General features: G+C 42.8%; 3 protein-coding genes, 1 long non-coding RNA gene and 1 other non-coding gene across 11 annotated transcripts; 2 read left to right on the top strand and 3 right to left on the bottom strand.

Moving 5' to 3' along the window:
• Nucleotides 1-46319: 46319 nt before the first annotated feature.
• Nucleotides 46320-75895, top strand: LOC112263802 (leucine-rich repeat-containing G-protein coupled receptor 4). The gene is made up of 18 exons (XM_024440411.2): nt 46320-47459; nt 55673-55744; nt 59346-59417; nt 61662-61733; nt 65121-65336; nt 66993-67064; nt 68304-68372; nt 69427-69498; nt 70432-70503; nt 70762-70830; nt 71008-71079; nt 71188-71253; nt 71380-71451; nt 71664-71735; nt 71884-72009; nt 72177-72274; nt 72392-72445; nt 72543-75895. Exons 1-18 carry the CDS (start codon nt 47272-47274, stop codon nt 73889-73891), a joined length of 2883 nt encoding a protein of 960 aa, XP_024296179.1. The 5' UTR covers nt 46320-47271; the 3' UTR covers nt 73892-75895.
• A 2808-nt stretch (nt 75896-78703) lies between these two features.
• LOC112263800 (myosin-binding protein C, cardiac-type-like) lies at nt 78704-122494 on the bottom strand. 6 transcript variants are annotated; one of them, XM_042330966.1, is made up of 33 exons: nt 122298-122494; nt 110346-110661; nt 107986-108153; nt 107639-107716; nt 107334-107482; nt 107004-107121; nt 106772-106820; nt 105248-105307; nt 105109-105111; nt 103942-103971; nt 103499-103668; nt 103108-103240; nt 102881-102883; nt 102398-102522; nt 102078-102183; nt 100492-100658; nt 97264-97429; nt 97059-97165; nt 96948-96977; nt 96683-96822; nt 95054-95213; nt 94542-94646; nt 94029-94217; nt 89211-89345; nt 88500-88667; nt 86838-86926; nt 85241-85436; nt 84778-84917; nt 83580-83739; nt 81746-81882; nt 81283-81469; nt 79735-79755; nt 78704-79152 (listed from the first exon to the last, which is right to left on the bottom strand). In XM_042330966.1, exons 2-33 carry the CDS (start codon nt 110392-110394, stop codon nt 79103-79105), a joined length of 3588 nt encoding a protein of 1195 aa, XP_042186900.1. In that variant the 5' UTR covers nt 110395-110661; nt 122298-122494; the 3' UTR covers nt 78704-79102. The 6 variants fall into 6 exon arrangements, with proteins under 6 accessions (XP_042186900.1, XP_042186905.1, XP_042186901.1 ...); XM_042330971.1 differs by having other exon boundaries at nt 108025-108153; nt 122298-122493; XM_042330967.1 differs by lacking the exon at nt 79735-79755 and having other exon boundaries at nt 122298-122493.
• LOC112264259 lies at nt 86023-86078 on the bottom strand. Its single transcript, XR_002955603.1, has one exon. It is a non-coding gene; the product is annotated as a U7 small nuclear RNA (small nuclear RNA).
• Nucleotides 86954-89241, top strand: LOC112263801. Its single transcript, XR_002955538.2, has 3 exons — nt 86954-87091; nt 88606-88963; nt 89099-89241. It is a non-coding gene; the product is annotated as an uncharacterized LOC112263801 (long non-coding RNA).
• A 2131-nt stretch (nt 122495-124625) lies between the features above and the next one.
• Nucleotides 124626-140862, bottom strand: LOC112263799 (transcription factor PU.1). Of its 2 annotated transcripts, none has more exons than XM_024440408.2 (5): nt 140725-140862; nt 131710-131800; nt 130681-130868; nt 126755-126914; nt 124626-126596 (listed from the first exon to the last, which is right to left on the bottom strand). In XM_024440408.2, exons 1-5 carry the CDS (start codon nt 140749-140751, stop codon nt 126274-126276), a joined length of 789 nt encoding a protein of 262 aa, XP_024296176.1. In that variant the 5' UTR covers nt 140752-140862; the 3' UTR covers nt 124626-126273. The 2 variants fall into 2 exon arrangements, with proteins under 2 accessions (XP_024296176.1, XP_024296175.1); XM_024440407.2 differs by lacking the exon at nt 140725-140862 and adding an exon at nt 132400-134954.
• Between the last annotated feature and the right edge of the window lie 3317 nt (nt 140863-144179).

The following is a 144179-nucleotide window of genomic DNA, read 5'->3' as shown; positions in this document are numbered from 1 at the left end:
CTGTATTTTTTTGTGAAGAATCAACAACAAGTGGGACACAATCATGAAGTGGAACGATATTTATTGGATATTTCAAACTTTTTTAACAAATCAAAAACTGAAAAATTGGGCGTGCAAAATTATTCAGCCCCCTTAAGTTAATACTTTGTAGCGCCACCTTTTGCTGCGATTACAGCTGTAAGTCGCTTGGGGTATGTCTCTATCAGTTTTGCACATCGAGAGACTGACATTTTTTCCCATTCCTCCTTGCAAAACAGCTCGAGCTCAGTGAGGTTGGATGGAGAGCATTTGTGAACAGCAGTTTTCAGTTCTTTCCACAGATTCTCGATTGGATTCAGGTCTGGACTTTGACTTGGCCATTCTAACACCTGGATATGTTTATTTTTGAACCATTCCATTGTAGATTTTGCTTTATGTTTTGGATCATTGTCTTGTTGGAAGACAAATCTCCGTCCCAGTCTCAGGTCTTTTGCAGACTCCATCAGGTTTTCTTCCAGAATGGTCCTGTATTTGGCTCCATCCATCTTCCCATCAATTTTAACCATCTTCCCTGTCCCTGCTGAAGAAAAGCAGGCCCAAACCATGATGCTGCCACCACCATGTTTGACAGTGGGGATGGTGTGTTCAGGGTGATGAGCTGTGTTGCTTTTACGCCAAACATAACGTTTTGCATTGTTGCCAAAAAGTTCCATTTTGGTTTCATCTTACCAGAGCACCTTCTTCCACATGTTTGGTGTGTCTCCCAGGTGGCTTGTGGCAAACTTTAAACAACACTTTTTATGGATATCTTTAAGAAATGGCTTTCTTCTTGCCACTCTTCCATAAAGGCCAGATTTGTGCAATATACGACTGATATACGACTGTCTCCCACCTCAGCTGTAGATCTCTGCAGTTCATCCAGAGTGATCATGGGCCTCTTGGCTGCATCTCTGATCAGTCTTCTCCTTGTATGAGCTGAAAGTTTAGAGTGACGGCCAGGTCTTGGTAGATTTGCAGTGGTCTGATACTCCTTCCATTTCAATATTATCGCTTGCACAGTGCTCCTTGGGATGTTTAAAGCTTGGGAAATCTTTTTGTATCCAAATCCGGCTTTAAACTTCTTCACAACAGTATCTCGGACCTGCCTGGTGTGTTCCTTGTTCTTCATGATGCTCTCTGCGCTTTTAACGGACCTCTGAGACTATCACAGTGCAGGTGCATTTATACGGAGACTTGATTACACACAGGTGGATTGTATTTATCATCATTAGTCATTTAGGTCAACATTGGATCATTCAGAGATCCTCACTGAACTTCTGGAGAGAGTTTGCTGCACTGAAAGTAAAGGGGATGAATAATTTTGCACGCCCAATTTTTCAGTTTTTGATTTGTTAAAAAAGTTTGAAATATCCAATAAATGTCGTTCCACTTCATGATTGTGTCCCACTTGTTGTTGATTTTTCACAAAAAAATACAGTTTTATATCTTTATGTTTGAAGCCTGAAATGTGGCAAAAGGTCGCAAAGTTCAAGGGGGCCGAATACTTTCGCAAGGCACTGTACCTCCCTCACTAGCTTTAAGCACCAACTGTCAGAGCAGCTCACAGATCACTGCACCTGTACATAGCTCATCTGTAAATAGCCTATCCAATCTACCTCATCCCTATACTGTATTTATTTATTTATCTTGCTCCTTTGCTCCCCAGTATCTCTACTTGCACATTCATCTTCTGCACATCCTACCATTCCAGTATTTAATTGCTATATTATAATTCCTTCGCCACCATGGACTATTTATTGCCTTACCTCTCTTATTCTACCTCATTTGCACATGCTGTATATAGATTTTTCTACTGTATTATTGATTGTATGTTTGTTTATTCCATGTGTAACTCTGTGTTATTGTATGTGTCGAACTGCTTTGCTTTATCTTGGCCAGGTCGCAGTTGCAAATGATAACTAGCCTGCCTAGTTAAATAAAGGTGATTTAAAAAAAATATATATATAAAAAACATTCAAATAGAAAAGACCTCAGAGACAGAAGAATAGAGGCCTTCTATTTCTCTAATGTCTGTTGCGGTGGACTGTCAAGCCCTGACCATAGAGAGCTGTTTATTCTCTATGTTGGTTAGGTCGGGTGTGATTAAGGGTGGGTTATCTAGGGGAATTATATGTCTATGTGGGCCTGGTATGGTTCCCAATCAGAGGCAGCTGTTTATCGTTGTCTCTGATTGGGGATCATACTTAGGTAGCCATTTGCCATAGTGATTTGTGGGATCTTGACAACCTTTTAGTTTTAGTTGCCTGTTCGCACAACGTCATCACGTTTAGTTTATTCTTTATTTTGTATTAGCTTAAGTTTCACTTTCATTAAAATATGTTGAACTTGAAGTACGCTGCGTCTAGGTCCGACCATCATTATTACGAACATCGTGACATGGACAGATAGATCAGTGCTGTCATTAAATACCATGTTTTAGGATAAACTGACTGACAACAAGTCTGGTTTCTGTTCTCCCTTGTTACAACAAGATGCTAATGCTATTTATAGCGATTTAATAGACTTTTGATGGAATATATGATATTTTTAGAAAGGTGATAAATTATGCGCCACGAATGTGTCTGGCTTAATTACCACTTTCATCTAACACTTGCCTTGGATGTTTCAACATGTGACTTTGCACTCCATGAACCTCTTTTTCATTCATTAAACCAACACAGGAATAGGAGAGTAAACCAGCTCTTAAATAGAGCAGGGGTTGTTACTCATGGATCAATTGACCAGGGGTTGTAGCTGAACGAGTCTCTGTACTGAGAAGATAACTACATGTATCCATGGGAAACCTTGACATTCACCCTCTCTCCCCGACATGATTCCCCATCAACCTTATGGAGCTTGTAAAGATAAAACATGATAGCCCTGAAAGGGCAATTCCGCCACTTCTCAACCTCATATTCAGGATCTCCAACACCATACCAGAGTCTACATGTGTCAAAACGGCGTGTTTCTAAGATCTGTGTTGAAAAAGATGAGAAAGATCCTAAAAAATGCTGAAAAAACTGTGATTTTCAAAACCTGCAACGAGTTTCTATCTTGCTCCCCAAGTCACTGTGAATATTATAGTGTTTGAAAATCACAGTATCATCGGCTAGATCTTTTTAACTTTATATATTTTTTGTACAAAACGCAGAAATATGCCATTTTCACATATGTAGACACTGGTATTGTGCTGGAGATCATGAAAATTATGTTGAAAAGGGGATGGAATTGCCATAACATTGATCACGATGAGTGGGAGGCTATTGCCAGCGCTACAAGTATGACAATAGCTAACAACATGCTCCCCCTTCCTTTAATACCAAGTGAAATCCACAGAACATCACACTACTGCATGTGTATGGGCTCATGTAGAAGGTCAAAGCTATTTTGAATGTGTAACGCTAAAATCTCTTCCCCTGTTGTATCATAAAACAACAACTATTTAGTATTTATTTTATTTATTTAACCTTTATTTGGCTAGGTAAGTCAGTTAAAGAACAAATTCTTATTTACAATGATGGCCTACCAAAAGGCAAAAGGCCTCCTGCGAGGATTGGGGCTGGAATTAAACATTTAAAATAAAATAGGCCAAACACACATCACGACAAGAGAGAAACCACAACACTGCTTAAAGAGAGACCTAAGACAACAGCATGGTAGCAACACACAACATGACAACAACATGGTAGCTACACAAGAAACATTGTAGAAACATTATTGGGCACAGACAACAGCACAAAAGGCAAGAAGGTAGAGACAACAATACATCACGCGAAGCAGCCACAAATAAATACTAAATATTTGTTGTTTTACAATACAACAGGGAAAGAGATTTTAGCGTTACGCATTCAAAATAGCTTTGATCTTCTACATGAGCCCATACACATGCAGTAGCGTGATGTTCTGTGGATTTCACTTGGTAAGTAAGAGTGTCCATGATTGAGTCTTTGAATGAAGAGATGGAGACAAAACGGTCTAGTTTGAGTGTTTTTTTGCAGCTCGTTCCAGTTGCTAGCTGCTGCTAACTGAATAGAGTTGCGACCCAGTGATGTGTGTGCTTTGGGGACCGTTAAAGGAATGTGACCGGCAGAACGGGTATTGTATGTGGAGGATGAGGGCTGCAGTAGGTATCTCAGATAGGGGGGACTGAGGCCTAAGAGGGTTTTATAAATAAGCATCAACCAGTGGGTCTTGCGACAGGTATACAGAGATGACCAGTTTACAGAGGAGTATAGAGTGCAGTGATGTGTCCAATAAGGAGAATTTGTGGCAAATCTGATGGCTGAATGGTAGAGAACATATAGCCGCTCGAGAGCACCCTTACCTGCTAATCTATAAATTACGTCTCTGTAATCTAGCATGGGTAGGATGGTCATCTGAATCAGGGTTAGTTTGGCAGCTGGCTTGAAAGAGGGGCGATTACAGTAGAGGAAACCAAGTGTAGATTTAACCTTAGCCTGCAGCTTTGATATGTGCTGAGAGAAGGACAGTGTACCGTCTAGCCATACTCCCAAGTACTTATATGAGGTGACTACCTCAAGCTCTAAACCCTCAGAGGTAGTAATCACACCTGTGGGGAGAGAGGCATTCTTCTTACCAAAGCACATGACCTATGTTTTGGAGGTGTTCAAAACAAGGTTAAGGGCATAGAAATCCTGTTAGACACTAAGAAAGCTTTTTTTTGTAGAGTGTTTAACACAAAATCCACAGAGGGGTCAGATGAGTATAAGACTGCATAGAAATCAGCATAGAAATGGATGAACGAGCTTCCTACTGCCTGAGCTATGTTGTTGATGTAAATTGAGAGGTGCGTGGGACCAAGGATCAAGCCTTGGGGTACTCCCTTGGTGACAGGCAGAGGCTGAGACAACAGATGTTCTGACTTTATACACTGCACTCTTTGAGAGAGGTAGTGAGCAAACCAGGCCACAGACCCCTAAGAGACACCAATGCTCCTTAGCCAGCCCACAAGAATGGGATGGCCTACCGTATCAAAAGCTTTGACCAAGTCAATAAAAATAGCAGCACAACATTGCTTAGAATCAAGGGCAATGTTGACATCATTGAGGACCATCAAGGTTGCAGTGACACATCCATAACCTGAGCAGAAACCAGATTGTATACCTGAGAGAATACTATAGACATCAAGAAAGCCAGTCTGTTGATTATTGACAAGTTTTTCCAACACTTTTAATAAACAGGGCAAAATAGAAATTGGCCAATAACAGCTTGATTTCCCATTTAAATAAAGAACAAACCGTGGCTGCATTCCAAGCAATGGGACCTCCCCAGAAAGGAGAGATGGGTTAAAAAGGTCAGAGATAGGCTTGGTGATGATAGGGGCAGAAACCTTAAAGAAGAAAGTGTCTAAACCATCTGATGCAGATGTTTTTTGGGGGTCAAGTTTGCACCTCGGACTCAGAGACCGCCTGCAGGGAGAAACTTTGTAGCGGGGCAGGGGAAACAGAGGGGGGAGCATCGGGGCTAGTCGCATTGTGGGAGATGAGGTGGGATATGAGGTGGGTGGGAGATGAGGGAGAGGGAGATGAGGAAATGTTGGATGGGCAACTTGTGACTTGTGCTCTGATATCTGGGCAGCAGGTAGCCTAGTGGTTAGCGCGTTGGACTAGTAACCGAAAGGTTGCAAGATTGAATCCCGGAGCTAACAAGGTAAAAATCTGTCGTTCTACCCCTGAACAAGGCAGTTAACCAACTGTTCCTAGGCCATCATTGAAAATAAGAATTTGTTCTTAACTGACTTTTCTAGTTAAATAAAATAAATCTGCTTCACTGATTTCTGCTCTTGTAAAAGCCTGGGTTTTCTGCACGTTAACCTGAAATGTATCAATTGAAAGTATGGGTTCACAGCTCCAATCCAGATGTGTTGGTCATTACTGAGACGTGGTTAAGGAAGAGTGTTTTGAGTACTGATGTTAACCTTTCTGGTTCTAACTTTTTTCGTCAAGACAGATCTTCCAAAGTGGGGGAGTGTCAATCTTTTCCAACGATCACCTTCAGTGCTCGGTTGTCTCCACCAAGTCTGTCCCTAAACAATTTGATTTGCTGGTTTTAAGCAATCAACTTTCAAATAGCTCTTTGTTGACTGTTGCTGGGTGCTATTGTCCTCTATCTGCACTGGCCTGTACCCTACCTGCCCTAAGCTCTCTCCTGGCCCCTTACACAAAGTCTGAATTTGTCCTGCTAGGTGACCTAAACTGGGACATGCTTAAACCACATGACCAAGTCCTAAAGCAATGGGACTCCCTAAATCTTTCTCCGATTATTACCATTCTCCTCGATGTTATCCTCACAAATAATCCTGATAGGTGTCAGTCTCGTGTTTTCTGTAATGACCTTAGTGATCATTGTTTTACAGCCTGTGTTCGTAATGGCTGCTCAGTGAAACGACCTATCCTAATTTGTCATAGAAGCTTACTAAAAAACTTTAATGAGCAAGCCTTCCTTCATGAACTGACCGCTGTAAAATGGTATAGAATCAGCTTGATCCCCTCTATTGAAGACGCTTGGACCTTCTCTCTTGATATTTTCAGTGGTATTGTTTACAAACACGACCCCATAAAGAAAATTATAATTCAAAACAGGTTCAGAACCGTGATCTGGCAGAGTTACTCCACCTCAAGAATTCCATTTGTCAAAAGGCCCATGCATACTCATGGTGACTGGCTCTCGTTCAGGCAAATGAGAAATAAGTCCACTCAGGCTATCCAGAAGGCCAAAGTTAGTTACTTTAAGGAGCCGTTCTCTCTCTGTGGGTCTAACCCCAAGACGCTTTGGAAAGCGGTTAAAGACCTGGAGAATAAACCCTCCTCATCACAGCTGCCCATGTCCCTTAATGTTGATGATGTGGTTGTTACTGGAGCGGCAGGGTAGCCTAGTGGTTAGAGCGTTGGACTAGTAACCGGAAGGTTGCGTGTTCAAACCCCCGAGCTGACAAGGTACCTTAGAGCGTTGGACTAGTAACCGGAAGGTTGCGTGTTCAAACCCCCGAGCTGACAAGGTACCTTGCGGTTACTAGTCCAACGCTCTAACCACTAGGCTACCCTGCCACATCATCAACATTAAGGGACATGGGCAGCTGTGTAGAGGAGGGTTTATTCTCCAGGTCTTTAACCGCTTTCCAAACCGTCTTGGGGTTAGACCCACAGAGAGAGAACGGCTCCTTAAAGTAACTAACTTTGGCCTTCTGGATAGCCTGAGTGGACTTATTTCTCATTTGCCTGAACGAGAGCCAGTCACCATGAGTATGCGTGTGCCGAGCCTTTTGACAAATGGAATTCTTGAGGTGGAGTAACTCTGCCAGATCACGGTTGAACCAGGGTCTGAACCTGTTTTGAATTATAATTTTCTTTATGGGGTCGTGTTTGTAAACAATACCACTGAAAATCTGTCGTTCTGCCCCTGAACAGGCAGTTAACCCACCAGGCCATCATTGAAAATAAGAATTTGTTCTTAACTGACTTGCCTGGTTAAATAAAGGTAAAATAAAAAATTAAAATAAACTGACAAGAAGCACATGGCTAAAGTCTTTAATCACCACTTCATTAAGTCAGGATTCCTATTTGACACAGCCATGCCTCCTTGCCCATCCAACATTTCCTCATCTCCCACCCCTTCTAATGTGACTAGCCCCGATGCTCCTCACTCTTTTTCCCCTGCCCCACTACAAAGTTCCTCCCTGCAGGCGGTCACTGAGTCCGAGGTGCTAATGTAGCTCCTTAAACTTGACCCCAAAAAAACATCTGCATCAGATGGTTTAGACCCTTTCTTCTTTAAGGTTTCTGCCCTTATCATCACCAAGCCTATCTCTGACCTTTTTAACCCGTCTCTCCTTTCTAGGGAGGTCCCATTGCTTGGAATGCAGCCACGGTTCGTCCTTTATTTAAAGGGGGAGATTCAGATGACCATCCTGATTCAGATGACCATCCTACCCATGCTATATTACAGAGACGTAATTTATAGATCGCCAGGTAAGGGTGCTCTCGAGCAGCTATATGTTCTTTACCAATCGGCCATCAGATTTGCCACCAATGCTCCTTATTGGACACATCACTGCACTCTATGCTCCTCTGTAAACTGGTCATCTCTGTATACCCGTCGCAAGACCCACTGGTTGATGCTTATTTATAAAACCCTCTTAGGCCTCACTCCCCCCTATCTGATATATCTACTGCAGCCCTCATCCTCCACATACAATACCCATTCTGCCAGTCACATTCTGTTAAAGGTCCCCAAAGCACACACAGCCCTGGGTCGCTCCTCTTCTCAGTTCACTGCAGCTAGCGACTGGAACGAGCAGGCAAAAAACACTCAAATGGAACAGTTTTATCGCAATCTCTTCATTCAAAGACTCAATCATGGACACACTTACTGACAGTTGTGGCTGCTTTGTGTGACGTGTAGTTGTCTCTACCTTCTTGCCTTTTGTGCTGTTGTCTGTGCCCAATAATGTTTGTAACATGTATTGTGCTGCTACCATGTTGTGTTGCTACCATGTTGTTGTTATGTTGTGTTGTTACCATGCTGTGTTGTCATGTGTTGCTGCCTTGCTGTGTTGTTGTCTTAGGTCTCTCTTTATGTAGTGTTGTGTTGTCTCTCTTGTCGTGATGTGTGTTTGTCCTATTTTATTATTTTAATCCCAGCCCCTGTCCCCGCAAGAGGCCTTTTGCCTTTTGGTAGGCCGTCATTGTAAATAAGAATTTGTTCTCAACTGACTTGCCTAGTTAAATAAAGGTTAAAGAAAAATAAAGAACATAGAAAAAAATATAATAATTTGGGGCTAGCCATTGTAAGTTCAGAGTCACTCGCCCCAACAGTGTGTGTGTGCTGGAGGCGAGCGAAAGCTCGGGAGAGAGGGGGAAGTATGGTGGGGGTACTTGTACCAGACAGGGGGAGACAGGCCAGGGCAGACGGTGAACAGATCGCCAGGTGGAATCCAAGCAGCAGCGCAGTAGGCAGCGGGAGTTGGTGTCACACCCACTTGGGAGAAGCATTTTTTGGGAGGCCCAGCTAGCTAGCTAACGTAACTAGCAAGTCTCTATTCATCGCTTTTTTCCACGTGGAAAAGGAGGTCGTTATCTAGTTATATCTCTTCAGTTCCGGCGAATGGTGTTTTACAACGTCCAAACAAAGTTGTCCTGTGACTGTTGTACTTTGGAGATTGTGAGGAGGATATTTTCTGATGTGATCAAAGCAACAATATTGTTTTATATTGAGGTAATTTACAATTGAAGTGTCCTGGCTACATAACAGTTCAAAATAGAGATGAATCCAGGGGGTACTGTATTGTAATGACCTCTGCACAGATGGAGGGGGTTTCAAAGGCCTCTGCAATTGGGTGGGAGAGGTTGTGAAACTCTCCTGCCATTGTTGGGCTCAAGGGCTTTGACACCTCTCATTTCACACCTCAGTGCTAATTGATCTGATCTGCTGTGTCCTAGCAAGCTTGGTAGCCTTCATTTAGCGTGCAGTCCTTATAAAGTGAAATATATCATTGTAATTTATTACAACCAATATAAATCAATGAAGAGTGTGTATCGACACGTCGTTACTGTAATCACTTTGGCTGTCTTTGTTCTGCAGGATCGTGTCTAATGCTCAGAAGTCTCATGTTTTCATCTCAGCGAGAGGCCACATAGTCTCCAGATTCCTTATTTCCATGCCTCGCTGCTGTGGATGACTCATCCCCCTACACCCCCTGCCTTATTCCAGACATAGAGGAGGACTCTGTCTACATTGCCGGACTACAGGATACTAATTATTTTATTGCACATGCCATATAACAAAATAGGAAAAAAGAAAGAAAGAAAGAAAGAAAGAAAGAGGGGGAACAAAATCAATAACAAATTTCTTTTGAAATGCTTCAAACATAGTTATGATAATGAGTTTCAGATATGAAGAGGTGAATTAAACTCTTTATATTGCGCTACACCGAAAAACGTGTTTAGTGGGTCTCTGAGATAGGAAGGCGATGAGGTGGTTGACTCAATGTGCTATAAATTCCTCTGAAGCTACATAGAGAGAAGTTATTTTAGTGCATTTGATTTCCTCTCCAGTGGAGTGCAGTGTTCTTCAATCAAATCAAGCAGCAGAAAAAAGCAATATCAAAATCCCTAAGACTAGCAATGAGTGGCAATTAATTTCGGTATCGTCGTCCAAAGATCTGAAGAGTTGCTCTGTGGAGTCTGTTGCAGTCCTTAGGTTTTACGTACACACTAGATACAGGAGGATGTTTGAGAATATTGTATTGATTTGTGCCCCCAAAGTGTCAATATGGGCCACTTGAAGACACAAGTCATGCAGGGAGACAGACCACTGATCTGAATTAGATCATGAGCTGAGAAACACAGCCATCAATGCATTCCAGTATGCAGGACAAGGCATCACATGTAACAAACCAAAAATACATAAGCACACAATTATATTTCATAACCAAGCATGTCCGTCATGTTTTCTGAATTGGAAAACATTCAGGAGACGTAAGTGTTTCAAATAAGGTGCAGTGATTCGTCAGCTACATGAAAATAACTAGCCAGTGATGAGCGTTTGCATGTGATACCTTAATATCGATGGATAGAAAATAATTCACTGTGGAAGTCATAATCTCCATGGTTACTGATACTGATGCAGGTGTTAGCTTCACAGCCTGGTTAACTCCCCCTCCAAAAGTTTCACTCCTTATGACATGGATGAAACGTCACATGACGTCTGTATTTGGAGGTGGAGAAAAGGAGGGGGCTGGCATGAGAACTAATGAAACTTAGCTTTGATGTAAGCTGTTGTGCTCTAACACACTCACTGACGACCACACCAACTCCCTAGCTCCCCATGCACCAATCTACCTCTTACCTCCTAGCTTTAAATAGCCCCAGCGTTGAGAAATGTGAGCAAAGCTTTAGAAATACACCTTTCTGTTTTATGGCCACCTGTGTGGCCTCCAGCGGCTAATTTTTGCCTCCTGTTTGTCCCAAAACGTGCGGGAGGCCAGGGGTGCTCGACAGAGCTCATTATTCTCATCCTTTACCTTTTAATCAGGGAGATTTGGCAAGAGCTTAATGATGGGGCCGATGAGTCAGCCAGGCTGCGGTTGCAGGAGCTGGAGGTAGGGGTTACACCAAGATGAGGGGGAAACAGGGAGAAACCAATAGAGAGAGATGGAGAGAAAATCAAATAGACCGAGTGGGTTGGAAGTAATGCAAAGAACATAAATATCTGCATTGACTTAAGACACTTTTCTGTTGCTGGCAGAACCCCAATTTGTTGGTATAAATATATGACATGGCCCCTACCTCTTGAATCCTTTCATTGACATTGTTTCCTTGCAATGTAAATGTTATCATTGGAAAGCCAACAGCCTTTGGAATGGGTGACTGTACTCATTACAGAGAACCCTAGAATGTCACTACTAAAACTACTATGAGGTAAAGCCTTATTAGGAATGTTGGTGAATAAACCAACACTTTACGGCCATGCAACTGGGAAAAAAGGTAATTCAATGAAGATCATCAACATACTGATGTTGTAGGGATTACTGTAAATTATGATTCATGTAAACAACGTTCATTATCTGACCATATAAGACATGCATGCATCCCATAACTCGTCCACCTGATTGATGAGGTAGTAGACTTAGGCATTCCAACTATGCCATCACAATTATAGCCAATGACACAACTTTCCATGCCTGTGTTTGGTTAATAGCGTCAATTGTTTTTCCAAACACTAAAAGTGATGTGATTTATGTCTTTTGGGGTTTGACGTGCTGTTTTAATACTAGTGGTACTACAGCAACACTGTATGCATTTTGGTTCCAAAATGAAGGCCGTGGTCTGTACCTGACAAATAAATCACTCTGCATAAAAGTTTTTACCTTACCCATTCAATTACCATGTTTTGTAATCCTGAACTTGACTGGTGCATTGTAGTGATGAACCACAGAAGGTAAGAATGTAGTGAGAGAAAGATAGATGCAGGGTGCTGCTTAATGCAGTAGCCCACTGAGCTGTTGGATTGAGCCAGGCCTCAGCAGGACAGAGAAGAGAGGAGAGACAGAGCATGAACCTCTCAGTCATGGAGGGAGGAACTGCGTTTCACTTCCAGACAATACCTTAAGCAAGGCTTGGACGAGGCAGACAATGTCAGAGTGTCCTACAGTTTGACACTAGAGACAGACAGAGATGTGAGTCCGTGGTAAGACATACACCTACCAGTACAGTGTATGAGTCCCTCCATATAGTGTCTAAAACCTTGATAGAGCCCATTCAATAAGACAATATAAAAACAAAATGAAGGGACGTCACATCATGTAAACAAACCTCACATTGATAAAATAATCACACATCATAGGAGGACAGCGGAGACACAGTGTTGGAGAGTGGTAAGGTAATTATTTGTGTCGAGCAGGCTGATGTCTTAAGGACTGCAGAGGAGCACTCAAAACAAGCAGCAGCTGCTAGCTGATTTTATTGTCATCTGGAAAAACTTCCTCACTCTTTTGCCTCTCCCCTCACTCTCCTCTCTCTCCGCCGGCTGTCAAATCAAAGATGCTGAGCCTTTGAAGGAATGACGTCAAAACAGTGCATCAATCATGATCCCTCAGATTTCTTAGGTATAAAAATGATGCATTGACAGGTCTCTGGCTCCCTCTGAATGGTAACCCTCTGTGGGGATAGGGAAACAGTCCTTTGAATACAGAGGAGCCGAGGATAAGGTTATGAATGAAATGTAGTTTTAGTTGATAAAATACAGTATATCTATTATTTGTATCTTGACTAAACTAAGTAACATTTGTATGAAAATTATAGGAGAAACTGATGATGATTGTAGACCATCTTATCTCTGTGAGGAAGAACTACATTCATAAAGCACAGGATGATTGCAATAACCAAGACCTTTCCAAATGTAATTAAATAAACACCACTCTGTAAACATGACCTTGTTGACATTACAAGTAACATATGCCACTTCAGGATAGGTATCTGAGGAATCACACTGTGACTCACTATTATGATAATCTCTCATAGACTTCCTGGTCTGTGTTCAGTGGTTGCCATGCCATAGGCTGACATGCTCTCCTGACCTCACAGTGACCCTCTGTGAATAGGACAGTGGCACCTGCTCCGCGCTCCACTAGTGGGCTTCCTGTTTGGTGTGAGGCGTGGAACAGAGACGTTTAATTGTACCTTATTTCTATTGACAACCTGAGCCAGTGGCTTAATGAGTTTCAGGTTCAGGGCCCTGGGCAAAGCTATTCAATAGAGTGATTAATCATGCAACTGGAATTGATCCAAGACGTACCCCCTACCATGGCAGGGAAAGGCTGATGAAAGCCCTGGCAGAATGAATAACGGTTCAGGCGGTTCAACTTTTAAACAAAACAGAGCGGGACATTTGAAAGGGAACAGAGCTGGTTAAATGGTGCGTGAACACAAACACCACTCCTCCTAAAATGTGTGTTGAAAGTGTTTGTGACTGTAGTTGCTTCAAGCCATTAATGATATAGTGACGAAAAATGTCCTAATGAGATTTTTTATTTAATTTTTTTATTTCACCTTTATTTAACCAGGTAGACTAGTTGAGAACAAGTTCTCATTTACAACTGCAACCTTGCCAAGATAAAGCATTGCAGTGTGAACAGACAACAACACAGAGTTACACATGGAGTAAACAATAAACAAGTCAATAACACAGTAGAAAATAAAGAGTCTATATACATTGTGTGCAAAAGGCATGAGGAGGTAGGCAATAAATAGGCCATAGGAGCGAATAATTACAATTTAGTAGATGATAGTGATCATTCAGCAATCCAAAGTGCTGGATATTACTGGATCAATATTGGAATCTATTGTTTAGTCAAAATTCATTGATTCAGTGTCAGGTATATTTTGGCATTGTCCCTTTTTTGTATTCATGGCATGAGCTCATATTTTGCTCTGAGGTCGGCCAGTCCAGGTGGAATTCAGTTTGGTTAAATTATAAGAAGCCAATTTTGTTCAAATTTTATTTCGTCTCACCTGGGAAAGCTCAAATAAGTTATTTAGTGAGACTTTTTTATTGGATGTTGATTTGACTACATGAGCTGTAGGTAGATTTTGAAGATTTTGAACAGTTTTTGAACAGTTTTTGCAGTGCAACAGTTGGGTCCAAATGACCGCTCATTCAGAACTGGAGCTGTCAGGAGAATAGATTGACTACTGTAGCTGTAACAGTATAACTTTAGACCGTCCCCTCGCCCATACCCAGGCGTGAACCAGGGACCCTCTGCACACATCAACAACAGTCCCCCACAAAGCATCGTTACCCATCGCTCCACAAAAGCCTTGACTCCTCAGAGCAAGGGGAACTACTACTTCAAGGTCTCAGAGCAGGTGACGTCACCGATTGAAATGCTATTTAGCGCGCACCGCTAACTAAGCTAGCTGTTTCACATCCGTTACATAGCTACATGTTCTTTACTTCCAGGTGCTGCTCCGGCAGTGAACTGTGTCTGAAAATGATTATTCTTTTCTCTTTTTTTTCAGAAATGTCTTCTTGAACATGTGAACTTTCATGTGCCTTCATTACAAACTCGTATTGGATCTGTATATATTAAATAAAATGTTTAATTATGAGCCTAGTTTAGCCAAGGAGAAAGCACTAAGCTATACAGGGAGAAAGACAGGATCCTTCCTGGCTAGCCATGATTGGCTGAGATAATGGAGGGGTTGGCGATGCCAAGAGATGAGTCCTGGTCTGTCACGTCACAGGCTTCTGTCTATAACAGAATGGGGGCTTCTTCTACTTGTCTTGGAAAAAGTACTCAAATGTTACACTTGAGTAAAATTAAAGATACCTTAATCGAAAGTGACTCAAGTAAAAGTGAAAGTCATCCAGTAAAATACTACTTGAGTAAAACATTATTTGGTTTTAAATATACTTAAGTATCAAAAGTAAATGGAATTGCTCAAATATACTTAAGTATTAAAATTATTAACAATTTCAAATGACTTATATTATGCAAACCATTGGCACACTCCAACAATCAGATATTAATTTACAAACAAAGCACCAGATTAGAGGCATTAGGGACGACCAGGGATGTTCTCTTGATAAGTAAGTGAATTGGACTATTTTCCTGTCAAAATGTAACGAGTACTTTTGGCTGTCAGGGAAAATGTATGAAGTAAAAGTAAATGCATGAAGTAAAAGTTGTCAAAAATATAATTAGTAAAGTACAGATACCCCCAAAAATGACTTAAGTAGTACTTTAAAGCATTTTTACTGAAGTACTTTACACCACTGTGTGGGATAATAGGTGTATCAGCAGAATAACTTCCCCATGTTTCCTCCAACTACAGTGTATGATATACCATTTTAAAGCTCAGAGTCTATACCTTTATAAAATGCAAAAAAGATATATACTGTATAAAATGTTTTTTTTAAAATAATATTTGATTTAAGCACACATAGAGAAATCTGATTTAAAAAATTCTGAACAGCCCAGTATTTACATAAGCTCAGGATGTGAGGTGTCATCACAACATGGATTCACTGAACCAATGAAAGCTTAAGCGAGCTGCCCTTGAGAGGAGAAGGAGGATGACGCAGATAGTAAGTCTTGGTGAATGAGAGAAGGAGATAGTAAGTCTTGGTGAATGAGAGAAGGAGATAGTAAGTCTTGGTGAATGAGAGAAGGAGATAGTAAGTCTTGGTGAATGAGAGAAGGAGATAGTAAGTCTTGGTGAATGAGAGAAGGAGATAGTAAGTCTTGGTGAATGAGAGAAGGAGATAGTAAGTCTTGGTGAATGAGAGAAGGAGATAGTAAGTCTTGGTGAATGAGAGAAGGAGATAGTAAGTCTTGGTGAATGAGAGAAGGAGATAGTAAGTCTTGGTGAATGAGAGAAGGAGATAGTAAGTCTTGGTGAATGAGAGAAGGAGATAGTAAGTCTTGGTGAATGAGAGAAGGAGATAGTAAGTCTTGGTGAATGAGAGAAGGAGATAGTAAGTCTTGGTGAATGAGAGAAGGAGATAGGCACACAGAGAGATATGGTAAGAGGTGAGAAGAGAGTGACAGAGAACAATAGTGAAAAGGGAGATCATCTGATGTATGGTCATTCTAAGTATCATTCTATAAATATACCTTTTACATATGATATTGGGATATTGTATAAGCCTTGAAGACACTAGGGCAAAGCCGATCTGTCTGTTATTCACAACAACAAAAGTAAAGAAGTTTTTAAAAAGTATTCCTGGTGTGTCATACCATGAGAAAGACACATCTCGTTCCTTCTTGGCTCTGCACTAAATATCGCCACCTGCTAGTTTATAGCCAGAGCTTGTTTTTTAATTAGATACACAGAGAAATTATCATTAAATAGTCTGTGTTGATCTTTGCAATAGCGCACCTGCATCTCTGGGAGTCCAATGCAATCATTCTTTTATTGACGATAGGATAAGACAGGAGTGCAGGATTTCTTACAGCTCATTGTCTTGTCATGGCATCCCAGTGTGATACTGTAAAGGTCTAAGAGTCACCTAAACTGTTTTAAACCACTCCAAATATTTTTTAAAGACATCAAGGGCTTAGATGTCATATAATTCAAATATGGACAGGACTAATATTCTGGCACATTTCATTTGGGAGGGTTAAGCAGTAATAGGAAGCATATACTATCCATTGCATCATTGCATCATTGCAGCAGGATATTGTATCCCCAATACATATCTGTATGTTTTTCAACTATAGTATGTAGGAGCTACAGTATATTGAATATTTCAAATTAGAAGCAGTGTGCAGTGCACTTCTGTGATCCCCTTTCTTCATGAAGTTCATGTCAGTCATTTCTAGTGCTGAGAATTCAAAATCCTCAATGGAAAAACCTGATTAGTGATATTGTGTTGATGTGTGTGAGGTTGGAGGCTGTGCAGACAATTCATTAAAGGTGCTATTCACCTGGAACCCAATCTCTATAGAAACAGCATTGTTTCTGGGTCCTTCCACAAAGACTGCCTTTTGCATCCCTTTGATATTTGAAGTAGAAATTGTGCACCAATATTGCATTTTAAAGGCCTTTATATTAAATGAATTGTTCTTTAATATGGAGCATGTGGAAAATTCAATAAATCCAATTTTTAATATGAATAAAAGACTTGCTGAAGTCCCAAAAATATGCATTTTGACATGTCCCTGTAATGGCTGTCGTGGGTTGAAGAAGGTGAGGATCAAATGAACACTGAATGGAAAAACAACAAAAGAGAATGACTGAAACAGTTCTGTCTGGTACAGAATACAAAAACAGAAAACAACTACCCACAAAACCCTTGTGGGGAAGAGCTACCTAAGTATGGTTCTCAATCAGAGACAACGATAGACAGCTGTCCCTGATTGAGAACCATACCCAGCCAAAAACAAAGAAATACAAAAACATAGAAAAAGGAACATAGAATGCCCACCCTAGTCACACCCTGGCCTAACCAAAATAGAGAATAAAAGCCTCTCTATGGCCAGGGCATGACAGTCCATCATGTTTCTCTGACTTCTATTAACATTTTAACCCACTTAGCCCAAATATTTCCCCAAGTTTTCACTATCATTATAAAGGCCTAGTTATTCTTTGTTGCTTGGACAAAGTCATTTCTGAAGATTGTTATTTCTGTCAAGTGATTTAGTGATTAATTTACGTTTATCTCTGATTTTAAGGTCAACCCTGTCACGTGAACTGAACACTCGGTTTAATATGGTGAAACTATTCCTTTTTTAATTCAATATTTTTCAAAAGAAACATTGAACAACCAATCATCAAATCATAGTGTAAAAGTAGGTAAGCTGGTTCTGCTCTTCTTGGCCATTTTCTGGTGTTTTGTGGCAGAAAACTGAGCGGGTCGAGCATAACACCTCAACCCATAGATAGACAGGCTAGAAATGTTTGAACAATTTCAATATTTTTGTGATGCTTGCATTAAATTGCCCCTCGCTGTTGCACACAACAAGCTTCCATTTCCCCTCTCACAAGGAGATTTATGACTGATGAAAACTTCAACCATGTTACGTAAACCCTGTTACCTTAATTGACACTTACTATAGTCATTTTTCTTAACTTAACCTCATATAAGGTTGAACATGTGCACTTTATGACAGAATGTTACAATTAGGTGAAATAAATTGTTTAAAAAAATCAAATTACACTACCCAAAAGGCATTCTATTGGTGGAATGACACTCCTGCTGTCTGAGTGACATAACGAATGACCCCATGACTCTAAATGACCCTCCTGCCATCTGAGTGACTCATAACGAATGGACCCATGACACATTTGTGTGTGTGCGTGCAAAAAAGGAACACTTGTGGGTAACGTTTGTGTGTGAAGATTTATCAGTAGGTTCAGATATATTCTGACTTTCATCAGGCATATATTGTATGCTTATAATGGTACTGGTAAAGTGGCTCCCGTGTGGCTCAGTGGTCTAATGCACTCCATCTCAGTGCAAGAGGCCAGGCTGTATCACATCTGGCCGTGATTGAGAGTCCCATCAGGCGACGCACAATTGGCCAAGTGTCGTCCGGGTTTGACCGGGGTAGGCCGTCATTGTAAATAAGAATTTGTTCTTAACTGACTTGCCTAGTTAAATAAAGGTTAAATAAAAAGTTTAACACACAGACATCCAGTTTACTGCATGTTGGTGCCTACTAAATTAATCTGAATCAAAATGACATCCGGTAGGATTTGTGTGTGTGTGCGAGCGTGCGTGAGAAAGACAGAGTGTGGGAGATGGTAGGACAGAGGAAGGGATTGCACTAAAGGGAAAATTACAAATATTAAAATGACATGGAATAATACAGAATTTCTGCACACATTGGCACAGAGCCTCCCCAGTTCCCAGGTGAAGGTGGGTGAGGGAAAGGGACTGTGTGTGTGTTTGTGTGTTTATGTGCATGCGCTTACATACTTGTGCGTGTGTGTGCGTGTGTGTGCGTGTGCGTGTGTGCGTGTGTGCGCGTGTGCGTGTGTGCGTGTGTGTGTGTGTGTGTGTGTGTGTGTGTGTGTGTGTGTGCGTTTATGAGTGATTTAGGAAGGCACAGGAAGAGATTCTTAATTACTCCATGAGGGGGTTCTCAGCCACAGAAAGGACAGAGCAGAGAAGCTCCTCCTATGCCAACAGCTGCTGATGCTGCCTTCCTTACAACAGGGTACATTTAGTGAGTTGGGAGGGAGATAGCTCTGTGTTCAGTAAAGATCTCTGTCTTTGTGTTTGTAAGAATATGTGTGTAAGGCTTTGAATAATATAGGTCTCCGATAGATTCAGATTTGATTTAAGCAAAAGCCACAATGTGTTTTCTTATTGCAGATCATTTCCCAGAACAGATATATTTATCTCTATTAGTCCCTCAGAATTTCTGCGCTTCACGGCGAACTAATAACACCAGCCATTACACCGAAACAAAAACAACAACTCCCAGAGGTCTATGGGAAAAGCCTTGCTGAGATGCATTGGCAGGGATGTGCGTAAGAGAGGTCCAGTGGCGTGATCTGGCCCTCTGATGTGTTCTGGCGGAGCACATTGACTGAGAAATGATTCATTAGTTGGAGACAAGAAGGGTAGGTTGGATATATAGGCTGTGCTTGAGGCTACGATGAGCAAGGACTTCTCCTCTTACTGACAAAACTGGCAGTGAGGGGAAGACATGTTTATTACAAAACATCTGATGCCTATATGTGAATCTGTGTGTATGCCTAGCCTATGTGTGTGTGCATGTGCTTGCATTCATATCTTCAATCATATTAATACAAAACAATATTAATACAAAAGTAATTGGACAAGTATGAACATATGTGAAGATGATAGGAATGTACTGGTCTGCCTGATGAACAGTCATTAAGCAGCAGTCATCCGGTTGGTCTCACAATGGCCAGCCTTGTTGCTTACACCCAGCGGCTGATCAGGGAGGCTGCTCTGTTTACGCAGAGAGCTGTGGGGCAGCTAAAGGCTTCCGCTGCCTTGGGAGACACTTCTGCAGGTTGCAAGCCATGGAAGCTGGACATAAACAAAGAATTATAGATAACACCCTGGAGCTTCAAACCAAAACTGTCAGCACTACTAAGAGAAAAATCGTATTTCTTCTTTTTTCTTTGCACTGGTAACGTTCTGGTCATGATGGTGAATGTAAACGGGGGACCAAATCCCTCAGTTACCATTATATGTTCTTCTCGGCTGTCGACTTATAAGGTTAATCTATTCTCTCACACTATTCCCCCTGAGCTGTCTGCCATTACATGAGTCACTAACATGACTGTGCTGCACGCAACAACAAATGCTATGGCATTGGGATGAAACACCCCCTTTGACAAAAGTAGCCTATGAATATAGCATTCTTCTGATTCATACACAAAATCCCTTTCAGTGTCAAAGTAATTCAACACAAGGATCTATCTTTTTCCAAGAAGTGTAGAAATTGTTGAAGAAATATGGATGAGCTGAGGTGTTGCCTATGAAAATAGGCTTCTAGGTGTGTTGAAACTCAGGGAAGAAGCCCACCCAAAACGACTCTCTAAAACAGCCAGCATACTCTTTCACCGTTTTATTTTATTTTTTATTTATTTCACCTTTATTTAACCAGTTAAGCTAGCTAAGAACAAATTTTCATTTACAACTGCGGCCTGGCCAAGATAAAGCAAAGCAGTGTGACAATAACAACAGTAATTGGCAGCAGAGAACTGGAAGGAAAGGCAGCCAAAGGAGTTGTTGGCTTTGGGGATGACCAGTGAGATATACCTGCTGGAGTGTGTGCTACGGGTGGGTGTTGTTATCGTGACCAGTGAGCTGAGATAAGGCAGAGCTTTACCTAGCATAGACTTATAGATGACCTGGAGCCAGTGGGTCTGGCGACGAATATGTAGCGAGGGCCAGCCGACTAGAGCATACAGGTCGCAGTGTTGGGTGAAAACACATTAACAAACACTATCAAGTGTACATCCTGATAATATTCTTGGTAACAACAATACAGCTTTAAAATAATTATAATTCAAGTGTTCTGCCGCATGCATAGGGAGGTGTGGTGCATATTGGGATTGCAAGATAACGAGCCAGGAAATACAACAATTTCACTTGGGTGCTGTATAGTGACACATTTCGGGGAGTGTCCATGAAATAGGTGTTTCTTTTGCGTGGTGACTCACATCTTGTTGACTTGGAGACCAAAAAAGCAGCTGAATGGAAGAGGACATTCAGTCTACCCTTGAAACTCGGCACCATTGAGGAAGAGAGAGAGAGAGAGGCAGAAGGAAAGAGTTGAGAAAGCTTGAAGAACCATGAGCCTTGGGTTGCATAAGGCAATGAGTCACACTCACTGTTTGGATCTTGGGAACCGATAGGAAATCGTTCCGTTGTCTCTCAGTGGGGAGTGTTTTTTTATCTGAAAGAAAAAGGAATACTGGTGGTGATTTGAGAGGGATGCAAGAGATGTCTTATTGGGTAAATGTGAGAGAGAGAGAGAGAGAGAGAGAGAGAGAGAGAGAGAGACAGAGAGAGAGAGGGGGAGGGTGTTGAGAGATACAAAATAAAGGTACACCAAATGCAGGTCGTTCTCAAGAACATACAGTACTGGAATCTACATTTGGAGAGAGTTGGGCAAACAATGCATGAATGTTCTGTAAGCTGTCAGGAGAGCAGTGAGGGTCTAATGATGTACTTGATCCAACAGCATTCATAAGCTGTGATCATCATTAATAACAGAGGGAAAGCTATTGAGTAGTGAGTATAACTGGCACTGACAGTATGTCTCTGTATGAGTATGTAAGTGTTGGACAGCCCACCGGTTTCCATCAATCCAGCAGTGGTAATATTCCTATAGCCAACTCAATTAGATTACAATGGTACTCTGATTCCACTCCCCACTCAGGGGTCTGGCTTCTTTTCTCTAGAGGCATTTGGTCAGGAGAAGTATTTCTATACATCAGTCCTCAGATATATCTTTCTGAAATCTCACATAATGTACATATGTTAGAGAGAACATGTTTGTTTGATTGTATTAGAACCACCACTTTCTCCAAATGGCGTCACAATACAGTCTGATAGGCCATTGTGAGTCATTCTAAAACTCAATAGTCCCATAGAATGCTTTATGCAGCTCCAGGAGATGACGTCAATCTGCAGGCACTGTTATTTCATCTCTGCAGGGTCTGTGACCATGAAAATAACATTACAAAGCAGCTGACTCACCTGATCTGTGGCCCTAAGAAGATTCACACCTCTTAGTGATGAATTGCAGTGTGAAGATGAAACCATTTCTTTCTCTTCGTTGGGCCTAAAAAAAAGCTGCTATTCCACCTCCAAAGCTTCTCATAGAAATAAACCTTTTTAACGCTGACAAAATGTATGTTTGAACATGTACGTACGACAACACAGAAAAATGGAAAAATAATCTGTCCAAACATTTTTGTGCCAGGGATTTTCTTTTTAGGCCAAGCATTTCCCGTCTTCCATCAAGAGGGTAGGCATTTAAGTGAACTAGCATCCACTGCACTGATTCCACCCCCCTGCTCATTGCCATGTTAAAATTACACCAATGTTTCAGTTCATTGTCTACGGCCAGTGCACTTTGTGGGTACACAAAGGGGGAGCAGCATGGTTTTCTGGTGCTTCATCATTTCCAATGCTGTTTCACAATGAGCCGACAGGATTAGCCAAACCTACCCATCAGCATTTCTACCAGATTGAGAGGTTGGAAATTAATCTGACAGCGTGCTTTCAAAAAAGACCCTGGAGCTAAAGGACACATGGGCCTTGATATGTGTTTCTGCATCTCCTTGGTTTGCCTGTTTCAATTATTATTCAATGAGTTATGGTTCAGACTATTGGGGCTAAGTTTGAACACATGAACTCAGACACATTCTCTGTGGTTGCTGGGACTCACATTTGCATTTAGCATGAATCTGGTATGGTTTTCACACTCCTTTGCCATTTCATCTGAGTAGATCTGTGACCGATTGGTGAATCTCTTTTTTGAGCTGAAGCTGCAGTTAAACAGTAACTCACAAGTTTATGGCCAATTGCAGGGTAGCCTAGTGGTTAGAGCTTTGGACTAGTAACTGAAAGGTTGCAAGTTCAAATCCCTGAGCTGACAAGGTACAAATCTGTCATTCTGCCCCTGAACAGGAAGTTAACCCACTGTTCCTAGGCTGTCATTGAACATAAGAATTTGTTCTTAACTGACTTGCCTAGTAAAATAAAGGTTAAAAAAAAAAATCTCAGTTGTCAATTCAGTGATGTCATTTTCATAAAATAAAATGTTCATTTTTTCCAGAGGATTCATTATTTGAATTGTAGAAAGGCATGGCTGAATGGTACATGAATGGACAATTTCCACTAAGGACCAATGTTTTACCAAAAGGGCTCAGACTTGCTCAGTGGACCTGCTCTGACTTGGGGCCAAGACCAGGCCACAGGCACTTTTCAGCTTTCATTTACATAACAATGGCTAACTGGGAACATGGATTAACACCTTCCACGGTTAACACCTTCTCACAAAGCAACTGTCTTGATGATGCAGAAGTTGTTGATTCTGCTCTTCACAAGTCCTCAGTGTCAGCCCTAGCTATGGAAACACATTTCCCACAGAATAACACTAGAACTAACATTAACCTAATCACTGGTGACACACTGATGCTGTATAATGGAAACCCCCTAGAATTGTGATGTAATATGAATATTTTGCTTGTATGAGTATGAGTCAGACATATTTTCATTACTGCCCTCTGCTACCACAAGCTGAAAATGTTCTCTGTCAAATAAACTTGACTAAATCAAACAAAAATATATAATTATCTGTTGTTCCATTGTATTGTTTACTGAACTGCCTGTTTCCTACAAAAAGGTTAGACAAATAGACAACTCATTTGACATTTCTATCTTGGTGCAAGCCCTCTATCCAGGAGTTCACATTAATAGAGTACTGTAAGTCATGAATTTATGATTTGGGCCAAATTCCTGTGTATTTTTGCAATTCCATAAATGTTTTATAGAGAATAATTCTCACAACATTATGCTATAACTGCAAACCAGTTAGTAACTTCACCACACATTCTTATTGCGGATGACAATCTGCACCATACATCCCATTACAACACAGACAGTTGAAGAGACAGACCAACTACTTCAGACAACAGCGTTTATTGTGTTGATGGTGTAAATGTCTGATGATATAAATCACTTGAGGCGAGCAACACACCAGCCAGTCATACCCAGTCATACCAGGCTTAGAGAATGAATGACAGGACCACACTAGTTGACCATCATATGCATGTAAAATGGACCGTCAAGACTCTTTGAACACTATGGCGACAATGACAGATATTTGCTTTGTAAAAGTTGTGGTTTCACTACCATCGCTATCCAAACCACAAGCCCCATTCCATTTCCATCTCGGACCAATCAAATTCATCCTCTGTTTTGTTCCCTGACAACAGGTTCTCAGTCAATACGGCTCTCTGAGGGGGCCAGTGGATGATATAATTGGTCCAGCAGACACACATTGTGATGTAATTGGTCCAGCAGACACACATCATGTGAGCAACAACGCATTGGCAACGACCATAGCCTCAATGCCTCCATTGACTGGTTACAAATACGGACAATGCCCCAAGGTTATTTACGTAATGATGCCTGAGCAATACGACAAATATCTGTGCTTTCTGAAAGAAATTCATTTCCTCATAAGTGAATAATAGTTGTGAATTTATTAACAAATTTGTGTCTGTTTTGTTCTCCCATCCTGTTTGTCTGTGATGTCCTTCTTATGCCAGCTGTATTCTACAGACAACCACTGCTTTATGATGGCCTGACAGTGATCATTGACCATCCACAGGCCTTTCATCAGGTGATAATCATGGACATTTCTTTGAGGACAGACTGACAGCGTCATCTGGTGTTAATGCCTTCCTTTGCTCCCTGCTGCCAATATCTTAGGTCTTACACTCCATAGGCCCCTAAGGGGACTGTCTTCCTATTGAAAACTATGGCTGAAGGAAGAAAAGAGAAAATGGTTGTCGGTGACATATTTTCTGCCACACAAAGAATCCTATTGGAGTTGACTGTGAGGACTGGACGTCTGTAGAGCAGAGTGGAGATAACATGACTGGGGCACGGCTCATTAGTGTAAACTGGATCATCACAGTGAGGATAAATGGACATTTTGGCCTGTCCACCTCTAATATGGAGAGCAAGTGGAGCATTTGGAATGAGACCAATTTAGCAGCTTAAGATAACCAGCATACACAGATGCAATAATCAACTACCTTCCTCAAAATAACTTATTTATTTCACTCAGTTAAATTAATCCTTTGACATGAAATACATTTGAGTGTTATGCAGTAACAATGTATTTCTGCAGTGCAGTTACGATTCCCAGCCTGTCTTTTCTTCTCCTTTAGGCCTACATGGGAGACTAAGAAAAAATCTTAGTAGAACTTTTAAATACTCACCACTAAGTGGTACTATTTCTCTACAGAAGAGTTGAGCCCTCTGTTTCCCTCACATCGGGACAAGATGTGGTGATATGAGAAAACAAGATACTAAATGTGCAAAAGATATCATGACATCTTATGTCACTGAATAGCATGTATCAAGGCAGTGTCATTTTCCATGTATTGGAAATAGTTATGTTAGGTGTATGACATACAGTACCCATCAAAAGTTGACACACCTACTCATTCAAGAATTTGTCTTTATTTTTATACACCATAGAATAATTTCAAAACTATGAAATTGTTACACCCTGACCTGTTTCTCCTGTCTTTGTGCTTGTCTCCTCCCCCATCCAGGTGTTGCCCATCTTCCCCATTATCCCCAGTGTATTTATACCTTCTCTGTTTGTCTGTTGCCAGTTCGTTTTGTTTGTCAAACCTACCAGTGTTTTTCCCCTTGCTCTTGTCTGTTTCTAGTTCCTGTTTTCTAGTTTTCCCAGTTTTGACCATTCTGCCTGCTCTGACCCTGCCTGCCGTTCTGTACCTTGTCACATCACACTGGATTACTGACCTCTGCCTGCCCTGAAACTGCCTGCCGTTCTGTACCTTTAACTGGATTACCGACCTCTGCCTGCCTGTTGTTTTGCAAGTAATAAACCTTCGTTACTTTGACACTGTCTGCATCTGGGTCTTCCCTAAAACGTGATAGTACCAAGAACATATCCACCCAAGAACATGTGCGCCACATCCGACAGGTCCGCCAACGCCTCCTGGAGAACCAGCTTTTGGTGAAAGCAGAGAAGAGCGAATTTCATCGCTCCCTTGCCGTCCCTAGTCTCACATATTCCTGGACTTTGTCACGGGTCTCCCCCTGTCTGATGACAACACCGCCATCCTGACAGTAGTGGACTGGTTTTCCAAAGCTGCCCACTTCATTCCTCTCCCCAAGCTACCCTCTGCCAAATAGATGGCCCAGCTCATGGAGCAGCAAGTCTTCCAGATCCATGGACTCCCATGGACATGGTCTCCAACCAGGTTCCTCAGTTCTCGTCCCGGTTCTGGAAGGCACTCATTTGGCCGTCGGCCAGCCCTAGAGGGGGGGGGGGGTAGTACTGTCACACACTGACGTGTTTCACCTGAATTTGTACTTGTCTCCACCCCCTTCCAGGTGTCACCCATCTCCACATTATCTCCAGTGCATTTTTAAAAAGTATTTTTATTTCACCTTTATTTAACCAGTTAAAACCTCTAGTGACTCCCCATCCTGCATGAGGGAGCGTAATCATCGCCTGACACTAATTAGCATAACGCAACGGACATAAATATTCCTAGAAAATATTCCTATTCATGAAAATCACAAATGTATTGAGACACAGCTTAGCCTTTTTTTAATCACCCTGTCATCTCAGATTTTCAAAATATGCTTTACAGCCAAAGCTAGACAAGCATTGGTGTAAGTTTATCGATAGCCTAGCATAGCATTTTGTCCAGCTAGCAGCAGGTAAATTGGTCACGGAAATCAGAAAAGCAATCAAATTAAATCGTTTACATTTGATGAGCTTCGGATGTTTTCACACACGAGACTCCCAGTTAGATAGCAAATGTTCCTTTTTTCCAAAACTATTATTTTTGTAGGCGAAATAGCTCCTTTTGTTCTTCACGTTTGGATGAGAAATCGCCCGGAAATTGCAGTCACGAAAACGGCGAAAAAATATTCCAAATTAGCTCCATAATATCGACAGAAACATGGCAAACGTTGTTTATAATCAATCCTCAAGGTGTTTTTCAAATATCTATTCGATAGTATATCCATTGGGACAATTAGTTATTCAGTAGGACCGATTGGAGTAATGGCTACCTCTGTATTTTACGCGAGAATCTCTCTGGGAGCATCAGGTGACCACTTGAGCAATGTAGCCGCTTACGGGTATTCTTCAACATAAATGAGTAAAACTACGTCACAATGCTGTAGACACCTTCGGGAATACGGAGAAAGAGTAATCTGGTTGATAGCCCATTCACTGCTTAATTGGGACTCATTGGAACACAGCGCTTTCAAAACAAGAGGCACTTCCGGGTTGGATTTTTCTCAGGCTTTCGCCTGCAACATTAGTTATGTTATACTCACAGACAATATTTTTACAGTTTTGGAAACTTTAGAGTGTTTTCTATCCTAAGCTGTCAATTATATGCATATTCTAGCATCTTCTCCTGACAAAATATCCCGTTTACTATGGGAACGTTTTCTTTTCAAAAATGAAAATACTGCACCCTAGTCACAACAGCTAGTTGAGTTCTCATTTGCAACTGCGACCTGGCCAAGATAAAGCAAAGCAGTTCGACACATACAACAACACAGAGTTACACATGGAATAAACAAACATACAATCAATAAAACAGTAGAAAAATCTATATACAGCATGTGCAAATGAGGTAGGATAAGAGAGGTAAGGCAACACATAGGCTATGGTAGCAAATTAATTACAATATAGCAATTAAACACTGGAATGGGAGGATGTGCAGAAGATGAATGTAAAGTTGAGATACTGGGGTGCAAAGGAGCAAGATAAATAAATAAATACAGTATGGGGATGAGGTAGATTGGATGGGCTATTTACAGATGAGCTATGTACAGGTGCAGTGATCTGTGAGCTGCTCTGACAGCTGGTGTTTAAAGCTAGTGAGGGAGGTAAGAGTCTCCAGCTTCAGAGATTTTTGCAGTTCCTTCCAGTCATTGGCAGCAGAGAACTGGAAGGAGAGGCGGCCAAACGAAGAAATGGCTTTGGGGGTGACCAGTGAGATACAACTGCTGGAGCGCGTGCTACAGGTGGGTGCTGCTATGGTGACCAGTGAGCTGAGATAAGGCGGGGCTTTACCTAGCAGAGACTTGTAGATGACCTGGAGCCAGTGGGTTTGGCGACGAGAATAAAGCGAGGGCCAGTCAACGAGAGCATACAGGTCGCAGCGGTGGGTAGTATATGGGCTTTGGTGACAAAATGGATGGCACTGTGATAGACTGCATCCAATTTGTTGAGTAGAGTGTTGGAGGCTATTTTGTAAATGACATCGCTGAAGTCGAGGATCGGTAGGATGGTCAGTTTTACGAGGGTATGTTTGGCAGCATGAGTGTAGGATGCTTTGTTATGAAATCTGAAGCCAATTCTAGATTTAATTTTGTATTAGAGATGTTTAATGTGAGTCTGGAAGGAGAGTTTACAGTTTAACCAGACAACTAGGTATTTGTTGTATGGCATTGAAGCTCATCTGGAGGTTAGTTAACACAGTGTCCAAAGAAGGGCCAGAGGTATTCAGAATGGTGTCGTCTACATAGAGGTGGATCAAAGAATCACCAGCAGCGAGAGCGACATCATTGATGTATACAGAGAAGAGAGTCGGCCCGAGAATTGAACCCTGTGGCACCCCCATAGATACTGCCAGAGGTCTGGATAACAGGCCCTCCGATTTGACATATTGAACTCTATCAGAGAAGTAGTTGGTGAACCAAGCAAGGCAATCATTTGAGAAACCAAGGCTGTTGAGTCTGCCAATAAGAATGTTGTGATTGACAGAGTCGAAAGCCTTAGCCAGGTCGATGAATATGGCTGCACAGTAATGTCTCTTATCGATGGCGGTTATGATATCGTTTAGGACCTTGAGTGTGGCTGAGGTGCATCCATGACCAGCTCTGAAACCAGATTGCATAGTGGAGAAGGTACGGTGAGATTCGAAATGGTCGGTAATCTGTTTGTTAGAAAGGCAGGGTAGAATAGATATAGGTCTGTAGCAGTTTGGGTCTAGAGTGTCTCCCCCTTTGAAGAGGGGGATGACTGCGGCAGCTTTCCAATCTATGGGAATCTCAGATGATAAGAAAGAGAGGTTGAACAGGCTAGTAATATGGGTTGCAATCATTTCGGCAGATAATTTTAGAAAGAGAGGATCCAGATTGTCTAGCCACGCTTGATTTGTAGGGGTACCGGTTTTGCAGCTCATTCAGAACATCAGCTATCTGGATTTGGGTGAAGGAGAAGGGGGAGGTTTGGGCGAGTTGCTGTGGGGAGTGCAGGGCTGTTGACCGGGATAGGGGTAGCCAGGTGGAAAGCATGGCCAGCCGTAGAAAAATGCTTATTGAAATTCTCAATTATTGTGGATTTATCGCTAGTGACTGTGTTTCCTAGCCTCAGTGCAGTGGGCAGCTGGGAGGAGGTGTTCTAATTCTCCATGGACTTTACAGTGTCCAGAACTTTTTTGAGTTTGTACTACAGAATGCAAATTTCTGTTTGAAAAAGCTAGCCTTAGTGTTCCTAACTGCCTGTGTATATTGGTTCGTGAAGTCCCTGTAAAGTTGCATATCACAGGGGCTATTCGATGCTAATGCAGAACGCCACAGGATGTTTTTGTGCTGGTCAAGGGCAGACAGGTCTGGAGTGAACCAAGGGCTATATCTATTCCTAGTTCTAATTTCTTTGAGTGGAGCATGCTTATTTAAGATGGTGAGGAAGGCACTTTTAAAGAATAACCAGGCATCCTCTACTGACAGGATGAGGTCAATGTCATTCCAGGATACCCCGGCCAGGTCGATAAGAAATGCCTGTTTGCTGAAGTGTTTTAGGGAGTGTTTGACAGTGATGAGAGGTGGTCGTTTGACCGCAGACCCATTACGGATGCAGGCAATGAGGCAGTGATCGCTGAGATCTTGGTTGAAAACAGCAGTGGTGTATTTGGAGGGCAAGCTTGTTAGGATGATATCTATGAGGGTGTCCGTGTTTATGGATTTGGGGTTGTACCTGGTAGGTTCATTGATAATTTGTGTGAGATTGAGGGCATCAAGCTTAGATTGTAAGAATGCTGTGGTGTTAAGCATGTCCCAGTTTAGGTCACCTAGCAGCACAAGCTCAGAAGATAGATGGGGGGCAATAATTCACACATGGTGTCCAGGGCACAGCTGGGGGCAGAGGGTGGTCTATAGCAAGCGGCAACGGTGAGAGACTTGTTTCTGGAACGGTGAATGTTTAGAAGTAGAAGCTCAAATTGTTTTGGTACAGACCTGGATAGTAAGACAGATATCTGTAGTAGATTGCAACGCCGCCCCCTTTGGCAGTTATATCTTGTCGGAAAATGTTATAGTTAGGGATGGAAATTTCAGGGTTTTTAGTGGTCTTCCTAAACCAGGATTCAGACACGGCTAAGACATCTGGGTTTGCAGAATGTGCTAAAGCAGTGAATAAAGCAATCTTAGGGAGTAGGCTTCTAATGTTAACATGCATGAAACCAAGGCTTTTACAGTTACAGAAGTCAACAAATGAGAGCACCTGGGGAGTAGGAGTGGAGCTAGGCACTGCAGGTCCTGGATTAACCTCTACATCACCTGAGGAACAGAGGAGAAGTAGGTTAAGGGTGCGGCTAAAGGCTATAAGAACTGGCCGTCTAGCACGTTCGGAACAGAGAGTAAAGGGAGCAGGTTTCTGGGCACGATAGCATAGATTCAAGGAATAATGTACAGAGAAAGGTATGATAGGATGACAGTACATTGGAGTTAAACCTAGGCATTGAGTAATGATGAGAGAGATATAGTCTCTAGAGATGTTTAAACCAGGTGATGTCATCGCATTTGTGGGAGTTGGAACAACATGGTTGGTTAAGGCATATTGAGCAGGGCTAGAGGCTCTACAGTGAAATAAGACAGTAATCACTAACCAGGACAGTAATGGACAAGGCATATTGATATTAGGGAGTGGCATGCGTAGCCAAACCAGACCTCAGCGCGGGAGCTTCTTGTTTTAGCTTCTGTCTGTAGGCAGGGAGCAACTTCCGAAAGGAGGGCGGGGGAGGGCCTTATATGCGTTGCGGAAGTTAGAATAGCAATGATCCAAGGTTTTACCAGCCCTGGTTGCGCAATCGATATGCTGATACAATTTAAGGAGTCTTGTTTTCAGATTAGCCTTGTTAAAATCCCCAGCTACAATGAATGCAGCCTCAGGATATGTGGATTCCAGTTTGCAAAGAGTCAAATAAAGTTTGTTCAGAGCCATCGATGTGTCTGCTTGGGGGGGAATATATACGGCTGTGATTATAATCGAAGAGAATTCCCTTGGTAGATAACGCGGTCGACATTTGATTGTGAGGAATTCTAAATCAGGTGAACAGAAGGACTTGAGTTCCTGTATGTTGTTGTGACCACACCACGTCTCGTTAGCCATAAAGCATACGCCCCCGCCCCTCTTCTTACCAGAAAGATGTTTGTTTCTGTCGGCGCGATGCGTGGAGAAACCAGCTGGCTGCACCGACTCCGATAGCGTCTCTCGAGTGAGCCATGTTTCCGTGAAGCAAAGAACGTTACAGTCTCTGATGTCCCTCTGGAATGTTACCCTTGCTCGGATTTCACCAACCTTGTTGTCAAGAGACTGGATATTGGCGAGAAGTATGCTAGGGAGTGGTGCGCGATGGGCCCGTCTCCGGTGTCTGACCAGAAGACCGCTTCATTTCCTTCTTTTACGAAGTCGTTGTTTTGGGTCGCTGGCTGGGATCCATTCTGCTGTCCTGGGTGAAAGGCAGAACACAGGATCCGCTTCGGGAAAGTCATATTCTTGGTCGTTCTGATGGTGAGTTGACGCTGCTCTTATATTCAGTAGTTCTTTTCGACTGTATGTAATGAAACCTAAGATGACCTGGGGTACCAATGTAAGAAATAACACGTAAAAAAACAAAAAACTGCAGAGTTTCCTAGGAACGCGAAGCGAGGCGGCTATCTCTGTCGGCACCGGAAGTTGGAAGCTGATTCGGTGAGCGAGTTCATTAGAACGTGCGTTGAAGATGTCGTTCCCATAGCAACGATTAAAACATTCCCAAACCAGAATCGTGGATTGATGGCAGCATTCGCGTGAAACTGAAAGCGCAAACCACTGCTTTTAATCAGGGCAAGGTGACCGGAAACATGACCGAATACAAACAGTGTAGCTATTCCCTCCGCAAGGCAATCAAACAAGCTAAGCGTCAGTATAGAGACAAAGTAGAATCGCAATTCAACGGCTCAGACACAAGAGGTATGTGGCAGGGTCTACAGTCAATCACGGATTACAAAAAGAAAACCAGCCCAGTCATGGACCAGGATGTCTTGCTCCCAGGCAGACTAAATAACTTTTTTGCCCGCTTTGAGGACAATACAGTGCCACTGACACGGCCCGCAACCAAAACATGCGGACTCTCCTTCACTGCAGCCGAGGTGAGTAAAACATTTAAACGTGCCCAGACGGCATCCCCAGCCGCGCCCTCAGAGCATGCGCAGACCAGCTGGCTGGTGTGTTTACGGACATATTCAATCAATCCTTATCCCAGTCTGCTGTTCCCACATGCTTCAAGAGGGCCACCATTGTTCCTGTTCCCAAGAAAGCTAAGGTAATTGAGCTAAACGACTACCACCCCGTAGCACTCACTTCTGTCATCATGAAGTGCTTTGAGAGACTAGTCAAGGACCATATCACCTCCACCCTACCTGACACCCTAGACCCACTCTAATTTGCTTACCGCCCAAATAGGTCCACAGACGATGCAATCTCAACCACACTGCACACTGCCCTAACCCATCTGGACAAGAGGAATACCTATGTGAGAATGCTGTTCATCGACTACAGCTCAGCATTTAACACCATAGTACCCTCCAAACTCGTCATCAAGCTTGAGACCCTGGGTCTCGACCCCGCCCTGTGCAACTGGGTACTGGACTTCCTGACGGGCCGCCCCCAGGTGGTGAGGGTAGGTAACAACATCTCCACCCCGCTGATCCTCAACACTGGGGCCCCACAAGGGTGCATTCTGAGCCCTCTCCTGTACTCCCTGTTCACCCACGACTGCGTGGCCACGCATGCCTCCAAATCAATCATCAAGTTTGCGGACGACACAACAGTGGTAGGCTTGATTACCAACAACGACGAGACGGCCTACAGGGAGGAGGTGAGGGCACTCGGAGTGTGGTGTCAGGAAAATAACCTCACACTCAACGTCAACAAAACTAAGGAGATGATTGTGGACTTCAGGAAACAGCAGAGGGAACACCCCCCTATCCACATCGATTGGACAGTAGTGGAGTGGGTAGTAAGTCTTAAGTTCCTTGGCGTACACATCACAGACAAACTGAATTGGTCCACCCACACAGACAGCATCGTGAAGAAGGCACAACAGCGCCTCTTCAACCTCAGGAGGCTGAAGAAATTCGGCTTGTCACCAAAAGCACTCACAAACTTCTACAGATGCACAATCGAGAGCATCCTGTTGGGCTGTATCCCCGCCTGGTACGGCAACTGCTCCGCCCACAACCGTAAGACTCTCCAGAAGGTAGTGAGGTCTGCACAACGCATCACCGGGGGCAAACTACCTGCCCTCCAGGACACCTACACCACCCGATGTCACAGGAAGGCCATAAAGATCATCAAGGACAACAACCACTCGAACCACTGCCTGTTCACCCCACTATCATCCAGAAGGCAAGGTCAGTACAGGTGCATCAAAGCTGGGACCGAGAGACTGAAAAACAGCTTCAATCTCAAGGCCATCAGCCACCACTAACACTGAGTGGCTGCTGCCAACACACTGACTCAACTCCAGCCACTTTAATAATGGGAATTGATGGGAATTGATGTAAAATATATCACTAGCTACTTTAAACAATGCTACTTAATATAATGTTTACATTATTCATCTCATATGTATATACTGTACTCTATATAATCTACTGCATCTTGCCTATGCCGCTCTGTACCATCACTCATTCATATATCTTTATGTACATATTCTTTATCCCTTTACACTTGTGTGTATAAGGTAGTAGTTTTGGAATTGTTAGTTAGATTACTCGTTGGTTATTACTGCATTGTCGGAACTAGAAGCACAAGCATTTCGCTACACTCGCATTAACATCTGCTAACCATGTGTATGTGACAAATACATTTGATTTGATTTGAATATCGCAATTCACGTGTCCCTAACACACCTTGACAAGAAGAACACCTATGTGTATGCGAGAATGCTGTTCATTGACTACACTTCAGCATTCAACACTATTGTTCCCTCCAAGCTCAGGGCCCTGGGCCTGGACATCACCCTCTGCAACTGAATCCTGGACTTCCTGACGGGCAGACCACAGGCTGTGAGAATTGGCAACAACACATCCTCCACACTGACTCTTAACACAATGACCCCCAGGGATGTGTCCTCAGCCCTCTGCTGTACTCCCTGTTCACCCACGACTGTGTGGCTAACACCAACTCCATCATCAAGTTTGCTAATGACACCACAGTTGTAGACCTGATCACTAACAATGAGGAGTCAACCTATAGGGAGGAGATAAGTGAACTGGCATTGTGGTGTCAGGACAACAACCTCTCCCTCAACGTCAGCAAAACAAAGGAGTTGATTGTCGACTTCAGGAACCAGAGGAGAGCAGTTTTAAGTTCCTCGGCATCCACATCACCGATAACTTGACATAGACCAACAGCACCACCACTCTTGTCAAGAGGGCGCAACAGCGCCTCTACTTCCTAAGGCATCTGAAGAAATTTGGCATGCCCCCCTGGGTCCTCTCCAAATAGTACCACTGCACAATTGAGTGCGTCCTGATCGGTTGCATCATGACCTAGCAAGGGAAATGCTCCACCCATGAACGCAAGGCCCTCCAACGGGTGATGAACATCTCTGAGGCCGTGCTCCCACCCATTCAGGACATCTACTCAAAACGGCGCCTACACTCTTAGAATAAAGGGTTCTTTGGGGTTCTCAGGATCTCATCACGGTATTGCTGTGCGTTCAAATTGCCATCAATAAAATGCAATTGTGTTTGTTGTCAGTAGCTTATGCCTGCCCATACCAAAATCCCACTGCCACCACTGGGCAGTTGTGAGGCCGGTTGGACGTACTGCTAAATACTCTAAAACAACGTTGGAGGTGGCTTATGGTAGAGAAATGAACATTAAATTCTCTGGCAACAGCTTTGTTGGACATTCCTGTGGTCAGCATGCCAATTGCATGCTCCCTCAAAACATGAGACATCTGTGGCATTGTGTTGTGTGACAAAACTTCACATTTTAGAGTGGCCTTTTATTGTCCCCAGCACATGGTGCACCTTCTTTATATGCCACACCTGTCAGGTGGATGAATTATCTTGGAGAAATGCTCACTAACAGGGATGTAAACAAATTTGTGCACACAATTGAAGAGAAATACGCTTTTTGCGTGTATGAAACATTTATGGGATCTTTTATTTTAGCTCGTGAAACATGGAACCAACACTTTACATGTTGCATTTATATTTTTGTTCAGTGTACAGTAGTGGCCAAAAGTTTTGAGAATGACACAAATATTAATTTTCACAAAGTCTGCTGCCTCAGTTTGAATGATTGCAATTTGCATATACTCCAGAATGTTATGAAGTGTGAACAGATTAACTGCAATTAATTGCAAAGTCCCTCTTTTCCATGCAAATGAACTGAATCCCCAAAAAACATTTCCACTGCATTTCAGCCCTGCCACAAAAGGACGAGCTGATATCATGTCAGCGATTCTCTCGTTAACACAGGTGTGAGTGTTGACGCGGACAAGGCTGGAGATCACTCTGTCATGCTGATTGAGTTCGAATAACAGACTGGAAGCTTGAAAAGGAGGGTGGTGCTTGGAATCATTGTTCTTCCTCTGTCAGCCATGGTTACCTGCAAGGAAACACGTGCCGTCATCATTGCTTTGCACAAAAAGGGCTTCACAGGCAAGGATATTGCTGCCAGTAAGATTGCACCTAAATCAAAAATTTAGCAGATCATCAAGAACTTCAAGGAGAGCGGTTCAATTGTTGTGAAGAAGGCTTCAGGGCACCCAAGAAAGTCCGGCAAGCACCAGGACCATCTCCTAAAGTTGATTCAGCTGCGGGATCAGGGCACCACCAGTACAGAGCTTGCTCAGGAATTTGCAGCAGGCAGGTGAGTGCATCTGCACGCACAGTGAGGCGAAGACTTTTGGAGCATAGCCTGGTGTCAAGAAGGGCAGCAAAGAAGCCACTTCTCTCCAGGAAAAACATCAGGGACAGACTGATATTCTGCAAAATGTACAGGGATTGGACTGATGAGGACTGGGGTAAAGTCATTTTCTCTGACGAATCCCCCTTCCGATTGTTTGGGGCATCCGGAAAAAAGCTTGTCCGGAGAAGACTAGGTGAACGCTACCATCAGTCCTGTGTCATGCCAACAGTAAAGCATCCTGAGACCATTCATGTGTGGGGTTGCTTCTCAGCCAAGGGAGTGGGCTCACTCACAATTTTGCCTAGGAACACAACCATGAATAAAGAATGGTACCAACACATTCTCCGAGAGCAACTTCTCCCAACCATCCAGGAACAGTTTGGTGACACACAATGCCCATTCCAGCATGGTGTAGCACCTTGCCATAAGGTAAACGTGTTAACTAAGTGGCTCTGGGAACAAAACATCAATATTTTGGGTCCATGGCCAGGAAACTCGCCAGACCTTAATACCATTGAGAACTTGTCGTCAATCCTCAAGAGGCGGGTGGACAAACAAAACCCCACAAATTCTGACAAACTCCAAGCATTGATTATACAAGAATGGGCTACCATCAGTCAAAATGTGGCCCAGAAGTTAATTGACAGAATGTCAGGGCGGATTGCAAAGGTCGTGAAAAAGAAGGGTCAACACTGCAAATATTGACTCTTTGCATCAACTTCATGTAATTGTCAATAACAGCCTTTGACACTTATGAAATGCTTGTAATCATACTTCAGTATTCCATAGTAACATCTGAAAAAAATATCAAAGACACTGAAGCAGCAAACTTTGTGAAAATTAATATTTGTGTCATTCTCAAAACTTTTAGCCACGACTGTATGAAAGCAAAGAACCTTGAGGGTTCTATCCCTACCTTAGATGGTAATGGGATTTTAGAAAAACGAAAGCTAACCCAGTCACATCAAACTCTGAAATGACAGCTATTGTTCCCTTTTAATTTGTTTAGGCTGTTTTGCATTGATATTTACAGTGGGGCAAAAAAGTATTTAGTCAGCCACCAATTGTGCAAGTTCTCCCACTTAAAAAGACGAGAGAGGCCTGTAATTTTCATCATAGGTACACTTCAACTATGACAGACAAAATGAGAAAAAGAAATCCAGAAATGCACAGGAGTTTGCTTTGGCGTTTTAGGACCTTGGCTGCCGGAGCTGGATGGAGCGACAGGGCCCTGATTGACCATTACCTTTGTAGTCTACGCGAGGACGTCCGTCGGGAGCTGGCCTGTAGAGACACCACCCTCCCCTTCGACCAGCTGGTGGACATGTCCATCAGGCTGGACAACATGCTGGCTACTTGTGGACGTCTAGATCGGGGTCTGGTTGTTCCATCCTCCTGCACCCTCTCTCCCGAACCTATGGAATTGGGGGGGATGGTGCGCAGGGTGACCGGAGGGGGTTCCCTCTCGAGCACCATCTATGGTTGCAGAGAGCACACTGCTGGTCGGTGCCGGGTTGGTTCCTTTGGGAATAGAGAAGGCAGGCAGGGCACTCTGGCATCACCCCAGGTGAGTAGGCACCATTCTCATCCAGAGCCCTCTGTTGCACTAATGTTTGTCTCTGTCACTTTCCCAGATTTTTCTGCGGTCTTATTGCCAGGACTGGCCGGGGGAGTGGGCGAAGTTCGTGCCCTGGGCAGAGATGGCCCAGAACTCGCTACATCACTCCTCCACTAACCTTACCCTAATACACATTGAAAATGAGTATCAGCCGGTTCTGGCTCCTTGGCATCAGAGTCAGACCGAGGCTCCTGTGTTGGACAATTGGTTTCGGCGTGCTGAGGAAACCTGGGAGGCAGCCCACGTCCACCTTCAGCGCGCCATAAGGCGCCATAAAATCGGTGCAGACCGTCGCCGCAGTGAGGCCCCGGTGTTCGCACCAGGGGACAGGGTCTGGCTCTCGACCCGAAACCTGCCCCTCCGCCTGCTCTGCCGGAAGCTGGGTCCGTGGTTTGTGGGGCCGTTTAAAGTCCTGAGGAGAGTGAACGAGGTATGTTATAGGTTACAGCTGCCCACTAATTACCGTATTAACCCCTCGTTCCATGTGTCTCCTCAGGCCGGTGGTGGCTGGCCCGCTCCAGGAGGCTGAAGTGCGTGATGTTCCTCCGCCTCCTCTAGACATAGCGGAGGTCCCGGCGTACTCTGTTCGATCCATTATGGATTCGAGACGTCGGGCGAGGGGCCTTCAGTACCTCGTGGACTGGGAGGGGTACGGGCCGGAGGAGAGATGCTGGGTTCCGGTGGAGGACGTGTTAGATGCTTCCGTGTTAAAATGATCCATCCGGATCGCCCTGCACCTCGCCCTCCGGGTCATCCCCTAGGCAGGTGTGGGGGGGGAGTACTGTCACGACTTCTACCGAAGTCGATGCCTCTCCTTGTTCGGGCGGTCGACGTCACCGGTCTTCTAGCCATCATTGATCCATTTTTCATTTGTTTTGTCTTGTCTTCCCACACACCTGTTTTCAATACCATTCATTACCTGTTGTGTATTTAACCCTGTTTCCCCTCATGTCTTTGTCAGAGATTGTTTATTGTCAGTGTTGTGTTTATTGTATAGGTGCGCGACGGGTCCTCGTACCCATGTTTGTTTATTTCTATTCTTATTAGTGTTATGGAGCATGTTACGTGGACGAGCTAAAATAAAAGATCCCATAAATGTTTCATGCACGCAAAAAGCGTATTTCTCTTCAATTGTGTGCACAAATTAAAAGACTCCACTTTACACTCCTGCACCTGACTTCCCTGCCACCTATACACACAACTCTGACATTTATTTAACTAGGCAAGTCAGTTAAGAACACATTCTTATTTACAATGACTTCCAAACTCTAACACAGATGACGCTGAGCCAATTGTGTGCCGCCCTACGGGACTCCCAATCACGGCCGGTTGTGATACAGCCTGGAATCGAACCAGGGTCTGTAGGGATGCCTCTAGCACTGAGATGCAGTGCCTTAGACTGCTGTGCCACCCGGGAGTCTCTCAGTGTCTGTTGGAAGGCAGACTGAACCAGGTTTTCCTCTAGGATTTTGCCTGTGCTTAGCTTAATTTTGTTTATTTTTTATCCTGAAAAACTCCCCAGTCCTTAATGATTACAAGCCATGGCATGATGCATCTACCACTACCTTGAAAATATGGATGGTGGTACTTAGTAATGTGTTGTATTGGATTTGCCCCAAACATAACACTTTGTATTTAGGACAAAAAGTTAATTGCCTTTGACAATTTTTTGCAGTATTACTATAGTGCTTTGTTGCAAACAGGATGCATGTTTTGGAATATATTTATTCTGTACAGACCTCCTTCTTTTCACTCTGTCAATCAGGTTAGTATGTGGAGTAACTACAGTGTTGCTTCATTCTCAGTTTTCTCCTATCACAGCCAATAAACTCTGTAAATTGTTTTAAAGTCACCATTGGCCTCATGGTGAAATCCCTGAGGGGTTTCCTTCCTCTCCTGCAACTGAGTTAGGAAGGACACCTGTATCTTTGGGTGTCTTGATACACCAAGTTTAATGAATAACTTCACCATGATCAAAGGGATATTCCATTTCTGCTTTTTTTTTACCCTCTACCAATAAGTACCCTTCTTTGTAAGTCATTGGAAAACCTCCCTGGTCTTTGTGGATGAATCTGTGTTTGAAATGCACTGTTCGACTGAAGGACCTAACAGATAATTGTATGTGTGTGGGGTACAGAGATTAGGTAGTTATTTAAAAAATCATGATAAACACTATTGCACACAGAGTGAGTCAATGCAACTTATGTGACTTGTTGTTAAAATGTTTTATTCCTGAACTTATTTAGGCTTACCATAACAAAGGGGTTGAATACTTATTGACTTAAGACATTTCAGATTTTCATTTAAAAAAAACATAATTCCACGTTGACATTATGGGGTATTGTTTATAGGCCAGTGACATAAAAACTCAATTGAATCCATTTAAAATTCAGGCTGTAACACAACGAAATGTGGAAAAAGTTAAGGGGAATGTGAATACTTTCTGAAGGCACTGTATCTATATATAAGAGCATAAGTGTGGAGGACTAAATGTTTTGAATATTAAGGCACATACAGAAACTCTAAATCCAAACTGGTTTCCAGAAGGCTACAAAGAGAGGCACATCATATGTTTAAGATGGGGCTCTTTGCCCTTTTGCACTTTAAAACCGCACATTTATGGTGGATTGACAGTGTAATCCTATTTAAAGTGTCTTCCTTTTTAAATAAAAGCCATACAGAGTTGGCTGCAATTTAAATGTCATCCTCCAGAAAAGGTAGATCAAATATTACAGCAAAACTTCAAGATTGCTTCGATCACGTGGATTGGGATATGTTCTGGATAGCGGCGAACAACATTGATGTATACGCTGAGTCGGTGAGCGAGTTTATTAGCAAGTGTATCGGTGATGTTGTACCCACGGCGACAATTAAAACCTTCCCCTAACCAGAAACCGTGGATTGATGGCAGCATTCGCGCAGAACTGAAAGCGCAAACTACTGCTTTTAATCAGGGTAAGGCAACCAGAAACATGACCGAATACAAACAGTACCTATTCCCTCCGCAAGGCAATCAAACATTCTAAGCGTCAGTATAGAGACAAAGTAGAGTCGCAATTCAACAACTCAGGCACGACAGATGTGGCAGGGTCTACAGTCAATCACGGACTACAAAAAGAAAACCAGCCCCGTCGCGGACCCGATGTCTTGCTCCCAGACAAACTAAACAACTTCTTTGCTCACTTTGAGGACAATACAGTGCCACCGACACGGCCCGCTACCAAAACCTGCGGACTCTCCTTCACCGCAGCCAACGTGAGTAAAACATTTCAACGTGTTAACCTTCGCAAGGCTACTAGCCCAGACAACATCCCTAGCCGTGTCCTCAGAGCATGTGCAGACCAGCTGGCTGGTGTGTTTACGGGACATATTCAATCAATCCCTATCCTAGTATGCTGTTCCCACATGCTTCAAGAGGGCCACCGTTGTTCCTGTTCCCAAGAAAGCTAATGTAACTGAGCTAAATGACTATCACCCCGTAGCACTCACTTCCGTCATTATGAAGTGCTTTGAGAGACTAGTCAAGGATCATATCACCTCCAACCTACCTGACACCCTAGACCCACTCCAATTTGCTTACCGTCCCAATAGGTCCACAGACGACGCAATCGCAATCCCACTGCACACTGTCCTAACCCATCTGGACAAGAGGAATACCTATGTAAGAATGCTGTTCATCGACTACAGCTCAGCATTTAACACCATAGTACCCTCCAAACTCGTCATTAGACCCCGCCCTGTGCAATTGGGTCCTGGACTTTCTGACGAGCCACCCCCAGATGGTGAGGGTAGGAAACAACATCTCCACCCCGCTGATCCTCAACACTGGGGCCCCACAACGGTGTGTTCTCAGCCCTCTCCTGTACTCCCTGTTCACCCATGACTGTGTGGCCATGCACGCGTCCAACTCAAATCATCAAGTTTGCAGACAACACTACAGTGGTAGGCTTGATTACCAACAACGACGAGACGGCCTACAGGGAGGAGGTGAGGGCCCTCGGAGTGTGGTGTCAGGAAAATAACTTCACAATCAACGTCAACAAAGGAGATGATCGTGGACATCAGGAAACAGCAGAGGGAGCACCCCCCTATCCACATCGACGGGACAGTAGTGGTGAAGATGGAAAGTTAAGTTCCTCGGCGTACACATCATGGACAAACTGAAGAATAAGAAGGTGCAACAGCGCTCTTCATCCTCAGGAGGCTGAAGAAATGTGGCTTGTCACCAAAAATACAAACTTTTAGAGATGCACAATCCAGAGCATCCTGTCGGGCTGTATCACCGCCTGGAACGGCAACTGCTCCACCCGCAACCGCAAGGCTCCCCAGTGTAAAGGGTGCGTGTTGGTGGCAGGGAAGTCAGGCGCAGGAGAATGAACCTAGTAAAAACGGAGTTGTTTAATAAATGCTGATAAAACTCCAAAAACCAAAATTTACAAAATAACAAAAGTGGATACAAAACCTGTCGCACACCAACATAATACATGTACATCACATACAATCAAACAATCTCCGACAAGGACATGAGGGGAAACAGAGGGTTAAATACACAACAGGTAATTGATGGGATTGGAACCAGGGGTGAAGGAAGACAAGACAAAACCAATGGAAAATGAAAAATGGATCAGTGATGGCTAGAAGGCCGGTGACGTCGACTGCCGAACACCGCCCGAACAAGGAGAGGGATCGACTTCGGCGGAAGTCGTGACACCCAGAGGGTAGTGAGGTCTGCACAACGCATCACTGGGGACACACTACCTGCTCTCCAGGACACGCTAACCCTACACCACCCGATGTAACAGGAAGGCCAAAAATATCATCAAGGACAACAACCACCCGAGCCACTGCCTGTTCACCCCGCTATCATCCAGAAGGCGAGGTCAGTACAGGTGCATCAAAGCTGGGACCGAGAGACTGAAAAACAGCTCAATCTCAAGGCCATCAGACTGTTAAACAGCCATCAGTAACACTGAGTGGCTGCTGCCAACATACTGGCTCAAATCTCTAGCCACTTTAATAATTAAAAATTGGATGTAATAAATGTATCACTAGTCACTTTAAACAATGCCACTTTATATAATGTTTACATAACCTACATTACTCATCTCATATGTATATACTGTACTCTATACCATCTACTGCATCTATGCTGTTCGGCCATCGCTCATCCATATATTTATATGTACATATTCTTATTCAATTCCTTTACACTTGTGTGTATAAGGTAGTTGTTGTGAAATTGTTAAGATTACTTGTTAGATATTACTGCATGGTCAGAACTAGAAGCACAAGCATTTCGCTACACTCGCATTAACATCTGCTAACCATGTGTATGTGACCAATAAAATTTGATTTGATTTGTAGTTTTGAAAAAATTGGTAAAATTGTCACACAAGCAACTAACAACAGAGTATGGAGGTGTATGCTCAATACAAAATGATAACCAACTGCGGCTCTGCCACAAAATTGGAAGAGGCAATTACTTAAGGAAGAAATGTAAGAATTAGTGTCTGCCACTCATTTAAAACCATAAATGGCTTAAAATGATTAGTATAAATAAAAATTCTGTTTCTTAAAGTCAAAAGATTTGACAGCTATGCCGCATAGAATTCCAGTCAGTTGGGAACAGGTCTTTGATGTCCTAATACCTTGGCATTGGGTCAATGAACTAACATATAAAACAACAATTAACACATCAATCTGTTCATTTCAATTTATGTTATTATATAAAACACTTGCTACAAAAAGAATGTTCCAATATATAGGGCATTGAACAGTCAGCCCTGTGCAGACTGCCACAAGCAAACAGAATCAATAGAATATCTTTTCTGGTACTGTCCATCTGTGGCTCACTTTTGGAGTCAGGTCCAGGAATGGTTGTTATGTCATAATATCAGAGTTCAGATGGATCTGCAAACTGTATTGTTCGGGGATCTGAAAAAACACAATCAATCAATGGGAAATATCATTATACTTTTGGGTAAAATGGAGGGATGTATTGCAAAAGAAAATAGCAAAATTGTATTATACTGGGAAATATAGGTTAATCTGTGGACATCGGAGGGCTGGAATTAAGATAAGAATGGATAGTGGATTGTCCACTGTGGGTGGAAATCTAGCACTTGCAGAAAGAGGAAATTAGGAATATATGCATAATTAGTTAACTATATGTACTGTATACAGTATATGAGTGAAAATCACTGTAAGTAGCAGTAGATGATGTATTGTTAGCTTACTCCAATCAAAGGAGGGGTGGTAGTGATGGGGGGGGGGAATAAACAAATAAGGGGTATTACAAATGATGCAAACAATTCACTTGATAAGACCCTAAATCTATCTGGAATATTAAAGCTGACCCCCCCTTATCTTCAAACGTATGTCAAACTCTATAAAGGTTGTATAAAAGGTGACATAACGTGCATAGCGTGCATTGGTAAATGTGACAATCTAATATTGCATTACATACTCCATTTAACATCAAGGGATCCAAAACTTGTAAAATGTGTCACTTAAAACCAAAGCTTTGATAAACCTGCTATGTTACATAGATATTTGCTTTGTCAATGTGCTTCTGCTTGGACAATTTCCTTCTCAAACAATCTATCATAACATGTGCCTTTGCACCTTTCACTTGCAAAATTATGCAAATGTATTTACATGAAAACTGACAACCTTGCAGGATCTTCCTCTCCATCCGAACAAACTTAGCTGCTGTTGCGTTCACACACAGTGGCGGAATGTATGTTGCATGTTATAAGTATGTCACCATCATGTGCACTACTAACAGTTAGAACTTATTGGATGACATTGTTGTGACTGTCATTTTGGGGCTTGAAAAATGTATGGCTTTACATTAATAACCGACTCCACAATACCATGACTCTTTGACATAAGAGAAACTTCAATTGAAAAGACAGAGTTCTTAATATTTTGTTCAGCAACATATTGATCAAACACATATTCTAAAAATGTCTCTGTTGTATTTAAAAAGCACTGATTATCATATGGGTATGACAAAAACTGTGTTATGAGTAATGTACAAGAAAAGGTCTTGACAATGAATGTTCTGAGCTCTGTGATGTTATTCATGCTGATGATGGACCCATACAACAAGCGTCATGAGCGGAATCAGTATTTCTCTCAGGTATGAAACAGAACACTGCCCTGATTCCCATGATGCTCAGAGCATGATGTGTACCCCTGTGTCTCTTTCAAAGCTGGTATTGCCGATTGTCACAATAATTTGTAGAATTAATGGACCAAGGCGCAGCGTGTGTAGAGTTCCACGTTTAATTAATGAAACTCACCAAAGCAATGCAGAACAAATTAAACGTGAAGTCAAATGCAGTGCTCACAGGCAACTACACACAAACAACAAGATCCCACAAAAACCCAGTGGGAAAAGGCTGCCTAAATATGATCCCCAATCAGAGACAGCGATAGACAGCTACCTCTGATTGGGAACCATACCAGGCCAACATAGAAATACAAAAACTAGAGTACCCACCCTAGTCACACCCCGACCTAACCAAATTAGAGAATAAAAGGCTCTCTAAGGTCAGGGTGTGACACCGATGGTGGCATCCTTCTTCGCTGGCTGCTTAGTTCGGAGAGATGGCTGGTTCTACAATGTTTATCAATGATATCATACACTATCCACATCAATATCATAATCTATCCATATATTTGTATGTTGAACAGGCTGAATGGCACTTTGGACAGCACCTTCTGTAGGTCGGCATGCCTCTGGGGAGCTCGCACTGGTCACCTCTGTGGCAGAGGCTCTGCCACAAGTTACAGAGGATTGCCTGCCCAACCACAAAGAAGAGCAACACTTGGAGGAGGGAGCTGTGGACAAGTAACAAAGTACCTTGCCCGCCACCCTTTTGGTGAAAATAGAGTTCTATTTAGCACAGCGACTCTTAAACTATTGAGAGAGAAGTGTCTACTCTACTGGCTGGATTGTTCACACACTTTCACATTCCCCCTTGTTGGAGGCAGGAGTCAAGCAGAAATCCTGAGTGGCGCAGCATTCTAAGGTATGGCATCGCAGTGCTAGAGGCGTCACTACAGTCCCGGGTTTGATCCCGGGTAGTATCACAACCAGACGTGATCGGGAGTCCCACAGGGCAGCACACAATTGGCCCAGCGTCGTCCGGGTTAGAGGAGGGTTTGGCCGGGGTAGGCCGTCATTGTAAATAAGAATGTGCTCTTAGAAACGGTTTGTTACACTTTATTTTAGGCCTACAGTATTATTGGTAGAAATCATATGGTAAAATGTAAATAACCTGACAATTAGGCCTATCTAATAATAACAACTACATTTCAGTCAGTTGGAGTCAGTAAGCCTACCATTATATCAGATATTGACCAATTACTACCAAAGGACTAACCTGAGATGGTACCACACTCAAAGAAATGACCGAGGTGGAAATGAATTGATCATTTAAATGAATTGTTACACAATTACAAACGTATTAATTGCAGTGTGTTGCTTACTAAAGCAAAAGTGTGACGTTGTGAAATCAGTAATATGTAGGTCAGTATTAACATACTGTATTCAGCAGATCGTGTGGCAGGTTGTCCGGCAGGGTGCTTACCGAGTGAGCAAGAAAAAGCGGGCTGCTGGTGGCAGGGAGCAAAGGAAGGAAACGTGAGGAATGGCTGAAAGCTGACTGTGTTTTTCTACAGGAAACAAATCAGGAGGGAAACAATAGCAAAAATAACGCTCCAAGTGTTTCCCATTTCGGTTGGAGAATTGTACTGAGGCTTCTTATTTTGTCCACGCACGGATCCGTCTGGTTTGCTGATTTAATGGGACAACGAAAACGGAAAAAAGCAAAAGGTGTCGATTTTGTCGTCTGTGTGGACGGGTGATACTTATTTTTATAGGACCAACACTCCACACGGGATGAATATGAGGACACTTAGTGCAAGGTAAACCGCATTGTTTGAGTAAAGAAAATGTCCCAGACTTGACAGGAGTAGTTAAGGATATATGTTTGGTGGGACTGATGCATTAACATGTTATATCCTTGAAGTGGTCGACTACCTATCAATAATAATACGTATTCAAGCTTCTTGGACAAGCCATCACAACCGAGCAGTCACACGAAAAGTAGCATACATGTCCTTGTAAGAGAAACGTAAAGCCATTTTTGCTTAGTCTGAACAGAAGAAAAACATGCGCGTGTTTGTCATCTGGATATTTTTGCGGTTGTTTTCACTACGGGATGGTGCGGCTGGTCAAGGACAATCCACTCCGGCTATTTGTTCGTCCTCATGCAGCTGCGACGAGGACGGAGGCGCCGATTGTTCTGGGAAAGGACTGACCACTGTCCCAACTGGTCTAAGCGCCTTCACCTATTATCTGTAAGTATCAACACATATTGAAACTGTGTAATAAAACACGATTAAACCTATAATCAATATCTCTCCCTAGTTAGGACGTGTTTGTAACGGTAAGGTCGGCCACTACTTACTCGAGAGGGGCACCTCTCCACGTCAGTACTGGAGCAAACTTTTGCACAATGGCTGTCAATTAAGCAAAATAATCGAGTGCGTTTTTACAACTTTGGGCTGTGGATCAGTTATTGAACTGATAACAAACATTATTGTGGTTGGTATGAGAGAGCAAACACAAAGAATGATGAACAGCCAGAGGAAAAGTAGGCCTTAAAATTAAAGGTTGGTACAGTATATACAGTATTGGCTAGGCAATGGTTGCCAAATGGTTCATGCTGGTCCAAACTCATTCACTTGCTGACCTTTCCTTGATATGACCCCTCTTATACCCTAGTATTTTACTCTACTGAAAAGCATACAAGCTATAGCATATTCCTTGGCCTGGGACCTGGACTTTCACTTTCTTAGACTACAGCCATGATCTTTTACACTTATATTCAGGGACATGTGGAATAGTAGCCCATCATCCATGTAAAGCAAGAAGGTCTTAATTTGCTGATTCTTCGGCCTGTCTTGGCTCTGTAGTCTGGACTGACTCTTTGTAGAGATGTAAAGGAATAGAACTAAGAAGACATTTTGTGCCTACTGCTGTGAGAAGTCTGAGGTTTGATCCAGCACAGGCATTGACAGAGGGAACCTCATGATGCTTTGGTGTAATCCTTTTCATTTGGCCTTTATAAAATTGGAGATCAGACATGAACAGATCCCAGAAATACCTGCCTGAGACTGTTTATCCTGAATGCGACTCCACTCACCAACTCACATCATGGCAGAGAAAGTGTATGCCTACCCCTAAAAGACAACACTTTGGACACACTTACCCATCTCAGAGACAGTTGTTGTGGTTGGTTTTCTGATATTTGCATTGCATATCCTTTACATATGCATTACATGTCCTTTACAAAGTGATGCAGGAAAACCTTTCAAATTCATCTTACAGGGAATTCAGAATGACCCAGAATTCGACCCAGAATGTGTCAGTTCAGTAACACTTTACTGTAATAATGAACTCTTATTTACTTCCAAAGTTTCCTAAATTGCAATATTGTGGCTCAAGCAATTTATCAACATGGGGAAAATGTGCAATGTTAAATTATTTGTAGACTATATTTTTAACCAAATAAAATGTTCTGAATCTTGTTCAGGAAGCGCCGAAAGGAAAAAGCTGTTGTGATCAACACAAAATAACAACTAAACCAAAAGCCCTATGACATGGGTCTTTTAGTTAGCCTACAGTTGCTTTTAAGGAATGGTGATTGTTTCTTTTCTGTATTCCCTGTGATTCCGCCATCATATCTGTCTTTGTCTCTGTACCAAGAAAAGCGAGTTGCTCTGCACTACCTTACTAAAGAGAGAGAGCATTACTAACTGAGGAGAAACTGAGACTGGGACTGCATAGTTAATACATTTCTGGTTAACTAGCCTTAAAGGTTTCACAATGTCTTAGTTAATGATAAACAGAGCAGCCGCCCAAGGGCGTCAAAGGGTCTATGTGTTATTTATTGAAGGTGGATGAAGGAAATGTGCTTCCTAATGTGGAAAAGAAGGAAGTATCTGACCTTGAGAAGACTACCCTCTGGGCACACACTGGTTGAATCAAAGTGGTTTCCATGTTGTTTCAATGAAATTACGTTGAACCAACGTGAAGTAGATGTTGAATTAACGTCTGGGCCCAGGGGTATTGATACAGAACAGTTTCATATCCAAGACTGAATGAGACATTTAAATATATACAATATCACCATCACCTTTATTTACATAACATAAAAGCTGAGGGGTTGGTTTTTACCTTTGTTTCCACCTAGGTGCCTGAACATTACACCACATTGACTGTAAGTACATTTTATTGACTTCTTGAGTTCATTAATATCCAGCAGAATTGTAGAAATACACACGCTCTAGAGTTGACCCAATAAACTGCCAGTGTTGTTTTGTGTCAGGTAAAATGAAGAGAAACAGTGGTATTTACCAATATGTCAACCTAGACACAGTGTAGTGTATGTATGCTGTTATCAAACATTATGATCTTTTCAGACTTACATGTAAGTTACCAACATATCCCCAAATATTGTATTACAATTGTGATGTCTACTTATTACGATTGGAAGTGTGGGCGTGAAGGCTTCTTGTGCACCTACACTGAGCAAGGGTTAACCAAATGCTTTGTGACAGCTTTTTAGCTCATAACTACGTGATATATTCAGTTCAAGCCCTCAGAGTATTTGACGGGTTGCCTTGGAGCAATTCCACGCCAACAGAGTGATTTTTCACTTTAAAATGCATGTCAAACAAAAACCAATTATTGCAAACAAATGATACAACTCCATGCACAGGGACTACTTAGCAATTTCCTCTGACAATTCAAGTAAATGTGTTTTTGTAAAAGGTTCAGTGGAAATTGTTAAAAGTGGTCAATCATTGGTTTTTGTTTGAAATACATGTTAAAGTAAAAATATTTGTCTGTTTCTGTGGAATTGACCCTTAGTGCAGCTGTCTCTATTTCTCTCTCTCCATTAATGTCTCTTCCCCGTCTCTTATTAAACTCCCCTTCTTTCCATTCCTTCCATTCCTTCTGTGTTTTGGTGAGTAGAGAGGGCAGGGGTCATGATGGATTAGTGCGACACATCACAGCTGTAGAAATACTTTTTTTGTCAGTGTTAATTCACAGGGAGGCTGTGCTGAGCTGGTAATGCTCCTAACCGGAAGTGAGCTAATGTTTGTTTAAAGAACTAAACAAAATATTTACCTCCATAATGTTAATTTAATCCCAGTTAGCGCTCATCAAAGGTGGAATTACATCCTTAGTACTCTTCTAGAAATATATTTTGGTAACACTTTACATTAAGTTGCTTGTTTGCTGGCATACTAATCTATTAATTGGGGTACACATTATCTGCTGTGACGTTTAGTGGAAATTATATGCTTTTTTGCTGAAACAGCAGAAACACAGGGATCAATCAGCAAGACGGGCAAATAGTGAAGCTTGATAAATTGAGTAAAGGAAATTACTGAAGGGAGAGATTAATGGACAGAAAGAGACAGTGAAATTGACACACACACACAGAGAGAGAGAGAGATAATGACAGAAGCAGACAGGTCCAGCAGTCTTACAAGAGACACATTGCAGGCCCTGCTGTCCCCAGAGGTGGGAGAATGGTTTCCCAGAAGGTTGGCTTTGTTTGTGATTTTCCTCCTGCTGTGATTCCATCCAGTACAACCTGCCACCCCATGAATGTACTGAAACTGTTGTACATTGAAGCTGAGAGGAAAATGGAAGGCAGCAGTTCTGTTATGAAGAGAACTTACAGAAATAGGAGCACAAACATTAACTTCATCTTTTGAAAGTCAGGCCTTGGAATTCTGGAATGTCTTCTTAAATTGGAATAGTTTCAGACAGTTATGACTAGACCTGCTCTTGTCCTGCATTTGTAGTTATTTAGAGCGGTACTTCAAGTTTTTATTTCATGTGTGGTCATTCTTCAAAATTATTAACCCATATACTTAGTCACAAAATAATATACAGTACTGTACATTGCCACTTTCATTGGCAATATCCTACAATACTTTAACATTTATGCATCTGTTGATTTACATAATCTTACGGAATTTGACACAGACAGGAATTGGCCTGTGCCCTTTGTTTTATCAGTCCATAAATCAGAGTGTTGGGTTGGCACCAGCCAGCAGCCCAGGGGAAGGTTGGAGAGGTGGGCTGGAGGGTGGAGCTGCCTGCAGCATGTTGGTGTGTACATTACGTTTTTTATTGGCAGCTGAAAATGAGACTCTCCTGCCTGAGGATAACAGGTGGGGAGAAAGAGAAATATGTTCTGGAACCCCCTCACCCTGTACACAAATTTCCCCTCTGACAGATACGAGTGACGAAAGAACATCTCAGTCTCTTGAGGGCTTGGTGACTGTGTGTGCACTCTCGCTCTCATGTGTGCGTGCGGGGGGCATGAGGGTTTGGGATAGGAGGGGGTCACTTCTCACATCTCATCTCAATTGAAGTCCTTTCATAGTGTGAACAAGCACAAGTTTAGGGGAGGGAGGGGATAGGGGGACTAATGCCCTTTCACTCACTGGTCCAGCTAGCTCACTTGCCATTGGTGCCCTCTATCCATCTTAAGCTGAATGACACTTTTGTTCATGGTCAGCAGAGGTGAAAGGAGCCAGTCACTGGTTCCCGCTCCCAAACAGGATGACTGCAAGATGGTAGAATGTTTACTTCTCTCTCTCTCTCCCCCCCCTTTTGCTCTGTCTCTTTCTCTCTCTCCCTTATACACAACTCTCACTCCTTTTTTACTTCTAATCACTTACTCATCTTCACAATTTTTATCCTCTTTTTCCATAGTCCTCTCCAACTCTCTCATCATCACATTCTCTGTCAATCTCTCTCTCTTGGTTCAATTCAACGTTGTTAATTGGCATAAAAAGCATACATTTGAATAGCAAAATAACTAAGTTTAATGAAAGCCAACGACAACAACTCCCATACCCATATCAATCACTTCTCTCACTCTGTCTCTCACCGTTTTAGGACTGACATGTTTGCCTTGCAGGCTGGTTGTTTGCACTCTAGCTACAGCGAATCAGTCTCCCCTTGTACCCATGTGGTAAATGCTTGACCTTCTCTGCACTCCCATGGTGGAACACTCTGCCCGTTTGTGTATACAAAGTGCCCTTGTTCCTTTCCAGCATGGCAGCCAGGGAACCGCAGCCATCTTCCTCAATTCTCACCACCTTCACCTCTTTAATCAATAAGAAACAGCCGGCTGAGAAAATAGTTACCCATTACTTGCATTTTTTCCCCACAACTCTGCTGTCAAGGGACCAGGGGGCTAAAAAGCCAAAGCATTACTGAGTTTGCTTTACTTCTGAGGTAGTCAATGGTAGCAGGTGGTTGGGTTGGTGCCCAGTTTGGCTTCTCTACCTCAACAAATGACGTACCGACAGGATATCGATTTTCATTCAGATGACATTAGCTGGCTAAATAAACACTGCCAAAGGGTATTGAAGAAGTGAAGTTGTCCTCCTTTTGAAGATCACCTTGGGATTCATGGTACATCTGAACTAAGGCTATGCCTCCTTGAAGCATGGCCCTTGCTGAGACTACATCAGATACTTTTTTACACTTGCTACCTTCAACACCCTCCAACTCATCACCCAGAGATCTTCAAAGGACAGACATAGTAACCTTTTTCCCCAAATCTCTATCTTAGTTATCTGCCGTTGTCCTGTCTGTCAATCCTTGCTGTTCTTGGCACGGTAGCTTCCCCTCCCTCTCATGGCTCCATGCCAGCCAGTGTCTGATCCGCCCACACACATACCACATATACACGCCTTGGTTTTGGAGTCGCTTTAAGTTGAATCTCTTTTTGGTCTGCCTTTGCCAAGCAGTGCAATCTTTCCATGTATAGTTCTCTGTCTGTAATGTGGAGCTCTGTGGTTGTTGTGTGGCTTTGCTGAGCTCCTTGTCTGGTCTGTGGACAAACACCAGTGGCCTGTGTAATTGTGAAGGGAAAGCTAACTCCGAGCTCAGGTTAAAATCATTCTGACCAAGATTTGTTTTGGATCAAAACGTTGTCAATAAATCAGTGAATTGGGAGCATAAACAGTGTGCAGGCCTTCTTTATTAGCCCTCCACCAAAGTCTTTTAAGGATGTGCTTATAACCACAAGCTTTTCTAAAACCATGCTCCAACCATCAGAGACCGCACAATAAGCAATTAAATAACAAGTATAATTTCTCTTGAACAGGGTTGACCTCTTTTTGACCCTCTTACCATGGAGAGATTGTGGATGGCTTTGAGATAATGCTGAGATAATATATGTATTCTCATCTTGCATCATAGCAGATTAATTATTGCTTTTTTAAAAAATTGTTTCAAAGGTATAGATTTTGTCTTTGATATTGACCCCAAAAGTGAGTTTGGAAAGGTATCATGTCTTTTAGCAGACATTTTTTTCTGAGTAAAGATGATCTGTGTGTCTCTGTTTACTTGGATTGGCAGTGAATTCCCAGGGAGTTTTAAATGTGCTCTGTTGAGACTTGACAACAGCCTCTGCTGCCTGCTCCCCATACTTTCCTCTGTTGGATGTCTTTGTCACTGATCTCTTTTTTTTCTGTAGGGAAATCTCGCTTGAGAAGTGAAACTTTTGGCAACTCTTGCTAGAAATGTGATTCTTTCCGTTTCCCACCAAGGCTGATATGAGCCCAAAGTGACACCTTTGCATTATTTGATGTCATGTTGACATTTCATACCTTCAGAACAGTGGGCATGTAACTGTTTTGCTTCAGAAAGAGTGCTGTTTTTTTTATATGTATCACAGCTGTATTTCTATATAGGATAGGCAGGTCCCCTGATGACTAAAGCAGCTGGGAGGGAGGGTGACAGCATTCACAGACCACCCTTTCATCCTGTCCCTGTGACTGCCTGCACTCTTGACCATGGCAGCCAACAGCCTGTGGAAGATGGTTACAGGGTGCGGGTGTAGGGGTGCTGTCAGCAAGACAGAATGTATGCAAAGGAAGGGACCACCGGGAAAGCCTTCCAAATAGTGGCCACACAACGCCCCAAGGAGAGTCCGTAGGGGGGTGGATCAAGGTGGAAGCTCCATTGTACAGCGCCTAGAAGGCAATTGGATAAGCTAGGTAACCTGGAGATGGGGAAGATAGATGGCAGGGACGATGAGGGCCTTTGTAGTTAGAAACGTGGGGGGTGGGATTGTGGCGAGCGATATTATCCTTTAAGGATCCAAAGTCCTACATGCACACACATGCAAGACGTTGAGGAGGCCTGGTAGTGAAATTCAAGATTGGCCCTTTTATTATTATTTATTTAATTTTTTTCGCCACAATTTCGTAGTATCCAATTGTTTCAACTCCCGTACGGGCTCGGGAGAGACGAAGGTCGAGAGTTATGCATCCTCCGAAACACAACCCAACCAAGCCGCACTGCATCCAACCCGGAAGCCAGCAGCACCAATGTGTCGGAGGAAACACCGTGCCCCTAGCGACCTGCTCACAGAAGTCGCTAGTGCGCGATGAGACAAGAATATCCCTACTGGCCAAACCCTCCCTAACCCGGACGACGCTAGGCCAATTGTGCGTCGCCCCATGGACCTCCCGGTCGCGGCCGGCTGCGACAGAGCCTGGGCTCGAACCCAGAGTCTCTGGTGGCACAGCCTTAGACCACTGCGCCACCCTGGAGGCCTAGATTGACCCTTTTTGGGGGTTTCGCTTCATTATCAAAAGCAGGATGTTTTTTCAGTCCTGTTGTGGTTCAACTCTAACATCTGATGTCTATGGACTCCTCTTTGAAACCAATGAATGGATTCCTAATCAAGATGAGAGTGGCCCGAAGTTAAAAGCTACTCTCTGTTGTGGAACACAAGGGAATTGTTATGGTGTCATACCATTTTTGCTGTCTTTTTATACTATAGCCTATGTCATTTTTATTGGAAGTAAAGATGATCTATACTAATCTGTAGGCTGCTTTAGGATCATTCTAAAAAACAGTTTACAATCTTTACTAAACCTGCCTATATAACAATCTCTCATCAATTCCTAGAACTTTAGTTGGATTCGATGACAATTTTTGCCTACGGTTACTCTCTATGTATTACATATGTAAGTCACATACTGGATTAGTCAGGTGGGGAAGAAACGTGAGTGCTGTCTGCATAGTTGTCGTGCTGCTACATGCCTGTCTTTCTCTGCAGTGAGTTGGAAAAGTGAACGTCCCCTGGGCAATATGAGGAGGGTTTCTTCAAGGGTTTACAGTATTGCTGGGGACCTGTTTTGGCCCAAATGAATCATTATACTGCTGGGGAAGATGACAGTACTTCCCCTCTACCAATCTACAGGAAAAGCAATGTAACAGTGTTGAAAGCATGCTTCTGAGCAGTTACTTCCTAGTTATGCCTCCAAAAAGATACATGTGTTACACACTACCATGGCATCAAACATTATATACTATTTCTGCAATTCTCTGTTGTTGTGTCTTTAGGAGTATAAATCCAGCTTGATTGTTTGAGATCTGAATTGGAATCAGGGCTGTGTTCTGTTTCTAACCTGAGAGAAATGCTGATTCACTCATGACACTTGTTGTTTGGTTCCAGTGACATCAGCATGAATAACATCACAGAGCTCCCAGCATTTGTCTTCAAGAACTTCCCCTATCTAGAAGAACTGTGAGTATTCATCTTTTCTAGTACATTACCCACTACAGTTTGTCACATGTATATGATAATCAGTGGTTTTCAACCACAACAGACCAGTTGTATTATGTGTTTGATCAACAAGTTGCTCAACGAGATATGAAGAACCTTGTAGTTTCTCTTACACCAAAGAGTCATGCCTTGTGTTTTCAGAAAGGGCAAGTTACACCATGATGACTATCAAAAAGTACCATGACTATAGGCTACGTATGATTCCAGAGAACATGTATGTGAGATGCATCACTTTCTTTCATTGTGTTTTCTTTGACAATTTACAGGGTGGCAACCGCATGTCTCAGTTCTGGGACCCATTCAATGAGCATATCTAATCTTAGAGTGTGTTTGTATTTTTTTTTTTACTCTTGAAATACCCCTCTGTCTGGTTCAGAGCTAGAAGTAAAGATAAGATCTGTCTACCTGATATCAGGTAACATGTCACCCTGAGAATGCAAAATGACCAGCTAACATTATTCTGCTTCTGTGCCCATGTTATTTTAGCCTGTCTGTGTCTATCATCTCGAACAAGTCTTTGCTCCCTTCTCTTCTGAACACTAGGTCTACTTCATCTGCTTTGTCAAAGGGCAATTTACTTTTCATCGCATTGTAAGTGGAGGAATGCAAGGCAGGAAGGAAGAAGGCAAAACAATGGTTTCCATGACAACCCGGCTAAAAAGGCACTCTCGCTGCACTCCACCACTCAACATTACCTTTCAGGCAGGGGCAGGAGTCTCTGCCCAGTGTCATATATACTTAGTGAAACCTGTTCTCTGGGTTCCATCCTGCTCTGGAGCTGAGCAGTAGGCTTGGGAGATACCATATACCGGGATATTTTTCAAAATACTGTTTATCATTTTCAATACTGTTTTTTAAAAAATGGGGTGCGTTTTATTCATTTATTATTATTTTTTATTTCACCTTTATTTAACCAGGTAGGCTAGTTGAGAACAAGTTCTCATTTACAACTGCGACCTGGCCAAGATAAAGCATAGCAGTGTGAACAGACAACATCACAGAGTTACACATGGAGTAAACAATAAACAAGTCAATAACACAGTAGAAAATAGAAAAAAAAGAGTCTATATACATTGTGTGCAAAAGGCATGAGGAGGTAGGTGAATAATTACAATTTAGCAGATTAACACTGGAGTGATAAATGATCAGATGGTCATGTGCAGGTAGAGATACTGGTGTGCAAAAGAGCAGAAAAGTAAATAAATAAAAACAGTATGGGGATGAGGTAGGTCAATTGGGTGGGCTATTTACCGATAGACTATTTACCGATGGACTATGTACAGCTGCAGCTTTTAACTATAAGAAATCCTAAGATGTGTCAAAATCAATTATATCCTGCGGAGGGCTCCAGCTACGCATTTGGTTTGCTAACTTGCAAGCTGAGTGGCTAGATTTCAAGGTCAAGCTTCTTGGTTACAGCAGAGACATTCAATCCCCTCCTGGATCAGGATCCCTGTTGCCTAATTTGTTCTGTACTCCAAAAAAACGAAACAAAAAAACTAGTTTTGTTTTGTTTGAATTAGCTCCCCTTGTGTACACTGCCGATAATACCGTATACCCCGGTATGGTACAGAATCGGTATCTCAGTATGAAAATCAGGATACCGCCCAACCCTACTGAGCAGCGCTGTAGGGCCTAGCAGTTATTTTCGTGCTTCGGAATGCTGTTTTGTTGACAGCTGTCTAGAGTTTTTAATTTGTGTTTGTTTAGCCTTATCCTTGAAACAAATCATAAGGTTTCATTGAGTGAACTGAGAGGATGGCGTGGTGGTGTTGTCACTGAACCACGGCTCCAGCCCTGAGGGCTTACTGAGAAGAGAGGGGGACATGCCCAGAGAGAAACATTCCCTCTCTGATAGTCACGCAACCCTCCTTCATACACACCTCCCATCCTGAACAAAGCACAACACAGCCTAGCTACCATGCTGACCGATAAAGAGATGTAGGGGAGTCGTCCCCCTCAATTTGTGTTTGTATGTGTTTGTCTGTCTCTGTACACATTTGTCTCCATGAGCGTGTGTTCCTAGTCTCTTTACCTTCTGATGTTGAAGTGTATGTTGTCTACCAGTGAGTTTCTTAGTGAAATAGAATGGTTGTGGGAGTGGTGCTACAGAAGGGAAGGATTTAGTCTGTCCTCAACAAGGCTTAGCACATTCTTCTGCCTTCATCAAAGCCTAGGGGGACGTGTTCTGAATTTGTTGACAGAAAGGGAATGGGTGGGGAGGTTCTTCACCCTGAAACATGAAGGATGTCTTAGCAATTTGTTAGCAGGCCGACGTGTGGTGGCTGGGCCGTAGACATGTGGGTGTTGACCAGCTCCAAGACTGGACGTAAAGTTACAGTACCATATAAATGTGGCAGACACACTAACCACATACAATTTGCACATGAATCCTACTCTGCTTTCAAACCTGAAGCTTTGTTACTTGAGTCCTAGATTAATAATTAATAATTGTCAGTAGTTGGGCTTGCAGTTGCAGCAAACTTAGTGCAAGAGAGTCAACAGGTAGGCTTAACGTATGTGCATGAAACTGGCCCCTTTGACTACAAGTACTTCAACAGTTCATTTACTGCTGGGAAACAATACAAATGCTGTCAAAAGGAAACAATTCCGTCAATGAATAGTTGATAAAGATGCATGAGAAGCCAAATTGATTTGGGTGTTTGATGGTGAAGCGTGTCCTGTGGAATCCTGTGGTTTGAGCCAGAGCCAAGTCAAGTTGTAGAGCATGTACCATTATATAACCTTCCAAATCCAGCCATGTTTGTCAACCACAACAAATATTATTTTAAACATGGTCTGCCATTGGATCACAGTGGAAGTCTGCCACTAGCGTTTGTGTGTTTAGACTAGAGACCCTGTCATATGATGTTGTCTGGTTGTTATATGATGGACCAACCGTGTTCGACATCCCTGGACGTGTGTCCTCGAGTAGGCCCCAGTAAGGGGGTGCGTTGTGGGGTTGTATTAGGGCATGGTGGGAGTTGTTACTCAGATTCCCCAGGCTCTCAGTCTCACACCCAGCAGCTATTGGCTGCAGGGGAATCTAATGCCACCCAGCTCAAGTTGCAGAGGGTGATAAATCTGGTGCTAATCTCCCAGGCCAGATTTGGTGGAACTATGAGTCCCTGACATCCCGCCCCCACATGATTATTCACATTGCCAGTTCTTCCTGATATCCTGGCTGGAAGGGAAGGGGAGGTAGACCAGGCCCAGGAGGGGAAACCTAGGCCCAGTCCTAATGTGTCCACTCTCCCCAGAGGGTCTGGTGAAGTGACAAAATGCCATCGCACTGACACGTCTCTCTAGCACCCCAGGCGTTATGTTATGTTATGCTATGCCTGGTGACACAAACTGGAGCCTGTGGGGTGTTTTCATTCGTTTTTTTTGGTCAATGACTTTCCATCTTGTATGTATTAACATTTCAAAGTGAAGCTGTTAAATTGAGAGCTTTGAAAGTTGTACCAACAACATATAGATTACTATATGAATCATTGCTTTCGATGCAATCATGAATTGATCACCATCTTTTTCTCTCTCTCTTCCTCTCTCTCTACCTCAGGCGACTGGCAGGAAATGACCTCTCATTCATCCACCCTGACGCTCTGTCTGGACTGCATCAGCTCAAAGTCCTGTTAGTGTGCCGCTCATTGGTCCTCCACACACACTTACAACACGTACACACAGACAAACACTCATTTAATACCTGTATGTTCTGTGACTGTACATTGAGCCAAGGGTTCAAAGACCAGTACTGGTGAGTGCTCGGGCACAACCCACACAAAATCAAACACACAGACATTCACATGCACACACCTGTAAATAAAACTGGTGAATGAAATACAGGTGAATTAAATAATAAGAGGTGTTCACTTCCTTCCCAACTAGCGGTTGCCATGTGACGTGTGTGAAGAGGCAGGAAACCAGAGGGCCTGTTCCCCTGGGCCCTAGCCTGCTTTGACGACAGAGACTACTGATAGTAGAGAGGAAGGGAGATAGTCACCATAACCACATCTATGTCCAGTAGAGACTAGAATCCACAGATGGATACTAATGCTCATCACTACATGGTCAAGTACTCACATGCCACATAAAAATTACTACAGTTTACTGTTTACTGTAGAATACTACAGTACTTACTGTATTCTGTAGTATACTATACTACACACTAGTATCTCTTGATCATGTGTAGTACGAGTAGTATATAATGTCGTAGTATACTGTTGAATACTATAGAATTATCCACAAAAAACACTAGTAAATATTGCTGAAATGTCTGTCAGCCAAAACCTTTTTTTTTACTATATTAAATATTACAGTATTTAATTTGCATATACCCTGCCCATTCTACTCCCCATATCCCAATTTGTGCCACCTGTAAGTGAGAAAAATACAGGCCAAGGATAGACCATATATACTGAGTGGACAAAACATTTCCATGACATAGACTGACCAGGTAAATCCAGGTAAAAGCTATGGCCCCTTATAGATGTCACTTGTTAAATCCACTTCAATCAGTGTAGATGAAATAGATTTTTAAGCCTCGAGACATGGATTGTGTATGTGTGCTAATCAGAGGGTGATTGACCAAGACAAAATATGTAAGTGAATTTTGAACTAGTTATGGTAGTAGGCGCCAGGCGCACCGGCTTGGGTGTGTCAAGAACTGCAATGTTGCTGGGTTTTTCACGGTCAACAGTTTTTCCTGTGTATATCAAGAATGGTCCACCACTTGAAGGACATCCAGCCAACTTGACACAACTGTGAAAAATTTGCTCTTTTAGTATTTGTCCAGTATGTTTTGTCAAAGAGAGAGCCCCCCACTTCTATGTCATAGATGATAAAACAAAAACACTTTAGTAAATACTACAGTAATGACTGCAAAAATACTATAGTATAAACTACTGTTTTTTACTACAGTATTTATACTACAGTAAACTGTAAATACTACAGTATACTACAGTATTCAATGTAGTAAAAACAATACAGTGGGTAAGTCTGCAAAAACACTACAGTGAGTGAATACTATACTATTCCTACCATAGTATACACTAATATTCTTTCATATGGGATATGCATGCAGACACAAACGTGTGTGCTCAGAGACACACACATCCTCCCCACAGTCAAGTATACTGTAATGCATAGTGTACACTCTACTTCACCCCGAACCCATACACAAGCTTATGAAACAAAGCCTGAGGTGCTAGTTAGTCAATGATTTTGACCCTTTATAGAGATAAGAGATTGAGAGGCTGGAACACTTTGTGATCCTTTTGTGTTCATTTTACATTACATTTTAGTCATTTAGCAGACGCTCTTATCTAGAGCGACTTACAGTAGTGAGTGCATACATTTTCATACTGTGTTCACACTTTAACTCAATACAGAGCTGATCTTCTCATTCTCGTACGCACCATGTGACTGCTGGTTGCATCACTAGCCGGCTACCAACTGGTTACTCAACCCTACACGTTAAAGGTTGCTGCCCTATATACATAGACATTGAATCACTGGTCACTTTAATAATTGAACACTAGTCACTTTAATAATGTTTACATACTGCTTTACTCATTTCATGCCGTATGTATTCTACTGTATTTTAGTCAATGCCACTCTGACATTGCTCGTCCTAATATTTATATATTTCTTAATCGATTCTATTGCTTTTAGATCTGTGTATAGTTGTGAATTGTTAGATATTACTGCACTGTTGCCGCTAGGAACACAAGCATTTTCCTACACCCGCAATAACATCTGCTAAATATGTGTATGTGACCAATAAAATGTGATTTGATTTGGTTGTGCAGAAATGGTAATGAGGAGGCATGTTGGTGCGACCACAGTTCAGGTTATAAAACTGTGTTCTCTCCCTCAGGATGTTGCAGAATAATCAGCTGAAGACTGTTCCAAGTACAGCTATAAAGAACCTCTACTCTCTACAGTCTCTGTGAGTCCCCCTATCTCTTCACCCATCTGGAATTACACACACACACCTTTTCGAGACTTGAAATGGCAATACTCATGGACATCGCAAGCATAATCATGACATTTACAATGGGAAGCATTCACTCTACAATCCAATTGACCTATTAGCTTCCTCTAGACTGGCCTGCATCATTGCACTGACCTTTACACAGCTCACACATAACCATCTGGTTACCATGCTGTCTTTACCCCCCACCACGTTACATTTACCAACAGTTAGACATCATCTATTTATTTATGTGGTTGATTTTTACCTGTATGGGTTTGAAAGGGATGTGTGTGGGTTATATTTCCTAGACACTGCATGGCTCTCCAGTGCGGCAATTTTAATTATTGCTGTGTGACCTGGAATTTTAATTCAGGTACCAGTATGCCTAGAAAAAATAAGGATTCTAGCTTTAATACCTCAAATATTTTTCATTGTGCTCCTAAATGTCTTTGTGTCCGCCTACATTTTTCAACTTAGGCGCGCACATGTGCTCCTTGTAAAAATGGTCCGCGTAGAACCCTGCACTGGTTTCCAAATCCCCAGCTCCTCAGCGTCTTTCATTTGACTTTAACTTAGTGACTCTGTGACTACTGCATGTCACTCGACGAGGGACTATGACTGAGCATTACTCCATCTTTGTTTCCCTTTCCCTCTTTTGACTCTGACTGTGAATAGTGTAGGATGAGTTCCAGCTGGAAGCCTGGTCCGGGACATGCTGAAAATCCAGCTTTCTGACATTTATCACCTCTCCAGATCCTTTCCCTCAGTCCCACGTTTTCCCTCTTTTTTTCCTTCTCTTGTTTTTTTTGCAGGAGTCTTTTCTCTCTTAGGGGCTAAGGTCTGTAGCTGAAGTAATATGTTTTGGCAGAGCCTAGCTGGGTTTGTATAATGCCTTTGAGAGTTAGATGTCAATCATCGTGCCTTTCTGCTTCCAACACAGACTCGTAGGGAATTTAGAGGGAGAGAGAGATATGGAGTCATGGAGGTGGAAAGAGAGCGAGGGAAGAGGAGATTGAAACTTAGAGGGAGTCTGTGAAGGGAAGAGCAGAATTACAAGGGGATAGAGCTTTTGTTGCGACGGAGAGAGTGAACGTTGTGATACTACATTAAGGAGCAGGTTTCATGAATGAGGAACAGAATGTGCAGCACCAGCCAAATACAAAACTAGTAGAAACCTTGTGTAGAACAAAGCTATTTAAAACCTAGTCCTCACCAGAGCAGTTTAAATAGTTAGAAATAAATGCAGAATATTTATAAGAGTAATGAAATTCCAATTTGTATAGTAACGCCATACTTTCTATACATACGTTATTATGTAGTTGTAACGGTTTTCCTCCTCTTCTGAGGAGGAGTAGGAAAGATCGGACCAATGCGCAGCGTGATAAGTGTCCATATTTTAATGAAATACAGTGCCTTGCGAAAGTATTCGGCCCCCTTGAACTTTGCGACCTTTTGCCACATTTCAGGCTTCAAACATAAAGATATAAAACTGTATTTTTTTGTGAAGAATCAACAACAAGTGGGACACAATCATGAAGTGGAACGACATTTATTGGATATTTCAAACTTTTTTAACAAATCAAAAACTGAAAAATTGGGCGTGCAAAATTATTCAGACCCCTTAAGTTAATACTTTGTAGCGCCACCTTTTGCTGCGATTACAGCTGTAAGTCGCTTGGGGTATGTCTCTATCAGTTTTGCACATCGAGAGACTGACATTTTTTCCCATTCCTCCTTGCAAAACAGCTCGAGCTCAGTGAGGTTGGATGGAGAGCATTTGTGAACAGCAGTTTTCAGTTCTTTCCACAGATTCTCGATTGGATTCAGGTCTGGACTTTGACTTGGCCATTCTAACACCTGGATATGTTTATTTTTGAACCATTCCATTGTAGATTTTGCTTTATGTTTTGGATCATTGTCTTGTTGGAAGACAAATCTCCGTCCCAGGTCTTTTGCAGACTCCATCAGGTTTTCTTCCAGAATGGTCCTGTATTTGGCTCCATCCATCTTCCCATCAATTTTAACCATCTTCCCTGTCCCTGCTGAAGAAAAGCAGGCCCAAACCATGATGCTGCCACCACCATGTTTGACAGTGGGGATGGTGTGTTCAGGGTGATGAGCTGTGTTGCTTTTACGCCAAACATAACGTTTTGTATTGTTGCCAAAAAGTTCAATTTTGGTTTAATCTGACCAGAGCACCTTCTTCCACATGTTTGGTGTGTCTCCCAGGTGGCTTGTGGCAAACTTTAAACAACACTTTTTATGGATATCTTTAAGAAATGGCTTTCTTCTTGCCACTCTTCCATAAAGGCCAGATTTGTGCAATATACGACTGATTGTTGTCCTATGGACAGAGTCTCCCACCTCAGCTGTAGATCTCTGCTGTTCATCCAGAGTGATCATGGGCCTCTTGGCTGCATCTCTGATCAGTCTTCTCCTTGTATGAGCTGAAAGTTTAGAGGGACGGCCAGGTCTTGGTAGATTTGCAGTGGTCTGATACTCCTTCCATTTCAATAGTATCGCTTGCACAGTGCTCCTTGGGATGTTTAAAGCTTGGGAAATCTTTTTGTATCCAAATCCGGCTTTAAACTTCTTCACAACAGTATCTCGGACCTGCCCGGTGTGTTCCTTGTTCTTCATGATGCTCTCTGCGCTTTTAACAGCCCTCTGAGACTATCACAGTGCAGGTGCATTTATACGGAGTCTTGATTACACACAGGTGGATTGTATTTATCATCATTAGTCATTTAGGTCAACATTGGATCATTCAGAGATCCTCACGGAACTTCTGGAGAGAGTTTGCTGCACTGAAAGTAAAGGGGCTGAATAATTTTGCACTGCCTAAGTATGGTTCTCAATCAGAGACAACGATCGACAGCTGCATCTGATTGGGAACCATACCAGGCCAAACACAGAAATACAAAACCTAGAATACGAAACATAGAATGCCCACCCCAACTCACGCCCTGACCAAACTAAAACAGAGACATAAAAAAGGAACTAAGGTCAGGACGTGACAGTAGTAGGCTATCCAATGGCTCATTCAAATATTTGCAGTTGATAAGATTAAGGGCAATGGAAAGCTGTTAAAAATGGAAGACCGTAGTGTTAATGTTTTTCTACTGAGGCAATAGAAATACCTCATAAATACCATTCCTTACATGGCCCTTGATTCTCTCTCTCTCTCTCTCTCTCTCTCTCTCTCTCTCTCTCTCTCTCTGTTATGTGCTGTATCAATATGAAATGTCCTCAACGTGAGAATGTTAATGGTGGTGAATGTATGACAGGATTCACATATTGGTGTGACATAACTAGTAAGATAAAGGTTTCTAAAATCTCTTTCCCCCCCTCCCTCTGCAGACGTCTGGATGCCAACCACATCACGACGGTGCCTGAGGATAGCTTTGAGGGCCTGCAGCAGCTCCGCCACCTCTGGCTGGATGACAACAGCCTGACTGAGGTCCCAGTGGGCCCCATGAGACACCAGGCTAACCTGCAGGCTCTCACCCTGGCACTCAACCGCATCACCCACATCCCCAACAATGCCTTTGCCAACCTCTCCAGTCTGGTGGTGCTGTGAGTGCTGCAGATTTATCTATTCCAGACCTGGGTTCAAATACTATTTTAAATCTTTCAAATACATTTAGCGTTTGCTCTAGTCTCTCTGGAGTGCAAGAGGGGCAGGGTTTGGACTCCTTGTGATTATTCTATTGGTTCCATTGTGCCAGGCAAGCTCAGTAAACTCAAGATAGTATTTAAACCCATGTCTGAACTATTCAAGTCAAAACAGAGGATCTGTTCTGTGCTCCTTCCCATAGGGGAGAGTTTGGGGGGTTCAACTCAATGGTAGTATACTGTAGATTCAGATGTAGCACAGACATTAGATATTTTTGGTGGAGATTTACATCTGTTGGAAGAAGAATATGTAGGAATCATGGGTAATAGAATATAACTTTTATTATGAAAGACAGTTACATGTAACTATTTTAATATTTTTAAACAAAGTGTCAAAGGAACTAACCCTCAGATTACACTTCTCTACCATTCAAACATTGCAGATGTTCAAATCCATTCCACTCCAAGTCAAATTAAATTCTCAGTTAAGTACATCAACATACTGTATGAAGCCATCACTTACTGTGGAATGCCCCTACAAACACAAACGCACGCATGCACACATGTGCACGCGCACACAAATGCACGCACGCACGCGCTTGCACACACACACACACGCACAAGAAAAATGCTATTGCTGCAGGGCCCATTTGGAGGGAAAAAGGACAGAGCTGTGTCCCTAGTGGCTGGCAAGAATAAACAGGAAGAAAATACCTTGAATCCGTCAGGCTTCGACACACCAGCACTCACAATGATACCTGACTTACCAATCACTGTGGTCTCTGGTGATAGCTGCAGAGGACATTTACCTTATGAATAGATTGAATTGGGTCTTACTATCAGGCAGGGAGTGTGGGAGATGTGAAAAGTGCTGCGTTGTTCATCCAAAAAGGATGGGATGCCATGTGGCAGGTTGAGCATTTTGTTTTTATGTGTGTTGTATGTCAATAAGAATTGCTATATTATATCCTGCTTAAAAATCCAGACAGGTGACCTCTCGAGTGGCGCAGTGGTCTAAGGTACTACATCGCAGTGCTAGCTGTGCCACTAGAGATTCTGGGTTCGAGTCCAGGCTCTGTCGCAGCCGGCCGCAACCGGGAGACACAGGGAGACCCATGGAGTGGTGCACAATTGGCCCAGCGTCGTCGGGGTTAGGGAGGGTTTGGCTGGCAGGGATGTCCTTGTCCTATCGCGCACTAGCGACTCCTGTGGCGGGCCGGCTGCAGTGCACGCTGACACGGTCGCCAGGTGTACGGTGTTTCCTCCGACACATTGGTATGGCTGGCTTCCGGGTTAAGTGGGCATTGTGTCAAGAAGTAGTGCGGCTTGGTTGGATCGTGTTTCGGAGGATGCACAGCTCTCGACCTTCGCCTCTCCCGAGTCCATACGGGAGTTGCAGCGATGAGACAATTGGATACCATGAAATTGGGGAGAAAAAGGGGTAAAAAAAAAAAGATATGTAATAAATAACCCAGATGGATGTTCATTGTTCAATCACACAGACTAGATATCCTATACATGTTCCTTCTGTTGTTCAATGTCCCTTTTGGCTCGTCTGCAACAGTGAAGTCTAATTTGAGCCGGGAATGGAATATAAATATATCCTTTATCTTCCAGGCATCTGCATAATAACAGAATTAAGGAGATTGGGGAGAGCTGCTTCACGGGGCTAGAGAACCTAGAGACGCTGTAAGTGCATTTGAATACGAACTCATTAACAGTATGTATGAGCCACTCACCCCCCCACACACACACACACACCCAGAGCAGCCGGGACATCAGTGTGTATGAGCCACTCATGAGCCCTCACCCCCCCACACACACACACACACCCAGAGCAGCCGGGACATCAGTGTGTATGAGCCACTCACCCAGAGCAGCCGGGACATCAGTGTGTATGAGCCACTCACCCCCCCACACCCCCACACACACACACCCAGAGCAGCCGGGACATCAGTGTGTATGAGCCCCCCCCACACACACACACCCACCCACACACCCAGAGCAGCCGGGACATCAGTGTGTATGAGCCCCCCACACACACACCCACCCACCCACACACCCAGAGCAGCCGGGACATCAGTGTGTATGAGCCACACCACCCCCCCCCCCACCCACACACCCACCCACCCACACACCCAGAGCAGCCGGGACATCAGTGTGTATGAGCCCCCCCCCCCCACACACACACACACCCACCCACACACCCAGAGCAGCCGGGACGTCAGTGTGTATGAGCCACCCCCCACCCACACACCCAGAGCAGCCGGGACATCAGTGTGTATGAGCCCCCCCACACACACACACACCCACCCACACACCCAGAGCAGCCGGGACGTCAGTGTGTATGAGCCACTCACCCCCACACACACACACACCCAGAGCAGCCGGGACGTCAGTGTGTATGAGCCACTCACCCCCCACACACACACACCCAGAGCAGCCGGGACGTCAGTGTGTCCACTTCCTCCTGTAATTGCTCCAGGATAAATGGAGCGGAGTCCGTGATGGCTATCTGCACTACCCTCCCATTGTTCGCTTCCTCCTGCGTCGCCAGCCTGAACAGTGACACAACATCTTTAGTCCGGAGGGGACAGAGACATTCTGACCTATGGTTTAACAGCAGCCATATTAGACTGTTATTAGGCTGTGTCACTCAACGTTGACACTGATAAAGCATAAAGAGAATTGTCTTACTTACTATAGGAGCCTACCTTATATTATGAGCACTCCAGTCTATCAAGGGAACGACAGTACACTTGGCTATTTTATAGTGTAGTGCCTGAAACTGGAAGATCAATATTTTACTATTGTTAAGGTGACCGTATGTTTGCACAGCACTGCTAGTGAATGGTTACAGTATGATTGAGTGTGCTGTGGTATGTGGTGTAATGATTATGAAACTCCCTGCTCCTTTTGGCCCCTCAGGGATCTTAACTTCAACAACCTGATGACCTTCCCAGAAGCAATCCAGGCACTGCCCAAACTGAAGGAGCTGTGAGTACTGTCCCATGACAAACACATGCACACACACACAGTCACAAATGGAAGCACACACACACGCGCCCGTCACTGACACACAGGGATGCACATGCGTACACAGATTCCCTTTGTGAGATTTTTAAAATCTGAAATGTCAACTTTGAGTGATTAGGTTGTTTAGTCAGTAAGTGACATGTGGCCTAAAGGTGATATCATTTTCTGCAAAAAGAGGAGACCCCTCGTCTTTTCTCCAGTGTAACTGTGGTTGTGTGCAGGCTGCAGTGTTTTTGTAGAAATGTGAGCTGTTGATGTGTCTCGGTGGAGCTGTGAACCTTGGCAGGGGGAGCTGAGAGATTAATGATGGGGTCTGACTAGTGCCCCCAAGAATACACTCCTCTATCTGTTTTTTCCTTACCTTTGTTGCTCTCCTCTCCTGTCTGTCAGCGCTGTAGTAGAGAGAGAGGCTGTCTTAATGTTCCTGTACAATGGTTTCTTGATCCCTTGAACTTGTGATGGATATAAGGGACCTGTCTACTGGATAAAGACGCAGGCACCTTAGGTACATTACCTGGCCTTTGTTTTCACAGTGTCACTGGGACATCTTGAACAATAGATCATGACTTCACAACATTTCATGTGGACAGTAACAACTGTTCTCCAGATGGTGTCCTTTCATATTTCTGATGGAAAAACAATATTGAACAGATATGGAATTTACCATGTTTTATGACAGCAGTATAGATTAATTAGCAGTAAAACCTTCAGGCAAATAATTGACATGCACTAGATTGAAAGATGCCATCTAATGGTGAAAACTGGAATTAGCCACATTAAGTGCAGAAATCAGGAAGCTGTAGCACACAGAAGCTGTGCATACAGAATTAGTGGTAATTTACATATTGGCAACTATAACAGTTTACTTAATTTGGACCTCTCGCTTTTCCTAATCACAATTTGTATCTTATTCAGCTGTTGCAACTGTATCGTTGCATATTTAATATTCCACCTTCATCCCAAAGATTGTGGTTAGAATAATTGTTTCACTGTGTATATTTTCATTTTCCTCCAGTGGATTTCACAGCAACGACATAGCAGCCGTACCTGAGGGAGCCTTCCACAAGAACCCTTTGCTCCGCACAATGTAAGACCACCATACTTCAAAGCCAGTCCGACAGTCAACAAATACTATAGAATAGAACCTTAAGCCTTCACACATTCATGTACTAGCACAGTGTTCCCCAACTCCAGTCCTCCAGTACACCCAACAGCACACATTTTGGTTGTAGCTCCAGTCAAACTCACCTGATTCAACTCATTGAGTGCCTGATGATTAGTTGACCAATTGAATCACGTCTGCTTGTCCGGGGCTACAAAATATGTGTACTGTTGGGGGTAGTCCAAGACTGGAGTTGGGAAACACTGTACTAGTATGTACAGTTTATCATATTTACACACATAACTGTCTCACTGACTGACTGACTGACTGGCTGACTGACTGACTGCACCAAGCTGGTAATATAGTGACTGACTGACAGCACCAAGCTGGTAATATAGTGACTGACTGACTGACAGCACCAAGCTGGTAATATAGTGACTGACTGACTGCACCAATCTGGTAATATAGTGACTGACTGACAGCACCAAGCTGGTAATATAGTGACTGACTGACTGACAGCACCAAGCTGGTAATATAGTGACTGACTGACAGCACCAATCTGGTAATATAGTGACTGACTGACTGCACCAAGCTGGTAATATAGTGACTGACTGACTGCACCAATCTGGTAATATAGTGACTGACTGACTGACTGACTGCACCAAGCTGGTAATATAGTGACTGACTGACTGACAGCACCAATCTGGTAATATAGTGACTGACTGACTGCACCAAGCTGGTAATATAGTGACTGACTGACAACACCAATCTGGTAATATAGTGACTGACTGACAGCACCAAGCTGGTATAGTGACTGACCATGGGCCCAATAAGATAAGATATTTGTCCAGAAGATGGTGCCATTTTCGCATAGTAAATTAGTTTACTGTCAGTGTCCTCTTCTCTTACCCTCCCCAGCCACCTGTATGACAACCCCCTGTCCTTTGTGGGAACTTCAGCCTTCCAGAACCTGTCTGACCTGCACTCCCTGTAAGTCCCTGTCCATATCTGTTAGAAAACCAAGTCTGGTACTCTGAGCATTGTATTCATAGTGTTGTAAGGATCTCTGAATTAACTGCTTTACAATAACAGTGTATGAAATCACCATGTGATACAATACACTGGATATCGCTGGTGCTTTTTTCATACCATGATCTAATGTTACGAGTGGACAGTTATTCCGACTAAAGTTAGTCTCTGGTCTGTCATACCTGTTTGTGTTCTAACCCTGTGAGGTATGTGTTTCAGGATGCTACGTGGAGCCAGTATGATGCAGGAGTTTCCCTGTCTCACTGGGACTAACAACCTGGAGAGTCTGTGAGTACACAATACAGCTGATGCTTTACATCAACATACACAACTGACACTGACCAACAATGTTAGAATGAATGTGTTCGTGTTAGACAGATTGTTAGTGATTAGATTTTTTTCTGCCTTTGAGGTTAAGTGAGACCGTTTGTCAGTGGTAATTAAATCAGAGTGTTTCTTTCTCAGTACTTTGACAGGCACAAAGATTGCTGCCGTACCGGTTGAGCTCTGTGAGGATCTCAAGGTGCTGCGGACTCTGTAAGTATCCCCAACCTCACCTCTCACCCTTATCCTACCTTATTAATCTGTTTCACATAAATGCTGGTGACATTCCAGATTACATTATTTCATCCTTTTGCCCATCAGAGACCTGTCCTACAATGAGATTGAGGAGCTGCCTTCCTTCCAGGGCTGTCTAAAGCTGCAGGAAATGTGAGTAAGGTATATTGTTGGGAATGTGAGCAAGAGCACAAACACATTTTTAAACATTACACTCAAGATGACCCCCATCTTCTATCCTTTTCTGAGTGTATATTCTGTGTTCTGCCCTAATTATAGAAGCCTGCAGCACAACCACATCCAACAAATCGACAGGGACACATTCCAGGGTCTGTCTGCCCTGCGCTTGCTGTGAGTACACACACACACACACACACACACTCACACACACACTTGAAGCCTATAGTACCTTGAGGCTTAAAGGTGAAGGGCCTAAGTAGATCTCATTGGAAATTAACTCAGTTCTGCTTTCACTAGCTCATGCCAGAGGCTAATTTAAAAAAGCATGCTTAATTTGCTGCCCTGATTCTGAACACATCATTAAGTAATTTTCTTTACTACAGGGACCTGAGTAGAAATGAAATGAAAACCATCCACAGAGATGCTTTCCTCTATTTGACGGTGCTAACAAACCTGTGAGTAGGACACTGTACTGTGGTAAAAACTAAATCCGTTCTCAAACAAGTCATGATAACAAATACATTACTGTTTAAACAAATGTGTACATATGCTAGTAGTGTGTTCCAGGAATGTATGTATGCTAATATGTCCTGTTTGTTTTAGAGACCTGAGCTTAAACTCGCTGACCAGCATTCCAACAACTGGACTGAGTTCACTGAACCAACTGAAACTCACAGGAAACCTGCAGATGAAAAATGTATTTACTGCAAAGAGCCTCCCCAAACTCAGGTCAGAATCCCAGTAATTCATCCAAATGACCTCACACTGTCCTGAACTAGATGTGAACTCACTGTAGTGCCAAACCCAATTCACTTACAGTAACTAAACTTAAGTCCAACTGTGAGGTTGGGGTCATGCAACACTTTGAACGATAATGGTCCTATTGTGGTCTACAGGTCAGTATCAGTTCCCTATGCTTACCAGTGCTGTGCATTTGTGGGATGTGATTCTTCAACAACTTCCACTGATGAGGAGGACATCAAGAAGGTTACAGGTAAAACATGTCGTCATGACTGGTGATTAGACCACTCTTGGAATAAAAAAAAGTATTATTCAGAGGAGGGATAAAAAGTATATTGAAATTGATAGCTAATTAATCTTTGTGTTCTAGGTGGAGAAGAAGTGCAGAGGATATCGATGGTCATGCACTGCTCTCCCTCTCCAGGTAAACCACAGTCACTTTATTGTCATCTACAGCATTGAATTCGGTACATCATCACATCTCTTACTAACTGAAGGCTGACTCTGTCTCTCTCCTCCAGGAGCCTTCAAGCCCTGTGAGCACCTCCTGGGCAGCTGGATGATCCGTCTGACTGTGTGGTTCATCTGCCTGGTGGCCCTGATCTTCAACACTCTGGTGCTGGCAGCCACCTTCTCCCGCCGGGCCTTGGCCCTCTCCCCTGCCAGGCTTCTGGTTGGCCTCTTGGCCCTCACCAACCTGCTCACTGGGGTCTATGTGGGGGTGCTCACTGTCCTGGATGCTGCCACCTGGGGCTCCTTTGCGGAGTTTGGGGTCTGGTGGGAGACGGGGGTGGGCTGCCGGGCAACAGGGGCCCTGGCGGTGTTGTCCTCAGAGTGGGCTGTGCTGCTGTTGCCCCTGGCGGCTGTGGAGCGCAGCGTGGCGGTGAGGGCGCTCCTGGGGAAGGCCATCTCACCCAGGAGGAGCAGCGAGAGGGGGGTCGGGGACCGACGCTTCACCCTGGCGGCTGCTCTCCTGGGACTCCTGGCGGCTGCAGCAGCCTGCCTACCCCTCTTCAGTACCAGCGACCCTTCAGCCTCCCCTCTCTGTTTACCCTTCTCTGGCGGTGAGGGCCCTGCGCTGGGTGTCACTGTGGCCCTGGTGCTGCTCAACGCTCTGGCCTACCTGTTCACAGCAGCAGTGTACACCCAGCTGTACTGTGGCTTGGGCAGGGTGGAGCTAGCAGACCAGGAGCAGGCAGGGGCCGTACGCCACGTGGCATGGCTCATATTTACCAACTGCATCTTCTTCTGCCCTGTTGCAGCCTTCTCCTTCGCCCCTCTACTGGCCAGGTCTGGCACCGCAGGGGGCCCTGAGATCGCCAAGTCCATCACGCTCATTTTCTTCCCCCTACCGGCATGCCTTAATCCCGTGCTCTATGTTTTCTTCAGCCCCGCCTTCCGGGAGGACTGGCTGCGTCTGCGGGGCCATGGAGCTGTGGCCCGGGGGGTGAAGGCTGGGCAGTGTGCAGGTGGCTCTGGGGTCGTGGATGGGGACGGAGACTCCTCCACACGGCTGGGCTATGACTGTGGGGTGTACTCCCAGCTCTGTGGGGAAACAGGCATGTGTGAGCGCTGCCAGGCGGTTCTACACGCCAGGACCTCTTCCTCCTCATCATCAGTCTGCAGACACTTGGTAAAGTCCCACAGCTGCCCTACCCTCTCAGCCGGTGCGGCAGTGGGCCAGCGTACGGAGGGATACTGGGCAGACAGCGGCACCCTCTCTGCCCAGTCAGAGTACGCTGACGAGGGGGACTCGTTTGTATCCGACAGTTCAGACCAGGTGCAGGCCTGTGGACGAGCCTGCTTCTGCCAGAGCCGAGGGCTCCCTCTGGTCCACTACGCATACAACATACCTCGCATCAAAGACTGAGAAACTCTTCAGCTGTGTGTGTGCATCTGTGTTTGTTTGTGTGTGTGCGTGTGTGTGTTGGACACTATAATAAAAACAAAGGTTTGTGATACACAACAAAACATGTGCAGGGTCCCTGCACACAAATCATTCAGGAAGCACTTCTTTAATCACTGTGTGAACCAGACTTAACCGTCACAAAAAGGGAATCTGGCATTAAATGAGACTTCTTCGAGACCTGAGACTTTTTGGTCAACTCTTGTTTTGCCCTTCAGGATTTACAACTGATTCCTGTGTGTGATAACAACAAACTGTCTGTCAAATGTGTAACAAAAGAGGAAACCTTGCCACCAGTGCCTGCTTCTTGGTTTAGAGCAAACTCATTGTCAAGGTGTTACAAGCCTGAATTCATCTGTCACGTCTCTTGCTAAGGCAAGGATCTATGTGCCATCCTTTTGTAGTTTGTTTTGTGTTATATGTATATTGTGTTTATATGTTGTCATTCCCTGGTCTGTCGATTTTAAAGCCTTGCCATAATCGCTATTCATTTGTATATGTAGCAAATGTAATCATAATCCTCACTCTAGGGTTGTTTTTCATATGAGAATGTAACTGAAAGGAGAATTGTATGGAAGCGGCTTTAAATTAAGGGGTACTGACAATGTGTTAAATATAATCTGACAGCTGCATTTTCAGCTCTCCCTTTGTGAGCCAACTGAATCTGTTCATGTATCTTCACATGCCCTGTATTCATTCCTCAAGAGTACAAGTCCAATGACTTAAATGTTTATTATCTTTGACAATAAGTGTCAACAATTCTTCCTCGCTATGAGTGATACAATCATGGATGTCACGTGGGAATGGAAGAGAGCACTGTTTTATCAACAGTCTTCCCAGGTTGTTGTGGAGAGTTTTATGACTTTGTTTTGTCTCTTGGACTGAAAATCATTTAGTTGAACTGTGCTTTACCCCCAGGGTCGTTCTAATTTATTGCTTAAAGAGGAGCAGAATGTCTGGGCCATGGACAAGGTTATTTCAGGTGCCAGGAAGTTGGCTTTGAAAGGTGAGTGCAGCATGTACCAAGTGCAAGCTAAGCCTCTGGTGCTGAATGTTGATGGCACACAAAGGCCTTCATTTCTGGATTGTTCTCTGAGACAGATCACATTATAGTAAAATATATATATATTTTTTTCTTCTCTTAAAATTGACATAATTGTTACTCACAACCCATTAATTATGATCAAGATGCACACAAGCCCACAGCTCAGCAGTGTTGCCAGTGTAATGGATATCATGGTGTATGTTATGATATAATAACAACATATAATGTTTCACAATGAAACATTTTATTGGATCAGGTTTGACTGTAGGGGAATATCTGTTTGATGTACACGAGCATGACTTTGCGTATGGGGCCTGCACCATACCACACCCTAGGAGCCTGTATCCACATGTGTAATTCATGTGAGCGCTCAGGAAATTAGGCAATGTAGGGAAGCCTAGACTCCCCTCAACACTGTTAATGTGTCCATATTATCAAGCTCATTGGCTTTTGAAATTATATCACTAATTTTCTTATTTTTGAATGGATTTGTCAATGTTTTGACTGAGTGTAATTTTAACCCCAACCAACTGTCCAGATTGTATTGGAGATGTTTGAGCCCGTACATGCAAATTCCAAATCGGTGTGTATTGCTGTCTGTTTATCCATATTTAAATTATTTTTGATAGAAAAACCAATAATCAAGAATGGGATGGATTGACTAACCATGGAAGCTACCTCTTCTAGTTTAGTGGCTACCAGCAGTGCTTTGTAAGGTGTGTGTTCTTATGCTATTGATATTTTGTTATTTTGGTTTGAACTGTAGGCTTTGTTTGTAAATACATCGTTGTACAGCGTCACTGAATTTAAGTCATGCTTTTAGTGGGAGGAATGTACAGTATGTACTGTATACTGTGATTTTTGTAAACCAAACTATATAAAAACCATTTGCTTAAAAAAACAATGCTTTATCTACAAGATTTCTGACACACACACTCTCACTCATGCTTATAATTTATTTGCCCCACAGTGACACACAGTTGAGTTGGACTGATTTCGACCTTGTCAGGACGGTCAGTGTTTTTCTTTGCCTACAGTGTTAGGTTCTGTCTGACTGACTGACCATAGTGCCACTCAAGGGTGCTGTTGAAATTGTCAAGGCTATAAATGTCCCACAGGGCACTGGCACCTCTCCCAATTGGCTTCTCTGGCTGAGTTTCAAATCAAATTGTCACATACACATGGTTAGCAGATGTTAATGCGAGTGTAGCGAAATGCTTGTGCTTCTAGTTCCGACCATGCAGTAATATCTAACAAGTAATCTAACCTAACAATTTCACAACAACTACCTTATACACACAAGTGTAAAGGAATGAATAAGAATATGTACATAAAAATATATGAATGAGTGATGGCCGAATGGCATAGTTTGTTCATAGTATTGTTTAAAGTGGCTAGTGATACATTTATTTTTCCATTATTAAAGTGGCTAGAGTTGAGTCAGTATGTTGGCAGCAGCCACTCAATGTTAGTGATGGCTGTTTTACAGTCTGATGGCCTTGAGATAGAAGCTGTTTTTCAGTCTCTCGGTCCCTGCTTTGATGCACCTGTACTGACCTCACCTTCTGGATGATAGCTGGGTGAACAGGCATTGGCTCGGGTGGATGTTGTCCTTGATGATCTTTTTGGCCTTCCTGTGACATCGGATGGTGTAGGTGTCCTGGAGGGCAGGTAGTTTGCCCGCGGTGATGCGGTGTGCAGACCTCACTACCCTCTGGAGAGCCTTACGGTTGTGGGCGGAACAGTTGCCGTACCAGGCGGTGATACAGCCCGACAGGATGCTCTCGATTGTGCATCTGTAAAAGTTTGTTTTTGGTGACAAGACAAATTTCTTCAGCCTCCTGAGGTTGAAGAGGCGCTGCTGCGCCTTCTTCACCACGCTGTCTGTGTGGGTGGACCATTTCAGTTTGTCCGTGATGTGAACGCAGAGGAACTTAAAACTTTCCAGCCTCTTCACTACTGTCCTGTCGATGTGGATAGGGGGCTACTCCCTCTGCTGTTTCCTGAAGTCCACGATCATCTCCTTAGTTTTGTTGACGTTGAGTGTGAGGTTATTTTCCTGACACCACACTCCGAGGGCCCTCACCTCCTCCCTGTAGACCGTCTCATCGTTGTTGGTAATCAAGCCTACCACTGTAGTGTCGTCTGCAAACTTGATGATTTGAGTTGGAGGTGTTCATGGCCACGCAGTCATGGGTGAACAGGGAGTACAGGAGAGGGCTGAGAGCGCACCCTTGTGGGGCCCCAGTGTTGAGGATCAGCGGGGTGGAGATGTTACCTACCCTCACCACCTGGGGGCGGCCCGTCAGGAAGTCCAGGACCCAGTTGCACAGGGCGGGGTCAAGACCCAGGGTCTCAAGCTTAATGACGAGTTTGGAGGGTACTATGGTGTTAAATGTTGAGCTGTAGTTGATGAACAGCATTCTTACATAGGTATTCCTCTTGTCTAGATGGGTTAGGGCAGGGTGCAGTGTGATTGCGTCGTCTGTGGACCTATTGGGGCTGTGAGCAAATTGGAGTGGGTCTAGGGTGTCAGGTAGGGTGGAGGTGATATGGTCCTTGACAAGTCTCTCAAAGCACTTCATGATGACGGAAGTGAGTGCAACAGGGCAGTAGTCATTTAGCTCAGTTACATTAGCTTTCATTGAGAACAGGAACAATGGTGGCCCTCTTGAAGCATGTGGGAACAGCAGACTGGGATAAGGATTGATTGAATATGTCCGTAAGCACACCAGCCAGCTGGTCTGCGCATGCTCTGAGGACACGGCTGGGGATGCCGTCTGGGCCTGCAGCCTTGCAAGGGTTAACACGTTTAAATGTTTTACTCACGTTGGCTGCAGTGAAGGAGAGTCCACAGGTTTTGGTAGCGGGCCGTGTCAGTGGCACTGTATTGTCCTCAAAGCGAGCATTATGGGTAAAAAATAACCCTGTTGATGGTGTCCATGCCACCTGATTCACACTGAGTGCCCCTGTTCCTTTAACACATCCAAACCTCACGGGGTGTGTAACAACATCATGATGGGGGCTTACTGGAAGCGTATAAGTGCACATGAACTATGGTCTTGAATGTGACCTATCAAATCTTCACCAAGTTTGACAATAAGAATGTGTTTATGTTTAGAAAATGTGTTGTGTGAATGTATGCTAGTGGATGAAGGTAGGTGGTTGGCAGTGGACCTCAGAAACCAACAGGGGCAGCCTTATCTCTCACACCCTGTTTGGAAATGGACTTGGCTTGACCAAACATTTCACCTCCCAGCGATGCACCCACAGGGGGAATGGGACATTCCAGCTGTTCCAACCCTCCCCACACCTCATCGCCGGGCCAAACACATTAAACATATTGCTATATCCTCTTTTGGGCTTAGTTAGACTTTGTTACGTTAATACCCAGCAGCTTTTGTTCATTCCCACTGGCATTCAAGCGCCAGAGCATCAACTGTTTGTTGACCTCATAGTGATTATCTTCTGTGGGTAGGGCAGCATGAGGCACACGAGTGCTGCTCCACCTGTGTATTCATCTCTGTGTTAACCCCTGTCCACTGTCTGTTTCCCATGTTAAACAATGGTGGGGTTTTATAAGGCCCCCACTAGTGAACAGGCCACACCAGAGATAGTGGTTTACTTAACTTGCATTAACCAGTTTACAGCTGGGAATATGAGTATGGTTGGGTACCCTACAGACCTGGGATAGACTTGTATTGGAATAAGTGAGAAAAGAAAGTGCCCACTGGCCGATGACAAAGCTTTGCATTTATTTTTCAGACATAAAATAAATATTCTTTGCCTCTGATACTCAATAACCCTTTTCTACAAAGGATGATAGAGTGAATCAAACAATGCAGTCCTTTGCTACTCTTCAAATTATTCCATGAAATAAATAAAGGTACAATAACACAATGTGGATGAATGTAATGTCTTGGATGACCTATGTAAGATGGTTTCACAACAGGGAACGGGGAGGATTGACATGTGCACATAACGGGGTGGTAGTGGGACACATGGTAATGAAAGCTAATGGATTATCTCTGGTCTCTTCACATTGAGCTGTAGTCTGGCCAGGGTCCCAGTGGAGGTCCGTGTAGGATGAGACAGGACATCCATCCTATCTTCAACCGGCTTCTTTACACCTAATCAGCCTTGTTCATCTGCTTATCCCTCTCCTCTTTGGTGATTTGAGCTGCAAAGGCAATTAGTCTAAGTCGTGAATCATATTTCCAATTAAAAAATCAAACATACTAGAACGTATTTGTTGGTGATTAATGTAGGACTGATAATACTTCACTATTTTAGACTTTATTCAATCGAATTATTGTCTTTTTACATTTTAATTCTAGACTATATCAATTTATAATATCCATGCCATTTGATAAATAAATACCACTGAGAAAATGACTGTTACTTCAATAACATTGGGATTAGAATAACATCTCCAGTTCAATTTGTTAATATCAAGATAGATTTTTCTAAAAATCTATAGTGTACAGATGAGGTATATTTTATATTATATATATTATATTATATATTTTACCTTCTCGTACCCTTAAATTTGGTGAGATGGACCATGCACATTGTTACATACAGTAATGTATAGTACATTTACATTTGAGTCATTTAGCAGACGCTCTTATGCAGAGCGATTTACAGAAGCAATTAGGATTAAGTATTTTGGCACACCTTTTATTCTTTTCTAATTAATACAAATGAAACAGTTCTATAATAATGGGATTGACCTCAGTTATTACTGAGTGTGGGGGCTTACCTTGGGGGAAAGTGCCAGGTGCTGGGAATAAAAAAGGTAGAAGCATGACAGGACACAGCATGGTGGGGTTACAGACAGAAGGAGAGACACACGTCAGAGGAGATGGATCATGTAATGGTGGCAGGATCCATTTAGAACCTTTACATGTATTCCAGTGTACATTCTAAAGGTCCGTCAGGGAGTTAATATACCCTTATGAAGACATAACGATATGTCTGTATATGTTAACATGAGATCTCAAATAGGAAGAATAGATTTACTGTATTTGCCCACTAGAACATACTATGATTACCATGATACATGTTCTTGATTTGAACATGCCATTTAACACGTACAAGTATAATTCTTCCATCTCAGATTTGATGTCCAAATGTAATATTTCATAAGGAAACCCCCAAACATGTTTCAAATATGAGTTGGGGAGCATTCATATATTATGACATTTTCAGACATTTATATATGACTTCATATTTGATGGACACATATGTACTAAGGTTACCTGTTCCAGACAGGAAACAGACTGAAGTACACAGGAAGTTGGAAATCTTGACAATTACATCCCTATTTACGGTGGTCATAACTGTAACAATCACCATGTACACTCAGTGGCCAGATTATTAGGTACACCCATCTAGTACCGGGTCGGACCCCACTTTGCCTGAATTCTTCGGGATATGGAAACATTGCTGAATTGGTTTCAAGGGCCCTAACGTGTGCCAGGAAAACATTCTCCACACCATTACACCACAGCCACCAGCCAGTACTGCTGATACCAGGCAGGATGGGGCCATAGACTCATGCTGCTTACGCCAAATCCTGACTCTATCATCAGCATGGCGCAACAGGAGCCGGGATTCTTCGGACCAGGCAATGTTTTTCCACGCCTCAATTGTCCACTGTTGGTGATCGCATGCCCACTGGAGCCACTTCTTGTGTTTAGCTGATAGGAGTGGAACCTGGTCATCTGCTGCAATAGCCCATCTGTGATAAGGACCAACGAGTTGTTCATTCCGAGATGCTGTTCTGCACACCACTGTGCCGTTATTTGCCTGTTTGTGACCAGCCTGTTAGGTTGCACCATTCTTGCCATTCTCCTTTGACCTCTTATTAATGAGCTGTTTACACCCACAGGACTGCCGCTGACTGGATGTTTTTTGTTTGTTGCACTATTCTTAGTAACCCTGAGACACTGTCGTGTGTGAAAAGTCCAGAATGCCGGCCGTTTCTGAGATACTGGAACCTGCGCACCTGTCACCAATGATCATATCACGCTCAAAGACACTTCGGTCACATGTTTTACCCATTCTAACATTCAATCGACCAGTAACTGGAAACCTTGATGCCTGTCTGCCTGATTCATATAGCAAGCCATGGCCACATGATTCATTGTCTCTAGGAGCGAACCATTTTCGTGAACAGGGTGGTGTACCTAAAAAACTGGCCACTGAGCACACAAGAATGACAATGGAGTTGGCAGTTGGTTGGCAGGCCAGGTGTGTTAAGGAGCTCACCAGCAGAGAAAAGGTGAGTAGTGTTAGGGATACTTACGGCGAATCTCTAGCTTGCACTCCACTGCGTCTTCTCCACTGGCGTTGACTGCTTTGCACATGTACACTCCCCCGTCAAATGAGCAGGGCTTGCGGATCTCCAGGGTGAGTACGCCCTGCCTACTGAACATACGGTACTTGGCCTCGTTGGAGATGTCCATCTTGTTTTTGTACCATGTCACTTTGGGCTGAGAGAGAGAGGTTACAATGTGAACTAGATTTGCCTAGAGTAATGCATATGGCAAAACAATGAAATAATGTCTATCTGCTATTACTAAGGCTCATAGTTTTTACTGGTCAGGACATGCTTGTCATCCCCCTACAGTACCAGTAGCAGACATGATGATAATGTAATAGTCGTGCTGATTTGATGGTGATTTTGATGGTGATAAATCACTATATCATTCATGGTTAGCAGCATAGCCTTTGTCTCTGTCATTCTCGCTTGTATAGGGACACCTCACCTTGGGGATACCTCTGACAGAGCAGCTGAGGGTGGCGTTGTAGCCTGCTATGACTGAACGGCTCACTAGAGGGTGTGTGAACTTAGGCGCCTCGGAAAAGTCATGCTCCTTGTAAATTGGAGGCTTGTACTCGAAACCTGATGAACAGATGAACAGGTGCAGTTCTCAACTTATGTTCAGAAAGTTTATGAGTTTTTACACAGGTGGCAGCAGGCAATGTTTTTTAAAATGAATTTCATGTGAATGCTAATCCTACATAAACTCAGCAAAATAAAAAAAAGTCCTCTCACTGTCAACTGCGATTATTTTCAGCACACAGTAAATATTGGTATGATCATAACAAGAGACATAAACTGAACAAGTTCCACAGACATGTGAGTAGCAGAAATGGAATAATGTGTCCCTGAATGGAGAGGGGGGGGAGAGAGTCCAAATCAAAAGTAACAGTCAGTATCTGGTGTGGCCACCAGCTGCATTAAGTACTGCAGTGCATCTCCTCCTCATGGACTGCACCAGATTTGCCAGTTCTTGCTGTGAGATGTTACTTACCCCACTCTTCCACCATGGCACCTGCAAGTTCCCGGACATTTCTGGGGGGAATGACCCGAGCCCTCACACTCCGATCCAACAGGTCCCAGACGTGCTCAATGGGATTGAGATCTGGGCTCTTCGCTGGCCATGGCAGAACATTGACATTCCTGTCTTGCAGGAAATCACGCACAGAACGAGCAGTATGGCTGATGGCATTGTCATGCTGGAGGGTCATGTCAGGATGAGCCTGCAGGAAGGGTACCACATGAGGGAGGAGGATGTCATTGCCTGCAATGACAACAAGCTCAGTCCGATGATGCTGTGACACACTTCCCCAGAAAATGATGGAGCCTCCACCTCCAAATCGATCCCGCTCCAGAGTACAGGCCTCGGTGTAACGCTCATTTCTTCCAAGATAAATGCGAATCCGACCATCACCCCTGGTGAGACAAAAACGCGACTCGTCAGTGAAGAGCACTTTTTGCCAGTCCTGTCTGATCCAGCGACGGTGGGTTTGTGCCCATAGGCAACATTGTTGCCGGTGATGTCTGGTGAGGACCTGCCTTACAACAGGCCTACAAGCCCTCAGTCCAGCCTCTCTCAGCCTATTGCGGACAGTCTGAGCACTAATGGAGGGATTGTGCGTTCCTGGTGTAACTCGGGCAGTTGTTGTTGCCATCCTGTACCTCTCCCGGATGTTCGGATGTACCGATCCTGTTGCGGTGTTGTTAGACGTGGTCGGCCACTGCGAGGACGATCAGCTGTACGTCCTGTCTCCCTGTAGTGCTGTCTTAGGCGTCTCACAGTACGGACATTGCAATTTATTGCCCTGACCACATCTGCAGTCCTCATGCCTCCTTGCAGCATGCCTAAGGCACATTCACACAGATGAGCAGGGACCCTGGGCATCTTTCTTTTGGTGTTTTTCAGAGTCAGTAGAACGGCCTCTTTGGTGTCCTAAGTTTTCATAACTGTGACCTTAATTGCCTACCGTCTGTAAGATGTTAGTTAGTGTCTTCCACAGGTCCAGTGTCTTCCACAGGTCCATGTTCATTAATTGTTTATGGTTCATTGAACAAGCATGGGAAACAGTGTTTAAACCCTTTACAATGAAGATCTGTGAAGTTATTTGGATTATTACGAATTATCTTGGAAAGACAGGGTCCTGAAAAAGGGACGTTTCTTGTTTTGCTGAGTTTACATACACAATGACCATGTTAAATTTATAACTATTGTTTGTTTATAGTTATGATGTCAGGGTGGTATTACTGTCATGATCAGTGTGCCAGATATGGGAGCCCACCTGTTTTCTGGATGTAGGCACTGTCTGCTGAGAAGCAGGGCTCTAGGCTGAGGCCTACCATGTTCACAGCGTAGATACGGAAGATGTATTCATTCCCCATGATGAGATCAGCCACCACACAGTTAGTTCGCCTATATAGCTCATAGACAGTGTACCATTCCTGAAAACCAACCACATTTGAGTCAAACTCTTCATTTAAAATTGAGACCACATTTTAGGGCTACCAAAATACTACAGAACAGTTAAACCACACTGTCAGTGTAACGTGTCTTGAGAGAATGAGAATGCATGCCAACTCCTATGAGTGTTTGCCAAACAAAGGGCCCCAACTGGGTTATATTTAGCAATGGGGCATCTCTGATATCCCATTGAGATATTGTTCTTTGTAACATGATAATCTCATATCTCACAGCCTGCCATTGTGAGATGGAAGAAATTAATTGGGTCTAATAATGACTTGTGTGAAACCTGAACAGGGAGCTTTTTATTTAGCCACTAACCTTGCAGCTCAGAGGTACATTGGGTTTCCATCACTACACAGACAAGCCATGTCCAGTATGAGGCCAAGGCTGGGGGCTAAAAACAGGGTGTGCTTGGCTTGCTGTGCTCTGGGTGGCTGCTTGGGGTGGTGGAAGGAGGCAGTTGGAGCTCAAACAAACAGGCCCAGAATGCAGTTCTCCTTGCCCACAAAGACTCTCTGCCTAGCTGTGGCTGACTGTGTGTCACAAGGGAGGGTAAAATCCCCCTCGTGACCATGTAGCATTCTTCCCATCACATAGTGTACATACATTAGTCAATTATGGCCATGTGTCAGAGAGCTTAGCTACCTTGCCTTGGCAATGGCATGGTTATTAAACCCAACGTTCTAACACTCAGAGCTTGGCATAGTTCACTCTGAGCCCAGCCAGAGAACTAACAGATAATTATCAGCCAGCTCGCCCTCTCTCACACACACACTGGGATGACCTGTGTGTGTCAGTTAGAAAATAAATATTAGCCTAATCATAATTTAGAATATAGATCATGCTTTCCTGAACCTGCCATGTGTGGGGCAGTGTATGATATTCGTATAACCTTACTCATCTAGTATTGTCTGACCAATATGAATTGCTAGTTTTCTGTCATATATGAACCTCTTGCACAAATGAATGAGGAGAACATTTTCTTGTTAGACTCTGCCCAGCAGATTGACTCTCACCATGGTCTTCTTGTCAGCCTTCTGAACCATGTAGCCGGTTATTTCACAATTTCCATTGTCCTTGGGTGGCTTCCACTCCAGAGCCACGTTAAAGCCCCAAACATCCATGATCTTCAGTTTCTCTGGAGACCCAGGCAAATCTAAAGATAAGAAATAATATTTATCGAGTCAACATACTGTACAATAACTTTACCTTAAACTCCAATTCAATCAATCACAGAGAAAGGTAAACCACACGGTGGGTACACGTAGAATATTGTTTACGCTGTATTTTAGGAGCAGGTGTGGTTTTGTTTCAATATCCAATGATAATGTCGGCAAAGGGACCAGCTTGCGGGATGTATCGGTTTCATAGTTAATAACTCAGATACAGCATAAACCCATTATGAGTGAACTGATAGTGCCACTGATCAATCATAAAACATTTCTATTGCAAACCATTAGAGTTGTGAGGAGTCCTCACCGACTATCTGAATTGAGATGCTGGCTGTGTCCTCAACATTCTCAATCTGCAGCTTGACTTCATACTTCCCAGAGTCCTTCCTCTCTGACTTGCGGATGAACAGGATTGTGTCGGTGTCGCTGTTCCGGACGCTGACCTGCTTCGGGTTCAGATGCTCCCCATCTTTACTCCAGGTGATCACAGGCCTAGGCTTGCCCTAAAATAAAAAATAATTGAGATTGGAAATGAAACATTCTAATATTTTTAAGAAAGAAAGATTCTGGAGGACTGCAGTACAAGTAAGTTAATATGTGTGAAATATTGGTTTTCCTCAGTAACCTACGTTTACTAAATTATCATTATAGTTCCAGGGGTGATGATGATTTCAGTACATCTCCAGACCAAGACATTTGAAATATGATATTGTTCAGATATTTTTTATGGCAGATTTGAACCTAGATAAGTGTGCCTAATAGATACAGTAGATGGTGGTACATTTGGCAGTGGCCCAGACTCCTTGGCTTGTGGTTTTCAGCAGTTACTCACTATGAGCTGCTTAAGAGAATCACGTCTGTATCAGTTATCAGTCTGTCAATTGCATGTGTTACTAGGATACAGTTTCAAAACTGAAGCTGTATGTATTTATAGTCTTGAGGGAAAAGCAGAAACAAATAAAGAGAGAGTGATTTACTGTAGTATTTTTGCAGACTGTAGTATCCTGTAGTATTTACTGTAGTGTTTTTGCAGTCATTACTGTAGTATTTACTATAGTGTTTTTGTTCAATTATCTTTGACATACAAATGGGGGTTTTCTCGTTGAGGAAACCTACTGGACAAATACTAAAAGAGAAAGACATTTTCCCAAAACATGTAGGTAGGTAGGACTGGGGTCTGAACAAATAGTTCAGAGCCTCTGCTCTTTTCTATAACCTGTAGTGAACACAGTATGGTCTATACTTGGCATGTAGGTTTCTCACTTATGGGTGGCAGAAATTGGGTTATGGGGGAGGGGAAAATTATCATGAAATACTGTAGTATTACTACACATAAAAAACTGTAGTGTTTTGCAGACATTACTGTAGTATTTACTACAGTATTTTTTGGGTGCGGAAAAAACTTGTGTTTACTGTAGTATTCTACAGTATACTACAAAATGCTATAGCAAATACAGATGTAGGATCTTATTTGGGCCTGTTTGCTACAGCAGGAAAATAATCCTGCAGTATCAGAACATGTGGATTTAAATTAATGGACATTTCTGTTGAAAAATTAAGCCTTTTTAAACCTCAAATACACTACAAGTGTTCAATATCCTGCATTCTAGAAAAGTTATCCTAAAACAGGGTGGTCAAATTAAGATCTGTACTACACATGACCGAGGGATACTACAGTGTGTTTAATTCTATAGTAAGTAGGCCTACTGTAGTATTCTACCGTAAAAACTGTAGTATTTTTAATGTGGGTAGCACCATTCCATAACTCAGTGTGCACCAAAGAAAAGGAAATAGCAATTTCTAGTTCCTAAATCATTCAGCATATTTCTCTTATGGGCAAGGGCACCAGCATATATACAGTTCATTCATCCTATAGAGAGTGAAGGGTGTACTCTAGCCCATACCTGGAAAGGGATCACAAGGTTGATTGTCTCCTCCACTTTCTTGATGAGGGTCTGGCGGAGAATTCTAGGAATCCAGATTTTGGGTTTCTCTGTGAACAAAAAAATCATAGGATGACAATGAATAAAGTTGGGCTGGCTTTAGGACCATGCAGACACCTCGGTGTGGGCGGGAAGACTGTTTGCCTGACTGCAGTGAACAGCACGACTTTTCTCGCATAACAGTGCAGAGGTGGAAGATGGCAGTAATTGACTAGGTAACAGCTTGAAACTAAACTCTAGTTTTGAATTCCGGTGCTGAGCTAGTGCGTAGCAGCTAATACATTTGGTTTGCTAACTTGCTAGCTAAGTGTCTAGTTCGCGAGATAAAGCTTCTTGGTTACAACAGAAACAATCACATTTCTTTGTGTTTGCCAAACATTTCTTTGTGCCGCAGCAAACTGATTAGCCTTTAGAGATACTGTAGTTATAGAACTTTATGAGCTGGGTTGTCTGTCCTTGCAATTAGTTATGTTCGCTTGCGCTTGTTAGCATTTAGCTAGCGTCCGCTATGGGATTTTTTTGGGGGAAAAAATACTGGCCATTGTCTGCACTGCCAGTAATACCGTATACCCCGCTATGGTACAGGAACGGTTTGAAGGTATGAAAATCTGCATACCGCCCAACCATAGGTGGTTCATGGCTCAGACTTTTCCCTGAGACTGGGAGTACCACAATACCTTTCAACTATCACTTTTAGCTTGATGGCACCATTACTGGTCTAATGAGTTACTGTTCATGTACATTGACCAACTGCCTGTGAGGTAATAGTAAATGTGAGTTGACAACATCAAGTGCTTGTCAGTGCAATTCCATGGTAACAGTAGCACAGACTTTCACTTTAAAATGTCAAACGAAAAACAATAATTGGAGAGTTAAACAAACCATATAACTCTATGCACAAGGACTACTTTTAACAATTTCCACATAAAATGTTGCAAAAACGTATTTACTTGTAGAACAGTGCAGATGCAGAGTTTGGTAACAGAATGAGAGTTTGTGCCATCATTCTGTTACCAAACTTGGCATCTGCACTGTTCTACAAGTAAATATGTTTTTGTTTAACTTTGCAATCATTGGTTTTTGTTTGACATATATTTTAAGGTGAAAAATCTGAGTCTGAGTGTCACTCTGTTACCGTGGAATTGCCTTACTGCCAATCAGCATTTAGTGATAGTATCATCCTGTCAGCAAGCGGAAAGGCCGGGGGCTTCAGTGTGCATCTGAGACCTCAAAATACATCTCACAGCTAATCTGTTAGGTGCTGAGAGCGAAATAGCTGATGACCTTGGCAATGTATGTATGTTCCCAAACATGATCTGTGAGCTCTGAGATCCATGTAGGGTAGTGGAGGCTAACTTCAAGCCTCATCAGCTAAATATCTCAAACTGTAGAGAAATAGGAGAGAGGAGACAACAGCAGGACACCCCACTTACTTTCCATTTCAACCTTTGGGTTTTGAACAAACTCATGTCTCACTCTTACAGTGCAAGTGTTTTAGGAACTTCCCTGGTAAAAAATGTATTTATGTTTTGTACATGTTTGGACTTTACTCTCATTGTATGGGAGGGAGGGTAAAATGGAAAAATTGGGATTTGTTTTAGTCAATCATGGGGGAATGCTTACGCATGATCTCGCGGATAGTGACGGCCTGTGCTAGGGAGGTAGGTGCACTGGGCCCTGCGGTGTTGTAGGCTCTGACACGGAACTGCATCTTCTCCCCTGTCGGCAGGTCCCGGATGATTACAGATGTCCTCTCTGTCAGACCCTCGAAAGCTGGCACCCATTCATCAGCTGTTGGCAAGAGATGGCCAGACAGACTTGTCAAAACGCAACATCCGAAGAAATCTCAGTGCCCCATCCCTATATGTCATCACAACTAGGGCTGCCTGCATGGATTGAGTTAGAACATTGACGTGCAGCTGGCCAGCATAGTCAACCCTGAAGGGATTGCTTTAATTACATAAGCATTGTGCTAATGGTCCCTGGCTCAAACCACTCTTGACAATTTAGGTCCTTGGTGTTGTCAGACTTAAACCAAAGCTTTTTACATAATGGCTCGTCATGGAAAGTGTGATACAGCTAGCAAGGTAGAGGATGTTGTTTTATGTAAGAGGGTCAAATGTTGGACATTTTGCTGCATTTGGATTTATTTGACAGTTTTTCTATATTGTTAGGTTGGTTTTTAAATAATGTGTTCCTAACTGAAATACTCTCTTCAACAGCTTTCATGCCATCCTCCTCCTTATCTACCCAGATATTGTGTGTGTGTGTGTGTGTGTGTGTGTCTGGGATCAAAATATTGAATGCCAGACCCTCCTGGACCCCAGTACTCACAGCCCTCCTTGCAGTACTCGACCCCATAGCCATCCAGCTCAGACGAGCCCAGATGCTCCGGGGTTCTCCACTTCAGTGAGACGGTAGTGTCACTGATGTCATCCACGCACAGGCCGACGGGCTCACTGGTTGGGGCTTAGAGAGAGAGGGACACAAGAAAGGAAGAGAGAGGGAGATCAGCAACATGATTCTAGTCTAAATAAGAAATAAATGACAACAAAAAAGACATCAATAGCTACATATGTTATGTGACTGTAAAGAAGACATGTTGCAAAACAGAATGAAACATTTCAGTGTCAGCAGGTGTCAAGGCAGGATATTTTTTATTGTGGATTTACTGCTACCTGTCACTGATGCCTCAGCATCAAGGCAGCTTAATTTCGCTGCAGATAAAGTGTAGTGTTGCTACAGGGAACAGCCATGTAAACTAGGGTCCTCCAATAAAAGCATGAGTCACTTCCTGAAATAGTGTCTATAACCGCAACCCATGTGTTAAGCTCCCTGCAGGCTAGCTGACATGGAGCTAGCACATTGGAGATTTAGTATGGACCTTGCAGGCTCCCGAGTGGCGCTGTGGTCTAAGGCACTGCATCTCAGTGCTTGAGGTGTCACTACAGACACCCTGGTTTGAATCCAGGCTGTATCACAACCGGCTGTGATTTGGAGTCCCATAGGGCAGCGCACAGTTGGCACAGCGTCGTCCGGGTTTGGCTGGTCATTGTAAATGAGAATTTGTTCTTAACTTACTTACCTAGTTAAATCAAGGTTAAAAAAATGTAAATGCTGGACAGGGCTTTCAACCTGGTCTTAGAGCATTTTGTATTATTCTGTACGCAAATCCAAGCCACTCCATTTAGGATGGTATGTATTTATTTGTGGATGTCCATTACCCATTTCATATGACATGTTTACTAATAACAATTCGTATTACATGTTACGAATTTCTAAAACGAACAATGTGTTATGAATTTGCGACACGTACAATATATTACGAATTTGCAAAACGTATGATATGTTAGAAATTCTAGCTAGGTGACTGGGGGGTTAACGTTAGCTAGCTGGCTAACTTTAGCTTGGCTAGGGATTATGGTTTGGGGTTAAGTTTATGAGTTAGGTTAAAGGGTTAGATCAGGGGAAGGGTTAGCTAAAAGGGTTAAGGTTGTGGTTAGGGTTATCTAACATGCCTAGTTGCAAAGTAGCTCAACAATCGTAAGTAGTTGAGGTTGCTAAAATGCTAAAGTTATACATGATGAGATTCAAACTCACAACCTTTGGGTTGCTAGACGTTTGTGTTATATGCCTACCCATCTACCCCGACCAACCACCCAACTTTTTTTTTTCCTTAAGTAACCATCTGTCTTATGTAACCATCAGTGGAGGTTGCTGAGGGGAGGCCGGCTCATAATAATGGCCAGAACAGAGTAAAAGGAATGGCATCAAACACATGGAAACCACGTGTTTGATGTATTTGATACCATTCCAATTATTCCGCTCCAGCCATTACCATGAGCCCGTCCTCCCCAATTAAGGTACCACCAACCTCCTGTGGTCACCATACCAAACGTGACATATCATACTAATATCAGTGTTCTGGATTTACCTTTACTATGTTACATCTAGTCTATGAGACAAGGCTGCAATACTAGACTAGCTGCATCACTGCTACTATGGAAACCATTCAGTCCCTATAAATCTTAATGTCATGTTCAAGTCACCATTTTTCTTAGAAAATGGGTAAATAACAATGGAGAAACAAATGGTGAGTATCTCACATTTTTTGTTTACATCCAAGAGTCTAAAGATTTATTTCATGAATAATCATCCAAATATCAAGAGAGAGAACTGGGGTCATTTGTAATTTGTCTTGTCATAGCTGATTTGTACCACATAAACAGTTTGTATATAACAACACATTAGCACATAGAGACAACCTGCAAAAGCAGCCTAAAATAAGCACAAGCTGACAGTCATCAGAGGTTGAGTTACAGAGTTGCCTTGCCCCCGAGCCCATGTCACAGGTTAACCAGAACAGGGGCCATGTAGGCACGTACTAGAGGTCAGAGGTCAGTCTGTTTAAAGGGACTGAATGGGAAAGACCAACCGGTGTCTACGGGCAGTACAGGAACACAGCAAACATAATACTTTGATAAACATCCTTTTCATATTTTTAGCCAATACACAAACAACAACACAGGAAAGGCTGTTAGTAGAAAACTTTTTTTTCTCTTTTGCGCCTGTGAGTTTTAATACAGAGAGACAAAATATACATTAAACAACAAACATCTGATTTACCAATGAAGGTGGCACTGTCCGTTCCTACTTATATTGTCCCTTACAATAACAGTAAAAAGGAGAACAGAACCACAGAAACCACAGCCAGGGTTTACCTTCTATCTTATTATCATCATCATCATTAAAGAAAACACAGTATTTATTACAGCACAAACCATGCCCCTAATAGTTGACCCTAGCTTAGAGGAAAATAAATCTGCCTACTCCTTGGAGGTTCCGGCTCTGGTACGGGCTCTGGTGCCGGGGCAGGCTCTGCTGGGGCACCCTCTGCAGGGGGAGCTCTATCGGCTGGTGGGTCTCCTTCTGCCGAAGAGGCCCCATCCTCAGCTGGGGGTGCCGGAGCTGGGGCTCCTTCTGCTGGGACTGGCTCTGCTGCGGGTGCTGCTCGCTCAACAGGGGCCTCTGGTGCTGGTTCATCTGCTGCCTCTGGCTTGGCCTCCCCCTCTGTCGGAGCCTTTACTGCACCATCCACTGGAACCTCCTCCGTCGCCGGCTTCTTCTCGGCCGTCTTTGGCAGCATTGGCTTGGTCATCCTTGAATAAGGTTAAGATAGTGCTGTTCGAAGTGAGTTTGTCGTACTCCTGTTCCTTGTCTCCCACACGCCTCAATCTACTCTGCTGCTGCTCCTCTGTCTCTCTCTGTTCTGCCTCAGTAATAGCACTCGACAGCAGCCGTTCAGCTGGGTCAATGTCCTCCCAGAGCAGCCTCAACAGTAGCAGCTAGCCCCTGTGTTCTAAGCAGCTGGTCCCAGCCCCGCCGTGCGCTTACATGCCATTATTTATAGAGGGGGATGCCACGGATAGTTTCGTAATCAGCTGTCTTACGAGAGATGGGTCCGTCCGGATACCTCGATGTTCACACTCACATCCCGGAGAAGGTAGAAGGGGACCCAAGGTAATAGAGTAAGAGACAAAGCAAAAGAGAGCCCCTTAATTCCACCAGACTCTGATTTCTGTCCTGAAAACACCTCCAGTCTTATTTTAGCCAGCATCTACCCAAACATGTTTTCCTTACAAGCACAAGTCTGCATGCCATGGGAACCAAATCTCAAGATGACCATGTGTTGTTGTTGAGTAGTTAGAGGTGCCCGTTGTGATTGCATAGCAGACCTTACATGGCTTAGGGGATATGTAAACTTAACTCTCAGTAGCCAAGCCCCCAAGACAATTCACTTTAGTGATAGACCGCACTGATGTCAATACTTCAAGATGAAAACAGTTTTGCACATTTTCAATTAAAATACTTTTAAAAATACATACATCAAATTGGGAATTTTGTGACATTAATGCAACTGTATTATCAAGGAAGTAATATCAACATTATCTTCAGAGAATACAGGTATGTAGCTGCAGTCAGAACAATGGGGTTGTTTCGTCTGTTTTGCTCTGTTTATGTTCCTTGGTCAGCTCACAGCAGCTCAGTGTGAGTGTAAATCAGACATCAATCATCTCTGCCAGGACAAAATTTGTGTTATGTGACAGTGTGACAATACTTGCACACAATAGTATGATTATTGTGAATAGTCAGATGAATATAATAGTTTGATTAAAACGTTTACATGCAATGCAAGAAGAACGATTTTCCTAATAATCCTGTTTACATGGACACATCTGAAATCAGGCTACCTGAAGGGACTTTAATAAATGCACAAAATCACCAATCAAAATAAACATTCTACCACAGTGACCATGTTATTTTTGGGAAGCCTATTTGATTCTGAGTCCGGACATATACAGTTTGTATGTGAAAACTATTTCTAAGATGCATACTTTCAGTTTGCACACACAGGTCATTACTTCTCTGCATTATTCATCTACATGGGCTAGCTCAGGCTGTGTTAAGTTACAGCATGTGAGGTGTTAGGTTACAGTATGTGAGGTGAATTGTTTCTCATAAGTAATGGTTTAATTGAATTGATTTGGCATAATACATGATTGCGTTGTAAATATACATTCTTTCAGACCACTGTGCCCTCTTGTGGTAACTTCCCTCGCGCATAAGAGGGATGATTCCGCTTGCTGGTGCTGGCACTTGTGCAGATTAAATGCACTGCTGGAACTCTGATTAAGCCGTTTACACATGTCCTAATAATTCAAAAGATTGCTTAGAAAACCCGATGTTTTAATTGGCGTATGTTTACTTCGATTTTGACCTTACGCCAATTAAGAGTAAGGTATTTACCTGACTATTCCCATACTGGTCCTACTGCCATAATAAATTTAATATCAAATTATTAGTGTGCATGTAAAAGTAATCATATGACTGGCAAGTGACTGATACCTTTTGCTGACCTGGCCCCACCAGAGCACGCGCCTATACGATGACCATCCAGCCCATGAATCATTCTCCACCGCTCAAAGTTTACACCAAAAAGTTTTGAAAGCTGACACCTATCTGTTTGCATTTTTTAATGACCTGATTGTACGAGGCGCTACATGGAACAAAATGTATTTCCCCATCCCTCAAACAGGCAAGTTCAATTTCATAGATGTACATAAAAGAAAATCACATAGGAGGGGAACTCACCCACTGGGATGAAGGGTTGTGAGGCAGCGCTGTGGCATGACATGCCAATGGCGTTCACTGCATAGACACGCATCTCATATTCCACACCTTCTGTCATCCTCTTGGCCTCATAGGTAGTATCAGTGTAGGGGTCAAAGTTCAGCCTCATCCACCTGTAACTCTTCTTCTTCTTCCTCTCCAGCACATAGCCTGGGAAGAAAAAGTCAAACATTGTTACTATAGACATCACAGGAGGTTGGTGGCACCTTAATGGCTGCAGTGGAATGGTGTCAAATACATCAAACATATGGTTTCCATGTGTCTGATGCCATTCCATTTGTTCCGTTCCAGCCATTATTGTGAGCCGTCGTCCCATCAGCCTCCACTGATAGACATGTGACTGTACCTATCAATATACTATAATCAAACTACTCGTATTTTTCTCTGTACATGTTCGCTGTAAACAAGTGAGCATTGTGTATGCCTGAACATAAGATCTGGTAAGACATTATGCACACTACTGTATATCCTCACCAATGATTGGGTTGCCACCATCTGACTTAGGGGGGTCCCACTGGACAACGCAGGAGTCCTCTCCAACACTGAGGATCCTTGGGGCCGAGGGAGGGTCTGGCGCATCTGAGGAAAAGAAAAGGCCATTAAAAAAACATGAATAAGATGACTTGGGACTATAAGGTTCTATCTGCAAAAAGATGATTCTGAGATAGTTGGCTTTAAAATTTCAAACCTTCATTGGTTTGAATGGTGTCCGCAATTTTTTATGTAGTATTCTTTTGAACTTAACAAAATGCATTGGGGGTATTTAGAGTACTAAATAGGTAGAGAACATTGAACAGTATAAGGCTATGACAAAAACTACATTTGGACAAAAATGCAGATAGAACCTTTGTCCCAATCTCCCGAAGTGTAAAATACAGAATAAGCAAGGTACAACCTGATTCAACTAATGTCTCTCATCTCTTTGACTAATGACCGAAAGAAAAATGTGTCAACAAAAATCATTGTGGACAGTGGTTGTATCTTACCAACAACTTTGACGTTAATGTCAGCTTTGTCCTCCCCAGCAGGGTTCCGCACAATCACAGAGTAGAGGCCCTCGTCCTGTTTATCCGCTCCCTCAATAGTGAAGATACAGTGTCCCTTGGTGCTCTCCACGTGGAGCCTTCCATCTCCCTCTGTCATCACCTGACTCATCAGGACAGCAGATCATTAGTGGAGTCATTCTCATTCAGCTGAACTTAAGGGATCAATTCCAATTCGTAATGCAACCGTTTATATCATCTGATCTGGGGTGTATTCATTAGTGCACACCGTTGCAAACAAGAGTTTCTTAATGGACAAATTCAGGTAGGTCCCTCCTTGCTTTGGCTTGCTTGCTTCCAGTCTGTTGTAGTGAACATACCCTTGATGATACTGTTTATTGTCAAAGCCAAAAAAGGATGAAATACACTTTCCCAGACACATTGGCTGGAAAGTATTTACCTGGTCATGCTTTTTGGCATGAAAACCAACCACACTGGGAGGTTTACTCATAGACTCAGCTGAAATGTTCATGCAGAAGCAGCTATAATACTTACTGTTCTGCCCTGGTGTCACCCCTTCGATGTCTTTCATTTCAGCAGAAGATTTTGAACATGCTCTTACCTGATCGTCATGAAGTATGAAACTGCATGCATTGTTTAATTAGCATTGAATGCTGTGGTAAGTTATCAGGCAACATGTTGCCACCCAGGCCTCTATTGGCACAGACAAAATAAAATCCTTGATGTTTTGAAATGAACAGTGTGTGAGAGCATGAGGAATAAAAAGTAACAGGGATGCCAGAAGAGAAAGGACAGCATGAGACTGACAAAAATGCACAAAACGAAATATACATCGGAAAGAGATGCATTTTTTGGAACCCAGGTGTTATGGAGAGAACTAGTAACACAGAGATTGAAAGGAGACATGCACAGGCCTCAGCGTTGGTGTTTAGGGCCACACTCACATCCCCTTCCTTGATGCTCCATGTTTCTGCCGCCACCTCAGAGCCAGCCTACATGAGCAGAGTAAAGCAGTAAGGGTACTGAAGAGGAGGCCAGAGGGTATTCCCCTCTTGTTCTCCCCAACTAACCTCCCGTTCCCAGCAATCAACCAGTCACCTGAGGGCATTTAGGTCATGCGATCACCTGCAGCCCTCCTACCTGTTGGGATGGGTGAGGAAGGGACATTCTCACCATGAAAGTGAAACAATTAGTCAAGACATAAATTAAAAAGGTTGACAATGGAGAACATGGGAAACCACAGAGTTGAAAGTGGAAAACAAGGTCAATCCCATAGCTGATAGTGAAAAAACATGGAAAGAAGCATTAATAATTAAGCTGGTCAACAGTACGTGGCCACTAGGTAGTGGAAGAGTTAATTGTATGAGTGAACATACAAAGTATCAGACAGCTTATGACTTACTAACGGGGCAGACAAAACAACATGGTTCAGTCTTCTCACAGCAAGCCTTACCTGAACATCTGTACAGTCATTGGAACTGAGGTAGTCTCCCCTAAACATCCACTGGCCAGAGGCCAGCGTTCACACAAGATTTGGTTCTGGGCTGCCAAGATTGGAATAGAAGCTATGTGCTAGCCTGTTTGGCTACTGAGGAAAACCAGCAACTTTACCTTTTCTCCCTTTGTCCAGACCACAGTAGGCGCTGGGTCTCCAGTGATGGGCACATCCAGTCGCAGCTTGTTCCCAGCCACCACCACTATGGTGGAGTCGGCCGTGTGACCCATGCAGTCCAGGTGGATCTTTGGAGGATCTTCAGGAATAAAGAATGATGGATATGCAACATATGTAAATGTATTCTTAATCCGGCAATCCAAGATATATAATCCTTGCAATTGAGTAAGAGGCTGCGAGGATGAAGAATAAACCATGGCATACCTTGGCGAGGCACATAATCAATCTTGACCTCTGAAAAGTAGACAAACACGCAATTAATTTATTAGATGAAAATGATCATTATGAAATGACATGGTGTTATTGTAAAAGTACCCAGGAAGTTGAGTTTGGCTGAGAGGTTGAATGCGTATCCCTCTGGAACAAAGGTGTAGTCACCCTGGTCCTCGGGTTTGACGTCATCGATAGTGAGTTTGTGGATCCTTCAGTGAGAGAACATAATTTTCACTAGTATTTGTCCAACTACTCAACAAACATTCTGATCCTACCCAGTACAACAGTATGGATACCATATTCTCACCTGCCAATGTGTGTAATATTGGTCCTGGCATCGGCCTTCACTTCCACTCCGTTCTTGTACCAGATACCCTTCACAGTCTCATCTGAGACCTCACACTTAAACACAGCCTCGTCCTTTGCCTTCACCGTGAGGTCAGCAATGTTCTGGTACACCTCCAGTTCCTTCTCTAAAGAGTCAGAGGTCAGAGATGATTCACAATGTATGTTGTATATGAAGTATTTCAGAGTATGGTGTGTTCATTTTGATTCTATGTTTTTCTGGGAGACTTTTACTAGGGAATCCTAGGTGACATGGATATACTGTATAACTTATACAGTATATAACAACACCAGATGCATAGAGGATAGGGCATCTGATCCACACAGGAAACAAATACTTTTAGACATCAATGGAGGCTGCAAGCTCAAAGTCTATCAACATAAGAGAGAGTATGAGACAGTTAAGGGTAGTGGACAGGTAGTGTCCGCAATGATCAATGTAAGCTACTCCACTCCTAGTGAAGGTTACAGCAGAATGAAGTTAGCTGACAGGAGAAATGAGAAGCTGCTACCGAGAGCCTAATGGGATTGGCAGCTGGTAATTCTTGGCAATGGCTAAATTTGAATAGAGGCGCAGATAAACTATTGTTGCGAGGCGGGCCAGACACCAGACATCATCTTTAAATTCAACTACACGCAACACCCCCTGAGCAACACACAACAAAATAATACACACAAGATACTTGTGTATTCAGGGGTTTGTGCTTAGTCCCCTCCTGTACTCCCCGTTCACCTATGACTGCGTGGCCACGCATGACTCCAACACCATCATTAAGTTTGCCGAAGACACAACAGTAGTAGGGCTGTTCACCAACAACGAAACAGACTGCAGAGAGGAGGTCAGAGACCTGGCAACCTCTTCCCCAATGTGAGCAAGACAAAGGAGCTGATTGTGAACTACAGGAAAATAAGGGCCAAGCACTCCCCCATTCACATCGAAGGGGCTGTAGTGGAGCGGGTCGAGAGCTTCAAGTTCCCTCGTATCCACATCACTAAGAAACTATCATGGTCCAGACACACCAAGACAGTTGTGAAGAGGGCACAATAACTCATATTTCCCCTCAGGAGACTGAAAAGATTTGCATGGGTCCTCAGACCCTCAAAAAATTATACAGGAGCACACTGCAACACACACACACACAGAAAGCACACACACACACACATGCATATTGACGCCACACACACACAGACATACATTCACATTCCACCACACTCCACATACGCTGCTGCTGCTCTCTGTTTATTATCCCTACCTACATGTACTGTACATATTACCTCAATTCCGCGACTAACCCGTACTCCTGGACATTTACTCAGTACCGGTACCCCTTGTATATAGCCTCATTATAGTTATTTTATTGTGTTATTATTTTTCCTTTTGTCCATGTAGCAGAAAATTCTTACTTCATTTTTAAAAAACCCTGCATTGTTGTTAAAGGGCTCCTAAGTAAGCATTTTATGATAAGGTTGTATTTGTACTTGGACATGTGGAAAACAAAATGTGATTTGAATTTGTTTTGGTTTCATAAAAGTATATATACAAACATACATGTCTGTATATAAACAGTACCAGTCAAAGGTATGGACACAACTACACACTCAAGGGTTTTTCTTTATTGTTTACTATTTTCTACATTGTAGAATAATAGTGAAAACATCAAAACTATGAAATAACGCATTTTGGAATTATGTAGTAACCAAAAAAGGCTATTTGACCAAGAAGGAGAGTGATGGAGTGCTGCATCAGATGACCTGGCCTCCACAATCAACGGACATCAACCCAATTGAGATGGTTTGGGATGAGTTGGACCGTAGAGCGAAGGAAAAGCAGCCAACAAGTACTCAGCATATGTGGGAACTCTTCAAGACTGTTGGAAAAGCACTCCAGGTGAAGCTGGTTGAGAGAATGCCAAGAGCGTGTAAAGCTGTCATCAAGGCAAAGGGTGGCTACTTTGAAGAATCTCAAATATAAAATATATTTGGATTTGTTTAACTATTATTATTCTAATCTATTCTATTATTCTAAAATGGTAAAAATAGAGAAATACCCATGAAGGAGTAGGTGTGTCCAAACTTTGACTGGTACTGTACATCTACATCCAAAATTGCAGGTCTAACTTTAGGACAGCAAAACCAATGTCTGCACTCTGCAGCTCTTGACATCAATGACAGAGCATGTATGGCCATGTTAGGATTGTAAAACTTAAACTGATGTTTAGTTAAGAGATGGTGGAGAATGGGTGTTTTTAGACGTCATAATGACATGGCTAAGGTTCTGTCACAGTTGAAAATGCTGAAGTGACGTTGTTAATTGATGGTTGTTGTTCAATCACGTAATGGTTTAAATTGATGTTGTTATTTAACTTTTGTCCTACGTTGGTTTAGATTTTCTCCTACGTTGATTTTCATTGAATGGTCATCATCCAACGAACGTCTCTACCACGTCTCCTGTGGGTTGATTCTCTATGCTCGCTGGAATAGGACAACATTTTTAGTTTGCTGTATTCCCTATCTTTTTTGAATATCCCTATAAATATACACCTATTGGCACGAATTAGATATACAGAAGAAATTAAACACGCAGTACAACGGGACAGAATATATATATATATGTATATATATATATATAGAGAGAGAGAGAGAACACAGAGAGAGAAAACAGAGAGAGACAGAACCCATACAGAGAGAGAAAGAGAGAGAGACAGAACCCATACAGAGAGAGAAAGAGAGAGAGACAGAGACAGAGACAGACAAAGACACATATAGACAATTGAAGGTCACCTGCGCCAGCCTGTACCCATCAGATAAAATATATGGGCCATGTCTTCTAACTTTAGCTGGTATTTCAACAGACTTGTGTTTGTGCTGTAACCTAGACATAGTGACATGTTTGATGGCATGGGCAGCCATGTTTCAAGGTTAGGCAGAACAGGGGCTTGCTTGGAGTGACAGGAACATAAGAGTAGGCTGGGTCTCGGTGAAGGGTGAGGAAGATGATTCACATTGTTTTTTTTGTTTTTTTTAAATCTTCAGCCCAGTACTATAGTTCAAAGATTGCTTTGTCTGTCTTTAAACTGGACATGCTTTATGGACTGCAGGTGGTTAGACCCCCGGATACTAGCTATCATGTTCAACATTGTTGAGCAGAGATGTATTTAAATCTGTTGTGTTGTCTGACGTAAGCACTTACCCGACACCATGAGTTCAGCCATAGATTCACCACCATTGGTTTTAACTGTGTAGTGGCCACAGTCCTCCTTAGTTGCCTCATTAATGATGAGGACGTGCTTGCGCCCATCTTTCTTGAAGCGGTACTTGAAGGACTCATCCCTTGTCAGCTCCACACCATCTTTCTCCCTGCATAGACAGAGCAGCACATGAGCACCAGCAGTATCAAATTCTCCATTATTGTCTGATTAATTGAATCTACATTTCTACATCAACATTATATATATATATATATATATATATATATATATATATATATATATATATTAAGCAAGACTATATAAAGACTTTATAAACAGTCAGAGGTGTCACTATAACAGCTTTGATTTGAGGTTATGTTAGACAGTATCTAGTCAATGTGTTACAGAGTTGCCGATGTAACACAGTCAGCCCTTTTGCATTACAAATCGGCACTGACAAATGTTCTCAATATGTCACTTTTCTGAATGGTCATCACTTTACCACAACTATTTACTTTTCACCAATGAAGGCACCGTTGCACAGGTATTAATTAACAGTGGTATCATTGCAATCTGATACTGTATGTTTGCCCAAAGAAACAAATTGGCGGATAGATATTTATTTATGTGCCCATGGTTAGGCCCAATTCCAGGAACAGCACAATGTTGTATTTTGGATGGGTGACCATAATTCACGATTGCTTTCCCGCTAAAGGACAGGGGACGTGCTAACAGCCCTGTGTGACCTTTCATGTGGCTGATAATTTACTGCATGTTGTGATATCCAGCCTAGCCCTGTGGCAGATATACTGTGACTGAGATACTGTGGCAGAGACCCTGTGGCAGAGACCCTGTGGCAGAGACCCTGTGACAGAGACATTGTGGCAGAGACAATGTGGCAGAGACACTGTAATATATAGCCCAGCCCTTTGGCAGAGACACTGTAATATATAGCCCAGCCCTTTGGCAGAGACACTGTAATATATAGCTCAGCCCTTTGGCAGAGACACTGTAATATATAGCTCAGCCCTTTGGCAGAGACACTGTAATATATAGCCCAGCCCTTTGGCAGAGACACTGTACCTGAGACACTGTGACAGGAAGGTCAGCATCTGTCTGTCAATCAGGGAAGTCACAGCCTGGGGGTGACTAACACGTTAAAGCCATGAGCGACACAAATGCCATCTACCGGACATGTGAGGAATGTGCACCATGCAGCGCAGACTCAAAAACTACATCTGTTTCAACCCTTACAACCAGAATAATGTTATCCTCAAACCAAGATCTGATGTGTGGATTAATTCTAACAAGGGAAACACAAAATACAGCTATTTCCTATATGAAACCTAATGTACCACAATGTCACCATATTAGTTATTACAGCCATCTGTTGTGTCTATCCGAGTTGTTGTGAAGTGACGTAATGTGAACAGTATGCCAGACCATGCTTTTGATGTCCTCGGTCAGGGACTTGGCACTTTGTAAATCTTAAAATACTGTCTGGTATGGCACCCATTGTTAACCTCCTCACACCTTCTATGGTATGGAAGTGTTTGAGTTTGATTTGTGGGTTGAGGGAACGTCTTACCATTTGACAGTAGCCCCTTCTTCTGACACCTCACACTCTAACTCCACCCGCTCACCCTTCATGACCATCTGGTCCTCCAGATGACTTGTAATAGTGACAGGAGGCTCTGCAGACACACAGAGAAAGAAACAGTAAGAACCACCATTATACCACCAGGCACTTTAGCAAATAATCATATTTCCCTTGTTGTGTTATGATGCTATCTTAATCATCACGCAGGCACAAATATAATGTCAGTGTGAAATGCATTCAAACTGGTGTACAAACGAAACATTGATGTTGGACCGTTGATTTTCCACTTTCAGTTGTCTCACATGCACCTTTGACAAAGAGCTCTGTGGTGCACTTCTCATCTCCGACCACACAAGTGTATGTGGCATCGTCTGACAGTGAGCAGTGGTTGATGGTGAGGTATCGCTTGTTGCCAACACTCTCAAAGATGTACCTGGTAGATGGACAACAACCTTCATTATCCACTCAATTATTCACCAGCACCTTTCATAATAAATGTTCCTTATTGACAGATATAGACAACATTCAAACCACGATAGCCTTCTGTGTAACACTCTTCCTGTTGATGATACATTGTATAGATAGTTGGTAAATTGGTTGATAGCCTAACAGTTTAACATCAGTCATCATCATGTTTTCAGAGTAGACAGCAGTGTGGAGACCCCAAAAAGCTTCCATATTTACAATGGTTGACAGTCGTATTCCTGTCTAGCTTATTTCAGCCCTTTGCTACTGTCGGTACCTAGCAAAACAATCTCAGATGTGTTGCTTGACAAGATGAAAGTACTTACTTGCTGTTCATGAAAGGTCAGCAAGATCAGCACAGTCCATCCATGTGTTGTGTCGGGGGAGAGAAGAGGAACGTTAGCATGACATAATATAGCAATCTGAGAGATAGCTAATTGTATTGTTGAGTTGCTGAATAAACATGTGTTGTACACACATTTGTAAGAGATGGTAATCAGTAATTCATTCTAATTGATTGCAAGCTCAGAAAACCCTCTCCGCTGATGGCTACCTTCCAGTTGATTGAATCTCTTGCCCATTCTTCAGCCATTTTACATCTACGTCTTCATTGGCCACCTCAATGCATAGTTTCATTTTATGCCCTTTTTCTACCTGGTAGGCGGGGTCCAGCTTCTTTAGGAAAGCTGGGGTTTGGAGACACAAACACGTGAGCAATTACTTTTCCTATAGTTAACAATACTGATCTGCAGAGGTAACATTTAGCTGTAAATACAGATACAGTAGCTAGCTTCTACAATGGAGGCTTGCATGGAGGGATGACTGAAGGGATGAGTACCTAAATGGGTATTTGCGGTGTCCATTTTAGGGCAGGTTCAATCTCAGGATGCATAATGTATGAGCTGAAGGATAAGTGTTGGTTTCACAAAGAGAGAGATACCAACCTTCACTCTTCTTTTCCTCCTTCTTCATCTTCTTCAGCCTCTTCAACATCCCCCGCAGGTCTGTTATGCCATACTGGAAGGCAATCTTCTCATACTCACTGGCTGGAGCCTTCTGGAGGATTTCCCATACATCCTCATCAGGCTCACTTTTCACCTGGGACTTAGAGGCACTGGCACAGAAAGACGACACAGGGGGACAAGGTAAGCCACTGCCTGAAGCCATCACTTAGCATTATCATTAGGCTACATTACTGACCATGCACAGTAACAGTTAGGTCTATCCATGCTCAATAGGCCTACTTATACATTTTCTTCATTACTTGCAATTTTCCATTACAATTTTCTAAGTCACGTATGCATTCAGGTTTCACTCAAAAACTCATTGCCGTTTTCACATAACAGTCAGAAAGCATATTATTACATCGACAACAATTGTTTCTTACCGATGACCTGGTGAACCTTTAAAAAAACTGCTGCACTCATTCCGAAGCAGAACCCAAGCGACAAACCAAACAGATTAATACACACATCAAATATGCATTGCAGTACCCAAAATCGAATTATAGCACCCCAGAACCCACCCATGAAGACCGCAAACAAGCGCAACAACTACAACAAATATAATTTATGCTGCAATAGTCTGCAGACAGACAGAAAAGTGTCATAATTATTGTAAAATATTGAAAATGAATTCCGATTAATCAGAATTATATAGAACATCAAATCCGAATAATTTATACTGCATTATGAATTTAGAAAAAAACATTCACATTTTCAACAAACAAGAGACCCTTAAAACAATGTGCTTGCCAGTATAGGTCAATGCATGACATCAAGGTAAATGCCAGGGCATGAAATCCACTAGACTAGGAGATGGGTTTGACATTAAGGGATTGAGTGAGATGGAACAATGTCTGTGTGTGATGGGGCGGAAATAAACCATTGCTTTGAAAACAGGCGGAGTTGTGACTGGATATCGAAGGAAGGTCTGGAGAGTCAGTAATGACTCATTGTGATGATGCAGTGACACTCATAGGGAAGAAAGAGATGCAGACCACAAAGTGTTGTGAAAGCTTCTGTTGCATTCAGATGTGTGCTAAACCTCCTGCACTCTGAGAAGAAAATGTGCCATCTACAACCTAAAAGGGTCCTTTTGCTGTCCCCGTAAGATAACCCTTTGAAGAACCCTATTTGGTTCCAGAGAGAACCCTTTTGGGTTCCATATATAACACTCTCCACAGAGGGTTCTACATGGAATCCAAAAGGGTTTTACCTGGATCCAAAAGGGTTTTACCTGGAACCAAAAAGGGTTCTACCTGGACCCAAAAATGGTTCTCCTATGGGGACAGCCAAAGAACTGTTTTGGAACCTTTTTATCTAATAGTGTGTTCTAGCTTGTGTGGTAGAAGTGACAGAGTCTTCTACAGGGCATGAGGTATGTGAGTGTGCTAGGCAGAAGTAGTTTGGGACCAGTGTGAGATTAGCAGGAGGACTCAAGATGCATTGTGAGTAGGCAGCAAGACTGACCTGAATTCAGGTTAGTGAAAAAGTAACTGGGAAAACATGTCCATTCATCCAATCTGTTGGGTAAACTAGTAGTAGTCACTTACTCTCTGTATAGGGGGGGGTGACAAAGAGAGATGGACACAGTGAGATAACATGCCCAAGAGAAACAAGCTTACTGATTTTGAAAATAATGATGTTACTCAACTTTTTGTTCTGAAATAATCAGAGATAATTCACACTCACCTTTTCTTCAACAAGGCACTGAAGTCCAACTCTCCTGCTTCCTCACTTCCATCCACACTGCTGTAGAAATATCAGCGCCAATAACACAATGTCAGTACCCTATCAAAGCAATGTATTCTGACAGTTTGGTTATCATCATCACCATAAGAGATGAGCGGCACCCTTAACAACAACAGCAAAAATGTTGTCCCCCACGAATGATGCCAAAATCAAAATCCCCATGAAATCTCTATTTCACACTGATCAATGGGACGAGGGATCTCAGGGAGAGGACAGCCGTTTTAAATGTGGCTGGAAGTGTTCATCTCCTCCCTCTGATCTCTGAAGCGATCAGGATTAAACGAGGGCCTGGTGGTTTATGTGGTAGAATTACAACACACGGCGGTGACTTCCTCCAGTGATATCTCTCATCCGACAGCCCTGGAGAACCAGTGCCACAGAAAAGCCTGTGTGTCTTAACACATCCTGGCACTTTCAATGCCATCAAACCAGGGGCAAGACCAAAACTCACTACGTCGGCTCACTGTTTGTGCAGCTGGCTCCACTGTTTTGATAAAAGACCCTGTGGTAGATCAGAGAGAGAGTTTGAGTGACATATAAAGTTGGTGTGCTGTTAAGCTGCTTGTTAACCCAGCCTATTGTACTCTCTCACCTCCAGACCAGAGGCTGGTTCTGTCAAAGTTGACACAATGACAGTGGATGACCAGGATGACCCAGTGTATTTAACATCTATGGTGGTCTCTTTAAAAGATGAGTTAGGTCAAACCTTGTCTCTTTCACACCATGGCAGTCTTCTCAAAATTCAGCAAAGAAGTTACATATTTCCATAAACTGGCTCTGTTTGACCCAAAGGGAAAGCAGAGAAAAAGAGGGACTGAAAAGCTTTCCCTGAAGTCTTTTTGGTAATCAGAGGCCCCAGTGTTTGGATGTGAACCCCCAAGTTGCAGCAAACCCTCACTACCTTCCTGATGGTACACTTCTCTTCCTAGTAGCTCCACTCCTGACAAGTTGGCATTGCCAGATAGTTATTTCTCTCACATATCCAAAGGACTGTAAAGATACTATTACACCCCATTCACTTATTGTGTATTGGCACATACTGTATACAAAAAAGAGAAGCATTTAAATAACCATCCAACAATATGCACAGACTGCTAGTTTGGGGCTGTCTAAAAATGCTTTAGATAATACCATTGTACAAAGTTGATTTGTGTTGTTTTGTTGATACAGCTTGCTAAATAACAACTTGATATACTTTTCCTTCAATCCTTCTCACTTTCTCTCACGCACACACACGAACACACACACATGAGTAGAGGCTGCTGAGGGGAGGATGGCTCATAATCATGGCTGGAACAGAGAGAATGGAATGGCATTAAACCATGTGTTTGATGTATTTGATACCATTCCATTTATTCAGCTCTACCCATTACCTTGAGCCAGTTCTCACCAATTAAGGTGCCACCAATCTCCAGTGACAAACACACACACACACACACACAGATACTTTTTTTCTTAGCTTACGTGCGCCTGAAAGCTGCCCTGATGTCAAACCCTTCCACAGCCCGGGCCTCTGAAACATGATAGAATAATCAGTTATCTCTTCTCTATCATTGATTTTATACCACAGGTACTATATAAAATAACTGATATTTTACTGTATGATTTAGCAAGGAAAGGCACTAAGGAGAAAATAAGAACAATTGTAGTTTCTGTTAAGCTGCCCCTAGTGATTGTATTGTGTGAGGGCACCCACCATGCACAGTTAGGTCAAAGTTGCAGCTGTCGAACTTGTCCCGGGATGACACCTCACACCTGTAAGCTCCAGCGAAGCTGGGCTTGGCTGCAATGATCTGCATCTCAAAGGTGTAGACCTGAAAACAAAGGTAAAAAATTCCTGGTAATAATAATGTCAGCCAAAACCATAAAACCTCTGAAGTCTTTTGCAAGGTGATCTCTAGGACTTTCCTGAACAACTTTTAACAGCTCATTGCAGTGTCCAACCTGTTCTTGTATCATGATGTTCGGAACTGTACATTGGTGACAACAGTATGTAACATGCTCATGTATGGGACAAAAGTCTAACCTTAGAGTTACGATCATAAAGCTCCTTGAGCTGCAGGTTCTTTCCAGACTTGCTAGCCAGGTCCATCCACTTCCCCTTAAACCACTTGATGGTGGGCTTCTTCAGCAGTGAAGCAGCATTCACTTTAGCCACAAAGTTGATGTTCTCACCTGGACACAACAGTAGGGAAACATGCCTTGACATGCCCATAACATCTTTATGAATGGCTTGCATGAATGGCTATGATCTCTGGGGTACTGTTCCTCACCAAGTTGCTCTGGAGGAGAGAGTCTGCTACATGGTTCAAATGTAATGGTGTCACTCACCCACAGCGACCTCCCCACTCTGGGGTTTCTCTGTAAACAGGCCAGTGAGGTCTGTCTTTGTGTCAGGGGCTTGACTTTCTGAGAAGGGAACAGGAAAATGTTAAACAGGACAAAGCAAGGGAGAAGCCGGGAGCAAGTAAACTACCAAGGATAGTTTCTACACAGAACCTCTGTGAAGGCTGATACAAAGCTAAATTATGATACTGGCAAGTGCAGTGCACAAGTTTTTCAGTGAAGTATCTTACAATGTCTCCATTGTCATGCATTGTGACCCTACAACATCACCACAAGCGTGTATCCAGTAGCTCAAAGGATCGGTGGAAACAATCTGTAAACATTGGTCTAACCATCAAATCCTGGAGTGTCATGTGCCTGTATATTGGCACCTGGCTGAGGTGCTACTGGTGTAGTGTCCGCTGCTGCAGGTGTCTCTGCTGGGGCTGGGGCCTCCGCTGGAGCTAAAGTGTCTGTAGCAGCTGGATCTGGAGCTGCTGGGTCCCCACCCTGGGCTTCCTCTGGTAACAAAGAATTTACCATGAGAGACTCATAGAACTATAACTATATCACAATATCAAAAGTGTCACACAAGCAGGAAGATGGCATGCTTGGGGGGAGGCATTCATGCAGGAACCAATGGGATGCTCGAGGGGTTACATTTTGTGGTGAAGCTTAGCCTTTGCACATGTTCTCTTAACTCATAAAATGTCTTAACATTTGAGAGCGCTTTGTTTCCGTAGGCACGTGTTTGATGTTGTTTTCCCAAATTGATAAACATGTTTGTTAAATCTATGTTACATATAAATGTACAGTAATTGCTAGCATCACAACATTTCATTCCCTTACCGTTTTTTGCAACATTGCACACATTTTGATGAATGTTTGGTATGCCTACGATATGTTGTTGCATTTCATTGACTATTTCTTCACCTCTGAGTGGGCACAATGTTTATAGCGCATATGGACTTTTGCAAGACTCACAAGGCAAGAGATAATTTTATTTCCATAAAAAGTGTTTGTTAGCTGTTTGTCCATGGCACTCCCCATCTGTTTCAAATGTGCAGTAGTCAATGAGAGAGTGTTGAATTTGGTTAACAAAAAATGGAATTGCTAATTTGCTACGTGAGGCTTATTTGATTGAATAGAAGTTCCGTAATGGTTAGGTTGTTACGAATGCATTACGAATGCACTAATATGAGTGAATGCACGTGGCATTAGATAGAGGACTCATCATGGATATAACCCGTTTTAACATGGACATTGCCATTGAGGGTTCCACCATTTTAAATTTGTCAACTAGGTGGGGATTCCTAAGAGTTGGGAGCAATCAGCCAATAAAGAAGAAGAAAATTGTTTACTTTGAAATGGAGACAGCCTCAATGGCGCTGCCCAGATGGTCACAGACTCTATAATGGCACAGATATACAGTATATCTCTATGGCCTGTTGTTCATACAAGTATCTTCCCTCTCATTGGCTAGAATGGTTCCACCTGATCTCACCTCTTCCTGCCTGCCTGCCTGCCTGCCTTCCATCTTTAAAGGACATGTATTTCCATTGTTGGAGCGGTCAATCGACTATTTTGGCAATATAATAGACAATCTTTTGGTAGATGGCTCTGAGTGGGCCTATCTGTAATGTATTTGTGTGCGGGTGCATTCTAATAGTTGTAGGTGGCCTTCCTGCGAGGATGTCAATATTATGAACGATTCGACTGTAAATTAAATAAGTTCTGATGATTATTTTGTCTGCTTTAGACTATTATTCCACACTGTAGTATAATTAATGAATATGCATTTTACATGACCAGTTATGGGTGAACTATCATTTTGACAGAGGTATGTCCCAGGGGGAGCTAAGAGAACATAATCGCCGGTAATTGTTAGGAGGCTGATGTGAGCCTGTTATACCCCAACCTGAGTCTGGAGTAGACAGATTTGCCTGCCTCAAGGCTTTTTCCTTTTCATTAGAAGTGTTATGACAAGTTTGGAAATGTCTATTTTTGATTACTTTGTCAATATTGGCAATTGAATGTCTGGATCACCATTGACATGAATAAAAACACAACTTCTGCACCTGAACCTGCCTCTTGCAACATTTCTGCCCTTACCACTGCTACAAGGTCCCTATTTTACACATTTGTCTACGCTTATCTTGCAAATATTTCCATTTATCAACTTTGAACGGATCAGGTTTCCATGTGCACTGTGTTATCTCCTGTCAGATGCCTCTTGTGACTATCTATCCTGAGCACTTGCTGCTGTGGTTACTCATGAGGAAACAATCTGTTTGTGCCAGGCCAGGGTGAAGGTCATCAGGGAGGGTTTGATGTGAATCACAGCAGCCCTGGACAGGCTGGAGCTGCTCCAAATCTGAGCTCTCCACAGCCACTGTCTCTCTCTGACCCCAGGCATTTTATCAAACCCCACACAGCTCCTACTGCCAGGCTGAAAGGGTTGCTGTGTGGTCAACTATGTAGGTAATGTTACAGTACACACTGTGCTCTGTGCTTGATGAAATGAAACATACTGAGTAATTGTCTAAAACAGACTGTGATTGAGGTGATAACAACCAGCAGTGCAACAAACAGTGCTCAGTGATCAAAACACATGTTTATGGTGTTTGGTGGCCTCTGTGCTCGGTGCTCCTCACACTGTGCTCATAGGTGAGTATGGCTCTGGAAAAAGATCTACATCCTAACAGACTCCCACCTTCCTTCTCCTTCACTTCCTCCTTCACTTCCAATTTGACTTCCTCCATGACTTCTTTCTCTTTCACCTTAAGGTCAAACTTGACTTTTGACCATCCGGCAATCACTGCATAGGCAGTGCCGTCCTTCTTGGTGACTGCTTGGATGGTAAGTGCTTGTTTCCATCTGCCTTGATCACATACTTGTCGCCAGAGGCAAGGTCCTTTGTGTTGCTCTGTCTTCTCACCTTCGCATCAGGCTTCCCTGTCTCTGTCTCAAAACCACTGTTGCCCCTTCCTCTGCCACCTGAGTCTTTGGTTTCTTGGCAAATGTTGAGACTCGAGAGGGAGGGATGGGTCAGAATGAAAGAATTCAGTTTAAGATGCCCAGTTTGTCATGGATTTTTGCAGTAAATTGTGATGTAAAACCTTTGAAGTGCACTATGATGATACACCATAGCAGTTCCATTATCAAAAGGAAGCTCTTCAGACAAATTACAAATAAGGTTATACGTTGCATTCAGAAAGTATTGTGACCACTTTCCCTTTTCCACATTTTGTTACATTACAGCCTTATTCTAAAATGTATTCAATATCTTTTTCCCCTCATCAATCTACACACAATACTCCATAATGACGAAGCGAAAACAGGTTTTTAGAAATGTTTGCAAATGCATAAAACAAATTGTAGGATTCAGACCCTTGGCTATGAGACTCGAAAGTGATCATCCTGAGATGCTTCTAAAACTTGGAGTCCACCTGTGGTAAATTCAATTGATTGGACATGAATTAGAAAGACACACACTTGTCTATACAAGGTCCCACAGTTGACCGTGTATGTCAGAGCAAAAATCAAGCCATGAGGTCGAAGGAATTATCCGTAGAGCTTTGAGACAGGATTGTGTCGAGACGCAGATCTGGGGAAGGGAACCAAAACATTTCAGCAGCATTGAAGGTACCCAAGAACACAGTGGCCTGCATCAATCTTAAATGGAAGAAGTTTGGAACCCCCATCGGGACCATCGGGTGACCAACAACCCGATGGTCACTGACAGAGCTCCAGAGTTCCTCTGTGGAGATGGGAGAACCTTCCAGAAGGACAACCATCTCTGCAACAATCAGGCCTTCTATGGTAGAGTGGCCAGACGGAAGCCACTCCTCAGTAAAAGGCGCATGACAGCCTGCTTGGAGTTTTCCAAAAGGCACCTAAATGACTCTAAGACCATGAGAAACAAGATTCTCTAGTCTGATGAAACCAAGATTGAACTCTTTGGCCTGAATTCCAAGCATCACATCTGGCGGAAACCTGGCACCGTCCCTACGGTGAAGCATGGTGGTGGAAGATTCATGCTGTGTGGATGTTTTTCAGTGGCAGGGACTGGGAGACTTATCAGGATTGAGGTAAAGATGAACGGAGCAAAGTACAGAGCGATCCTTGATGAAAACCTGCTCCAGAGCGCTCACGACCCCTGACTGGGGCGAAGGTTAACCTTCTAGCAGGAAAACAGCCCTAAGCACACAGCTAAGAAAACGCAGGAGTGGCTTCAGGACAAGTCTCTGAATGTCCTTGAGTGGCCCAGCCAGAGCCTGGATTTGAACCCAATCGAACATCTCTGGAGCGACCTCAAAATAGCTGTGATGTGACACTCCCCATCTAACCTGACAGAGCTTGAGAGGATCTGCAGAGAAGAATGGGAGAAACTCCCCAAATACAGGTCTGCCAAGCTTGTAGCGTCATACCCAAGAAGACTGGAGGCTGTAATCGCTGCCAAAGGTGCTTCAACAAGGTACTGAGTAATGGATCTGAATACTTATGTAAATGTGATATTCCCATTGGTTTTTAAAATACATTTGCAAAAAAAACAAAAAACTGTTGCTTTGTCATTATGGAATATTGTGTGTAGATTGATGAGGGGGGGAAATGAAATACATTTTAGAATAAGGCTGTAAAGTATCAAAATGTGGAAAAAGTCAAAGGGTCTGAGTACTTTCCGAATGCACTGAATAGAGCCTTAATTGTACCACAGTCTTGAATTCAGTTGAATTAATCTATTGAAATGGATAAATGCTGAAAATGCTGATTTTATCATTGCAATCATCTCTGCATTGCAGTGGGTTAATATCAGAGCTATCCAATGTGTTGTTAATGAGAGGTTTTGATTGTCTAATACATTTCTCCTCTCTGTGAGTCGTATCAGGTGTTTTATTACCCTCTAACCAGAGAATGGTTTCCAATCAGCTCATTACATCTCGAATGAAATGACCTCCACATAGAGCAAGATGACCCTATGGGTTTAAATACAGAATGCATATGTGCCCCACTAATAAATGCACTCAGCAGGCAACCCCAGTGACAGGGACACAGGTAGCACAGTAGAGGGATTAGTGAGACTATTTTAGATGTGAAGCGAGCATAGAAAGAATGTTACACCTTTGCTGGGCTTCCAAGTGTGCTTCTTTTTTCAGGCTAGTGATGACTGGTATCTCCTCCTTAACCTTAACAGTGTATTTATTGGGCCTATTTATATTACATTTCACTCCAATTCCTCCATATAAAGTAAAGTAAATCAGAAAAAATATAATATGAGGGTTGAAACATAATTTGAACTAACAACAGTTATTGTAAAAAGAAAAGGAAAAATAGCAAGCAAGCAAAGCAGCTAGCTAGCATTAGGACCAGGAAGTGTTTACCCAATGAACTTATATAGTTCACCTGTATCTTCTAGTTCTTGTTTTATTTCAGTCCAAATAGTTCACCACAAACAATTTCTTCATCAGTTGGGGAATTCAAAACCACTTTGCAGTGCGAAGCATCTTTGTATCAGTAGAGAGACTCATTCTTCATTTAAAAGATACTTCAATAAAAATCTGATTTACAGAATAATTATCTGTTGATAGCAGGGTCTTGATGCTAATACTAAATGAGTTTGGGAGATCTTGAACACAAGATGTCTTAGCGACATACTGTATCTGAGTAACTGATTCTGGGAGGAGGCTGCATTGTCATCTGATCTGTTGAGTTGCTCTTTCCACAGTGAATGGCAATGCATTCCATGTGACCCAAAAAAGTGGAAAGTTATTTGTCGGGTTGGTATCCTGTGAGGCATTTCTGGATCATCGGCACATGAGTGATGTTTACACATGAACTCAGTGGTGCATGAGATGATGCACTCAATGTAGAACTTACTCTTACATACACTCCCCTATGTATTTATTTGGACAGTGAAGCTAAAACTTTGAGATAAAATGTTATATGAGGCGACAGTACAGAATGTCGCCTTTTATTTTGGGGTATTTTCATACATACATGTTTTACCGTTTAGAAATCAACTTACTTTATGTACCTAGTCCCCCCATTTGAAGGTGTCATAAGTATTTGTACAAAATCACTTGCAGTGTATAACATTTTGTCAAAAGTATTTGCTTCCATATTCGTAGCACGCAATGACTACATCAAGCTTGTGACTGTACACATTTATTGGACGCATTTGCAGTTTGCTTTCGTTGTATTTCAGATTATGTTGTGCCCAATAGCAATGTATGGTAAAAAATGAATTGTTACATTTTGGAGTCCATTTCTACATTAATGTGGATCAAATCAAATCAAAATCAAATCAAATTTTATTTGTCACATACACATGGTTAGCAGATGTTAATGCGAGTGTAGCGAAATGCTTGTGCTTCTAGTTCCGACAATGCAGTAATAACGAGCAAGTAATCTAACTAACAATTCCAAAAAAAACTACTGTCATACACAGTGTAAGGGGATAAAGAATATGTACATAAGGATATATGAATGAGTGATGGTACAGAGCAGCATAGGCAAGATACAGTAGATGATATCGAGTACAGTATATACATATGAGATAAGTATGTAAACCAAGTGGCATAGTTAAAGTGGCTAGTGATACATGTATTACATAAGGATGCAGTCGATGATATAGAGTACAGTATCAACGTATGCATATGAGATGAACAATGTAGGGTAAGTAACATTATATAAGGTAGCATTGTTTAAAGTGGCTAGTGATATATTTACATCATTTCCCATCAATTCCCATGATTAGAGTGGCTGGAGTAGAGTCAGTGTCATTGACAGTGTGTTGGCAGTAGCCACTCAATGTTAGTGGTGGCTGTTTAACAGTCTGATGGCCTTGAGATAGAAGCTGTTTTTCAGTCTCTCGGTCCCAGCTTTGATGCACCTGTACTGACCTCGCCTTCTGGATGGCAGCGGGGTGAACAGGCAGTGGCTCGGGTGGTTGATGTCCTTGATGATCTTTATGGCCTTCCTGTAGCATCGGGTGGTGTAGGTGTCCTGGAGGGCAGGTAGTTTGCCCCGGTGATGCGTTGTGCAGACCTCACTACCCTCTGGAGAGCCTTACGGTTGAGGGCGGTGCAGTTGCCATACCAGGCGGTGATACAGCCCGCCAGGATGCTCTCGATTGTGCATCTGTAGAAGTTTGTGAGTGCTTTTGGTGACAAGCCGAATTTCTTCAGCCTCCTGAGGTTGAAGAGGCGCTGCTGCGCCTTCCTCACGATGCTGTCTGTGTGAGTGGACCAATTCAGTTTGTCTGTGATGTGTATGCCGAGGAACTTAAAACTTGCTACCCTCTCCACTACTGTTCCATCGATGTGGATGGGGGTGTTCCCTCTGCTGTTTCCTGAAGTCCACAATCATCTCCTTAGTTTTGTTGACGTTGAGTGTGAGGTTATTTTCCTGACACCACACTCCGAGGGCCCTCACCTCCTCCCTGTAGGCCGTCTCGTCGTTGTTGGTAATCAAGCCTACCACTGTTGTGTCGTCCGCAAACTTGATGATTGAGTTGGAGGCGTGCATGGCCACGCAGTCGTGGGTGAACAGGGAGTACAGGAGAGGGCTCAGAACGCACCCTTGTGGGGCCCCAGTGTTGAGGATCAGCGGGGAGGAGATGTTGTTGCCTACCCTCACCACCTGGGGGCGGCCCGTCAGGAAGTCCAGTACCCAGTTGCACAGGGCGGGGTCGAGACCCAGGGTCTCGAGCTTGATGACGAGCTTGGAGGGTACTATGGTGTTGAATGCCGAGCTGTAGTCGATGAACAGCATTCTCACATAGGTATTCCTCTTGTCCAGATGGGTTAGGGCAGTGTGCAGTGTGGTTGAGATTGCATCGTCTGTGGACCTATTTGGGCGGTAAGCAAATTGGAGTGGGTCAAGGGTGTCAGGTAGGGTGGAGGTGATATGGTCCTTGACTAGTCTCTCAAAGCACTTCATGATGACGGATGTGAGTGCTACGGGCGGTAGTCGTTTAGCTCAGTTACCTTAGCTTTCTTGGGAACAGGAACAATGGATGCTACCATGATTATGGATAATCATGAATGAATCGTAAATAATGATGAGTGAGAAAGTTACAGATGCACAAAGATCATGCCCCCAAAACATACTAACCCTTACACATTGTTTGGGGGGGTATGATATTTATGCCTCTGTAACTTTCTCACTCATCACTGTTCATAATTCAGCAATTATTATTCGTAATCAAGTGAATTGTTCCAAATACTTATGACACCTTCAAATGGGTGGACTAGATACATAAAGAGCTTACATTTCTAAACTGTCACGGTCATCATAATGAGGAGACCAAGGCGCAGCGTGGTAAGCTTACATAACTCTTTAATGAAAGAGAGAACACTGAACAAAACTATAAAAAACAACAAAATGTGAAGCTATATGGCTCGTGCAGAACAGGCAACTAAACATAGAAAAACAATCCACAAAATACCCAAGGAATATGGCTACCTCAATATGGTCCCCAATCAGAGACAACGATAAACAGCCACCTCTGATTGAGAACCAATCTAGGCAACCGATGACATATAAACACCTAGACTAGAAAAACCCCTAGACATACAAAAACCCCTAGACAATACTAAAACTAAACAAACCACCCTTGTCACACCCTGACCTAACCAAAATAATAAAGAAAACAAAGATAACTAAGGTCAGGGCGTGACATAAACGGTGAAACAGATCATATCTGTATACTGTATATATATAATACAGTATAAAACTACAAATCAAATCAAATGTTATTAGTCACATGCCTGAATACAATATGTCGAACATCTCTGGAGCAACCTCAAAATAGCTGTGAAGTGACACTCCCCATCTAACCTGACAGAGTTTGAGAGGATCTGCAGAGAAGAATGGGAGTAACTCCCCAAATACAGGTGTGCCAAGCTTGTAGCGTCATACCTAATCTTACAGTGAAATGCTTATTTACGAGCCCCTAACCAACAATGCAGTTAACCAAAAAAATACGGATAAGAATAAGAAATAAAAGTAACAAAGAGCAGCAGTAAAATAACAATAGCGAGACTATATACAGGGGGGTACCGGCACAGAGTCAATGTGCTGGGGCACAGGTTAGTTGAATATGTACATATGGGTAGAGTTATTAAAGTGATTATGCATAGATGATAACAACAGAGAGTAGCAGCGGTGTAAAAGAGTTGGGGGGCAATGCAAATAGTCCAGGTAGCCATTTGATGAGCTGTTCAGGAGTTTTATGGCTTAGGGGTAGAAGCTGTTTAGAAGCCTCTTGGACCTAGACTTTGCGCTCTGGTACCGCTTGCCGTGCGGTAGCAGAGAGAACAGTCTATGACTAGGGTGGCTGGAGTCTATGACCATTTTTAGGGCCTTCCTCTGACACCGCCTGGTATAGAGGCCCTGGATGGCAGGAAGCTTGGCCCCAGTGATGTACTGGGCCGTTCGCACTACCCTCTCTTTTGCCTTGCGGTCTGAGGCCGAGCAGTTGCCATACCAGGCAGTGATGCAACTGGTCAGGATGGTCTCGATGGTGCAGCTGTAGAACTTTTGAGGACCCATGCCAAATCTTTTCAGTCTCCTGAGGGGGAATAGGTTATGTTGTGCCCTCTTCACGACTGTCTTGGTGTGCTTGGACCATGTTAGTTTGTTGGTGATGTGGACACCAAGGAACTTGAAGCTCTCAACCTGCTTCACTGCAACCCCGTCGATGAGAATGGGCATAATGGGATTTCTTATAAGGGTCTTCTTTCCGGGTTAGAGTCCCGCTCCTTGAAAGCGGCAGCTCTAGCCTTTAGCTCAGGGCGGATGTTGGCTGTAATCCATGGCTTCTGTTTGGGGTATGTACGTACGGTCACTGTGGGGACGACATCATTGATGCTCTTATTGATGGAGCCAATGACTGATGTGGTGTACTCCTCAATGCCATCGGAGGAATCCTGGAACATAATTCCAGTCTGTACTAGAAAAACAGTCCTGTAGCTTAGCATCTGCTTAATGTGACCACTTTCTTATTGATCTAGTCACTGTTGCGTCCTGCTTAAATGTTTTGCTTGTAAGCAGGAATTAGGTCAGAATTATGGTCAGATTTGCCAAATGGAGGGTGAGGGAGAGCTTTGTATGCGTCTCTGTGTGTGGAGTAAAGGTGGAGTTTTTTTTCCCTCTGGTTGCACATTTAACATGCTGATAGAAATTTGGTAAAACAGATTTAAGTTTCCCTGAATTAAAGTCCCCGGCTACTAGGAGCACCGCCTCTGGGTGAGAGTTTTCTTGTTTGCTTATGGCGGAATACAGCTCATTCAATTTTGGTCTTAGTGCCAGCCTCAGTCTGTGGTGGTGTGTAAACAGCTACGAAAAGTACAGATGAACTCTCTAGGTAGATAATGTGGTCTACAGCTTATCATGAGATACTCTACCACAGGCGAGCAATAGCTCGAGACTTCCTTAGATATCGTGCACCAGCTGTTATTTACAAAAATAAACTCAGCAAAAAAAGAAATGTCTCTTTTTCAGGACCCTGTCTTTCAAAGATAACTCGTTAAAATCCAAATAACTTCACAGATCTTCATTGTAAAGGGTTTAAACACTGTTTCCCATGCTTGTTTAATGAACCATAAACAATTAACGAACATGCACATGTTGAATGGTCGTTAAGACACCAGCTTATAGACGGTAGGCAATTAAGGTCATAGTTATGAAAACTTAGGACACTAAAGAGGCCTTTCTACTGACTCAGAAAAACACCAAAAGAAAGATGCTCAGGGTCCCTGCTCATCTGCGTGAACGTGCCTTAGGTATGCTGCAAGGAGGCATGAGTACTGCAGATGTGGTCAGGGCAATAAATTGCAATGTCCGTACTGTGACATGCCTAAGACAGTGCTACAGGGAGACAGGACGGACAGCTGATCGTCCTCGCAGTGGCAGACCACGTGTAACAACACCTGCACAGGATCGGTACATCTGAACATCACACCTGCGGGACAGGTACAGGATGGCAACAACAACTGCCCGAGTTTATACCAGGAATGCACAATCCCTCCATCAGTGCTCAGACTGTCTGCAATAGGCTGAGAGAGGCTGGACTGAGGGCTTGTAGGCCTGTTGTAAAGGCAGGTCCTCACCAAACATCACCGGCAACATTGTCGCCTATCTGCACAAACCCACAGTCGCTGGACCAGACAGGACTGGCAAAAGGTGATCTTCACTGACGAGTAGGGGTTCTCTCTCACCAGGAGTGATGGTCGGATTCACGTTTATCGTCGAAGGAATAAGCTTTACACCGAGGCCTGTACTCTGGAGCGGGATCGATTTGAAGGTGGAGGGTTCGTCATGGTCTGGGGCAGTGTGTCACAGCATCATCGGCCTGAGCTTGTTGTCATTACAGGCAATCTCAACGCTGTGCATTACAGGGAAGACATCCTCCTCCCTCATGTGGTACCCTTCCTGCAGGCTCATCCTGACATGACCCTCCAGCTTGTCAATGCCACCAGCCATACTACTCGTTCTGTGCGTGATTTCTTGCAAGACAGGAATGTCAGTGTTCTGCCATGGCCAGCGAAGAGCCCGGATCTCAATCCCATTGAGCATGCCTGGGACCTGTTAGATCGAAGGGTGAGGGTTAGGGCCATTCCCCCCAGGAATGTCTGGGAACTTGCAGGTTCCTTGGTGGAAGAGTGGGGTAACATCTCACAGCAAGAACTGGCAAATCTGGTGCAGTCCATGAGGAGGAGATGCACTGCAGTAGTTAATGCAGCTGGTGGCCACACCAGATACTGACTGTTACTTTTGATTTTGACCCCCCCTCCCCTTTGTTCAGGGACATATTATTACATTTCTGCTAGTCACATGTCTGTGGAACTTGTTCAGTTTATGTCTCAGTTGTTGAATCTGGTTATGTTAATACAAATACTTACACATGTTAAGTTTTCTGAAAATAAACGCAGTTGACAGTGAGAGGATGTTTCTTTTTTTGCTGAGTTTACATAGCACGCCACCCCTTGTCTTACCAGACGCCACTGTTCTATCCAGCTGGTACAGCGTATAACCAGCCAGCTGTATGTTGATAGTGTCATCGTTCAGCCATGACTCCATGAAGGATATTACAGTTTTGAATGTCCCGTTGGTAGTGTAATCTTGAGCGTAGGTCATCTATTTTATTCTCCAAAGATTGCACGTTTGCTAGCAGAATGGAAGGAAGTGGGGGTTTATTCAATTGTCTACGAATTATCAGAAGGCAGCCTGCCCTTTGTCCCCTTTTTCTCTGCCTCCTCTTCATGCAAATCACAGGGATCTGGGCCTGTTCCCAAGAAACAGTATATCGTTCGCATCGGGCTCGTCAGACTCGTTAAAGGAAAAAAAGTATTCTGCCTGTCCGTGGTGAGTAATCACAGTCCTGATGTCCAGAAGTTATTTTTGGTCATAAGAGACGGTAGTGCCAACATTATGTACAAAATAAGTAAGGAAATAAGTTACAAAAAAATGCAAATAAACGAACAAAAAACCACAATCGATTGGGGACATGTAAAACGTCTGTGTCACGGCAGATTTCCTCCTCTTCCTCTAACCAAAATAATAAAGAAATCTAAGATAACTAAGGCCAGGGCGTGACAATCTGCCTTCTTCTCCGGCTTTATTATAAATACCCTAAAATAAAAGATGACATTCTGTACTGTTGCTTCATATAAAACACTTGATCTCAAATCCAGAATGCTGGAGTATAGAGCCAATTTAAGGTTTAGCTTCACTGTCCCATATGTAGGGGATTGTAAATATGCAAAGCCCATGCAGACTCATTTGGTAACAATAGGCTCCATAATGATCCAGAATAAAATGACAGTGGGCTGGATTCAATATAACCATAACCATGTTTCTGTAGTAGCTCTGTTTACACACCTCCTGCCACAGCACATATGTGCATTATTCCGAAAATTAGAATTCTGTGAGAACATTTTACAGGGAAAAAAGGCTTGTTTATAAGGTGATGCATAAACACTGCAATGTGAGATGATGGTTGGACAAATGTCTTCATGAGTTCATGGGGGTGAGTATATAAGTGGTCTGTACTTTTATGTTAATCCTACTGTTGCTCTGCTTTGTAACCAAAACTGGGTTGGCCTCTACTGTATGTGTTTTAAAACATTGAAAGACATGCATTGCTTAGCACATGGACCCTTTTCCCAAGGGCTGGAGGATGGAGGAGGGTGTGGTCAAAGAAACACAGTATGGAGACAGCATTACTTTTCTCACACAGGAAGAGGGGGTGTTACTTCTCTATTTTTAAAAAGGCTTGGAAGTAACCACCAGTACATTGCATTCGGAAAGTATACAGACCCCTTCCATTTTTCAACATTGTTTTACGTAACAGCCCTATTCTAAAATGGATTCAATTCATTAAAAACAGAAATGCCTTATTTACATAAGTATTAATACCCTTTGCCATGAGACTCGAAATTGGGCTCAGGTGTATCCTGTTTCCATTGATCATCCTTGAGATGTTTCTAAAAACTTGATTAGAGTCCACCTGTGGTAAATTAAATTGATTGGACATGATTTGGAAAGGCACATACCTTGTCCATAGAGCTCCAAGGCAGGAATGTGTCGAGGCACAGATCTACGGACGGGTACCAAACCATTTCTGCAACATTTAAGGTCCCCAAGAAAACAGTAGCCTCCATAATTTTTAAATGGAAGAAGTTTGGAACCACCAAGATTCTTCCTAGAACTGAGCAATCAGTGGAGAAGGGCCTTGGTCAGGGAGGTGTTCCTCTGCGGAGCTGGGAGAACCTTCCAGAAGGACAACCATCTCTGTAGCACTCCACCAATCAGGCCTTTATGGTAGAGTAGCCAGACAGAAGCCATTCCTCAGTAAAAGGCATATGCCAGCCCGCTTGAAGTTTGCCAAAAGGCACCTAAGGACTCTAAGACCATGAGATGGAACCTGTTCTGATGGAACCAAGATTGAACTCTTTGGCCTGAATGCCAAGCATCACGTCTGGAGGAAACCTGTCACTACCCCTACAGTGAAGCATGGTGGTGGCAGCATCATACTGTGGGGATGTTTTTCAGTGGCAGGAACTGGGAGACTAGTCAGGATCGAGGGAAAGATGAACGGAGCAAAGTACAGAGAGATGCTTCAAAGGTGCTTCAAGAAAGTACTGAGTGAAGGATCTGAATACTTGTGTAACTCTAAAAATCTGTTTTTGCTTTGTAATTATGTGGTATTGTGTGAAGATTGATGAGGGGGTAAAAACTATTTAATCAATTTTAGAATAAGTCTGTAACATAACAAAATGTGGAAATAGTCAAGGGGTCTGAATACTTTTCGAATGCACTGTACACTCCCTTTACAGTTTCAATGGAACAAATAGAGAGAAGAACTGCACAGAAGACATGCATAGCTAATATGAAGCTGAAGAGGCAGGCATTGGTAAAGTTCACCCTTGTAACAGCAACAACTTTCAAATGTCACCTCTCTGAAATGCAACTGTGTAGACAAGAATCTATGACATGAGATGATCAGTGATCAAAGGTCCCACCAGTCCCACAGGTTGGGGGGGATTTGTTATTTTAGAGGGAAAAGGGAGAGGAGGTTAAAAAAAATCCAGTGACGTCTTTAGATAGCAGCTGGAGATGCTGCAGTTAAACAAGATGGAATCTGATCAAGCACACTTACCTGTTTTTTTGACCGGCTCTGGCATCCTGATTGAACGTTTCTTCCAGAAAGTAACCAACAATAACTTACACACTCCTTCCTAGCTCACCCCTTGCGTTTAATAGTGGGGTTCCTGAGCAACCCCTCTTCACAACAGTACCAACCCACCCTCTTTTGTCACGATGTCTAGAACCAATCCCCTTTCTGTCCGGCAATGAGATAATAGACGTGCATCCCCTCATCCCTCCCTATCCTTCCACCCCACACTCACACAACCCCAGACCTCTCTGACCTACGGCAGACCATATTTCAACCATCCCTTCTCCCGACACCGCAGCTGCATGACAGGCGAGGCGAGGGAGGGAGGGAATGGGAGGTGGGGGGTTAAATTTAGAACCTGAGTCCAGCAACGTCTCCTGCTCTTTCTAGATTTGTGCTGCTGCCTGGCCTTACAGAAAGTAGTAGCTGCTTCAGAAAACAACAGACAGGAGGCTAGAGTAATCCTTTTATCTGTTGGCAGGAATATGACTGCTTTTCCCCTGGTGAACCAGGACTTCCAGGAATCCTTCCATGGCTGTCCGAAGCCTCGGCTTGGTGGCATAGCGAGGACATGACAGACTAACAGACTGACTGGAGTAAGGTATTATGGAGTGTTAACTGTGGAGGCGGTTGAGCAACCACACCTTAGTGGAGTATTTTGGGATAATAAGGGATGTCTGACCCTGATCGTTAACATTACATCCTGATCATTTTAGGACTTTTCTTTTTGTGTTTTACCTTGGCCTTGTGTCTGCCCAGTTTTCTGAATTGTCCCAGCTGTTATTGCAAACTAACTTATACTTCCTAAAAACAATACAGTAAAAGTCAAATGTTTGGACACACCTAATCATTCCAGGATTTTTCTTTATTTGTACTATTTTCAACATTGTAGAATAATCGTGAGAACATCAAAACTATTAAATAACTCATATGGAATCATGTAGGAACCAAAAAAGTACAAATATATTTGAGATTTTTCAAAGTTGCCACCCTTTGCCTTGATGACAGCTTTGCACACTCTTGGCATTCTCTCAACCAGCTTCATGAGGTAGTCACCTGGAATGTACTTAAATGAACAGGTGTGCCTTTTTAAAAGTTAAATAGTGGAATTTCTTTCCTTCTTAATTGAGTCAATCAGTTGTGTTGTGACAAGGTAGGGGTGGTATACAGAAGATAGCCCTATTTGGTAAAATACCAAGTCCATATTATGGCAAGAACAGCTCAAATATGTAAAGAGAAACAACTGTCCATCATTACTTTAAGACATGAAGGTCAGTCAATTTGGAAAATTTCAAGAACTTTTAAAGTTTATTCAAGTGCGGTCGTAAAAACCATTAAGCGCTATGATGAAACTGGCTCTCATGAGGACCGCCACAGGAAAGGAAGACCCAGAGTTACCTCTGCTGCAGAGGATAAGTTCATTAGAGTTAACCGCACCTCAGATTGTGAAGCATTCATTTGGGCTGCAGAGTTCAAGTAACAGGCACATCTAAACATCAACTGTTCATCAAAGACTGCATGAATCAGGTCTTCATGGTCGAATTGCTGCAAAGAAACAACTACTTAAGGACACCAATAAGAAGATACTTGCTTGGGCCAAGAAACACGAGCAATAAACATTAGACTGGTGGAAATCTGTCCTTTGAAAAAAAAATATTTATAAGACACAGGGTTTTCTTTATAAGACACAGAGTAGGTGAACGGTTGATCTCCGCATGTGTGGTTCCCACAGTGAAGCATGGAGGACGAGGTGTGATGGTGTGGGAGAGCTTTGCTGGTGACACTGTCAGTGATTTATTTAGAATTCAAGGCACACTTAACTAGCATGGCTACCACAGTATTCTGCAGCGATACGCCATCCCATCTTGTTTGTGCTTAGTGGGACTATCATTTATTTTTAACAGGACAATGACCCAAACACACCAGGCTTTGTAAGGGCTATTTGATCAAGAAGGAGAGTGATGGAGTGCTGCATCAGATGACCTGGCCTCCACAATCACCCGACCTCAACCCAATTGAGATGGTTTGGGATGAGTTCGACCGCAGAGTGAAGGAAAAGCAGCCAACAAGTGCTCAGCATATGTGGGAACTCCTTCAAGACTATTGGAAAAGCGTTCCAGGTGAAGCTGGCTGAGAGAATGCCAAGAGTGTTGAAAGCTGTCATTTAGGAAAAGGGTGGCTACTTTGAAGAATCTAAAATCTAAAATATATTTTGATATACAATATAACTTTTGGGGGGGTTACTACATAATTTCATAGTTTCTATAATGTAGAAAGTAGCAGAAATAAAGAAAAACCCTTGAATGAGTATGTGTATCCAAACTTTTGGCTGGTACTGTATATGCTTTTATTTTCAACCTTGTTTTATTGCTCAGTCAGTAATAAATGCCGGAGGGTTCACTTAAATCAATCCTCACTGTTTCTATGATTTTGCATTATTCAATTGAATTATTCTAACTATATCCATGTCCTTTATGTCTCCTCAGTTGTATTTATTAATTGATTTATCCCAGAGGAACTGTAGGGAAAATACACTTAAAACTATTATCTGTCTCTTGATGGTGTCCTCCCTGGATACCTCACTTTGTGTCACTTTTCACTGCAGACTTTGCCCTGTGCTCCCATCATAGAGCTGTGTCAGCACCCAGAATTATTTACACCTACAAGCTTCAGCTGCCACATAACTGGGTTGGGGGTGGGTGGATGGTGGGGGACGGGGTGGCCTTGTCTGCTGCCAGCGGGCCCAGTAAAGTCTCCATGGCTGCCCACATGTCTATATATTATCTGGCTCGGCCACTGGGGTTCTGCGTAGATGGCTGTGATTCCCAGAGGATTTGCTAAAGCCAGTCTGTGAGGTGCTGGAACAATGCGAGGATGAGTCGACTAAAACCACATGGCGTGTGAGAAATAGAAATGCTTTGGAGTTCGTCACATGCAGATATGTAACTGAGTCATGCCAACATCCAAACATGCCAACATGCGTTATACAGAGAGCACATAGAGTACGGAAAAACAACTGGTCATATACACTGTCATACACTTCAAACAGGGGTCTATGATTGAGAGCATGGGAGAAATATCCCTGTGTTGGTATTCTTAGGCTAGGTATAGATTGCACCTTAGCTCAGAGGAGGCAAGGGTCTGTGCTTCATCTTTGAACACAAGCAGACGATAAGGGCTGGGTCACAAGCCTCTTCAACCTCCCCCATTTCAGGAACAAGTCACTGGGATGTGACAGGGAAGTAATAGTCAAGGGGAGGGTCCGGAAAGGTTGCAGGTCTCCCAATGTTCAGAAGGGTTTACTTCCCAAAGTCTTGAGCTAACATGAGTTAGTATGTAATACACATGTAATACCATCATACAAATATATAAGCTTTATACCACGGCTTGGCTGAATACTCAAATCTGATTAGCAAAAGCTAACGTATAATATGTTGTGTTTGTGTGCTGCTACAGCAAAGGTTAAGTAACAGGAATTGCTTATCCAAAGTCAGTGCATTTCAGAGTATCAAATCAATTTCATTAATGCTAAAGAGTTCTTTATCAGTCTTTTTGTTTGTTAACGTTGCATCCAAGTCTAATTGATGTCAAATGTGCACAATGGTCAGTGAGTCCAACAGTGCGTAGAAGAAAGGAGATCTCTGAGGACTTCTAGTGGTCATCTGTATTACCACTCCTGTAAGCATTCTGGTGATAATGATTGAAAGTATAATTTAAAACAGCCCTATTTCTAAGTGCTAATGGAATGTAAAAGGTCCAGATGTGTGTGTGCAATCATTGAGTCAAAATGTGCTAATTGTCAGATTCCATTAAGTCACTGGCTTTGACGTTCACATAAATGCTTTTTACAAGAGCAGCAAAAACAGTTATTGTTGATTTGAACACAAACAATACTATATACAGTTAACTATCTCTCTCTGTCACTACCCTTTTCAGGACTTCCACTATGTTTCTCCCTCTACAAATGGGAATATGGCCTCCTCTCCAAGTGAGACCTCCCCCCCAGCACTTCACCACTGAACTGATAAGTCAGCTTCTTCTTGACCTTTTTGACCTCGCCTGTCTTGCCGTAGTTGCGAAGAGCCCGTGCCATCTTCTGGTAGGTCATTTTCTTGCGGTTGCCCTTCTGTACGCCCCACCGATGTGCCAGTGCCTCCTTGTGTTTCGAGGAGAACTGGAAGGTGCCCTTGTCCCTGTCCACCCACCAGATACTGTCCTTCATGTCCCCATTCCTCAGCAGATCCAGCAGGAACTGGTACAGACGGATCTTCTTCTTGTTGCCTATATTATTGTTGATAAAAGTACAAAATGGTTAAACATGCAATGAATCAGTTGAGGATGTTCCCTAACTATGACCTACATGGATTAGGATTATTGTGACCTCAAAAATAAAAAAATATGTGAGATATTAGGTATGCATTTCTGAATTAATTCCTTACCCAATTCTCCCCTTGTTACGTGGGCGATGTGGTCCCTCAGACACTCCTCATCAGACACTTCTAGTGGAGGGCTGCGGCCTCCTGGCTCCTCGTCGTCTGAGCTCCTCATCGTCTGAGGAGAGGGGTGCAAGTAGCCCATGGCACGAGGGTAATATGGCACCTTGGACACCACAAACAACAATAACCATGTAGTCATTACAATACAAAACCATCATTACAATTACAATACATTATTTTTGGAGCAGTATTCACTGAGAAATTACAACTAAACAAATTAGATACCATGCTGATCATGTTATATATACAGTGAGGCGCAAGTGTTATTAATGACGGCAACCATTTTTACTCCCCCAATCAACTTTCCCCACCACAGGTGGCTGGTAGCACCTTAAATAGGGAGGACTGGCGCATAGTAATGGCAGAATAAATGGAATGGTATCAAACACTCCATTCCAGCCACCTGTGTTGCAGAACAAATCTGATTGGTTTCGAACTCTGAATCTTGTAAATAACTTTGAGTTACAAGTTGTAATGTTGTAAAATCATGTTTGTGTTACAGTAGTCAAACAAATGTGACAGTATCTCTAAGATACAACTGGTCTCCTGACTTGAAGCAAAGAGTAAAATGTAGAAAACTAGCAACCTTATGCTAAGCTAATTAGAGCAAGAAAGCTAGCTAAGCATTAAGCAACCTCTTAGCTACTCATGTTGAATTTATAAATAGAATGTTGAGTCATAGAATATAGCTAGCTAGGTCTTGAATATACCTGTAAATCCCATTTTATTTAGTTGAATAAGCTATACAAACTTCTGGGGGAAGAAAAGTAAAATGCTAAGCTAAATGTAGCTTAGCTGAGCAGAGACCTACTGCCTTCTAATGTTGAATTATAAAATAAAAATAGCTAGCAAGTTAGGTCTCAAATATGCTAGTAGGTCAGTTAATACTTGTTTTATTAAAAGTGTAGTTGAATAAGCAATATCAACAACAAAAAATGGAACAGACTGTTTATGCTACCCTGGGGGCAGAAATGGTAGTTTGGGTCAAGATCACTTGGTGCCCTAAGGGTAGACTTTAAGCAGACTGGAATAAACTGTTTAAATTCTTCCCCGGGGGCAGTAATGTTAATTTGTGTTAAGATCACTTTGGTGCCCTAAGGGCAACCATGGACATATGGTCATTTCCATGTAAAAGGACCCATGAACAACAACATGTGAAGTTCGTAGGAGAAATTAAGACAGATTTAAATTTTTCAACCATTTTCCATTTTCCAATTAAAATAATTTTGAAGACCCCTGCCAACTAATATCAACACTTTTATATTTATATGTTTCTGCCTTCTATAAGTTTAAGAACATTGCCTTGTGCTTTGAAATTCCGTTACCAAAACCCCACATATGTTTAAGATATTTTCTAATTTCTCTCCTTCAAAGAGGAGTGAGGATAATGAAGGTTCACAGAAATAACAAGTACACCTATCAATTATTATAGTGTTTTTACTGATATCAATTTTGTTCATAAATTATTATGTGATAAAAACTCTAAATTCTGTTACCAAATTGGTAATGGAATTTCCCAAATATCGGAAATGGGATTTCTGCAATTTAATTGGCTACAATGGGAAATCACAGTATTTACAAACCACAGTTGGGTTCACAAGTTTGGAGAACACAGTACTATACAGTACTAGCCCCAAATAAAAGTAGAGTAGAATTCAGTACAGTAAAGAAAAGTATAGTATAGTACAGTACCGTACTGTACTGTACTGTACTGTACTGTACTGTACAGTACAGTACACTATAACTCTACTCTACTGTTCTGTGCTCTGCTGTATTGTACTCTACTGAGCTCTTTGGTGGTGTACTTTGATGTCCAAACTTATGAAACATAGACGTCTATGACTGGTTCAGATTTGGTCCAGTTCGGACCAAGCAAATTTGGTCTCGTTTGGGGGCAGAGCTCATTAAAATAATAGCTGTTGTGTAGAATAATCCCCAAATATGGATATTTGGATATTGCATATGTATACCTTTCTGTACCTATTTAGAACAGATCCCCATGAAGACAATGACATTCATATCCATAATTAAGCATTTCTATGTAGTACAGATCAGGTACCCATGATGAAACTTTGTTACCGCAATTCAATTACCCGGTGTAAATCCACTTCACTTGTAGTTCCATAACCAAAATAGATTTTTTCAAAGTCAAGGTGTCATGCCATAGATGACACCCCATTCTTTCTGCAGATATTGTTGAATCCTAATTCTGAATTCTTAATTCTGAGTTTTTGGAAAACGTGGACACATAAAAAACTGAGGGAGATTTTAAATGTGTAAATGTGTTTTTGTTAAATTTTCTGTGTAAATTGTTAAATGTAGCCCTTGTGCATAGAGTCCTTGTGCACTGTATGGTTTGTTAAACTTTAAAATAAATCAGTTTTGTTTGGCATACATTTTAAGTGAAAAATCTGAGTCGTGGAATTGCCCTTTTCTAAATCCTATGGTTATCTTCACCCAAACTAACATTTACTGGCATATTTGAGACCTAGCTAGCTAGCACTATTCTTTGACTCAACATTAGTAAAATATAGCTATCTGCTAGCCAACTCGTTCTGTTTAGCTTAGCATTTTATATTGATGCCCCTGGAGTAGCATAACTATCCATCCCTGTTCTGTTTTGTCATATAGGTTATTCAACTTAACATTTCAATAAAGCAAATGTTACCTGACTTACTTGTATATTTGACACCTAATTAGCTATAGTAGTTATATTTTTTCCTTCAACATGAGTAGCTAAGGTTGATAAATGCTTAGCTAACTAGCTTGCTCTGATTATCTTAGCATGTCGCTGCTAGCTTGCTGCATTTGACTGTTTCAAGTCAGGAGACCAGTTGTATCTTAGAGGTATTGTCACATTTGTCTGACTACCCATAATAACAACTTGTAACTCAAAGTTTTATTTACATGATTCTCAGTTTAAACCTTCGCCATGTTTTTAATAGCAGTATATCTGTTAACCTAGACCTGTTTCTTGACGATATAATCATCTCAAGTTAGCCCAGCGGTGGCAAAGATTATAGGGCACCTCCCCGCTGCATGAGGTGTGATGTGTGGTTGCTGTTACAGCAGTTTGAATGTTTGGCTGTGCAAAATCCTGTCCAAGCATTCAGCACACAGTTCTAAAAACCCACTGTTTCTACTCTGAGGCAGTATGTCAGTTCCATTCACAAATAGAAAAGGCATCTTTAAGGATATTCTCATCCACACTCATTAATTAATGCTCTCTGTTTAAAGTGTGATATTTACAATGTTACAATGTAAGATTTGACACTAAGAAGACTGACAATGATTTGTGTGTGTGTGTGTGTGTGTGTGTGTGTGTGTGTGTGTGTGTGTGTGTGTGTGTGTGTGTGTGTGTGTGTGTGTGTGTGTGTGTGTGTGTGTGTGTGTGTGTGTGTGTGTGTGTGTGTGTGTGACATAATGTTGGGGAGGCCACTTCTGTTTAAAAATATATATTATTTGTTCATCAGCCGTTAGTGAGTTGGCAGATTATAGTTCTGTAGCAACACCAGCAGGCCCCAGTTAGGAAAAGGCCACAATATCAAACCATCTGTGTGTAGGCGCACCCTACATCCTCCACGCAACACAGCTCACCAGTAACAAACAGTAGCCCAGATACACTTTTCATAGTCATATCTTTATCTGAAGCCAGATGGTTGATTTTATGTTTACCTGTTATTAAACCTTTCTGAAGCATTGCTATTGCACTAGAGGGGACATGTAAATCAATTATGCTACTTGCTTTAGTCCTGAACATTCAGAACATTCTCTATTAGTCATGTACACTACATCTGCTTGAAAAGAATGACCAACTCCAACGCTCTGTCTGTGTTAGAGGAAAAGAGGGGTCAGGGGGGTGGGCTCACCGGTGGGGGTAGGGCATGGTTGTGTCCCCCAAGGCCAGTGTCCAGAGAGAGAGTGTCAACATCGCTGTAACGAGCCATACTGGGTAGATGTAGTTGCTGGACACTCTGGAGCTCAGTGAAGTGGCCCCCTGGGAGGTTGTCAAAGTCCAGAGGATGGGCATGATGAGTGGTGTGATAGTCCCAGTGATCTGAGCAGAGAGAAACATTTTAATTGTTCATAGAGTAAGAGGTACACTAAATGACAATGTTCAGATGGCATAGAATAGAGAGAACCTAGTTGAATACAGATTCCAAATACACAATGTATGCTATTTGTTTAAAAAGTGTTCAGCAAAATATTTTAGGCAGTTTCCTGTTCACACATCTTTGCTTTGGCAGTTGTCTTTTTCTTTCTTTTTAGCCCGAATGTCGCAAATGTGTTAAAACGTTCCGCATGTACACATGTTTTAGTGATCTGTTGTGTTCGGTCCTGACACTGCACCAGAGACTTGCCATTATTATTTTGTAATAATTTAGTTCGTTAAATGGAGCAAAGCCTATATAATTCTACAGCTCGTACTAGTAAATACCAGTTTATTCTTGGCAGTAGGATCAGTTGATTAAAGGAGAAAATACAACTGAACCTCTCCATTTCAATAAACCCCAGGGGGGGAAAGTTGTTCTACGACTGTAGGTTGAGTGCCTGACAGAAATAGGCATCTGTTTCCTGTACTCCATGGGGGCAACATGGTTGGCTCCAGCTGCAGTGTCTTGATACCTTTTATGTAGAGTATTGTCTTTAATATAGCTACTGTGTGTGATTTCCTCAGGCCTGGTCAAACACATATCTAGTTGGGCCGGCACATTTCACTTCCGTATAAGTGATATTCAGATTGTTTATTTCATCTACAATTATGTGATGGTAAGTTCATCAGAGAATGGGAAATTAATTGAAAAAGTATATCATTGTATCATAGTTATGAAGATTATCAATAGATAATACAAGAGGTATTAATACTAGGGAAAATGTTGTAGTGTTTTAAAGCTCACCTCCTTGACTCTCTGTATCGATGACATACGGATATGAATATTCTGACATCTGTTGTCTATAGATGTCGGGTTCGTACATGTCTTCTGATGGCTGTTAAAACAACAATAATATCCTCAACTGAAATCATAACAAAACTTCACATAATGTTTTACTATTGTTTCCAAGGAACTGACACTCAACATCTACATACAAATTGCTTTCTTCCCTTGATAATGTTTGTTGATAATGACATTGCTGAACAACATTTTGAGCTTTTTAAACTTCATTGACATTTACTACAATACTTTTTTTTTTTTTTTCATGGTCCGTCATAACCTTACAAAATAGATTTTTGTGAAACAAAACATATTGTTATATGTATAATCTATTATGTTAGAAATATTGTTCTTTTGACAGTATGTAGACCACAAAAGTACCAACATTGTGTACCAGTTTAAGAGTTTGAAAATGAATGACGTTACAGTAATCTATTAACATATTTTAATTAATTATCATAACTTGAAAAATGTAACGTTAATATCAAATTCAAACTTGAATTCAGTGAGCTTACAATGCTTGAGATGCATTTTCTGTATAAGTATATCCTGTGGTATATAAACAAGCACATAAACTCAACAAATAACCACATACCTGTATATACTTGGGCCTATAACTGAATTAACACATTGTTTGACACATTGTGTACTTACAGGACCAGGTGAGATGAGGTACCCCTCCATTCTGTATGGATGCAACATGAAGGCTTCTTCTTGAACCGACCTACTTCAGGCACTTAGCTTCAATTGTTTCTCACACTCTTTCAAAACTTTTCCCGCACCATTGCACAACGTTTACCAAATTTCCTCTCACCAAACGAAACCCAAAATGTCTCCCTCTGCCTACACAACTTTATCCACTTGTAAGCCAAGCTACTCTCTGGGACTCAAATTTTGTCTAATAAAATAAAATAAATTAGCCCTACTCAATGACTGAAAATGAAAAGGGAACCTGATATTTTGACTTCTGTATATCTTTGTGGGTGTACACATCTCAGTGTGTCTGGTGGCGGTTCCTGGTCATTGGTGATTTGTCAGGGGGAGATTCTAACATCTCACATTTATTAAGGCTCAATTGCGTCGCCTCCCAAACCAGCCAATCATTTCAAGGCCTGTCTCAACTGTCAAGTCTATTAGCATAGCATCATCTGTCAGTGGGTAGCATCTTTGCATCTCATTGTGACCAAATTTCGCCAACCAAATTTGATTTTTTATATATTTTTTTGTGGCTAAAGTGCAGGTATCCATATTCATATACCTTGCATACACTATGGAAATCTAGATGAATATTACAAATCTAATATTAAACCTGTTTACCATGTTTCAATGCCAGATAACTAAACATTGTCATTTCAGATTTTAAACTGGTTTAATTCCTACTTCTCAGACCAGTATCAGTGTGTACATTGGATTTGGTGTTCAGCAAGGTTCGGCACTTGTACCCCTGTTATTCCCTATACTATGCTATCCCTTCAAATCAACGTAGTGGTGTAAATATGTCAATTTAAAAAACAAACCAGTAGCTTGAGTTGTAGCCATATCAATGAAATAATGACTCACATACATCGATGAATTCTGCTGCATTTCTATCCAAACAACTGTTTTATCTGTGTGTAGATTAGCTGGACAGATAAAATCATGCCACTTCCTTTTTGCAATCCTGCAACAGCTGTGGAGATTAAGGGAGAGGAGATAAAACACCTCCTGTGACAATAGTAGTATTGGTGGGGGGATACTTGAGGAATTGTAAATATAATATTTTCTGACCAAATGTGTTTTTCTCACCAAAATATTCTTCCTCACAATGGGTACAGTGTACAGTAGCTCTGCTACTAGACTCAGATTACCCAATCTCCTGACCCTATGGTCTGTTTTACAGGACACAGTATGAGAATGCTTTTTTATCCAAGACTAGGCAGTGTCTGGGAAACCAGCCCTATCTGTCTCAGGTATCTCTCCCTGACACAACATCTCTGTTTTAACTTGAAGAGAAGTGAGGACACAAGCCAAGCCTCCACTGACAGGCTTGTGTAGATTTTGGACAGCGGAAGAGTGCATCAGTCTGATAATGACCAGGTACTTGAAATACTGTAGATAGTAAGATTCAAATCACACTGAAAATAATTTCGGAATGATTATTATATTCCCTTGGTTGTTCAAAGCTTAATATAACATACAACCAAAAACCCTGTAGTCAAATTGGTTTTTATTATAGATGTCCATGTATTCTATTGTTTTTCCTCTCCTTTATCTCTATCAAAGACTATGTTGAATATTCTGTGAATTGTTATAACCTTATCTGATAATGTTTTGATGTGCTACGTAGCACCAAATACAATGCGTTCTTTGTTTAATAATCAACATTAACAAAGGCAAACAATCAGTTTGACTTACTGATTGCAGTATAACAATCTTAATTTGGTAGACCTGTGCTTTTGATGTTGGTGTACTTTGTTGGATTTTGGTTTACGTGGCTTTTCAGTTTGCCTTGCTTGCATGGCCTGGGGTTATAATTTGAGTCCCCTGCATCCTTCTCTACCACTTGTGTGGCTGCTGAAACCACACAGCCTGTCCATGGCCCCCATGTTAATCACAGCTGTCTGAGCAAAACTGATGACATTTCGTACATTAATACACTATGTGCGTTACAGCAAGCCCAGCACGCTATTTTCACCACGGCTATTTTCAGAGCACACAACGACTCTCTTTTTGAATATATATTTTTGAATATATATTTTTTCTCTAACACAAAAATATGCTGCTTTGTCAGAAATCATTCAGGTTTCCCAGATCTGTTTAAAACTATTAGGTGGAGATCGGTGGATATCTCAGTAAGAGGTCGGTCCTTCAGCCTCATGGACAGCACTATAGTTAGTTTGACGAGTATGATATAGTGTAATTTCTGTTCCCCTGTACCTTGCTTTACAGAGTACATCCACATTACAGGTCTACTACATACTACATAAGGCGTCAGATTACTAGGCCTTCGAACAGCTAAGATGAAATCTAAACAGGCATCATTGTGCTCATCCCATTTTGTGAAAGACAAGAACACACTTTCAATTCTGTGTTTGAATGAATGGCTCAATACATAAAATGTGTGTTTCTCACAATGCAAATACTTACAGGAAATAGGCAGATAACATTCAAACACAATCAGGCCTATAATTTGGTTTAACATTTCTACTGTTAGTCAACTTCAGTCTTGACCATCATCATCATCACACACACACACACACACACACACACACTATGTAAAAGAGGAACTGGGAAATTCTCTTTTAGATTCAGTTCCTTATGGGGAGGGGGGTTGCTGTGAATGACTCCATTTGTGTGTCTAAACTTCAGTATGATCTAGGCCACAAAACTTAAAATATAAATCTACAGGGGTATTTCAGTGATTGTCTTGTCTGATCACATTGGGCCTTTTCATACAGTAAGGAAACATAATACGTATCGTATCTTATCAGTCCCTGACAGATCAGACCAGCTTCTTTCTTTGGTAAAACACAGTAAATAAAATGTCTACTGTGTTTGGTTTCCACCAACGACTTGTGGACAAAGAGTCTGGACCCAGATAAAGTATTTTACTGGAATATAAACACTTAATTAATGGCAATACTTCATAAAACCTGCTTTTTAATACAAAACTAGGTCTGGGAAACCAGCCCAGAAGTTCAGAGTGCAACTTCGCTACAGGCACGCGGATGCTGTTGTGTTTACTGTATCACTTGCACCCATGGACACTTTGGTTTTAGGCTACGAAAGCGAACGACTGAGTACTCGACAACTTGAGATGTCTGAATGCAGTTATGTTCACAAGATGCATATCTCTGATGGCTAAAGCATCCTTATAAGCAAACAGTTATATTGACACCTCTTACTTCACACCCCCCTATGTCTTTAATACCCTGAGTTCTCAGGGTATTAGTTCTCAGGGCCGTGTGACATTAGTACTAATTTAGCAATACAGAAAATACACTGGAGGGGGACTCAGTCAGGGTCTCAACTTACTGTTTTGAGTTAGAATGGTAGAATACACAAGGTGCAATTTTGACATGTGGTTTTGCATCAGTAGTTTTTCTATTGTTATGTCAGTCACTGACAGTCAGTCAATTAGCCCCTGTCAGCTAAATATTTTTTGATTGTTATGAGTCTAGCGGCCAGCTACTGTATCTAAATTTCTAGTAATCAATTACTAACCAATTAGTAACCAATTACTAGCTGGGGAGCCCCCATTGATTTTGTTTGTCACTCTTACTCAAATATCATGTTAAAAAACTGCAACCATTTCTCTCCACCCAATGGCAAAATTAGTAGAATTGCATGAAAAGTTAGATATTGCAGCTTACATTTTTTTTTCTCTCTGCTGCAAAATGTTTTGCTTGCAAAGGCGGCACCCCCCCACCCAAAATGTTTTTGCTTAGGGCCCCCAAAAGCCTAGAGTATTTTGCAACTGACTGCATGTGTGGGTATGGATGTGGGTACGCAGACCGAGTTCAGATTTTTTGCGGAGCCATCCCCATCAAAGTTGCCCATCCCTGGTCTAAACTAATTTGAGTGTATTTTTTATTTTTTACAGGCTACAGTTGAAGTCGGAAGTTTACATACACTTAGGTTAGAGTCATTAAAACTAGTTTTTCAACCACTCCACATATTTCTTGTTTAACAAACTATAGTTTTGGCAAGTTGGTTAGGACATCTACTTTGTGCATGACACAAGTCATTTTTCCAATAATTGTTTACAGACAGATTATTTCACTTATAATTCACTGTATCACAATTCCAGTGGGTCAGCTTCTGATAGGCTAATTTACATAATTTGAGTCAATTGTAGGTGTACCTGTGGATGTATTTCAAGGCCTACCTTCAAACTCATTGCCTCTTTGCTTGACATCATGGGAAAATTAAAAGAAATCAGCCAAGACCTCAGAAAATAAATTGTAGACCTCTGCAAGTCTGGTTCATCCTTGGGAGCAATTTCCAAACACCTGAAGGTACCACGTTCATCTGTACAAACAATAGTACGCAAGTATAAACACCATGGGGCCACGCAGCCGTCATACCACTCAGGAAGAAGATGCGTTCTTTCTCCTAGAGATGAATGTACTTTGGTGTGAAAAGTGCAAATCAATCCCAGAACAACAGCAAAGGACCTTGTGAAGATGCTGGAGGAAACGGGTACAAAAGTATCTCCATTCACAGTAAAACGAGTCCTATATCGTCATAATCTGAAAGGCCATTCAGCAAGAAAGAAGCCACTGCTCCAAAACCGCCATAAAAAAGCCAGACTACGGTTTGCAACTGCACATCGGGACAAAGATCATACTTTTTGGAGAAATGTCCTCTGATCTGATGAAACAAAAATAGAACTGTTTGGCCATAATGACCATTGTTATGTTTGGAGGAAAAAGGGGGAGACTTGCAAGCTGAAGAACACCATCGCAATCGTGAAGCACGGGGGTGGCAGCATCATGTTGTGGGGGTGCTTTGCTGCAGGAGGGACTGGTGCACTTCACAAAATAGATGGAATCATTAGGAAGGAAGATTATGTGGATATATTGAAGCAACATCTTAAGCCATCAGTTAAAGCTTGGTCGCAAATGGGTCTTCCATATGGACAATGACCCCAAGCATACTTCCAAAGTTGTGGCAAAATGGCTTAAGGACAACACAGTCTAGGTATTGGAGTGGGCATCACAAAGCCCTGACCTCAATCCTATAGAACATTTGTGGGCAGAACTGAAAAGGCATGGAAGCCTACAAACCTGACTCAATTACATCAGCTCTGTCAGGAGGAATGGGCCAAAATTCACCCAACTTATTGTGGGAAGCTTATGAAGGGCTACCCGAAACGTTTGACCCAAGTTAAACTATTTAAAGGCAATGCTACCAAATACTAATTGAGTGTATGTAAACTTCCGACCCGCTGGGAATGTGATGCAAGAAATGAAGGCTGAAATAAATCATTCTCTCTACTATTATTCTGACATTTCACATTCTTAAAATAAAGTAGTGATTCACTGACATTTTCAACATGTCTCTGATTGAGTCTATAATACCAACATGTTTCAAGCAGACCACCATAGTCCCTGTGCCCAAGAACAAAGGCAACCTGCCTAAATGACTACAGACCCGTAGCACTCACGTCCGTAGCCATGAAATGCTTTGAAAGGTTGGTAATGGCCCACATCAACACCATTATCCCAGAAACCCTAGACCCACTCCAATTTGCATACCGCCCAACCAGATCCACAGATGATGCAATTGCTATTGCACTCCACTCTGCCCTTTCCCCCCTGGACAAAAGGAACACTTAAGTGAGAATGCTATTCATTGACTACAGCTCAGCGTTCAACACCATAGTACCCTTAAAGCTCATCACTAAGCTAAGGATCCTGGGACTAAACACCTCCCTCTGCAATTGGATCCTGGACTTCCTGACTGGCCGCCCCCAGGTGGTGAGGGTAAGTAGCAACATATCTGCCACGCTGATCCTCAACACTGGAGCTCCCCAGGGGTGCGTGCTCTGTCCCCCCCTGTACCCCCTGTTCACCCATGACTGCATGGCCAGGCACGACTCCAACACTGTCATTAAGTTTGCAGACGACACAACAGTGGTAGGCCTGATCACCGACAATGACGAGACAGCCTATAGGGTCGAGGTCAGAGACCTGGCTGGGTGGTGCCAGAATGAATATCCCTCAACGTAACCAAAACTAAGGAGATGATTGTGGACTACAGGAAAATGAGGACCGAGCACGCCCCCATTCTCATCGATGGGGCTGTAGTGGAGCAGGTTGAGAGCTTCAAGTTCCTTGGTGTCCACATCAACAACAAACTAGAACGGTCCAAACACACCAAGACAGTTGTGAAGAGGGCAAGACAAAGCCTATTCCCCCTCAGGAAACTAAAAAGATTTGGCATGGGTCCTGAGATCCTCAAAAGGTTCTACAGCTGTAACATCGAGAGCATCCTGGTTTAATCACTGCCTGGTACGGCAATTGCCCGGCCTCTGACCACAAGGCACTACAGAGGGTAGTGCGTACGGCCCAGTACATCACTGGGGCTAAGCTGCTTGCCATCCAGGATCTCTACACCAGGCGGTGTCAGAGGAAGGCCCTAAAAATTGTAATAGAGCCATAAGACTCCTGAACAGGTAATCAAATGGCCACCCAGACTATTTGCATTGTGTGCCACCCCCCAACCCCTCTTTTTACGCTGCTGCTACTCTCTGTTTATCATATATGCATAGTCACTTTAACTATTGATTCATGTACATACTACCTCAATTGGGCCGACCAACCAGTGCTCCCGCACATTGGCTAACCGGGCTATCTGCATTGTGTCCCACCCACAACCCGCCAACTCCTCTTTTACGCTACTGCTACTCTCTGTTCATCATATATGCATAGTCACATTAACCATATCTACATGTACATACTACCTCAATCAGCCTGACTAACCGGTGTCTGTATGTAGCCTCGCTACTCTTATATCCTCGCTACTGTATGTAGCCTGTCTTTTTACTGTTGTTTTATTTCTTTACCTACCTATTGTTCACCTAAAACCTTTTTTGCACTATTTGGTTAGAGCCTGTAAGTAAGCATTTCACCTGTTGAATTCGGCGCGCGTGACAAATAAACTTTGATTTGATCCTAACTGACCTAAAACAGGGAATTTTTACTAGGATTAAATGTCAGGAATGATGAAAAACTGAGTTTAAATGTATTTGGCTAAGGTGCATGTAATCCGACTTCAACTGTATAATAGTGGCAAAAGTATTCTTAGGGATTGCAAAATAGTCACAATGTAGGCCTACTTATCTAGTCAGGACTATATCTGGCTTTAACTGATACCTTTGATTACTTATATGTCATAATCCGTCAGTTTAATTCGGACAGACAGAGAGCCTCTACCAGACCTCTGTGGCCTCACACTTTCGGGTCACGAGAACTACCCACAGACCCTCTCACAAGGGGATGACATGCAAGACCACTGACTGTGGAAAACAGGATACAGAGACCGTCGCAACAGGAAATGTTGCACTCCGTCTATCTATTCTGTTTGACCAAAATTTCTCCAGATCAATGTCCACACTGTGCTGGTTTTGACATAAATTACGTAATCATCCTCTGACAAACTCTCTTGAACAACTAGAGTAATTTAGCTTGAATAGTTGGAAACATGTTATAGCCCAGTAAAACTTTCGCTCACACTTTATTTGGATAGTCCGGATTTTCCAACTCACTATGTTGATAAGCAACTTCTTGCTAAGGTCATGGTTAGGTTTAGGTTCAGAATAAGGGTTAGGATAATGGTTAGGTTTAGAGCTAAGGTTAGTAGATAGTTAGTTTAAAAGTAACTGATAGTGTCTGTAGAGCACCTACAGATGGACTATCCAAATAGTGTTACCAAACATTCTTCATTCTAGTTATTATTTAAAGAGTCCTGTTATTAGTTTTGATGTGACAACAACATATTCTAAACCAAGGAATTACATTTAGAAGAAATAAATGAAGACAAATGTGGACACAAAGTATTAGCTGCCAGTGATGACCATAGGTCTACTGCCTAGATGTTAGCTAAAGATAACTTTTAAAGGTACATTTTTACTCTTGATGTAACCCATTGACTCTCAGTCAAAGATAAAATATACTATTAACGATCAACAAGGGTAAATGATCATTTATAATTCAACAACATTATGCAAGACTATCAAATCAAATAATCGATAAGGATCAAATGCAAACAACTGTAACCCAGTGATCTACAAAGGCCAAATTGCCTCTGTCATTACATCAACTTTTTCCTTCATTCAATAAAAAGTAGCAAGAATACCAACACTAGTTATACAGATATATCTCTGAGCTGAAACCAGCAGAAAAACATATTTCATAACGTTACAATCTGTATCAAAGGATGCTCATGGGAAGAAACGCCTCCTGTCTCTCTCAGTCCAGCCAGCCTCACTCTTACCATCACTAAGTCTTCCAGGAGCAGCATGGATAGTAGTACTCTCTCTGTGAATGCAGGAGAATCTCATTCAGTCGGTTAAAGCAAATTGCCACAGAGGGCAAGAAATCTGAGATTTCTATAACTCACTGAATTAACTAGGGAACTAAAAACTTCCTTAATTTTACCAATTTAAGCTGGAACTCAAAAGATTTTCTTCTTCTTCTCCTTCTCCTTCTTCCTTAAACCAGATGGTAACTAAACAGCTTGCCACAAAGCAAAGCTTGATTCGAGGTAGTGGTCGATGTAGTCATCTGTGATCTGATTTCTGCTCACTCTGTGGAGCCACTTGCTCCTTCCAGGCCTTATACTGCAGGTGCAATCCAGTAGTATGCCATAGACTCCATTAGATTACCATATGATGAACTGAACACCAAGGGCCCTTATTGATTTGGATGTATATCAGAGAGTTGTTTATAATAGAACGGAGTGGACACACTGCTACGGGAGTGGGTTATCCAAATGTAAGTCGTAGTTATTTGTTTTGTCTACTGTCTACCAAGAAAATAAATAACTGGTTGTATGCATATGTCGGAGGATAATCAGAATATCAGATCCCAAAAAGACATTCTCAAAAAAAGAGAGCAACTGTCAAGAAAATTATGGTTTTGAGGGCATGGCCAGAATAGACAGGCCGCAGAGAGGACCCTGACCCTGTTTTACTGCCTGACTGTCACCAGCAGTTTCGTTGGCCGTCATCTCTTTCACAATGTCATGGAGCCGCCCCTGACAGGCATGCAAGGGGACATCCAGATTTCTCACTTCTTATTCCCGATTCCTCATTTTCCCCAATGCACTCGGCTTTACAAGATCCAACCATCAGACAAGGCTTGGATAGAAGATAAAGTTAAATCACATGGCCGATTGACAAGCACGCACACACGCACGCACGTGTGTGCACACTATGTTTTTCCATTAAACTCTGCTTCATGTACCCTTGTCCCCCCTTGTCCCCCCTTGTCCCATAAGTTCCTCTTTCTATATGCATTGCTCAAGTCAGGCAGGGATGACTCATGCGAACATTATTCATGTTTTCTGTTATCTTAACCTCTCACAAACAATCTGCATGTGTTCTCAAGGCCCTCGTGTGTCCATTGTGTTGCACAAAAAAAGTAAAACATTTTTTTTGAAGATGGTAGGAATAAAAACACAGCAAACAGAGGACAAAGAAGGCACAGTATGTGGGTATGTACGGTGTATTGTGGTGGAAGGTGGGGTGTGTGTTTTTTTGTTTGGAAAAGTTGGAAATGCCAGAGCCCATACGTGTCTGCAAGCAGGAGTTGTGACAGAGAGAGCTTTCAATTGTGCAAATATGGGATATACATTTTAAAATAGATTATAAATATTGCCTGATCATGATGGAGCGGTCCCCAACCCTGTACCCTAGACACCCACCTGAGCGACCCACACACTAAGGAGAAATTCTTATCTGTTTTAAAGGCGTACTGAAAGTAGCTTATATGCAGCCAAGACAGAAAAACAAAGGTGGTTAGTGACCCACTAAAGCAGCACTGCCCCCTCAAGTAGGAATACCTATGTGAGAATGCTGTTCATCGACTACAGCTCGGCATTCAACACCATAGTACCCTCCAAGCTCGTCATCAAGCTCGAGACCCTGGGTCTCGACCCCGCCCTGTGCAACTGGGTACTGGACTTCCTGACGGGCCGCCCCCAGGTGGTGAGGGTAGGCAACAACATCTCCTCCCTGCTGATCCTCAACACTGGGGCCCCACAAGGGTGCGTTCTGAGCCCTCTCCTGTACTCCCTGTTCACCCACGACTGCGTGGCCACGCACGCCTCCAACTCAATCATCAAGTTTGCGGACGACACAACAGTGGTAGGCTTGATTACCAACAACGACGAGACGGCCTACAGGGAGGAGGTGAGGGCCCTCGGAGTGTGGTGTCAGGAAAATAACCTCACACTCAACGTCAACAAAACTAAGGAGATGATTGTGGACTTCAGGAAACAGCAGAGGGAACACCCCCCTATCCACATCGATGGAACAGTAGTGGAGAGGGTAGCAAGTTTTAAGTTCCTCGGCATACACATCACAGACAAAACTGAATTGGTCCACTCACACAGACAGCATCGTGAAGAAGGCGCAGCAGCGCCTCTTCAACCTCAGGAGGCTGAAGAAATTCGGCTTGTCACCAAAAGCACTCACAAACTTCTACAGATGCACAATCGAGAGCATCCTGGCGGGCTGTATCACCGCCTGGTACGGCAACTGCTCCGCCCTCAACCGTAAGGCTCTCCAGAGGGTAGTGAGGTCTGCACAACGCATCACCGGGGCAAACTACCTGCCCTCCAGGACACCTACACCACCTGATGTTACAGGAAGGCCATAAAGATCATCAAGGACATCAACCACCCGAGCCACTGCCTGTTCACCCCGCTATCATCCAGAAGGCGAGGTCAGTACAGGTGCATCAAAGCTGGGACCGAGAGACTGAAAAACAGCTTCTATCTCAAGGCCATCAGACTGTTAAACAGCCACCACTAACATTGAGTGGCTGCTGCCAACACACTGACACTGACACTGACTCAACTCCAGCCACTTTAATAATGGGAATTGATGGGAAATGATGTAAATATATCACTAGCCACTTTAAACAATGCTACCTTATATAATGTTACTTACCCTACATTATTCATCTCATATGCATACGTATATACTGTACTCTATATCATCGACTGTATCCTTATGTAATACATGTATCACTAGCCACTTTAACTATGCCACTTTGTTTACATACTCATCTCATATGTATATACTGTACTCGATATCAGCTACTGTATCTTGCCTATGCTGCTCTGTACCATCACTCATTCATATATCCTTATGTACATATTCTTTATCCCCTTACACTGTGTATAAGACAGTAGTTTTGGAATTGTTAGTTAGATTACTTGTTGGTTATTACTGCATTGTCGGAACTAGAAGCACAAGCATTTCGCTACACTCGCATTAACATCTGCTAACCATGTGTATGTGACAAATAAAATTTGATTTGATTTTGATTTGATTTGAAGTATCTGAGCTTGCATGGCAGGATTGGTCCAATAAAGCCAAAGCCCCCGGATGGCTGAGCACAATATACAAAGAATTTCTCAAAGCTGCTAATGAGAACCTTGATGACCTTGTACCTAGTCGGTAGGGATTATGCTGGGGTGCCCCCACCCAGGTAGTGTCAGTGCTGGCAACATTAGCTGCAGTAACCCATGGGGAGGGGATCACACTTGAACAATCAGAGAAGGGGCAAATTATTGTGGCCCCTGTGGAACAAATTGGAAAATATTCTCAACAGGGGACCAGTGTGTGTGTGTTTCAGGGTAGGGGGGTGTATCTGAACGCCATCAATTAGGACTTTACATTGGTTAATCATTCTCCCCATTGTTGCTCGATTTGCATGCCT

This window comes from Oncorhynchus tshawytscha, linkage group LG12 (assembly GCF_018296145.1).
Source record: "Oncorhynchus tshawytscha isolate Ot180627B linkage group LG12, Otsh_v2.0, whole genome shotgun sequence".
In the NCBI taxonomy this organism is placed as follows: Eukaryota; Metazoa; Chordata; class Actinopteri; order Salmoniformes; family Salmonidae; genus Oncorhynchus; species Oncorhynchus tshawytscha.
This window is presented reverse-complemented; position numbering and strand designations above follow the sequence as displayed.

Excerpts from the sequence above, each read along its gene's own strand:
- LOC112263802 (XM_024440411.2), top strand. The coding sequence starts at position 47,272 with ATGCGCGTGTTTGTCATCTGGATATTTTTGCGGTTGTTTTCACTACGG. Across the intron at positions 69,499-70,431 it reads AACCCTTTGCTCCGCACAAT|CCACCTGTATGACAACCCCC; the intron begins GTAAGACCACCA and ends TACCCTCCCCAG. Across the intron at positions 71,452-71,663 it reads CTGTCTGCCCTGCGCTTGCT|GGACCTGAGTAGAAATGAAA; the intron begins GTGAGTACACAC and ends TCTTTACTACAG.
- LOC112263800 (XM_042330966.1), bottom strand. The coding sequence starts at position 110,394 with ATGGAGGAAGTCAAATTGGAAGTGAAGGAGGAAGTGAAGGAGAAGGAA. Across the intron at positions 103,241-103,498 it reads GGAGGAAAAGAAGAGTGAAG|CTTTCCTAAAGAAGCTGGAC; the intron begins GTTGGTATCTCT and ends TCCAAACCCCAG. Across the intron at positions 85,437-86,837 it reads ACCTTGTGATCCCTTTCCAG|GGCAAGCCTAGGCCTGTGAT; the intron begins GTATGGGCTAGA and ends TTTTTATTTTAG.
- LOC112263799 (XM_024440407.2), bottom strand. The coding sequence starts at position 132,447 with ATGTTGCATCCATACAGAATGGAGGGGTACCTCATCTCACCTGGTCCT. Across the intron at positions 131,801-132,399 it reads ACCTCATCTCACCTGGTCCT|CCATCAGAAGACATGTACGA; the intron begins GTAAGTACACAA and ends TTGTTTTAACAG. Across the intron at positions 126,597-126,754 it reads CGTAACAAGGGGAGAATTGG|GCAACAAGAAGAAGATCCGT; the intron begins GTAAGGAATTAA and ends ACAATAATATAG.